A 103,455-nucleotide genomic window follows, 5' to 3' on the forward strand; every position below is an offset into this window, starting at 1 on the left:
TATATTGAAGTAATAAGAACTCACTCCAGGGAAGTGACGTTCTGAGCGAGAAGTCCACTCGATCCACTAAGAGAACCTACTCTGCGGTAGTAGGTAGACTGGCACTCTACGTAACAATTTCCTATGATACTTGCGAATATGGGATTGTATTGAAGTAATAAGAACTCACTCCGGTGCAGTGACGTTCTGAGCGAGAAGTCCACTCGATCCACTAAGAGAACCTACTCTGCGGTAGTAGGTAGACTGGCACTCTACGTAACAATTTCCTATGATACTTGCGAATATGGGAATATATTGAAGGAATAAGAACTCACTCCGGTCCAGTGACGTTCTGAGCGAGAAGTCCAATCGATCCAATAAGAGAACCTACTCTGCGGTAGTAAGTAGACTGGCACTCTACGTAACAAATTCCTACGATACTTGCGAATATGGGAATATATTGAAGGAATAAGATCTCACTCTGGTGCAGTGACCTAAATAGCGAGAAGTCCATTGATCCAATAAGAAAACATACGGTGCGGAAGTAGGTAGACTGGCACTCTACCTAACAAGTTTCTATGATACTTGCGAATATGGGAATATATTGAAGGAATAAGAACTCACTCCGGTGCAGTGACCTCAATAGCGAGAAGTCCACTCAATCCACTAAGAGAACCTACTCTGCGGTAGTAGGTAGACTGGCACTCTACGTAACAAATTCCTATGATACTTGCGAATATGGGAATATATTGAAGGAATAAGAACTCACTCCAGGGAAGTGACGTTCTGAGCGAGAAGTCCGATCAATCCAATAAGAGAACCTACTCTGCGGTAGTAGGTAGACTGGCACTCTACGTAACAATTTCCTATGATACTTGCGAATATGGGATTGTATTGAAGGAATAATAACTCACTCCGGTGCAGTGACGTTCTGAGCGAGAAGTCCGATCAATCCAATAAGAGAACCTAACGTGCGGAAGTAGGTAGACTGGCACTGTACCTAACAAGTTTCTATGATACTTGCGAATATGGGAATATATTGAAGTAATAAGATCTCACTCTGGTGCAGTGACCTAAATAGCGAGAAGTCCACTCGATCCACTAAGAGAATCTACTCTGCGGTAGTAGGTAGACTGGCACTCTACGTAACAATTTCCTATGATACTTGCGAATATGGGATTGTAGTGAAGGAATAAGAACTCACTCCAGGGAAGTGACGTTCTGAGCGAGAAGTCCGATCGATCCAATAAGAGAACCTACGGTGGGGAAGTAGGTAGACTGGCACTCTACCTAACAAATTCCTATGATACTTGCGAATATGGGAATATATTGAAGGAATAAGAACTCACTCCAGGGAAGTGACGTTCTGAGCGAGAAGTCCGATCAATCCAATAAGAGAACCTACTCTGCGGTAGTAGGTAGACTGGCACTCTATGTAACAATTTCCTATGATACTTGCGAATATGGGATTGTATTGAAGGAATAAGAACTCACTCCGGTGCAGTGACGTTCTGAGCGAGAAGTCCGATCGATCCAATAAGAGAACCTAACGTGCGGAAGTAGGTAGACTGGCACTCTACCTAACAAGTTTCTATGATACTTGCGAATATGGGAATATATTGAAGGAATAAGAACTCACTCCGGTGCAGTGACATTCTGAGCGAGAAGTCCGATCGATCCAATAAGAGAACCTACTCTGCCGTAGTAGGTAGACTGGCACTCTACGTAACAAATTCCTATGATACTTGCGAATATGGGAATATATTGAAGGAATAAGAACTCACTCCAGGGAAGGGACGTTCTGAGCGAGAAGTCCACTCGATCCACTAAGAGAACCTACTCTGCGGTAGTAGGTAGACTGGCACTCTACGTAACAATTTCCTATGATACTTGCGAATATGGGATTGTATTGAAGGAATAAGAACTCACTCCGGTGCAGTGACGTTCTGAGCGAGAAGTCCACTCGATCCACTAAGAGAACCTACTCTGCGGTAGTAGGTAGACTGGCACTCTACGTAACAATTTCCTATGATACTTGCGAATATGGGATTGTAGTGAAGGAATAAGAACTCACTCCAGGGAAGTGACGTTCTGAGCGAGAAGTCCGATCGATCCAATAAGAGAACCTACTCTGCGGTAGTAGGTAGACTGGCACTCTACGTAACAAATTCCTATGATACTTGCGAATATGGGATTGTATTGAAGGAATAAGAACTCACTCCAGGGAAGTGACGTTCTGAGCGAGAAGTCCGATCGATCCAATAAGAGAACCTATACTACGGTGCGGAAGTAGGTAAACTACCTAACAAGTTTCTATGATACTTGCGAATATGGGAATATATTGAAGGAGTAAGAACTCACTCCGGTGCAGTGACCTTAATAGCGAGAAGTCCACTCGATCCACCAAGAGAACCTACAGTGGGTAGTAGGTAGACTGGCAATTTCTTGTTTATTTTTTTTTTTTAGATTCTTGTTTGTTTTTTCAATGACATGTTTTTACCAGTTTTTGCCTTTTTTTTATTTCCCTTAACAACAATTTTTTGTGTGTTTGTGTACAGATGGTGCCGGTTAATTGTTCATTCCACTTAACTCTGTAAAGTTAAGAACGAGAAGTCCACTCGATCCACTAAGAGAAACCTACTCTGCGGTAGTAGGTAGACTGGCACTCTACCTAACAAAACCCTATGATACTTGCGATTATGGGAATATATTGAATAAGAACTCACTCGGAGGCAGTGATGTTAATAGCTAGAAGTCCACTGGATCCATTAGAGAACCTACTCTGCGGTAGTAGGTAGACTGGCACTCTACCTAACAAAACCCTATGAGGCGAGGGCTTGAGAATATGGGATTATAATAAAAAATAATTAAAACTCACTCCGAGTTAGCGACGTTAATAGCGAGAAGTCCCCTCGATCCACCAAGAGAACCTACAGTGGTTAGTAGGTAGACTGGCGTTCTCTTGCTGCTTTTTTTTTTAAGAAACTTTTTTCAATTACTTGTTTTAACAGTTTTTACCCATGTTTTATGTTTTAATTTTTGTGTTTGTGTGTAGATTGTGCCGGTTTATTGATCATTCCCCTTTTCTTAACCCTGTGTAACTAAATAAATTTAAATGTTGTCGTGTTTTTGACTGTCTTTTAATCAGATTTGTTGCCCGACTCAAGGAGTTACCGGTACAATGGCAAACAGTTCTCAAAGAACCAATTTTTACTAGAGTCGGCTAGTCAAACTTTTGATACCAAAAGTAAAAAATTTTTTACCATGGCATGTTTAGTCATATTTGATACCACATTAATTTTCCGTGAATGATGCAAAACACGGTTACTTTTATCGTGGGGGTCAAAGGGCTAGGAACGGCCAGGAATGTGTGAAGTATTGAGCAACTTCTCACCCATGAAACATTCTATATGGCCAGCGTCTCAAATAGCCTCTCCTAGTCAAACTCCTACTGCCCGGCTTCCCGTGCCGATCCCTGTTTAGAACAGTGGGCAGAGGTGTGTTTTAAGTTAGGCAAATGACAGTACGTGCCAAGAAAAAACATTGACCAAATCAGCAGTTTGTCACTAACGAGAGGGTTTTTAATGAGAAGTATTGTTTCTTTGTTACTTTCAGGTCACATTTCAAGGTTCAACATATCCAGTTACTAGGAAGGAAGAAGACAACGGGAAAAGGATTCTGTTTTTATATTCCTGCTATTTTTCTGCTCATAGAGAAAATAGAGGTGAGACAACATTCTCATTTAACTTCAAAATGTTACTGATCTTATGAAAAGCGCTTGTAACCATTTATAAAATGCATAGTGTTGAAAGTAGAATATAACTAAGCAAATTTTATACTCCACAAAATAATTGACCATGTTAGTTTGCGAGGTAAAAGAAAAACTACACAATTTTGGGGCATATTCTTGTGGCTCATTGTATTCTACTTCTAAAACATCTTTCTTAACATATGCATATTATAAAAAAATTAAAATTAAAGTATTTTTAAACACCAACTTGTCCAATCCCAGGCAACGTGTCCCTTTAAAGTAAATTTGAAACACTTTATTCTTATGGTCAATTGATAGCAACAAGAATGTGATAATAACCTAAATATTGTTTGCCGCGATTCACTTTTATGCCATCATCATTGTAACCTAAAACGACGCTACAGGCAAGGCTTTATGCTTATGTGGCTGTGTATGGTCAATGAAAAAATGGACCAGGGCTTACTTCCCTCACAAAATACTCTATAACAAACTTATAAGAAACTTATAGGAATCTTTTAAGAACCTGTATTGAGCAGTCTTATAAGAATCTTATTAGAGTCTATTGAGCAGTCTTATAAGAATCTTATGTGATTCTTACTAGTATTTAATATGTAAATTAGTGAGATCTTAAAAGAAGTACACCAGGATCTTTTGAGAAACTTGCGTATGTTTTTTTTCTTCTTCAGAATCTCGTAAGAAGTGTATAACAATCTTATGAGAATACGATTTTTAAATGAAAAGTTTCATCTACTGTGAGGTCCAATCGTTGTGACATTGAGGCAGGGTCATGCTCAGTAAGACAATTATCAGACTTAATAGTATGCATGAGCTAGATAAGCATAAAGCAAACCAAATCAAATCATAAGTCACGTTGCTGTGACTGGTGCCCTACTTACACTGCATTATTTTTTCCCAGCAAAGATGTTTGTCTAAGAAAGCAGTATTTTCTGCTTATTAATGGCTTACATATTCGACCCATGTTCTCATCTGTAAGGCCAACTAAAAAATAATGTGTCCTCCATCCCCCAGTATGCACAGTGGTTAGCTAAGTTTCATGAAGCTGCTTAAGCACAAAAACTAGCCAAGCACAACAAAATTGTGCCACGAGAAAAAGGTTACCAGCCTAAATACCGTGTCAAAAAGTTCAGTTTGTACAAAGTACAAATGCTTCAGGAGCATGAAGCCCTTTTCAGTCCTCTCCTCTGAAAGCACACAATCTTTCTAACAAGGCTATTTTTTTCTTTCATCGTTTTCAAGTACGATGACCAAAAAAAATGTTTACAGTAATGTAGGGATCCGCCAAGTGCGCCCTCATTGTTTGACTTGAATAAAGTTTACTTTTGGGGATGTCACATGACATTCACTCTCTTTTTCTATAGCTTCGACTTGGAAGAGCAACTAATTTATTTGGTCTGTGATTCTCTCTATTTTTATAGGGAGCATGGCTCTGGCCATGCTCCAAAAACCTATTTATATGGGATCAATAGAATTGTAGAGATATTTGTGAGTATTATTTTATGTTTTTACCCTCATTAATGCCCCAATTATTGTGATTTTGTAGCTCTCTATTTGGATCGTTTTATTTGTAAAACCATGTGTAGTGTGTATATGCCAGGCAGCACTGTCACACACGTGCGTCCGTTAGCCTCTGTGTGTGCTGACCTTTTTGTGAACTTACACTGTGCACTGTGTAATATGTTATGTAATGTATATACTGTAGTGTTATAACTTTTTGTGTTGTTTGCTATGGGTTACCATTAAAACCTGTACAGGAGAAGTTTATTTGATATATTTTACTTAACTGTCATTGTTCATTTATTGTTAATTATTGATTGTATTTTGGCGAATGCTCGTCCTTTATTAATTAGAGGACCGGCTCTCCTTACCGTGTCTCTACAGTAAAATGTATGGTCTATAACAGCAGTTTGACAGTTAAACTTCACACAACTCTTTTTCAGAAGACACTGAGCTTTGGCTGTGGTGGATAACCCTCGTTTTGTGGCATGAGCAATATGTTGTATATGTTTGAAGTTAAGCACATGAGGGTACTTGGCCAAAAAACATTGACCATAACCCGCAGTTTGTCACTAACGAGAGGGTTCTTAATGAGTAGTATTGTTTCTTTGTTACTTTCAGGTCACATTTCAAGGTTCATCATCACCGAGTTACTAGGAAGGAAGAAGACAATAAAAGGATTCTGTTTTTATATTCCTGCTTTTTATCTGCTCATAGAGAAAATAGAGGTGAGACTACATTCTCATTTAAACTTCAAAATATAACTGATCTTGTGAAAAGGGCTTGTAACCGTTTATAAAATGCATATGGTTGAAAGTAGAATATAACTATGCACATTATGCCCCGCGACTAACGGGACTAGCAAGCTTGTGGGGTCAAATTTTGTACTCCACAAAATGGTTGAACATGTAATTTTGCAAAGTTAAAGGAAACCACATGATTTGGAGGCATATTCTTGTGGCTCATATTATTCTACATATAAAATATCTTTCTTACCATATGCGTTTCATTAAAAAAAAAAAAACTTTTTATGCACCAAGTTGCCTTACCCAAGCAGCGTGTCCCTTTAAAGTAAACTTGAAACACTTTTTTTGATGGTCAATTGATAGCAACAGTCGAGTGTGATATTAAAGGCAGTGGACACTATTGGTAATTGTCAAAGACTAGCCTTCACAGTTGGTGCATCTCAACATATGCATAAAATAACTAACCTGTGAAAATTTGAGCTCAATCGGTCATCGAAGTTGCGAGATAATATAGAAAGAAAAAACACCCTTGTCACACTAAGTTGTGTGCGTTTAGATGGTTGATTTCGAGACCTCAAGTTCTAAATCTGAGGTCTCGAAATCAAATTCGTGGAAAATTACTTCTTTCTCGAAAACTATGGCACTTCAGAGGGAGCCGTTTCTCACAATGTTTTATTCCATCAACCTCTCCCCATTACTCGTCACCAAGAAAGGTTTTATGCTAATAATTATTTTGAGTAATTACCAGTAGTGTCCACTGCTCTAACCTATATCTGTTAGCCTTTTTCAACGTTTAAGCCTGGTTTCATCATTGTTACCCAAAATGACACTACAGGCAAGGCTATGCTTTGTGTGGCTGTGATTGGTCAATGAAATACTCTTATAAGAAACTTTTAAGAAACCTACATATAAGAATCTTATTAACATCTTATAAGAACCTGTATTGAGCAGTCTTATAAGAATCTTATCAGAGTCTTATAAAATTCTTATAATTTTCTTATAAGTATTTTATTTGTAAATTAGTAAGATCTATCTTAAAAGAATTACACCAGGAACTTGTAAGAAACCTTAAATAATTTTAAAGATTTTCAGAATGTCTTTTTAAGAATCTTTTAAGAAGTGTGTACAAATCTTATGAGAATAAGATTTTTAGATGAAAAGTGTAATTCATTTACTGTGAGGCAAGGTCATGCTCAAAATATCAGACCTCCCTAAAGCGAACCAAATCAAATCTTAAAACAGATTAATGACCAAACAAATTTTCAACATCAAGTTAAAAATGCTGAACTAGGATGAAGCATCAATTTTATTTTCAAAAGGTCCAGCCATTTTTTTAAATTAAACTTACAGGGTTTGAAGATAATGATGATAGAAAGCTTCTCATAAAATATAACTCGCTGAAGTGCTGTAATTTTTGAAAAATTAGTAAAACAAGTCACAAAATTTTCTTCTCAGAAATTATGTTAGCATGTAAAAACCCATTAACCAGTTATGATATTATACCATAAACAAGGCATAACTGGTTAATACTATTTAACATGCTAAAATGGGCTGAAAATTATTTGTTTTACTCATTTCTCATAAAACTGCAGCACCTCAGTCAGTAAAAATTTCAAGGGAAGCTTTCTACTGTCATTATATTCAAACTGTGTACGTTTATAAATAAACCTTCAACAACAAATTCACAGCAATTGAAGACAGGTGATGGTTGACATTGTACCGAACTCCTGAACAATGCATTTCATATTCTAAGACCACTTTTAGCATTAGGGTTTTGTTCAGCAAGCCACTGAAACATGCAGTTGAAAGATACCAAAGGTGTCACTGTACACATCTTGGTATGAGTAAAATAGAACATTGTTGACACATGATCACTCCAAGTTAAGGATTATGTTTGTAAACATACATAATTTTGTGAATTTTAAACATAAAGACTTTTTGTTTTAAATAACATTTAGGTGGAACTTCTGATGTGTGATCCTCAGAATCCTTACAAATTGAGAAATTGGGAGTTGCCAGTCAGAAGCCATGCACCCCTTTGCCTTGTTTGATATTGGAAACAAATAGTCCCTTTCCAATAAGGTGATCCCTTTGTTGCCGCTTCCAATGTGGGTTGGGTCCAAGGCTAAAAGGCAGTTTTTGGTTGTATGGCTTCTACATGACTGGCACCCCAAAACAAGGATATCCGGAGGTTGTTGGTTCACATTTCGCTCTAGTATTACGTTATCCTTGTTCAACTCCCAACCATTTAAAATTTAACCCATTCAGTATCACATACAACATTGTAAAATATTGATTGTTCATTCATAAATACCTCAGACAGTTTCGCTATTCCTATTGGTGGAGAGCGCGTCACGTGGGAATGTATATTTATGACCGGTAAAAAGTGTTAATTCATGGGCGTGACAAGCGACCTTGCACCTGTTCTTATAAGACAGTTTCTTCATTCCTATTGGGCGAGAGCAACGGCTAAAACAGTTGTGCCAGTAGTTTACACCAGGGCGGCGGAGGGCTCTTCCATTTCATAGCTGGTGGGTTGTTGTGTTGAAAGAAATCATTTAACAATTATAATTTTTGCATTTATTTTACTTTTTGACCAAAAAGTGATGATGTTTTCGACCGAAAAGGTATTTATGAATGGGAATCAAAGTTGTTGAATCGGTTTTCAACTAGTGGTTAAAACCCGCCAAATCCTGGTTCTTTATAATTTACCTTGACTTCGTCTCGGTAAAATTATCAAGAACCAGGCCTCGTTGGGATTAAACCACTAGTTGAAAACCTCTTCACCACACATGGATTCCCTTATTAAAAACATTATTGAATATTTCTAATGGTGGTGTATGATCTGCTGCATAAATGGCCGTCTCTGACATTGAATATACACAATTTATGGAATATTTAGTGGAACAAATTTACTTATTTGTTCAAAATCAATCATCAAAGCCTGAATACTGTACTTGTGAACTGACCATTTCTGGTAAACTTTAATTATCTTTTGAGTTTTTGGAAAAGATAAAACATGTTCTCAGAATCTTTTGTAGCCACATGTTGTTCCTTCAAATATATTTATTAATGGTTATGTTTTTGTTCAATTTGTTTACAGGTGCACTTTGACAAGGATCAATTTGAAACTCGACCAAAGGATTGAAAGTTTAGGCTGACTGCTGTCCCAACCATCTTCCCTCACTGCAAAGTATCCAAACTAAACTGATAAAGAAGTCGCCCCGATGCAGATTGCACATGCCCATCATGACATGCATAACGGAAGAAGGTAGCAAAGCAACATCAGCCTATAGCATTCCTACTATGTAGAGCACTACAATGCTCTTCCACTGGAAGTTGTAAATTAAAGGCACTATGGACATTATTAGTAACTACTCAAATAGTTTTTTGACCCGGTTAGAACAGCTTTCAATTTTACCACTCTCTTTTAGAAGGGAAATTTGTGATCTTATTTTGTTTTTTAAATGTAAATACGGTCAAATTGACATAAATGTTAATAGATATGTAAGTTTTAATGTCACACAGGGCCGTCCTGCCACTAGACTGTCTTCTGATCCCTTCAAATTATCAGTTCCTCGTTGTAAAACAGAGTCCCATTAGTCGTTTTATTTTCAGCGGATTGTCCCCATGTGGAACCAGCTTCCGCTGTCGGTCAGATCTAGCGTGTCCTTGTCAGCATTTAAGACTCTTCTTCTCCAATTTTACAGGGACAAGTTTGCATCTGACTTTTCAGCGGATGATGTCTGCACTTGGGTGTCGCACTGCCATTGCTCTTCTTGTCGTCTGTAATTGTCAGTCCCGCCTTAAAGCGCTCCCTCTTTTTTGTTGTTTGGGTGGTTTTTTGCTATGGGGTGGGTTTCAGGGGACATTTCTTGTGACAGGACGGCTTTGTAGAGGTGCTGGTCACCTGTTCCTCCTCGTCACTCACTGGCTTGGTATTTTTTATAGCTAATTTGATTCTTTATTTCTTTATGTATCGATTTGTATTTCTATATTTTTATGCCAGTGTAAAGTCTAATAAAACTAAAACTAAAACTAGTTGCTATCATAAAAACTTACTTACTTGGTAACGAGCAATGCAGAGCCATTGATAACGTTAAACATTGTGAGAATCAGCTCCCTGTAATGTAACATTTCTCGCTTTAATAATAAAAGACTTCAGGTCTATTGAAGCTTTTTATTTGGCATCTGAAACCACACAAGTTTGTGCAGTAGAATATTTTTTCTTTCATTATTCTCTTGCAAATAAAATGACCAATTGAGTCCAAATTTTCACAGATTTGTTATTTTATTCATATATTATTATGCACCAGGTGAGAATAGACCTTTATCATGGTGCAGCCATCTTGAAATTCTCCCATTGATTTTAATGTTACCGAACCGAGGCTGGAAGAACAAAATAGTCTGGTTCCTATTTGCAAAATGATGATTAGCGTTCAATATTATTATTTGATACGAGGAACAAGACCAAGATAGAGGCATCATGATAAAGGTCTAGGCCTACTGGTCTTTAAACAAAACACAATTGTTTGCCCATAAACATGTTTCAAATTTGTCTGTTGTTACTCACTGTTTTGTAACTAAACAAAGCACTTCAGATTGACATACAGTTCTCTTGGTATAGCAGCAATTTTGTTGTACTACTACCATGAGAGCAAATGTGAGTGGTTTGATTCCACTGGTGCTTATGTTCAGGATTTGTGAGTTTCAAATTTGCATCGTGATGAAAAGAAAATAAATTGGTGCATGACGAAAGAAGAGTTAGGTTGTGTGAGGTGACTTATGTTCAACGTACTTTCAATATCTGTTTTTGTTCTTTTTAAACGAGGTTTGCTTGTATTTTCTAGGGTTATTAACATTTTGCAGTTTTGTTTACAAATTGGCTTTTTCTAATTTCCACACCTGAAGCTACTGGAAAATTTCAGTATTTGGGGGTGGATATGGCATAATCTAATGTTACATTACAGCAGCCCGGCATTACATTTAGTTTTTGTTGTTTTAAAAACGCAGGACAAAGAGTGGGGAGGAAACAGTTATATTCCAAAGTTTCCAAATTGGTTATCACCACATATGACCTTCTACAATATCTAATGACATTTCCTTTCAAGTGACTGAAAGATGATGTTCCTTCCAAATATTCTGATAAAATAAACTTTTTGACTGTTAACTTCTCAGGAAAACAACACAATTATTACTTGAGACCTGATTTTAGAGAAGAGGGTGGGCTGAAAATCCTTTGTGACCTCGCTTGAAAACTGCACAAGTGTTTGTATAGTTGGAGCAATAGGTTGTCATTTTCTTTCAATATTTTCCTTTAACTTCACTTACCAATTGTGCCCAAATTTGTACAAAAAATTGGTATTGTCATGCAAAAGTGACGTTGGGATCAACAAGTGAAAACTGTTCTTTAAACATTTAAAGATTAGTATCCTTAAAAGTAATATTTTTAAAGACATCTAGTGTAGTTTTCAAGAAGAGGTGGGTTTATTCTCAAATTAAAAAAGTTTTAAGCAGGACTGTTTTGTAATTTTTAATGAAGTAAAAAACACGATACTGAAATGATTTTATCGTGTACATGATATCAAAGTTCAACTTTAATTTTTCATACTGTAATTTTGTAACAAGATCTTATTCGTGTTATTTTATGCACAGCCTATGTTGAGATACACCAAGTGAGGAAAATGGTCTTTGACAACTACCAATAGTGTCCATTGTCGTCAAATTAACCCAGCATCTCAAAATCCTTGCTCTATGATCTCAACAAGTTGGTTGGCACTTCCAAAGCTCCAATAGATTGGGGGGTTTTTGTAAGCAAAGTTTATTTTTTTGAAAAAAGGTGACCATTTCACGTTAATGGTGATTTAAAATTAACGGAGAATTTACCATTAAAGCATAGAGATTTTACATGGTTTGGCTGTCATGTTGACCATAATTGTTCATGTAAACAATGTTACCTGAGTTAGTGCCCTCCTATGGTTAGATTAACCTCCGTTCATTGCGAGTTGGTGCGCAGGATAGCATCTGTGGGGGCATTTTTAATGGCTGATGCAGAGGAATACCGCAATCTCAATAAAGTCTAGCTTCAGTCTGAATTTGCCATGCAGTTAGACTTGACTCAAGTCCCAATCCGGTGCCATCACCAGAAAAACTAGTGTTTTGTGATGCTCAGCATTCCCTTATACTGTTCCGTATGTTTCTCATGACCACAATTTGAAATTCCAAAATACCTATATTTGAACGGCTGGCAATACTGTTATATGGCTTGTGTGCTAGTTGGCGCAATAGGCCGAGTTGGATATGGGACGCAGACGCGCTATATTTTATGTATTTTCACGAGCGCGCGTGTGATAACGTATTTATCTTCAAGCAAACTTGGCGCGTGACATAGAACACACAAGACGCATGGTAGTGATATTAGCCGTGCAATATAGGTTTTTATCATCACACTCCATTCTGCCAATCTGATTGGAGGATTAGCGCCTACTTGAAGATAAACTTTTATATCCACAGGCACAGTATCATTTTGTCTAATTTAGATCCCTTAGGCCCTACGCCTGTACCTAGCTCCTTTCTTTAATATCAAACTTTAAAATAACGCAGTGCCACAATAGTCCGGGGTGGGGGGGGGGGGGCAGAATCTCCTAGGGGATTATTCACACACCCTGTCAAAGAATAGTAAATTCAGGGGTCTGTCTTTTGCAAGTCTGTTTTTGCGAGTCTGTCTTTCGCAAGTTTGTCTTTTGCGAGTCTGTCTGTGGCGGGTCTGTCTTTTGAACTGTGTTATGAGAGCGAGTCGTCAATAAAGTCATCAAATACTGAATCTACCTGAACTTGTCTCGTGTGCTTCGGAAGTCGTTTTTAGTACACTAAATAAGAACCCCATGCTAAACAGCATTGAAACTGTACTTCGAGCTCTAACGTATTACGACACTTATCAAATACTGAATCTTAAGGTAAACAGACTGGGCATTTTTTTCTTTGCTCAATCCCAATGTTCTTTTTTATACTTGTAGGAATCCTTGAGAAGATGACACTCTGAGATGTGCGGGAAGATGTTTGGGGAGGCAGCCCACCAGCAAGGCCTCCCCTGAAATGACTGCTGAAGAGACACGAGTACATAAAGTGCCATAGAAGCTTTACTGTAGTGAAATATTTGCCATCATCCTGCCAAAACACACATGGTAAGTTGCAGTCAAGTTTGTTGTTATTCTATCTTTAAATAAATTAGCTAACGACAGGGCCCAATTTTATGGCTCTGCTTACCGTAAGCACAGAATCGAGGTTACGGAAGCAGGGAATTCTGTGCTTACAACAAATGTATTTCACAGGTTAGCGGTGATTTTTGGCTTCTGCGCGTGTGTGCTCCCTGTTACTAGGCATTCTACACTTGCAAGGCTAGTGCAGAAACTTGGCGCTTGCTCGTAAGCAGGGAATCATGATCGTAAGCACAGAATTCTGCAGTAAGCAAAGCCATAAAATTGGGCCCAGTACCGCTAACAAAAAGGTTTTACTGAACTCCTGTATTTGAGATTTGTCCAGAATTCAAACTGAGCTATCTACATTGTAGACCTTTGTCGGTGTCCCTATTTTGTACATACATCGTTTTAAACTGTCGTTTAGCCAGGGATCAGATGACACAGTTGGTTGAAATGTCTACACGTTATTCTGGAGGTGGTCGGTTCGAGTCCCACTCTAGTCAATTTTGTTTTTCAACTCGAAATTGTTTTCTTTACAGGTCTAAAAGAGACATAAGAAAATGAGATGATGGAAAACCTCTTCAGTTATTTGTGTTCTGCTCAGATGTTGCCTAGCGACAAGGGATGCTCAGGTAATACTGCTCAGAATTATTATAACAACAAATTCTTATGTAAAAGATAAATCGAACATTGAAAGGGGCAGCAGTGTAGACAGACTCGTGAGCAGGCCTGGAATTTCATGTTGGAAGGGCAAGGCCATTTGCATTTTGCAAAGGGCACTTCGATGGGAAACTTTTGAAGGGCACCAAGGCCAAGACATGGGGCAATGGAGACCGATGGTCTCCGTAGCCTGCATGTTATTCCAGGCCTGAGTGCAGATGCTATGGAGAAGGTATTTTGATGGTGTTTATGTAAAACCTTTTATCAAAGTTCGTTGCATCAGAACAACAATGTCAAATCTGCATGTAGATCCTGCAAATATTACGAAAGTGCCCCATGCGAAAGCTGTGCAATTTTGTCCATAATTTTAACCATGTCTGATGATGTACACAAAGTCAAATCTTATTCAAACTATAGCTTATGGTGGCCACCTTAGAAACGCCGTTTTTCTTATGGTCATCCATTTTTCTTATGGTCAGTTGACCATATTATTTGAACCGGGAAATCTATTGTGCTGCCTGCACAGGCTATAGGCAGGCATCACCTACCGTGCTATGCTTTGAATCCCTCATAAAAATATATGGAGGGTACTGGAATTCATGCTTTAAATCTCCCCTTTTCTGGGGGATATTGTGTAATTCCGGATTCCAGACCTTTTGTCCTTAACTTACAAATGATCGAGCAGGTTGCCTTCACTGTATTTGGCTCAATGAGAGGTTGTCCGAATGGTAGATTATTAATATTAGATTATCATTCTTAGCCAATTGGCCAAGGTTTTACGATAAAGAGTGAACTCATACCTATTTTTAACACAAAACAGAAGTAAGTTCATTATGTTTCCATTAAAGCTGAGGGGTTGGAATGTCTCGATTACCTACAGAGGTGAAGTAACCAATAATTATTTCTACTAGTTATTTGGTTTTTCTTTGATTTTTGTTTATCTTGCAGTACTTTGATAACATCTTCTCCACATTGGGAGAGATTGAAAGAGAACAGGTGATGAGGAGGGTGACTCCAGGAATGCGTCCCCATTACAATGTGAGCATGAGGCGACCACGGACACATGTTTATGCCAGACCGCAACACTGTACTAATGAAACTCAATGCATGCATCAAGGACATTCACCAAAGAGCCACTGCAAACAAGATGATGCTAAAGTGCTGCAAAGCATTGGTTCTTCATTTTACATCAAGATTTTCGCAACAGCCACTTCCAGTCATTTCCATCCCGGTTGGTGATGTGAAACCACTCAACGAAAGCCAGAAATATCTGTGCAGTCATGGATGAACATCTTCATGTATCACTGAAGGGCCATGTCACCACCCTATATATGCCGCTCTTCAGTGACTGTCATCCAAAGATGTTTTAAATTTAGAAAATAATGATCCGCACAAATACACCTGGAAATTGTTTGGTTTTCCTTGGCCGTCTTGAACTAACACGATCTGCCATTTTGTTGAAGCAGCAGTTTGACTCCCCAAAATGGCAGACCATCATAGTTCACAAAGTATTTGGAAAACCTCACGGTTTTAAAGTACTTTAGTTTAATTATCCACTACTTTTAAATGCTATTCTGTCCAAACTGGTTCATGTCATAACAAACTCTTTCATAGCCGAAACTCCCCAAAAGCAATTTATGTGTCTCTAAAAAATGTTGATGAAATAAATGATTGATTGTGATTGCAATTATTGAAGCTTGAGACTCGAAAACAACAACAAGGTTTTGACAAGTACAAGTATTGAGCCTGACAATTTAATGTTGCCTAATGTCTGAAGGGACACGTCGCTTTTGGGTTGGGTGTTTTGAGCTTTAGAAAGTGCTTGCTATGAAATAGATGACGTTGGAAATATGTTTTAAAATTAGAAAATAATTATACCCACAAAAATATACCTGGAAATTATTTGTTTTTGCTTGTTTTCTCTTGAACTATAACACAGCCTGCCGTTTTTGTTGAAGCAAATTCATGACTCCTCAAAATGGCAGACTATGTAGTTCACAGTAAGTATTATGGAATTTTTGACTCCACAAAACACAAAGTAAAAGGAAAACCACACAGTTTTGAGGCACCTTAGTGTAGATAATTACACACAAATCTAATTGCAATGTGTCTCTTGAAGAAGGTTATGATGACCATGTGATTGAAAAAGTCTGACTTTTTATTGTTGAATTATCCCACATGCCTAAAGGGGACACGTCGCTTTCGAGTTGGGTGTTACTGTTTTGGGCTTTAGAAAGTGCTTGCTGTAAAATGGATGTGGTTGAAAATATGTTTTAAAATACAAAAATAATGATCCACACAGATAAAGATGTACCTGGAAATTGTTTGGTTTTCTTTCTATTACTCTCTTGAAGTAACACAGTCTCTCATTTTGTTGAAGCAAATTATGGACTCCTAAAATGGAGGACTATTTTAGTTTATAAAGTAAATTTACTTTATAGTCAAAATTTCCATTTATGGAAATTTTGACTCCACAAAACACAAATTAAACCACACCGTTTTGAGGCACCTTTAAGTGTTGATAATTATACACTACTTCCAAAACATGTTTCCAACTAGGGCCCTATTTCATAAAGCTGTTAGGCAGAAAACACTTCTTGACAAATTTACTTGCTATGTTATTTTGGTTGGAAACCTGTTTCTGTTAAGCAATACTTGTCTGTGCTGAGCCAGTTATTTTGCATTTAGGCTTTATTAAATTGGGCCCAGATTCATATCACCCATGTGGGCAACTCCACACTGATGGACTAAACGGATAATTTTGTAAGACAGGCATCTTTTTTTTTTAACCACAATCCTCATGTGCTTCTGAATGTACACAGACAAAAATACATGACAACATACTTAATTTTGTTACTAACTATCCAAACTTTCGTTCATTTGTGCCCATAGTGTGGATATTAGGGACTTTTCGTTTTCGACGACGGATGGTTCTGCGACGGTTGTTCAGCTAAGCGTTGTCGTTTTCAGCACAACGAAGATTCATCCCAAGTACTGTCGTAGAAATTGAGGGACGACCGTCCTCAAAGCCGACGCATGCGCAGATGACACCAAATGTCATCTTTACCGTTGCAGAACCATCCGTCGTCGAAAACGAAAAGTCCCTCTGCCCATGTACTGTAACAAATGCTTTCATAGTCCAAAGCATCAAATCTAAAAGCAATGTTTCTCTTGGAGAAACAAGGTTTAATAATAAGTACTGAGCCTGGCTTTTTAATGTTGAATTACCTCAGATGCTTAAAGGGACATGTTACATTTGGGTTTGGTGTTTTGTGCTTTAGGAAGTTCTTGCTATGAAAAGAATAGGCCTACATGGTTGGAAAGATTTTTCAAAAAAAAAAATAAAATTACGCACACATAAAGATACCTGAACATTATTTGGTTTTCTTGTTATACCCTCTTGAACTAACACAGTCTGCCATTTTGTTGAAGCAAATTCTGAACTCCTCAAATTAGCAGACATTTTTGTTCACAAAGTAATTGGAAAACTTTGCAGTTTTGAGGCAAATAGTGTGAATGATACTTTTAAAACATGTTTCCCAACCAGATTCATGTCCACAAACACTTCACAGTCTAAAGAGCCAAATATAAAAGCCATGTGTTTCTTAAAGTTTTTAATAAATATTATTATTGTTGAAAATTGAGATGTGATGAATTTTTACAAAGACAAATTTTGATTTTGTGTACTGAGCGGCCTGACCTTCTAATTGAATTCGGTACATTATACAATTGTTGCACTCTGTGACGGGATCCATGGCGCTTTGTACACCCGAGGGGGGAAATGGAACCCGAGGCGAAGCCAAGTTAAGCAATACTTATAATTAGAAATATTTCATAAAAATTAAGAACCATAAAAATATGTTTGGCCTATCATTATATTTAAAAAAAGAGGTATGATAAGACACAAGTAAAATTCCCCTATAAAGTAGTAGAAATTTTCTTACACAAACTGTAAAGGAAAGTTAATTTTCTAACATTTTGTTTCACTTTAGTTCACCTAAATTATGCTTTAGAAAGATGTATTTTTTTATCGGGGATTATTATTAATTTCTGAGATAATGCCCAAAAATCATTCTCATTGTTTATTTTAGTTTTACACTAGAAACTCATTTTTAAGTTTTCCACACAGTATCCACTATAGAAACATTTAGTTTTACGACTTTTTTTTAAGTGTTACATCTGTAATTCAGTAATTGCTATTTACCCAGTTAATATTATTTTTGTAAAAAAAACAAAAACAGATAAAGTATTTGTTTGGTAAATTGAGCGAGGTTAATAAAATCATTGATCAAAAATCATGAGTTTATTATTATTGATGACGTTTTTCCTCAAGCAGACTTTACTTTATATTATTTCCAATAATTAAGCCATTACATAAAGAATCCTTAATTATTTTCTTGGGGGCGACTTCGCTGGGGGGGGCGACATTGGCTGGGGGCGACATTGTCAGTAGGCTCTACTTTATATTCTTTCCAATACAATAATTGAATTGGCAAAAGCCATTATACTAAGAATCCTTACTTATTTTCTTGGGGCGACTTTGCTAGGGGCCGACATTGTCTGTGGGCGACATTGTCAGGGGGCGACTTTGCCAGGGGGACGACATTGTTTGGGGGCGACATTGTTAGGGGGGGGGGGGACTTTGTAACGACCCGGGGCGAGCCGCTTTGTTGGTGGTGAGCTTGCTAGGTGGCGAGATGACCAGCATTCAGAGCCACCCCCATTCATTTAAGCACCGCCCCGCCCCCGTTCATGTATTTTTTTCCCCGTGAAAGATAAGGCTACTTAGCAAAATGGGCGTGTTTTACCTTCTTTGCATTAGGGCCATGCGCAACCACCAAGCATGCATGAACATTATATTAATAATGTGCAAGTGCCCATGGACATGTACGTCTGTTTATAATGGAATACAAGGTGGAGATATCCGAATTCAAATCACAAAGGTAGAGGCTAAGTATGTCAAATCATAGAGCAAGGAAGATTAAAAAAAAAAAAAAAAACTGTGCTTAATAAACTCAAGAAAGTAAACGACCCGTATATGGACATCACTAGTTTGTTTTCACTCTCAAACCACTGAGGTAGAAATATGCATGGAGGAAGAAGACTGAGCCATGGAGGTAAATTAATTAATGCTGTAAACCATGACGCGGCGAGAGTTCAAACGAGTTACTCGCCGTCGTCCTAACTTCATAAGGACTCTTAAAGGTTATCTTTGTGATGGTGAAATCGACGATCTGTTTCTGGGATAAGTCATGGTTTGCCTTATTGAAGTTGTCTTGTTTGATTGTGTGGTAAGGGCCAACACTATATATAAAGCATCCGTTCAGTTTGGACCTTGTACAATCTTTGGTAGTCTGGCAGGCAAGATACTGCACTGGTCACATGGGAATGTTGACATTTTGTGTGATAATTTCCACATAAATCCAAGAGTTATAAAAGTAAAAGCTGATATGAGCCCCTTTCTTCATATCAAAAGTTGATAAACAGATAAGAGTTTGTGCCCAGATGCTGTATAGGCTTTGACAAGTAGCACAGATGTAAGTGGGACAGTGCAATCTCCATTTTAGTATGAGATTTTATGTAAGTTCTTCCATTATAGGCTGAGTACAAATCATGCCTGCAGGAAGTCGAGGCTTGGTGGCTCTTTTGTAAACATGTGATGTCACAGGTTATGATAGCATTCAACATCTGAACAAGTTTTGTTGTTGCTGAAGATTGAAGGACGCCCTCGTTTAATAACCGAAACTAAGGAGGGCGCTGCATAACTAAACCGTGAGTTTCTTTCTTGCATCATCGATGTTGATGATGATCCCTCGCATGCAAAGAAGTGCAATGCTGCAATATATATATGCGCGCACACACACACCGTACACGACTGACATACACTAGTTGTTGTATTTCAGCAGTTTAGTTTTAAGAAACAGGACAGGACTCCTCCCTTCTACTGTGATTTTTGTGAAGCTTCTTCGAAACAGCTACACCATCATGAGAGTTTGACTTTGATACTGGTTGGGTTTGGATACAAAGGAACCTGTTTCTGTTTCTACTCTCTTTCAAACTCAAGTCAAAGTGACGGGGGACCGTTGCAGTGGTCTCGTCTGGTGCAACCGTCACCGCCGGCAGTCGTAGGCCGTGGAAAGTTACAGAGTGGCCGGTGTAGTTGAGCTGCCAGCAGGACCAACAGACTCGGAAGAACAGCAAGGCGTAGGGTGGATTGGAATGAAAGTTTGAAAGGTAGGTGTAATTATTGATATAAAATGTTGAACTGACATGGTTGAGCCAACCATACACATTCAGTCTACAACAAACAATGAATTCTTTGGTAGAATCATATGTGATGGAGATGTAGAATGGACAAATGGTTGAAATAAAGACAATTTATTTAAAAACTTGTTTTAATTGATAAAACTTTTTTATTTATTTTAATTTTAAAATGTTCAACTATTTTTGTTTGTAAATGTATTGTTTTTGTACCGATAAATAATATTTAATAATAGTATTAATAACTAGACAGAGTCAGAGATGTTTTGGCACTCAACAGACCCGCAGTCATTATTCTTTTGTATTACTTATTAGCCCCATGCAACACAGCACCTTGTTCGCTGGGCTACTTACTTGTTTTGACTCTCTTTTTTTAACACCGGTCTTGTAATTTTACAGCCATTATAAACTTATTTTTTCAAGCTTTTTTGATGGGCAAAAAAATGTTAGTACAGCGAAAAACTGTCTGACCCTGTAAACGATTTCAATATCACATACATTTCATGCTTTATTGTGTAATGTCACTCAACCTTGTAAGTTATTATTATTAAAACATACTTTATGATGCAGTACTGACTTTGAACGTAGTACGCACGTCATGGCGGCATTCCATCCTTTCTGTCATGTGATTGTGGAGATTGGAGAGGCGTTTACAAAGCCAAGCATACAACACCCTCCAAATATGCGGGATATCATCCAGCTGTTACTATAACCCTTACAATTCCACAGAAGTTCTTCATAATGCACCATTTGACTCCCTCCCTATAGTCACAGTTGCAGGGGTGTCAACACCACTCAGCTGTACAAAATTTGTTGGTGATTATAAAAGTTTAATTGTGAAAAAGGTATTTGAAACCTTGTATGAGGCTACTGTTTGACCGTGCACAAAAAAATATATGGATAATTCGAGACTAAGGTTTTATGCTTGGCTAGAGCATAGAGTATAAAGAGTGGGATCGTTGGGAGCAGAGCATTAAAGGCAGTGGACACTATTGGTAACTACTCAAAATAATTATTAGCATAAAACCTTTCTTGGTGACAATTAATGGGGAGAAGTTGATGGTATAAAACATTGTGAGAAACGGCTTTCTCTGAAGTGCCATGGTTTTCAAGAAAGAAGTAATTTTCCACAAATTTCGACGACCGATTGAGCCCAAATTTTCACAGGTTTGTTATTTTATGCATATGGTGAGATACACCAACTGTGAAGGCTAGTCTTTGACAATTACCAATAGTGTCCACTGCCTTTAATTTTGACAATGCCAACAAATCATTTGTGAATGTTCCCAGTACTACATGTAGGTGTAGTACACACATTGTGGTGTAGTACAGACACGCCTGGCCCCAATATCGTACTGATCATACAGCTGCTCAGAGAATTATGTTTTAATAAACATTTATTTTAAAAAGCAGGATAGGCACACTGTGTGGATCACAGATTGTACATGTGACAATACTTTGGCTGTAGGCCTGGGCGAATTATTGGGATATCCCGTTAGTGGCGAATAGGTTTTCCTATCCGTAACCGCGAATGCGTTTTTTTTCTTAACCGGATATCCGCATAGGGCGCGAATACCTATTTATAAACCGGATAGTTCTGTAATTACAACCATGGAGGAATAACCATGTTACAACCAAGTAAACGGATATTCTTTTAATATCCGAATATCCGCGGACGTCGGGCGACAACTGATAGGAATGTTTTGTCTGAATCCTTATGAAACTTCTATTAAGACAGCATAAAACAGCATAAATTAAGTATTTAACTATGCTCACCTCCGTGAAAAGTTAAAACAATGACATTTCTGACGTAATTTGTTCAAAGATTACGAAAGTTTTCCTTCACGTAGAGTCAATCACAATCAAAAGAAAAAGCAAATCGCCATCTTTAAATTAGATCCGGTTATTTTTATGAATGAACCGCGTGACACTGTCTAAAACTAATATCAATCCGCCCATACGATCTCATTCACAAACGAACAGCGCCCTCTAGCGGCAAAAAAACCCCCCAAAATATTCGAATATCCGGTTAATTTCGGATAGTTGGCCAGCGGTATCCGATTATCAAAATTTCACTATTCGCCCAGCACTATTTGGCTGTTGACCTTAATTACTCTCATAAAAGCATATTTTTGTTGTGCTTCTATACATGTAGCTACTTTTTGTGCTACAGCTGCTGTTTGTAATGGGAGCCCTGACAGGCTCACTGTGCTGGGGGTAAAGGCAACTTTCCTTAGCTGCCCAACACAGCAAAATGCACCAAACAGGAAGGCTTGAGTTGTATTATGTTGTAACCCTGGCAATGGACTCAAATCCCCTATACCCTGTTGCACTATGCTGTGTTTAGCATGGTTCTCTATGTACATGTAACCTTGGCATAATGTGCAATCCCAGTCCCAAGCCAACATACTTCAAAACATTGTTAGGCATTTAGCACTGTATCTGAAAAAGTTAATGCAGACGCAAACCATTTCGGTACAATGCAAACAAATTGAATTGCATTTTGCTGCATTTAGCAAGGTTTCATTTAAACACTGCATACTTGTACATTACAATAGGTTACATGTTGCATTTTTTTCATTTCAACTGTGTTACATTTTACTGCATTTAGCAGGTTTTCATTTTAATGTTTGATGCATTGACAGTAGCCTGGTTTGCATTGCAACTAGTTGGTGGTAAGGATTAATAGTGGACTACTGGACTACATGGAGGCTGTATGGTATTAAGTGTGAAGTACAGTGCAGTGTGCAATGTATATAATTCATGCTTGAAATTGCGTTGAGTCCATAATGATATTAATAAAAAATATTTAAAATTTATATTGCGCCCCTTACATACAAAATGATCAGAGGCGCAGAACACATGTTAAAAAGCACAGAGTGGAAGAAAAACACAAAGAAAAAAGACTGGTCACCAGGCCAGTGGCTTAAAGCCATTGGACCCTTTCGGTAAACAGTAATGTCCAAGGCCCACACTTCGTGTATCACAACTTCTATATCAAATAACAAACCTGTGAAAATTTGGGCTGAATCGGTCATCGGAGTCGGGAGAAAATAGCCGGAAAACCCACCCTTGTATCCGCGCATTTCGCCGTGTCATGATGTGTTTAAAATAAATCCGTAATTCTCGTTAACGAGAATTGATATTGTTTTACTGTTTTCTCAAAAAGTAAAGCATTTCATGGAATAATATTTCAAGAGAAGTATTTCACCATTACCTTCTGTAAACCCTGTTAGTTATTTGTAAATCTGTGAATTTTTATTTTCGTTTCTGTACCGAAAGGGTCCAATGGCTTTAACAAAAGTATGGGGATTAATACGTCTGTCCCGCCAACAGAGAACTAATTAATTACTTATTACACAGGCCTATCTCTGCTGGCATCGGTAATGTTTTGACCTTTTCAGGAGACAGACGTGCTTACTGTAGCTACATTTTGTGCTAAAAGCATCTCCTCTATGAAATTGGGCCTGGTCTGATGGAGTTGTTACATTTATAAATGTAGAATCAGTCTAGCGGTGTCTAAAAGTAAAAAGCCCCTTTTTAAAACACCTTGTGGAAGGGTGTTCATTTGCAATAAAGGCAGGTCATGATAGTGGTCATGGTCAGGGTGGTAGGGTCATCACGATTCCTTCTTTAACGTTGTCAAGCAGCTCATCCTTGCTCCCGGCTCCTGTGTCGTCTTGTTGGTCGATCTCTATGGCCGATAATGATGTCATCTCAAGATCTCAAGGGGAGGTCAAATTCTTGGATGTGGATCATTTGAGTTAGTAATGATAAGATAATAGGGTGATATATAAGAGGGATGCTGGGTTGTCTTAGGGATGCATGGGCCTGCTTCATTTTTGAAAGGGCAAGGGTAAGTTCTCCTAAAAAAAAACCTGGGCACTATTGGTAATTGTCAAAGACCAGTCTTCTCATTTTCACTTGGTGTATCTCAATATTGAATAAAATAACAAACCTGTGAAAATTTGAACTCAATTGATCCTCGAAGTTGCGAGATAATAATGAAAGAAAAAGCACCCTCGTCACACGAAGTTGTGTGCTTTCAGATGCTTGATTTTGAGACCTCAAAATCTAAATCTGAGGTCTCAAACTCAAATTCGTGGAAAATTACTCCTTTCTCGAAAAACTACTATACATGTACTTCAGAGGGAGCCATTTCTCACAATGTTTTATATACTATCAACCTCTCCCCATTACTTGTAACCAAGTAAGGTTTGTGCTAATAATTGTTTTCAGTAATTACCAATAGTGTCCACTGCGGCACCCTTTGAGGAAAATGTAAATTTTTACGGGCTGAGCATTTGAAGGGCACCAAGAAAATGATGAGGAGGAAAGGAGGCAGTCATCTTCGTTGCATCCTTCAAGTCTCAGGCCTGCATGCGAGCTCAGCACACGTGAAAGAAATTAAGTTGGAAACTCGCTTGAGTTGGTTTTGAAATTAAGTTCACAGTGGGAGGTGTAGTTGTCACACCCTGTTTTCAAAATTTGTTGAATTCCGTCTCAGGTGTATCTTTTTTCATACACGTGTATTGTACACTGAAATTGTATTGTGTAATTTGGAAGAACTGTTTTTCAATCTACACCTAGGGGAGGGTTAGCTCACTGTTCAAAAAGGGGACTAAACTGCTGTTATTGCTTTGGCTTCATTCAACGTTGTTGTTTGAGCTACTGTGCATCGTCAATGTTCAGCCAATGTGGCGTTGGGTAAGACATACCCTCACAGAGAGGTAATATTTTTAAGAGAAAGTTGGCTAGAATCTTTTGTCTTTTTACGTGTTCGGCTGTTCAAATCCTGTATAAGAAATATGTACAATATTTACTCTGCCCCAATAAAACTAACATGAAAAATGCATCAAATGGTATTTTTGAGAAATTGCTAAAAATCTGGAGTGTTTTTTTTTTTTTCATGCAGGAAGATTTAGTCAAGATTGAATACACAATCTGATAATAAAATGTACAGTCAATTGGAGAAAATTTCTGTGTGCAAAATACTTGCCTACTAGTACACAAGTATATCTCTTCTACATGTAGCGTGATTTGTAGTGCAATATTTCAAGGCAAGTAATTTGTGTACTCAGTTGACTGACCCTCTCACAAACTAATAGTAATACCCTAAAAATAAATCCCAAACCACAAGCCATGTTTTCACCATGACAGCTGTTCAATTCATCACTTCGCCTTTCTGACAACAAACCCCTGTTCCCATTTTGATCTCCTCTTTGGTCAGAAGCCAGTCCGGGTAATACGGGATCGGGCGGGATTGCGCCCTTTATTGCCAGATCAGACCCCGCCCTGGATCCAAGAGCAATCAGATGTAAGTGGGAACGGGATGGTGATAAAGATCCAGCCCAACATTTTTTAACCCCTTCTGAACACAGATCAAAGATCCCATCAGAGCAATCACATCTGGGTCATCATTTCATACAGCTGCTTTAGAGCAGGAATTATTGCTTAAGATGCAGGGCGTACTTTGGATAATTACTCCCCAAGTGAATGACCATAAAAACTTATGTTATGAGCACTTTTTAGCTATTGATACATGTAGTATGAAACATCCCTAGAATTGCCCCTCTTCGGAGTGATATAAGTTTTATAGAGAAACGGTTATTTTTCCCTCACAAATTTAGCCATCTGAAAGCACACAATTCTATGCAACAAGGCTGTTTTTTCTTCTTTTTCTTTTAACGTTTTTCTTTAAACTTTGATGACCAGTTGAGCCAAAATTTTCACCTTTTTTGTATTTTGTTTTTTTAAGCATACTGGTCTTTGAAAAATACTAAAAGTATAACCTACCTTTAAACAGTTTCTGCTAAGCAACAATAAACAGCATACCAGTTAAGGATTGTAATATTACATGGTATTTTTGGCTGGTAACCTTATTTGGGTAAGCATAATTTTGTTGTGCTTAAAGCAGCTCTATTACAGGCCCTAGTCGTAGGCCTAATGCAAGGGACAACCCGCTCCCTTAGGGTTTCAGAAATCTGACGCACCTCCTACATGTCCTAATTGTCAATTCATTAAGTGGAAGATAACCCTGGGGGTTGATGAGTCGGCCTGGCCAAGACGGACGATGACGGCGTGTTTGAAGAGCAATTCTTGAATTGGCACCGGTCGCTCCATTTCTGAATCCAACTGTCGTAGAAATGTCAAATGTGTGATTGTGGTTCGGTCTCCAAAGTAGAACAAGTCGAGGGGAATAGATTTTGGCGGGTGTTGGTTGGATGGGAGTCCGAGATGTGTCTGTATGTTTTGGGAGAGAAAGGGTATCCCTTGATTCACATGATGACATGATGACTGTTAGTGGATTTGATGTAAAAACGTTGAAAAAACTTTTCCTCAGTCTAAATAAAATGATTAGACTTTCCATTAAAAAAAAAATACACATAAAATATCCTCAATACACTGATGTATTCCTGAAGGGTTTAAAATTATCACTGGACCACAGACCCCAAGCCAGCGAATATAGTGTCGGGCCAGTCAATAATTACACCTCCCTGCCTTTTAAACTTTAACTGATAAATTATACAAATATCTTCAATTCTATTGAGTATTGAAGTTTTTATTAATTACCCATTTAAGAATATTACATTGATAAATTTTGAGTTCTTGTTCCGAAAAAAAACCCCTCAAATGTGAAATTGAGTTGATAGTGGCCTTCTCATTTTGCTTCCGATCTCGTAACATCATCTCTGGTCCAGTAGAAGTTTTAAGCTACATACAAGCCCTTCAGTCTTGTGGACTTTCTCGAGCCGTGGAACATGCTTTGCAAATTTTAGTTTTAAGCAACGATTTCATCAAGTAATTTTTCCCAAAATATTTTGACCTGGTCTGTGCACACTTTATGAGTTTAGTATTTCTGATACATTTTGTGTAGCATTTTGCCATGTTGTAAGGGAATTCATCCCCAGTGAACCCCATTATATTTTCGGCTAACTGCCACTGCCAGTCCCACATTTTCCAATCCTCTTTCCCTTCGCTACGAAAATGCCAGAAGCCTTAAAGTCAGGAATTTACGATAATAGGATATCTCTTCCCAGTGATTTGACAGAGTAATCTCGTCCCAAGTGCTTCGATAGGAACGTAAATCTGGCTATAAGTGGCGGACCGGTACGGAGATCGTTTCTAGATGAGGGACATCCTGAAGCTGTACTCTCAGGATGTTTGGATAAGATTTAGTTCTTAAAGTGCACATATATTGAAGAATTTTTCGTGAGTTTAAAACGAGCAACCAAAACCATTTATAACATTAAATACATTTAAATGCAATTTTGACAAAAAAATATAAAATGAAATTAGTGCTTAAGGGGCCTTTAGAAACAAAAAATATTTTGATCCACCCAACTATAAATTTTTAAGAATTAAATGGCTTCATATTAATATTATAATTACTGAAGAACAAAGTAATGCCTGACAAAAACAAACAACTTTGTAGTAAAATTGAATCTTGGTCAGCTGCAATTTTGTTCTTCTTTTTCATTAAACTAATAACTAATTCTTATGATTTTCAGTTACTTCTTTTGTGACCCACCCACCCACAATTTCTAAGAAATTGATTGGTAAGCAATATTAAATCAGCTTGCAAACTGGCAAGAATGCAGTCATCAAGGGCTCAAAATGAACACTGGATCACAACCCTGAGACCTGAGGAATGAATAATCTCAGTATAGGGACCAGCTTGGTTTAAGTACTTATGTACAATACTTGCACTGTCTATTGGCATAAAATGATCGAAGTGTTCACTGGGAAAGTAGCAAGTTGAAACGGGACCGGAAACGTACACTATTATCATAAACTTCAATGGTGCAAAATTTGTACTGCTACAAATTTTGCCAAATTGAAACCACTCCTACAGTGTACATTGTAGGCCTAGTGTAAAGTACTACTGCGTTCTGAATTCAATGGTCACAGTTGACTGGTTTAGGTTATTGTTGATTTTCCTCTATTGTTGTGGATTCAGAGTAAACCCTAAATTTGCCCTTAATTTGTCCCATGGCCCAGCAGGGAACTGGGGTCTGGTTTCATCCTCTGGGAACTCTCATTGTGTTCAGAGTTGACTTTGATCTGCATCAATGAACAATAATATGGGCGCAGACTGTAGTTTCATTTGAGATGCACACAACAGTGTGCATCTCAAATGAAACTACATTGTGGTTGCAAATATAAAAACATGAAGTTAACATATTTACAGACTGAGAACCATGCAGTGTTCTGTGGTTTGCTGGCAAGGTGCACTCTGGCCAGGTGCACTATAAAATGTTGGCCAGCCAGTCATTTATTAGTGGTCCATTATAGTTTCTGATTTCACGAAACGCTAGGGTCAATCCTATCTCGAGTTAGGATGAGTAACCCGTCCTAACTTAGGATGAGTTCAATGCGTCCTACGTATTTGGATCACAACTGAACCCGTCCTAAGTCCTACGAATTAATCCCAAGTAAGGAAGAGATTGGTGAAATCGATGGCTGGCTGGCTAGTTCAGTGAAAGTTTTGATTTGCGATGTTAGTTTTTTTCACGGAGCAATTCCATGGTTCTGGTTAACCTATTTACAGATATTGAAACATAAATTACTAAAAGAGATACTATTAATTTTATTATTACTGGTTTATTATTAAAAACATCTGCTTGTCGCAGCCCAAAGACTGAATTATGGTACAGATTTACATTTTTTATATAAATAATTTAAAAAGCACTGGAGAATATTTATACACAAGTTACTAGTGTTGCAATCCAGATTCATACTAGTGTTGTAATCCAGATTCATAGACTTGTCCAGTCCCTCCGAGCCAGTCGATGTTGCGGATCTTTGTGTGATGTTGGTGCAAGGAGTCAATACACTGTTACTCTAACTGTGGATTCTAGTTAAGACCTTTTAGTCAACAATGACTCACCCGTGGAGTCTATCAGTTGATCAATTTGTAGCATTTCTTGAGTGTTTTCTGATCCTGTTGTTTGTTTGTTTGCTTTCCTCAAGAAACTACTCCGTGATAGTAGAATAGAAAGCTGAAACAGTTCTAGACACACACATGGTGTTACCACAATCCAAATATATATTTTCCTCAAGAAGCAAGTCAAATTTGTTTGGACGCTTAGCGTGGAGTAAGTAGGGGTCGTCTTGTTTGCTTTTATTGAGTCGGAAGTAACTAAATGCCTTTCGTGATAAAACTTAGGGTACTTGGGGGTTGTGCATGATGATCACACAAAATGTTGATGTGTACGCAGTAGACAATTTTCATAGTATGCATGGCACTGTTTGCGGCTCAACTGGTAGACCAATGGAAGGCAAGCACAAGTCCAAGAAACAGCAATTAATCTTTAAGGACAAACTTCAATTGAATTTACCCTCCCGACAAACAAGAGGCTCCTGAGTAAGGAATCTGAGACCACTTTCCTCCCTGATGTGGTTAACCCATGGAGACATGGGTCTGAGCTTTAGGCAGGCACCCTGTGTTCACTCAGCCTGAGGTTATTAATGTACAAGCGAGGACTCGTAAAACATGAATGTTAACATGACCTTTAACCAACCTTTAGTTTCTGTTTTGTTCAACATTCGTGGGTAAATTAAGTCTCGAGCATGCAGTATGCAGTATTTTATCAGACGGTTTTCTTTTTACCCTGTTGACTAACACGGTCGGCCATTTATGGGAGTCGAAATTTTGACTCCCATAAATGGCCGACCGTGATAGTTCGCGACAGAAAAGGAAACCGTGCAATTTCGGGTGATACTTGTGTGGATCATTATATTCTACTTTTAAAACATCTTTCTAACTATATGCATTTCATAACAAACGCTTTCAAACGCTTTTAATAGACCAACTCGTCCGATCCAAGGCAACGTGTTCATTTAATATCAGAGGCCATTTTAAACATTTTGTTTTTAAAATTTAAATCATGTCACATACATGAAGGGAAGAAAAATTCTATTGAATTGGTGGTTTTAATTCAAAGCCATCTGGCCAAAGGAATGTCCTACAAGGAAACCTTGTAGTACAAAGTTTCCATCAGGCGATTATTATAACTATTTTTGGCAGAAGTTACTTTTTAGTAAATTTTTCTATCGTCCTCGATGCTCTGCAAGAAAAAGTATCTGTTTGAAACAAATTTCCACCACTTCTTACAGTGCCTGCTCTCTCTTTTTCCCAGTGGAATCCTACAATCCCCCTAACTAGGGATTAAGTCACTCTGTCACTGTGCCATGTTATAGCAGACCCATTAATCCCTCCAGCTGAGCTTTTAGCTAAAGCTGATTAAAGAAGAGATTAAGGAAGTTGAATCAATCTGAATGCCAGGAAATTGAAAAGATGGTTGGTAGTGTTTTAAAATCCTCAGTTGTCATTGATGTGGTCAGACACAGTACTCAAATCGGTTTTAAGACAGTTTTAAATCAAGTCTAACCATAGAGAAGTAGTCCATTCTTTGGTCTTTATTTATACCCCATCACACCAAATTCGTTCCCACTACATTCTGAAAAATGTAGCCGAACAGACTTAAAGGGAAGGTACACGTTTGGTAATTACTCAAAACAAATATTAACTTAAAAACTTACTTGGTAACAAGCATTGGAGAGCTGTTGATAGTTTAAAACATTGTGGGAAACAACTCCCTCTGAAGTAACTTGGTTTTGAGAAAGAGGTTATTTCTCACTAAAATAATAAAAGACTTGTTTTATTCTTATCTGAAAGCACACAATTTCGTCCAACAAGAGATGTTTTCTTTCATTATTTTCTTGCAACTTCGATGACCAATTGAGCCCAAATTTTCACAGGCTTGTTATTTTATGGTTATGATGGGATACACCAAAAGAGAAGACTGGTCTTTGACAATTACCAAACCTGTACCTTCCCTTTAAACTGTATGCAAACAGAGTGGACGTAGTAGCAACTTTTTGGATCTTTTTAAGAACTTCATAGAAGGGCTCGGACGAGTTTGATTGGAATACGTGCTCCAGGACTTTGAGCCTGCTCAAATTTTTCAGGCGACCATCCCATCCTGCAAGTAGTAGCCCCAAACTTAAAACGAGAAGGACGTACTACGAACGGAATTGCCGTACTTTGATTATACTAGGGACATGCCGGACATGATGCGGTCGAGCATCATTTGGATGTGTACATTGTTTTAGTACAATGTTTTATACTATCAGGCTCTCCCCGTTACTCGTAATCAAGAACGGTTTTATGATGATAATTATTTTGAGTAATTACCAATAGTGTCCACTGCCTTTAAGCATTTGGGTTTGGGCCAGTAACGTATCTGAGCCCTGTGGATTTCCCCAATGAATTTGAACCCTGTCGTATGTGAAATCTTTGCTAACAATTGTGTGGACTTGTTTTGGTTTGTGTCAATTTGACTGCCATTCCATGAACAATATTTGTTCAACAAAATGTTCTAACAAAGATGCAAATGTACGTAGGTAGGAGGTATATATAAAAACAGTTGGGAGAAATGGAAACACTATAAATTGACAGTCTCTGCTGCAAATTGCACAATCACTTGGAGCCCATGAATACACCTCTTGACGTGTGTGGGAAAGCTCCATTCGGTTGAAAATGCTTGTGGTTTTTCTTTGTGTTTTTTGCTAGTTTTGGCCTGTAACTTTCTTTCTCTGGGTAACAATTTCCAGTGAGTTGCCCAACCATTTGGAACTGTTGTGTTCCATTTGGAACAGGGGTTGTGTATGGTTGCACATAACTGTACATTGTACACAAAACTAAAGAAATCCCTTTTAACATGGTACCGCGCAAGGGATTCGAAATTTACACTGAACCACAGGCCAAAGGCCAGTCCCAAAGAGTACATATTATGATGTAGTACGTGTATTTAAGCTGGATTAACCATTTCTTCTAAGCGGATTGTATTGTACTTTGCTAAATCTGTTCTTTGAGAGTGGGCCCAGTCTTTTCCTTAGTTTTGCCCCTATAAAATGATCTTCTTTATAGACTGTAAAGGGAAAGTTTTAGACCTACATATTTGTAATTAATGGCAACAAAACTGACTTGGTTAGAAGTATAGCAGCTTCCGCTAAAGCATTTACAGAATCAAATCACTTCCAAGTATAGCAGCTTCCGCTAAAGCATTTACAGAATCAAATCACTTCCAAGTATAGCAGCTTCCGCTAAAGCATTTACAGAATCAAATCACTTCCAAGTATAGCAGCTTCCGCTAAAGCATTTACAGAATCAAATCACTTCCAAGTATAGCAGCTTCCGCTAAAGCATTTACAGAATCAAATCACTTCCAAGTATAGCAGCTTCCGCTAAAGCATTTACAGAATCAAATCACTTCCAAGTATAATAGCTTCCGCTAAAGCATTTACAGAATCAAATCACTTCCAAGTACTGTAATGTTCTGCAAAACGATGTCAGTTTTAATCCCCCAAAATTTGAGAAGCATTAATCTCAGAAATTTTTCTCTGATTGTATATTCCAATAACAAATTATTCTTCCCGCGTGGACTAAACCGTTCCTGGTTTTCGACGATTGCTCAAAAATGCTACCACCTTTTGAAATGAAATTTGCACAGTTTAGTTTTATTGTATTAAGCCTTTATTATCTAGTTTTATCTAAAGATTAAAACAATTGACTGGTTCGGAAAACAAAGGGTATACATTCCCTTTAAGTGAAAAATGGCCTTGCCCCTTCAAATATGGAGTTCTTTGTCTGATTTAATAATCGTAATTTAAAAATCACTTCACCGTGCTTAATTTCCCTCTGAATTCTCAAATCCCCCCTAAGAATCCAAGCCTCCCCTTCCTGATTAGTGTTTGGATAGCCAAACGACTCAATGAGTCACTCCCACCATACCCCCCCCCCCCCCCCTGCTCACAATCTCCTCCAGTCAATGTACCACCCTCGGCTTTATTCAAATATCGAGAGACCCCCCTCCTGCTGCCGAGCCCCTTGGTGAATAGTGGGTAAGCTCTCTGTCGACCGTGACCAGTTTCCTCATGACTTCGTCGGGGGGGGGGGGGGGGGGGGGTGGATATGATGCTTGTAGAGCTCCGACACTCGCCAATTTGCAATATCAAGTTAAAGGCACTGGACACTATTGGTAATTACTCAAAATAATTGCTAGCATAAAAACTTACTCGATAACGAGCAATGGAGAGCTGTTGATGGTATAAAACATTGTTAGAAATGGCTCCCTCTGAAGTAACATAGTTTTGGGGAAAGAAGTAATTTTCCCTTAAAATATTTGAATTAGATTTTTTTCTCTCCATTATTATCTGGCAACTTCAATGACCAATTGAGTTCAAATTTTCACAAGTTTGTGCACATGTTGAGATACACAAAGTGAGAAGACTGGTCTTTGACAATTACCAAAGGTGTCCAGTGTCTTTTAAAGGGTTATTTTAGGGGTCCGTCAAAAGTTGTCAAGTTTGTCTTGGTCAGAAGAAGAGTAGTGAGGGTGATAGGGATACGCCTTAACCCAATTTTATAAAGCCTGTAAGCACAACAACCTGCTAACACAGGAAAATCTTGCTTATCAGAAACAGGTTATCAGCCATTAGGCCTATTCCATAAAATTTACATTGTTGCGACTAAGGCCCCACCCATTTTTTCAAATAAAAAATGCTCAGCAGTATACCTGTTAACTGTTTCCTATCCCGTAGTCTTCTGACCATCGGGGCACCCCTTGAAGACTAGTCAGTCAGTTTCCTCCATCCCTCTCGATCCTGAGACTTTCTCAGGGGGTCATGCAGCGTCAGGCCCGTCCACTCCATGATGTTGTCCTCCCACATTTTTCGCTGCCTGCCTTTCTGTGTTCCTCCTTGTACAGTGCCTTGCAGGATCATCTTAAAGGCACCTGGAAATAGGATTTTTTTTACAATTAACAATAAAACAATTTTTTGAGTAATTGTTTGTCACGATTTATATGTTAAAAAAATTAATTAAGTGCTTGGGGGTTGACTCCGCCTACCCCATTTGATGCGTAGATAAACACACATGCAAAAGTACATGTAATTCTAAGACGTGAGTTTGTGCGCTGCGAAAAAGTTTTTTTTCCTGGCATTTTTCCGGCAATGCCGACCAGGTGTATTGCTGCTGGATGCAGCAAAACAAATAAAGATGGGGTCAGTCGTCATCTGTTTCCTGCAGATCCCAAGTATAGGGGGTTGTGGGCTGCGAAAGTCGGATTAACTAGAGCAAATCGGTCCGGTCCGACGTCTTTTTCAGCGCTATGCAGCGAACACTTCGAGCCGTCGAGCCGTAGGCAGACCCACATCTTACAACCCATTTGGTCACTAAAAAGTCGCATAGTTTAATAAAAATAGCAGCAATAGCTTTTGTAAAAACCACTAGGCGTTCAACATGTTCAAGTTTCAATGTACGTTGTGTAAAATCGTGTCTAAATTTGTTTTGACGTGCCATGTTCCCAGACGTAATGTACGGGGGCCTGACTACAAATGTTCTCTTCAAATATCGCGCCTTGAAGTACGTCACGAACAGCGGCCTCTCGGGTCGGGGCCTACTCGTAAATTTGTAAATACAATCAAAACTAATATTTTTAAACCTTAGTTAACTTTTTATTCACATTCCTCTCATAAAAACACATATTTCAGTCACAAAAGCTTTATTTTAAAAAAATACCACTTCCAGGTGACTTTAAGCAATAAGTGAAAAGTACCCATACCACTCCAGTTTCTGCTATAACAGCTTTGAAATTGGGCCCTGATACTTGTTCAATTCTAAATGACAAGGCAATTTTTCAGGCCTGGGGTGAGCTGACCTGTTTATTGGCCTTGGTGCCCCTTCGCATCAAGAGTTTCCAATAGATGTTAAGATTTCCCAATGGATGTGTTCTTTCCAAAAAAGAAAAATGGCATTGTCCTCTCAAAGATGTAATTAGTGGTGGTGTTCGAATGATTTTGTTTCTTGGGTAAATGTTTATGTAATCTGAACAGAACTATGTAGATGTGACGAGATGCCATTAACTCATTCCTTAGAAACCTAATATTGTTCTTGTTGTGGCCCTTCTCCTGTCCTGCTTCACTGATGCGTTAAAGAGTCTGATTATTTTTTAAAACACAATGCCCAGAGATTTACTTAAAACTTTTGAAGAAAATGATAGTACCTTAAAATATTGCTTGCTAAGGTGCTGTAGTTTTTAGGAAATAAGTCAAACAATGTCACAAAAATAATTTTCTTCTCAGTTTTAGCATGTAAAACGTAGATCTACCATTTATACATTTTTACATGGTAGAATAGTTTTTGTTTTCCTCATGTCTCAGAAACTACTGCACCTCAGCAAGTAATATTTTTAAGGGAAGCTTTCTACCATCATTATCTCCAAACAGTGTAAGTTTAATGTAAATCTGTGGACATTGTGTTTTGTGTCCTACAAAAAGTATCCAAACCCTTTAACAAGTCTAGTGGTTAATAAGTAAATTAAAAAAAGGTTTAAAGTATATCGGATGGATTCCAATTGCATTACGCTTGAGGCAAGTCACACCTTAAGATGATGCATTGATATTTTGCTCGATGTTGATTTGAAAGCAGCCAGGCTGAAGACGAATCGTGCTCCTTTCAAAATTAATCGTAAGAATAAATGATTAATACTTAAATGAAGTTGGCTCGTGGTAATTTGAAACTGAACAGAATGTCTCTCTGTGTCAGGGTGTACTCTCAATTTCTTTTACAGTGAATAGCCAGCAGGGCCCAATTTCATATAAGCCTGTAATCACTTGCTAAACGCGAAACAAATCTTGCTTAGCAAAAATAGGCACATGTAACCAGCCGGAATATATTATCGAACTATCACTGTGCAACTGGTACTCCACTCATTTCTTGCTTAGCAAAAAAATTTGTTCAACAGCTATTTGGCTTGTCTTTCACTAGTCCGCCTGCTTTTTTCACTGGTCCATATTTCTTGTTGGTACTTCACAAAGGTGCCTCAGTTGTCCCTTGAAATGTTACACTAAAAGATTAAAATTTCCTCACAGAAGAATAATTCTCTGGTGTTTCACTCCTAAAATTGGAACCTGTTTCTTTGTATTCTCTCCATTGAGTTCTTGGCTAGTACAGTGATTAAGTTCACTTTTCGGAGAGCCCTTGGGCTTTACAATCAGAATAAATGAAAAGAAATTACATGTAAATGAGATGAATAACTCGCTCAGGAGAACTTGACAGAGAAAGTAATGAAAATTCCGAGCAATTTCCTGGGAATGTATCCCCAAGGAATTAGCTCCCTAGTGTGAACTAAATAGAGGTAAATAAATGTATAAGTTAAGGTGTAGTTATTACAACGTTTATTTATACACAAATAAAATAAACCCTGCCAAGAATCTTTTCAGGGAAAATTTGATTATCACTCAGTGAAGGTAATACACACCCCCCTCCAAAACTAAAAATGTCTATCATCTAAAAATATCTCTGCCATAATTGACGTTTTGGCTTGAACCAATCTTGAGAGACAATGAACCCAGAGGGAAAAACATTCCGGGCCACGACTCGTCTCTTGGGCAATATCTGGCATATTTTGGTAGGGTATGTAATTTCAGTTTTCAGTCTCGGAGAGGTTTTGTTATTATTGTTGTGGGTTAATTGGATGGAATGGCTGGGGTGTTTTGTGACATGATTGGCTGGAATGGCTGGGGTGTTTTGTGATGATGAACAGGGAAGATATGTCATGAAAAGGAATGTTTGGTTTGAGATGTGATGGAGTTCGCTTCAAACAAAAATTGTCAACAGCTTACGGCTCTTTGCATCAAAGATTATTGATGTATGCAATTTGTTAGTCCAGTTTATTTAGCCTAGACCCATATTTTTGGTTTCATAATGGGGGGAAAACATGCTGGAAACTTCCAACCGAAACTTCCAACCTAGCAGTGAGTGATGTATTTATTAAATGTTAAGTATTAATGACTGTTTGCTGAAGGGGAATTTTGCTATAAATTTTATGAACTGCTCTTTCTATAAGCGAGAGTCGTGCGTAATATTTTTGTTGAATATTACTGAGTTTAATGGACTTAATAATGGTTTTCTCTTTTTATATTTGTAGCTCAAAGTCATAATAGCCATAATGACTAGTTGTTTTTTTGTGCTTTAACTAAAATAAATAAATAAATAAATAAATAAATAACTTAATAAAATGCAGTGAACCAGTTGACAACAGGGTTCTTCCCAATATGCACAAGCTAGCATATCAGACCGATACGCATGAAATGCGTGCCGCTCTGCCGATTTTTACTTGGCAAAATATTGCATGGGATCACATACCTGGAATTTCATCTTTGAAAGGGCAAGGCCGCTTTTATTTTTCAAAGGGTACTTTCATTGGAAAATCTTTTAAGTCTGATGTGGAAACTGTTGGAAAGGCACCAAGGGCAATATGATAGCCTCTTTAGTCTGAACATCTGACGTCACACCTCAGTGCTCGTGAAATACGCCGGAGATTGGCTGTTGAGCCCACGTTCATAATCACCTTTGACCTCGCATCAGTTTTAAAATGTCCTTCTTGAGATTCGCAGCAGGTTAGTCCGACATACAAACCAGCCCTTGGGACAAACAGCAAACATCACATGGCAGCTCGGATGGGAACCTGTTTTTTCTCAACAAGTAAAAAAAAAAGATTGTGTCCTGACTTTGTAACCAATTGCATTGCTGCGAAATCGGGCTATGAACTTGTACAGTTCACGAGCTGGGATAATTACTTGATAAACTCTCAGCTTGACTAATCGTCAATAGTGTACCCAGCACCCAGCAGGAAGCTCCCGTCCATTACATTGGAAAGGGTTCTTCCTCACTGCTGATTAAGGATAAGCCGCAACATGCATGGTCTGTGTTGGCGGCCGAAATATCGCGTTGGTGCCACGCGACTTATCTCCCGGATTACAAGATTTATCCAGGAATTACCGCAAGGATTTCAGATGACCTAAAAATAGCGGTTTGAAAAAATTATCAAGACGTCACCGAGAGTGGGATTTGATAGTTTCCCCGGCGCAGTGCCCTAAGGAGTTGGGTGAGGGTCCGAGTGAAGGGCAAACTTGATGATGGTGTTTGCCGTTGGTAATTAGCTGTGAAGAACTTGAGAAACTTATTGGGAAGCTGATAGTGTTGTGGGATGAGGAGCCGGTGAAAACATCCTGATAGATTTTTCAACGTGATATGGTTTGGGGAGTTTCTCGGGAAGGTATGAGGTGTAATGTAAACACAGTTTGAGGTGTATAGTGAAATCTAAGTAGGACTGTTAGTCATTCTTCTGAGGTTCAGGAGCTTAATTTGAGCTCCTCAGTTCACTCTCCTGGGATCATTAGGAGCTTCCCAGTTAACTCTCACTGGACTCTCACTCAGAGCTCCTCAGTTCACTCTCCTGGGATCATTTGGAGCTTCCCAGTTAACTCTCACTGGACTCTCACTCAGAGCTCCTCAGTTCACTCTCCTGGGATCATTTGGAGCTTCCCAGTTAACTCTCACTGGACTCTCACTTAGCTCCTCAGTTCACTCTCCTGGGATCATTTGGAGCTTCCCAGTTAACTCTCACTGGACTCTCACTCAGAGCTCCTCAGTTCACTCTCCTGGGATCATTTGGAGCTTCCCAGTTAACTCTCACTGGACTCTCACTCAGAGCTCCTCAGTTCACTCTCCTGGGATCATTTGGAGCTTCCCAGTTAACTCTCACTGGACTCTCACTCAGAGCTCCTCAGTTCACTCTCCTGGGATCATTTGGAGCTTCCCAGTTAACTCTCACTGGACTCTCACTCAGAGCTCCTCAGTTCACTCTCCTGGGATCATTTGGAGCTTCCCAGTTAACTCTCACTGGACTCTCACTCAGAGCTCCTCAGTTCACTCTCCTGGGATCATTTGGAGCTTCCCAGTTAACTCTCACTGGACTCTCACTCAGAGCTCCTCAGTTCACTCTCCTGGGATCATTTGGAGCTTCCCAGTTAACTCTCACTGGACTCTCACTTAGAGCTTCTAAGTTCACTCATCTGGTATTATTCAGAACTTTCTAGTTAAAAGTAAAAGTTATAGTCATGAGCGACACAACTGGTTCACTAAGCAGGAATTTGCGACTATTTTTGTAGTCAGGGCGGCACGATTAACAGAGTAGTTGAATAATGATAGTAGCACTCGACAAACAATTAATACCAGTCGCACTTAGTAGCCCAGGCTTAGTTTTGAGGCGACATCTCAAAACTTTCCTGAACAACGAACTGTCGTTTTCAATTCTTATGGTTCGGAAAAAGGACTTGGACAATTCGAACCCTTCCAGCCTCGGTTTTAGTTTCATTGATTTGAATGGATATAAGAACAAAAAGGCCGGAGCGCGACCATGTCATCTCAAATAAAATATTTAAGCACAAAAGTTTAAATGATTAGCGACTCAAAAAAGTATAAATGATTAACGGAAACAAATCGGCGCAACCACTCGATCGTCGGCTTCACAGGAGATGTGACTGATTCTGCAAGGCACCCTGGATCTGCAGATGATGACATCGTCCATTTCCTATCAATGATTACAATTGTTGCTTGTCTGCCTACAGACATTCTATCCAGCTGTCATCATAATCCCACGGACAGGGCTATCCTTGAGTTTGCGACCCACATTTTATTTCCATTCAAGGCACAGGAAGTCAACTCAAAAAATAAATGATTTTTTTTTCCATCCTTCTTCTTTTCGGGCAGAAGTGTTAGTTGAAATCTCTGTGGAGTGTCATTATATCATCGTGTCATTTCTGTAAACCAACTGTCTTAAAATTACTTCTGATCGGAAGCGTTGATATTCAACACGATTTCTGTCCCTTGCCGATGTTGACTCATTTCTTTAAAAAAAGGGAATTTGTCTTCAGTTCTTCAGCCATTTAATAAAGTTGTTTTTAATGTTTTGCTTTTGCTTTGAATAAACAAAACAACAGGCACACAATTTCAAGTCTTTATCAGATGATTGTGTTTTAGCAAACTTTTTTTTGCAAAGTGGCAACATGGAGGAAGGGTGGCAATAAGCAGGGAACCACCCTGAAACAATACCCATGCATGGTATTTTGGCTGGTAACTAAGTTTAATTATTGCAGTCACCAGTTTTTCTATTCCGATTTGTCTCTTACTCTTTAACCTTATACCCTCTTAAGTCCTTCATTTCAGCAGAGAGTTTTAATGTACATGTACATGTATTACATGTAATACATGTAGTATGAATGATTCAGAAGGACTGGGGGCCTTAGGCCCAAACAGCAGTTGCTTATCACTGTGTAAGACAGTCCAATCTTATCCAAGTCAAAATGACCATGAGAGTATTGGAGGATTGAGGTCACCTGAGGTCATCTGTAGGCAAGTTGGAGTTCAGGTTAAAAACCAAGTGTAGGATTTGTATGATTTGTTTAAAGACACTGAACACTATTGCTAATTGTCAAAGACCAGTCTTCTCACTTGGTGTATCTCAACATATGCATAAAATAACAAACCTGTGAAATTTGAGCTTGATTGGTCGTCGAAGTTGCAAGATAACTATGAAAGAAAAAACCACCCTTGTCACACGAAGTTGTGTGCTTTCAGATGCTTGATTTCGAGACCTCAAATTCTAAACTTGAGGTCTCAAAATCAAATTCAGGGAAAATTACTTCTTTCTCGAAAACTACGTCACTTCAGAGGGAGCCGTTTCTCACAATGTTTTATACCATCAACCTCTCCCCATTACTCATTACCAAGTGAGGTTTTTTGCTGATAATTATTTTGAGTAATTACCAATAGTGTCCACTGCCTTACATGTCATATTTTAAGGGGTTTTCAACCGTAAAACTCACCGATTACAAAAAGTTTTTACCAGTACTAACCCTCCAGAAAAAAAGTCTGAAATACTGTCCAAATTGACAAAATAGCATTAGTCTTATTTGGAGGATCTTCTAATTTAGAAGATCCCCTAAGTACATTTCCTGTTTAAATTACAGCAATTTGTGCATAAACTCCCTGCCAAACAATTTCAAACACATTTTAAAAGTACAAGACAACCCTAAACTGTTTCTTCGAAAGTTTCTTGAGATTCGGGCAAATAATTTGCTGAGAAGTCGCAGGTCTGCGATGCATCATACTTTCTCTCTTGAGACTGTGACCTTGGGAGGGGCAAGTTACAACATTGATCATATTCCGACAGTTTCTCCCCACTTTGGTTATTCAATTACGCTGTGATAAATGAGGCAGTTTAATTGAATTTCATATTTTTTTTTACTGGTAAGTGGATACCCGGTTGAGCCTGACTGATGTCATCTGGAATAGAGTGAGGTACCCATTGGTACCCGTCCGACTCTCGACATGACGAACTGTCTACTCGAGTTGAGCAGTGTCGTCTGGTTATACTGAACACTGTTCACACTATCAAAACAAAATCCATGGGGATGAAACCCCGGGCAATTCCTGGAGAATTTGAACCACTCCGCAAACCCTGCGTCAGTGTTTACGCTTGCTGAATTTTCCTAGGGGAAAGTGAACACTTGGTTAGTCCATTTGCCGTGGTAGATCATGGATAAAAGTACACATTATAACTTTCTGCATGCAAAGATTTACTCGTCGGCACATTGTTCTCTTTGAAAAATTAAGGTGGACAGTTCAGGGGAGGGGGAAACCAATGCAATGGACCCTTCCAATGAAATATGCTAATCACATTCACGCATGCGTACAGACCCTGTTGGTTGGCAAACGCCATAGAGTTGTGCACTAAGCAGACGCGCAATCGCATGTGCGTCACGCACCCATTAGTCGTGTACAAAACAGCGCGATGTTCCCTCATTTTGCCAACCAAAACGTTAGTGCGCACGCGCTACGTGCAATTTACATATTTCATGGGAAGGGTTTATTGTGAACTCTCACCTAAATGCATTCTTGAGCGATTATGTCCGCTTTTCAAGTATAATTGTAATTAAGTGTAATTGGAATACACAATCTTAGAAGTGTTTTTACTGACATTAACTTTTCTCAGATTCAAATTTTGCGGCATAAAAACTGATCTTTTTACATACTTTTGTAACCACATAACTTCAAAGTGAACGTTTCTCAAATTGCTTTATATATCAAAAGCTACTGTAGGCTTCTAAACAAACGTTATTACTGCAATAAGTTTTAAGAGTAATAACCAAACATCTTTCTCTTATTAAAAGCGTGGACACTATTGGTAGTTACTCAAAATAATTATTAGCATCAAACCTTACTTGGTAATCAGTAGTGGGGAGAGGTTGGTAGTATAAAACATTGTGAGAAACGGCTCCCTTTGAGGCGGAGTAGTTTTCAAGAAAGAAGTAATTTTCCACGAATTTGATTTCGAGACCTCAGATTTAGAATTTGAGATCTCAAAATCAAGCATCTGAAAGCGCATAACTTCGTGTGACAAAGGTGTTTTTTCTTTCATTATTATCTCGCACTTTCGATGACCAATTGAGCTCAAATGTTTACAGGCTTGTTATTTTATGCATATGTTGAGAAACACCAAGTGGTGAGAAGACTGGTCTTTGTCAATTACCAATAGTGTCCAGGGTCTTTAAGAAGATTAATAGAATTGGGTTCTGAAGTTCACTAACCTGGGTTTGGGTCATCTGGATTCTTACGCGCTGCATACTGTACTACCAATAGTGTCCAGTGTCTTTAAAAACATTGCAGGTGCCACAGAAAACCGTGGCTGTGCGCCAAGCCTGTTTTACATGTGTGGAAACATTGCTTTACAGAGACGCGTCACAGCCAGCAGTATAATTTTATTTAAAAAATTAAGAAAGTTGCAGGTAGTGTGTAAAAAAAAAGGAAAGAAAGCCAGCTGCCTATTTTCACAGCTTTGTTGATGTTAAAAGCTGGAACAATCATGTTGGCTCATGATCAATATTGAAAGTGGACATCCGATGTTTTCAACCAGAGGCTGTGTTGCAACGTTGTGTTTATTTATAGAACTTTGTGGGTGACGCTTTGTGACTTTTGATGTTGTTTAGTTTGGTAATGTATGAGCCAGAAAGTGTTTCATCATCGAAATGCTGTGACAGGGTTGGGGGGGGGGGGGAGTTTGTGGGGTAAAGTTGGCTGGGGTGAGGGGCAAATGAGCATTGTGCTCGGGGATCATTTTGGGTGCTGTATTTCGGACTCTATTTGGTCACCGTACATGTACGTTGTACCTGGGTACTCCTAACTGATCTACGCTTATGGAGTTTCTAGAATTCAGTGGTAAGCAGCCAAAAAGAATAAAAAATATGGGCAATGTGGACACCTTTTAAATTGATATTTTACTGTAAATGTGAATGTAAGCCATTTGAAATTCCTGGCTGGCGTCCTTTGATTGAAGGGGGGGGGGGGGTAGAGAGGTCTGGCAAATTGCACCTTCCTCCATGGTTAATCTCGAGTAGTTGTCAAATTTAAAATTCAAGGAATTCAAATTTAATTGGTTAATTGTGATCAAGCACGTCACTGAAAACAACATGTAATCTATAAACACGCAATTGGCTTATTGCAAGTGTAGACAGGTCAACCAAATTTTCATTGGCAATTTCCTGAGAAACTCATCTAGTGTAAACTAAAGGGGCTTTTATGGTAATGTTGAAAACTTAAGAAGGTCTCTGTAGGCTTTCACAATGCAACAGTTACAAGACAGTCAACACAACCCACCAGTCTTTTGTTGTGGTCACATGTGATTAAGACCCAAAGCCAACTCCTGGTTTCACTACCCTCAGTAGGGTGTCCACATGTCTTCATGACCTCCCCCCTTCTTTTGATCAAAACAACTTTTTTGACTCTTGGCCAGAAAAAAGAGTAATTTATTGTTGAAAAAACACCACAAGGCTCTGACTCACCTTAGCTTTGCAGGAGCCCCTTGGAGCCCCAGGGGTGTGTTTGGTGTTCAGGGCAGGGGGATCCAAGGCTGATGTAGGGTCTTCTTTACAAGATAAACACCACATTAGAATGATATTCACCCTGGCTGTGTGATGGCCTGCTACTGATAAGGCAAGTGACTGACAGTCCAACTGTCTGGGGGGGGGGGGGGACTGTCACCCACTAGGGGTTTGTTTTGTGGTTGGGGGTTAAGGAAGAGGCTTGTGTACACTGCTGGGGTCAGTGTTGTAGAAAGGTGCAGTGTAATAAGTTGGGAATGTTGACTGCTTTTTGCTTTTGGCTTGGTGGTGTTTTTCTGCTGTGACCTTGTCATCAGGATTTGAGTTTAGGACCTTACTACCCTTGAAGTAATGCACAGGGAGTTCCTAGGCTAGGATCAAAGGATTGTGAAGGATTGCTCAGTGGATGATGAATGCATGCTGGATGTAGGTTAAAATGTAAGTTGCCTTTATTCATAATTAATGTAATGATGCCTTACTCAGTTGGTGTTTTGCCTGGTATATTGTAACTACGAGTACGGGATAGTAAAATTTGTTCTTCATGTATTGCTTATTATAAAGGCAGTGGACACTATTAGTAATGACTCAAAATAATTATTTGCATCAAACCTTACTTGGTAACGAGTAATAGGGAGAGGTTGATAGTATAAAACATTGTGAGAAACGGCTCCCTCTGAAGTGACGTAGTTTTCGAGAAAGAAGTAATTTTCCACAAATTTGATTTCGAGACCTTGACAAGTTTAGAATTTGAGCACACAACTTCGTGTGACAAGGGTGTTATTTTATTTGCAACTTCGATGACCGATTGAGCTCAAATTTTCACAGTTTTGTTGTTTTATGCATATGTCATGGATACACCAACTGTGAAGACCAGTCTTTGACAATTACCAATAGTGTCCACTGTCTTTAAAGGCAAATTTTACACACATTTGATGTTTTGAACCATGCCATTGTTTTTCTATGTTATACATGGAGAGTACAAGAAACTAGCCTGTGACAACTCATTTCAAAGGTCGAAGCTGTGTTGAAAATCTGGAGCGGTAATGTCCATGCAGGCAGAATAATTTGTAATTGGCAGCTATCAAAATCTGAGCAGCGTTTCTAAGATTAAATCTTTGATTCCCTCTGTGTAAAGGCAATGGACACTATTGGTAATTACTCAAAATAATTATTATTATAAAACCTTTCTTGGTGACGAGTAATGGGGAGAGGTTGATGGTATAAAACATTGTGAGAAACAGCTCCATCTGAAGTGCCATAGTTTTCGAGAAAGAAGCAATTTTCCACAAATTTGATTTCGAAACCTCAGATTTAGAACTTCAGGTCTCGAAATCAAGCATCTGAACGCACACAACTTTGTGTGACAAGGGTGTTTTTTTCTTTCATTATTATCTCGCAAGTTTGATGACTGATTGAGCTGAAATTTTCACAGGTTTGTTATTTTATGCGTATGTTGAGATACATCAACTGTGCAGGCTAGTCTTTGACAATTTACCAATAGTGTCCACTGCCTTTAAAAAACCAAATTCTTTTCTATACGAAGGGAATTGATTCCCAAAATGTTTTACCGTTATCAACAGCTGCAGTGCTTCTTTCAAAAGTATTAAGTGGTCATTAATTTTTGGAGTAATAACCAAAAGTGTACCCTCCTTTTTTAATTTAGAAGATTTATAGAATTTGGTTCTGATGTTCACTACCCTGGATTTGGGTCATCTGGATTCTTACGCGCTGCATACTGTACAAACCCTGGATTTGGGTCATCTGGATTGTTACGCGCTGCATACTGTATAAACCCTGGATTTGGGTCATCTGGATTGTTACGCGCTACATACTGTAGAAACCCTGAATTTGGGTCATCTGGATTCTTATGCGCTGCATACTGTACAATTTAAAAGGTCGCTACAATGCTGTGGTAATATGTAAGGTGCACTTGTACTTGTTATAGACCCTTGCTCCCTCATGGCTCCATGGATGAACCAGGTTCATTAAATTGTAAGGGGATCTATTAGGATCCTAATTGATGGGCTGTGACAGACAACTGGACTGTCACTCCAACCAGCGGGAGGGATACAGTAAGCCTACACTCCCATCATATCCATCCACTTGACATGTCTACTGCACTGGACTAGAGCCTTAAAGAGCCCATTGAGTCTCGTCCCAGAATGAACTCGGGGTATTGTGTGTTTGTTGATGCTGGTCTTTGAAACCCTCCTACTCTTGGAAAAACATTTTCCAAGAGTTGAACAACTGTTTGAAACCATTCAACTGTGTGGTTGTGTGTGGTCGTGTAACTTTACTGAAGTAATTGTGTACATTTGTGTCTACTAATTGACCACATGATTTTACAAGTTGGCATACATTGTCATGCACTGTACAGTAGTTATTTTTAGTGGATCATATTGAATGGTCAGACAGTAGGAGGGATGACTGTGTACTCTGTAAATGCATTTAAGACTTGATATTAAATTGAATCAGTTATCCAGCATTCAAAACCAGCATTCAAAACCATTGGATGATTTTTGAATGGTCAAACAGTAGGAGGGTTGACTGTGTATATAGATGCATTCGCCACATCAAATTGCAGGCTGAGTTTGAATGGTAAGACAGTAGGAGGGTTGACTAGTATGCTGTGTAGAAGTACTTGCACATATTTAACGGTTGACTTATGTTCAAGTGTTCTGTTAAAGTGCATTTAAAAATTGTTGTCGTGAGGGGTCGTGAGTTGTCAGTATTTAGTGCGACCATTCAAATCAGCAGTAGATGATTGAATGGTCAGACAGTAGGAGGGTTTGAAGTCCTGATTATGACATAAGGTACTTGTATCAAGTGTACAAACATTAGCACTTAAAACCCTCCGGAATGTACACGCTGGGGCTTTAAGATTATTTATTGATATATGATAAACTAGCTGCCACTGAAACATTGATTAGGATCTGTGATTATGGGATGGATGGGGGAGATTAGTTTCAATCTGAGAACTCAATTATTGTAAGGTTTTGTCAGAGTCATTGAATGAGTGTATGTAAACTCCATCGCTGTTGCTTGCTGTTTTGATCGCCACAATTGAATGAGTTTAAAAGCAGGTATCTGAACAACAATGAGTGATTGAAAGATGTCAAGTGGTTTTTGGTTGTTATTGTTTGTTTCTGGCTGAGGTTAGTGTTCATTATGGGTTGATATTATATGACTGGTATGCTTTACAAGCCTGCGACTTGAAGACATTATAGCCGAGGTAACCCTGACACTTCCTAGAGGCAATAGACCATAGAGTTATATATAAGAACTAGAGGGCCCACTGGTGATGATGCTTGCACAAACGCGACGGGGCTGCAAGGAGACACGCGCGCCATTCTGTACGCGCGTTGATTATGATAACACGTTTGATTTTTTTTGCTATTGAACGCTCACGCGATGCTGTTTGTTCAACTTACAAAATGGCCGTACAAACACATGCTGTGAGATGGCTGTTTTCTCAACTTAGAAAATGGCCGCCTGGGCGCATGCCGGGGCGCATATATAGGCCACTGCGTCCTCTAGTTCTTATATATAACTCTATGCAATAGACCGATCCATTAAAGCCCCATTGCATATTGACCAATCACAATGCAACAAAGGTCCGACAAATAAGGTCCGACAAATAAGGTCCGACAAATAAGGTCCGACAAATAAGGTCCGACATGCGTGCGCGAATGCTTGGCGCGCGCGCGGCAGAGTTGTGCAGAAAGGCATTGGAGAGGCTCACGTGTCGTGGGCGGAGCCTAATGGATTGGTCTATTGCCTCCATTACTCTGGACATTGCGTGTGTCCCCCTTGAAATGTTGGAAGAACTGCCTGCCATAAGGTTGGCTGGGTTCATGAAGCTGTTTTTTTAAAGCACAGAAAATTGCTTATAGCCCAGAAATCCTTTCTCTGCAAAAATGGGTGACCAGCCAAAATACAAAAAAATATATTGGGCCTACTGTTTGCGACTGGTTCCTGGCTGATTACTGCTTATAACCACTCGCTAAGCACCATATTTTTTTGAGGAAATTGGGACATAGAATGCATCAATACAACCCTGGATTTGTTTTTCTCAAAAGAACCCCTGGCTGTTAGTGTTATAAAAAAACCTGGAATTTACACACACTTGTACAGGCACCATGCTGTGTTACAATGTAGTAGGAATCCGTTCAAAGGATCAAAGGATAGGGACTGTATTTTTGTGGCAGTTTTCGGTTTGGCACAGTTGCAATGTGCTTACAGACGAGCTCTGCGTGATTTGTTTTGATGGCAGGACGACGGTTAGAAGCAAAACAGGACTCTAATGTTTTGGGCTGTAGGATGTGAGAGTCGGACGTAGAGATTATGGGAATACAACACTGTAAGTTTTTGTCTTTGGGCCGTGCATCTGGTTTGGTTTGCGTATGAAAGTGCAGTTCTGTGTTTGCACTTGCAGGGATAAGGTGTGAGCATGAAATTCTTTGGAAACAGGGCCCAATTTCATAAAGTCTGTAAGCACAGAAACTTAATTTCTAAACACAAAAAAGTTTTGCTTTTAAATAGAAACAGTTGGGCCATGATGACTACCAATAACTGCCCTGTGACGTCAGAGAAGCAGAGTCTACTTCGATCTTCAAGCGGTCTCTCACAATGTTTTGTTTCCCCACTGAGAGCCTCTTGTAATTTGTTTTGTTTTGTTTTCTACTTATGTTATTTTGTTTTTCTTGTGAGGCGCTCTGTTAATTGTAGAGCGCCATAGAAATGTTTATTATTATTATTATTATTATTATTATTATTATTATTATTAAGTCAGTGGTGTACTATATTCTAGGGAACATAAGTTTTTGTTCTGCAGTGCTGCAGTTGGTTATTCAACATTCAGCTTTGGTTTTGTGTCACGATGTGATAACGTTCAGCCTGGCGATGATAGAACAGGAAATTTCATTGGACGCAAAATGGATGTTTGTGATGATGGGATTGGATAAGTAAAATCTGAACTTGAACTTGTTGGCTTATTTGCAGACACGCTGTGTACAGGAACGTGTAAGTTGTAATTGAGTTTTAGTTTTGTTTTGACCAACTCTTGATATTGATCAATGTTTGTTTTGGCAACGACGGTTAGAAATCAAGGTTGTTTGTAGATTGTACTTGGCTTGTTTACAGGAAGATGTGTATCTTTGTGAAGTTTAAATTTAGTCTGACATTGGATGTTTGCTGAACGGTTATGCGGGCATACTGAATGCATTTATTTGTGAAATGGTTGTTGGTGTATGTAGGTTGGATGTGAATGATCCCACATGGTTCACTGAGGTATGTACAACCCTTTAAGAATGTTCGTAAACATATTCATGGATTCACTTGAAGGACTCGATAGTCTGATCCCATTTTGATATAAGAAGATTCGGTATTCATTTAATACTGTTACGGGAAGGGATTATGGCAAGATGGCTGTCAGAGTTTGCCTTTGACTTTTTCAGAGAATAGCCAGGGGGGTCAGTTAGCTTGTCATTTCACACTAGTCGGCCATTTTTTTCAGTGGTCCATGTTTTTGGATTCATGTTCAGTACTGCAGTATGGGACTTTGAAGCAATAAGAACAATGTCAGTGGGAGCTCGCAATAAGCTAGCAAGCTGGACTAGTTGGGCGGAATTCTGACTGGTCCTCGGATGTTTAACTGCCATTTGGCCATGGACCACTGATAAATGCAAAGTATACCTTTGGTTTTAATCCTATATAATCCTAAAATTAAATATAGTTGTATACAACAAAATTAACCTGTGAAAATTTCATTTCAAAAGGTGGTCGCATTTTCGAGATATCGCCAACAATCTGGATCCAATACGTCCATGCAGGAAGAACAAACCCTAAGGAAAGGGTTAAAGGAATATTTAAACAATCTGAGAAAAATTACCACGGTAATGCTTCTCAGATTCAAATTTGGGGCATAGAAGCTGATATCTTTTTACATAACCACATCACTTTGAAGTGAAATGTATATCAAAAATAAAGTTCCTACTGCCATTAATTTTAAGAGCGACTTCCAAATGTATTACCTACCTTAAGGGAGAACGCTTGCTGTACATGTCAATGTCGTACGATCCCTTTAAAATCCAACCGTCATCATTACTCATTCTCCATAGTGTACGAGCAAACTCCGTCACAGACCATATTCCTAGCTACCCCCATCTCAGGGGGGCAAAGGGGAACATCCTACCCCCCAGAGATACCCAAAATGCCATGTGGCTAGTGGGGGCACATGGGAAGGGAAGGGGCCAATAAAACCCAGGCCAATCACAGTGATGATTGAGGGATGAAAGTACACATGACATAACTTTGTGGTAATCTGCGTCGAGGCTGGGGGATTAGAACTACGTGTGATTATCCATTAATCCAGGCAGTCTTTCTGTACCCTGCTTGCGATTGAGACATCGGCTTGACAACCCGTCGGTCGCTTAAATTGGACCGAAAATCTGTCGTCAGAACTCAGAGAAACTTCTGACAAATTCTGAAGGTCATTTCTGACGGAGTAATAGTGCCAGTCTTGAGATCAAGAGCTCAAAAAACCTTCAATGGAAACCATTTGTTTGGACTGGTACTGTGAAAGACTGCAGTGTTTTAAAAATTGTTACTGAAGTACGTGTAGATGGTACAAACATCATGTGTTTAACATCAGAAAGTTTGTTTTCATATTGATTATGGGACAAATCTAAACACAACCCTCGTCTGCTCTCTTTTCACGGTTTCAAACATATTCAGGGAATATTTGTTGTAGTCACTAATGAATTTCCCTTTTGTCTATTTGTTCCTTTACCCTCAGACGAGTCCCAACAAACATTGAAAGCAATGAAGATAACGTGAAGTTTCGTTGTCCACGTAACCATCAGGCAAACCTGCTGCTCCCCAACCCCCTTCGTCAAAGATGTCGCAGACAGCACAGACACCCTCGGTTCTCAGCCTTCTGTTGCAGACTGAGTTCAACACGACGACGCTGGTGCCCCCGGTCACACAGACGCCGACCAACCCAGCGCCAGAGTTACCGTGTGATGGCATCAAATATGACTATGAAATCCCGACGGCTGTCGTGTGTGGAATGTGCTTCATATTCGGCATCGTCTTCACATTTTTCGGTAAGTTTAACCACGAACTTTGACCACTATCATAAGCATTTCCAAGCCACCCTGGGCTCAATCTCATAGAGCTGTTTATGCACTTGTTGTAACAAGTAGCTAACCACAAATTACGCTTACCAGAATAAGGTTACCAGCTAAACTACCTTGTCACATGTATAGTTTGTGACTGGTGTTCTGCTCATTTCTGCTGAGCAGATGATTGTTTAAGCAGCTCTATAAAATTGGGCCCTGCTGAAGCCCAAATTTTATAGAGCTGCTTAAAACAGAAAATGTTGGTGAACAAATTTCTGCTAGGCACAATTGAGCACAAAACCAAATTCACAAATTGTTCTTGTGAAATGGTGTTTAGGCTGGTAACTTATTTCTGATTAATTATCTAAATTGTTTGTCTCAGCTAGTTTAGGTGCTTGCAAAAGCAGCTCTATCAAATTGGGCTCAGGCAGTCAAATTAGGACGTGTTTGGTGTCTTACATGTTTATCGTCACATTCTTTCAGTCAATAGCCATATTAGTAAGCAATCCTGTTTACTTGTAAGTGTTTGCAAACAAATATAATTAGTGGCCTGACGTTCCAACCCTAGCAGAGTCTTTCTGTTTGTAACATTGTATTTTATGTCCTTTTAAGGACGATTTATAGTCGGTCGTGCGATGGTCGCGATGATCATACAAAAACACTGTTTGTAGGCCTCAAGATTTCCATCTCGAGAACATCGAGCGAATGACTATCAACAAGCCTTCACTAGTTCACCAGCTTTTTCACAAGTTTAGGGAGAAAAGCTGCCAACCGATCTTGTTGCCACACATTCAGGCATGATACTTTAGGGAGGCAACACAGAAAATTGCCTCCATGCCCCTGGTCCTTGACTTAGTGCCCTTGAAACGCTTTACAGTAGAAATGTATAATGTCCTCATAGGGTGCCCTTTACCAAGGAGAAAATGCCTTGGTGCCCTTGCCCTTTTAAAAACGAAGCATACAGGCCGGCACATTCCAAGTGGTTTCCAGTGGTCAAGTAAAAGGTTTCCTGAGAGAAGGCTCTTTTCATTTCTCAGGACCCCCTCCCTAACTCCGCCCCCCACCCCAACTCCCTCAAATTCACAAATCTTTGTCCTCCAAGCTTTTTCCACCACCACCTATGTACAAATAAAACTGTTCAAGGGTGTCTAGATCTTTTACAGCACACCCTATATGTACATGTATGTGCTACATCAAGGTTGGACTGTCAACAAGTTTGTACATGTTATTAATATTGTCCAGTGTCAGTGGGGTTTCCATAGTTCTGATAAGTTCCAAGGCTGCAGAGGGAACTAGTTTCATGCCCTTCTACCTCCCGTCGAGTTAAATATTTCTTTCCCCACTTTTTTGTGTGTTTTCCACGATTTTTACAAAGTTTTTACCCTCCTCCCAACATGAAAAAGGTCAATGTGGGGTATGTCAATCTTGTTGTGCTTCTTTTTGCACATCACACTGCATGAAGTCTGGTAAGGACTAGCGTAGTCCAACTATCATTGGCTAGACTGAGCTCAGGCTAGGTGAACTAAAGTCAACGAATAGTTTGTGTGCAAAACTTGGCCACAAGCTTTAGTCTTCATCTGCCTCTTGTATTGTGCTGTATTATATGTACATGTACATATAATACAGCACATGTACACTGTACATGTATACGTATACATCGCCAGGCCTGGAGTTTCATATTGGAGAGGGAGAGGGCAAGGCCATTTTCGTCTTGCAAAAGGACACTCCTGTTGGAAAATCTTAAAATCTCTTGGACAACTTTTGAAGGGGCACCAAAGTAAAGGCAAAGACCAGCAGCCGATTTCACGAAACCTTACACAACTGCATAAGTCCACTTGCACAACATATATGGAGCAACTTGCGCCATAAACATTGCGAAAGTGGACCTACGCAGTTGCGTAAAGTTTTGTGAAAACGGCTGCAGGAGCATCAGAGGACATGGCCTCCAAGTAATTCTAGGGGTGCATCACATACATGTAGCAATGTAAGTTTCTACAGAAGTTCATACAAAAAAAAATCAACATTGTCAAAGATGTGATGAAATTCCCCTCATGACTAAATGTAGGTCAGCCTGTCCGTGCCTCTTTTAGGTTTTTACACCAACTTTGCACAGGTGCCTCCAATGTAATAATCCCATGTAAAATCTCCTTCGTCATTTATATTGGCGAACTTCCCTGCCTGGAAGACCCTGAATTGTCACCCTTCCTGTCCACGGCTTGCCTCTGTCTCCAAGGGTCTCTCGCCATTGCCCCCAGGTATTTACCACTGTCGCCTCCAGGTCTGGGGTCCCGGCTCGTTATCACCTAGGCTCAGCAGGTAATCAGAGCAGGTGGACCTGGGGTTTCTTCTAAAGGGGGGGGGGGGCTTTTTGTTTCTCTGGAGAGCTGGTGGATTTGAAAGTCTACACCTGTTATGCTACGTGATCCTAGATTATACTAAAAAATATTCTGAACGTATAGGCACTGGACACTATTGGTAATTACTCAAAATAATTACGAGCTCGAAACCTTACTTGGTAATGAGTAATGGGGAGCTGTTATGGTATAAAACATTGTGAGAAACGGCTCCCTCTGAAGAAACATAGTTTTGGAGAAAGAAGTATTTTTCACAAATTTGATTTCGAGACCTCAGATTCAGAATTTGAGGTCTCGAAATCAAGCATCTGAAAGCACACTACTTCGTGAGACAATGGTGCGTTTCTTTCATTATTATCTCGCAACTTCGATGACCAATTGAGCTCAAATTTTCACAGGATTGTTATTTAATGCATATGTTGGGATACACCAAGTGAGAAGACTGGTCTTTGACAAATTGCCATTAGTGTCAATTGTCTGTAAAGGGAGGATTTGGGAGGATAGTTTTCAGTTTCATCATTTGGTAATATAAATTGGTATTTGACACATTAATACAATGGAGCTGAAATTGTTCATAAATGGCTGAGGGTTTTATGTTAACATAATGTGTCAAATGATTTATTAATACATGCGTTTAAAAAAACAAAGCAGTGAGTTGCATTTTTTGCTTTTTTCCCCCTTTCTTCTTTTTGTTTCAATCTGATTAAGTTTTGTGGCGTGTGGACTAGTCCTGGTTTTGGCAAGATACTCTGACTTTTTTTATTGTGGTTCTACTATAACCTAGAGATCTTAAATGTATCATGGAAGAGTAGGGTGCCCCCCCCCTCTTTACTCAAGGGTAGTCCTAAGTTAGGACAAGCATGGAGCAATAAACTATTTATTGCTCCATGGGACAAGTAACCCATCTAAACTCAAGAACACATAGTCTTAACTCTTTCTGAAATCCACCCCAGGTTTCCTCAGGCTTATGAGCTACAGTGATTGAGTTCATTTATAAAGCATCCTTGGTTCGTTACAAGAAATACAAAAGACCACTGGACTTGCCTTGTTTGGACATGAGTGTACTGGCCAGGTGTTAAAATCCTTGATCTTGGGCCTTTGATCCAGGATCCAGTGTAAAATTCAGCACTAGTATAGTACTAATTACATAGTTTTCAGTGATTGATTTATGGAAGATTGCTGATTTATTTAGAAATTCATTCCAGGAGTAGACTGACAAGTTTCAACAAACATTGGTGACCACAGGTATGCCACAGTGTATCCCTTTCACTAATTCCTAAACACAGGTGTTTTGGGGTTTCATATTTCTGCGAAAAAAATCCCAAGACTTCATCCGAAAATCAAAATAATTGGCAAATAATTAAACCAAATCCTTGGGGGTAGGGTTCTGTTTAGGTAAGGGCAATGTTTATTTTGAAACAAATAGCTAGGCTGTATTTTATTAACTTGCTTTGCATAGACCACTTCCAAAAAGAAAAACCTTATGAATTTATATACAATGGTATCAGGGTTTGGTCTTCTGGAGGTTGCTTTAGACCTCATGCTTTGACGTCATCCAGCCGCCATCTTATAGGAAAAACAGTGACTAAACAATTGTAGCCCACAGATTTGTACATGCAGCGCTAAGTATTGGCCAATGAACAACCTCCTTTTGACCTGTAGGTGAGGGCGCCCTACTGAAATGATGTCATGTGCATCAGGTCTATACAGCAGCTTGACCCAAAACATTTCTCATGACAACTGTCTCTACAGTCTGAGGAATTAAAAGTTAAAGGGAAGTACACGTTTTCTTATTGTCAAAGACCAGTCTTCTCACTAAGTGCATCCCAACATAAGCATAAATCAACAAACCTGTGAAAATTTGGGCTAAATTGGTCATCAAAATTGTGAGAAAATGATGAGAGAAAATCACCCTTGTTAGACAAATTTGTGTCAGATAGGAATAAAAGACTTCTATCTGGAAGTCTTTTATTATTGTTTTTAGTGAGAAATTACCTCTTTTTCAAAGTCTATACTACATGTACTTAAGAAGGAGCCGTTTCTCACAATGTTTATAATCAACAGCTCTCCAATGCTCGTTACGATGTAAGTTTTTAAGTTAAAATATGTTTTGAGTAATTACCAGACGTGTAACTTCCCTGTAAGTGATCATTTGTGGCCGAGCAAGTCATTGTAACAGATAGCAAAAAAAAATAACCCGCAAATGGTCTACATGTACTGTACTGCAAGCCCGTTGCCTAAAATGTGCACTTTGCAGTAGCACATAATAATCCGTCTCTCAAAATAGCAAGATAATGGATGTTGTAGGGGGTGACATCGGTTAATTATCCGTCTACCAGCAGGTGGATAATACCGTTAATGATGTTTTAATTACAACCTTGGCAGGGACACATTAACAATTTCTTGTCTCTTCGGTTTACTGAAAGCAGACCTGTAATTACTCCGGATATTTTCACTGATTGCCCGTTAATTTGGACACTGTTTAAATTGTTTGGGGTTACCGGCTGCTAATTACAGGATTTGAACCGGCTCCAGGGCACAGGGTACACATGCGCAGTGGTTTAGTGGTTAACACATCTCTTACAGATTGAGGGGATTGTGGGTTCGAATCCTACCTGCGACTAGCCTTTGTTTTTGTTGTCCCCCAAGAACTGAGTAGGCCTATTAGTGTACAGTGCTTTAATCACGTAACCTTAGAAGGGTTAAAACAGTTATTATTATTTTTTAGAGAAACAAAGACAAATTTGCTAGAGTTGGATTTGAACTTGCAACCTCAAGAGTAATGTTCAAGCGCTCTAGCAACTGAGCTATATTGTTGGAAGTCTTCTTAATTTCTCAATATCTTCATTTGGTGTGCCAATCAGAGATCTTTTATCATGTTCTGCTGTATAGCCAGGGAATGCACCTTATTTTATGATTCAACCTGTATTGTTATACCTCGGTAACAAACTGTGAAGTTTGATTGGTCGAGAACCAATCATGTGACGCGCAGCAAAAACGCATGTTACATGGATCGACGGGTCGGGTAACATAAAAAGGGATGCTAGTGCTGGGCGAATAGTGAAATTTTGGTATTCGGTTACCGCTGGCCAACTATCCAAAAATAACCGGATATTCCAATAGTTTTTTTCGCCGCTAGAGGGCGCTATAATTTACTTTTTTTAAGTTCTTTTTTTTTGGCCGCTGAGGGCGCTGCTCGTTTGTGAATGAGATCTTATGGGCGGATTGATATTAGTTTTAGACAGTGTCACTCGGTTCATTCATAAAAATAACCGGATCTAATTTAAAGATGGCGATTTGCTAATTCTTTTGATCGTGATTGACTCTACGGGAAGGAAAACTTTCGTAATCTTTGAACAAGTTATGTCAGAAATGTCATTGTTTTAACTCTTCACGGAGGTGAGCTTAGTTAAATACTTAATTTATGCTGTTTTATGCTGTCTTAATAGAAGTTTCTTGAAGATTCAGACAAAACATTCCTATCAGTTGTCGCCCGACGTCCGCTGATATTCGGATATTAAAGAATATTCGGTTACTTGGTTAATTCTACCTCCATGCTTGGTTGTAATTACAGGACTATCTGGTTTATAAATAGGTATTCGCGCCCATTGCAGATATCCGGTAAAAAAAAAAAAAAGGCATTCGCGGTTCTGGATTGGAAAACCTATTCGCCATTAACCGGATTTTCGAATTATTCGCCCAGGCCTAATGTACACCGATTTCCACCGATTTCCAGCGCTGTGTACAAAACCACCGCGGGTTCGAGGGAATTGTTTCTTGTTCGTCTGCTTATTAAACAATGAACAGAACTTGAAAGAGGATAACAATTATTGCACGCTGTGACGGGGTCCATGGGTTTTGTACACCCTCGACGTGCAACAATTGTATACTGGGAAGCTGCAGCAGAGGGGTCGTCTGAAGGGGATGGCAAGCACCCTTGTTTACAGGTTTCCTCAGGCTTGTGGATGAGCTACAGTGATTAAGTTCACTATGAGGTATCCTTGAATTCATTACCAGATAATAGTTATCCCAGCGATTAACGGTTTTCAAGTTGCTCTAACAAAATTTATGCATATTTTTTATTATTATTTATTTAGCATATAACGAAAAGAACAATACAAAATACAGGAATAACAAAACAAAACAGCAAGGACAATAAGCCAATGGCACATGCCTGGAATAACAAAAGTTAACCAAATAACTATGACTACAGAGTATAATTCAATGAGAGCTCCTTCCCCCCCCCCAAGTTTTTCAAGCCATCTGGCGGACAACTTCTACTCCTCCATTCCTACCCCTGTACTCTGTTACATTTTTGAAATTCTTAGCGACGTTGGTCAGTGTGGAAGCTGCAAACCACAAGGATTTGTTTCAGCTCAGGGTCATTTCACTGTAGGTGTTTACTATTCAAATTGGGATCATGGTCTCTGGGTGCCAGACATAGCTGGACTGTGTTTAGTCATATTCGGTATTGATGTTTTAAAGCAATGAGACATGGACCGGGAATACTGCGTAGGCTGTTTAGGAATTAGCGACTACAGCTGTAGTGGCTATGGCTGTAGTAGCTATGGCTTTAGCGGGTTCGGCTGAACAGGATTCTAAATTAGCGGTCGCCAAATGCGAGTGAAAACAGAGGCGTGTGAGATTATATTTAAGTTCATAAAATGGTTTGACAGTTGTCCTGATATTTTACAAAAAGAGTACCATTTTATCGAAGATAGAAATAAGGAGATAAGATCGTCCTCAAACAATTTTTTGTTGTCACTTCAATGTTGTGTTGTTGTTGTTTGGCATGTTTTTTTTAAATTAATTTATTTATATTATTTATTATTAATATTATTGTTGTTATTATTATTATTATTATTATTATTTTTTTTTTTTTGGGGGGGGGTTGTTCATTTCTGCTTTTTGCATCATTACATGGGCTAGTGAACAAATTTTTAGGCACGACCCCAATTGACTTGTCCGGCCGGTTAATAAACAAACAATTCAGGAAACCCCCTACTGTAGGGGCTGTAGCGGCTTCAGCTGGATCAGAACAGGCATCAAAACTCACAGACAACCTTAGCCGCAGCTACTGCTAATTTTACATTGGCTTAGCTTGAGGAAATCTTGCTCAGCAGTTGGCTACCCACTGTATTATCACCTATAACTTAATATACACAATAAGTGCATTTTGTTTTGACTGGTGCGTCATCTACAGTCTATAAATTAGCTACGCTCTGAGTGCATATCTCTAAACCACCTTTAAAGTCATGTGTAGGGGTTGTAACTTTTTCAGTGACTGTTCAGCGGAATCAGTTAGTTTGTAATTTCAATAGTCTGCCACCCTTCCCACTGGTCCATATGTTTGACATGGTTTATTTCAACACTCTTTCTGTGTTGGCACCTCATGTCTTTATGGTTTTCTTTCAACACTGTCATTATTGTTGTGTTGTACCTTAAATGTGTTACTGGTTTTCTTACAAATCTGTCATTTTGGTGTGACACCTCCGCCTTTTATAGTTTTCTTTCAACGCTGTAATTTTGAACAATCAATGCATGCAGTCGGTGGTTTATGTACTAGTTTCTGGAAGCAATAAAATTGCCAGCTGGACAGAATTTGGAATGGTTCTCAGAAGTTATAACTACATGTAGCATTAGTGATTGCCCCAATGTTGATGCATCACTCATTTACTAGCAAAATTGTCTGCAAATTAGCATGCTATTTACCTTGGTGTAATGGTGTCTTAAGTGCTATCCACACGGCAGCGATTTTATCTGGGGTCCCTTGCTTAATTTTAGCATGGTTGTAAAATGTACCAATGTGTGACAAGATTTAGCAAGAGAACTTGAACAGTAGACAAAATGGTTGTCCTTCTTTTCACACACGGAAAATTGTAAAATTTTACAACCATGTTACAATTATGCAAGGGACCCTTGCTAAATTGCCCTTGTGTGAAAGGGGCTTATTATAGGCACTCTTCTGTGTGCTGAAAAAAAAAACCCATTCTGCTCCTACCTGTATTTGTACCTCTTTGGGTTTCCATTATGTTGGCTTGTTCTGGAACAGACAATAATTACAGGCGTGATCCTTCTAAGAAGAAGATTTATAAATGTGCATTAAATCAAAATCACAAGACCACGTTACAGTTGTAAGTTAACTAGCTCAATGCTAAATGCACTGGCCTCAGGCTGTCCAGTGTAAAACTCAAGCCCTGCCGCTGCTATCGAAATAATTTGCCTACATGGCCCTACCTAGTCATTTCCTTGGTGCCTATTGAACTGGTTTTATAGATTTGACTAATTTCCCTCGCAGGCCTTTTGCCAAGAAAACAAAAAAATTCTTTGCCCCAAACAGGATTCAAAGAGCATGCAGGCAGTTGAAACAATTCACCTGCATGCCCCTGGTCATTGCTCCTGGTAATTGCCCCTGGTCATTACCTACTCTCTTGAAATGTTCAAGTAGAGACTACTAATTTTCCTGATGGGTTGGTAGCCTTTGCCAAGAAAAAAAACAACCTTGCCCTCGCAAGGTTGAAGTACATGTAGCGTACCTTGATTGCAATGTACATGTTCATTAAAGTACACCCAATGCTTCTTTGAAACAATTTGTTTGATAATTGAGGCCAGCCGAGCAGAACATTTCACAGGTTGTTCTTGTAGAGTCTTATGTGAATAATCACTGAGTGTGAGAGCACATGATGAGAGTCATCAGTAGATGTGACCACCTCCATGATGTGACACTCTCTCGGCAAGAGGTAGTAGTCACAGAAGAAAGTTCAATCTGTTTTCCAATTAAATGTGATGGCATTGTTCACTTGCCGTGAAATCGGCACGGAATCTGCAATGAGCATTCCCAGAGCGGTGGGGGTACCATGGGAGAAGAAAGGTCACCCATCATGGTACTTAAAAAAGTACATCATGAAGTTCAATCTGATCAGTTCGGTGGAGTGAGGGTGTTGGGGTTGAAGTCGGGGTTTGTTAGCTTGGTTGGGGTCTGGTGGGAGGGGAATCGTGATGTAATGCTGTGTCATTTTTACTGAGAATAGTGTGTCACGTTTCTTCAGATAGGGGGGGGGGGTAGTATAAGTTATATATTTCTTCAGAGAAATGCTGTACAGTTTCAGATGAACATGTAGACAGGTTGTCAGTTTTCTTCATGGCTTTTGGGGGACCAAAAGGAGATATGATTGTTATGCACTTTTGCCATAGTCTGCAGAGTGTAGGTTCAAATCCTGGTCAGAAGATGCATGTTCAACCCAAGATTTTGACCCTAGACCTTTAAGTTGTTATCACTAATTGGGGAAGACAGTTCTTCTATAGTGAAATGTGTTGTCATGCTTTTTTGCCTGATTAGTTGGGTGCGTCAAACGCTTCTCCAAATAGGCCTGTAATTTCATCTTTTGAAGTGGGTGGGGGGGGGCAAGGTCATCTGTATTACTTACATCGGAAAGTCTTAAAGTCGCTGGGAATCTTTTCACATGAGCATCTAACTGCCAAGAACAGGAGAAACAATAGCCAGGCCTTTTGCTTATCAACTAAATAATTGAAAATAAAACCCAACCAATTAAAAAAGAAGAAGCAGAATTTGATTTTAGCAGTCCAAAAAATTTGGGCGAAAAGTAAAGGGGGGGGGGGGATTCAACATAAATTTGAACTCTGGCTCTCGGCCAAAGGCCTTGGACAGCAAATGACAGTGCTAGAAAACTCACAAATATACAAAAATAACCCCCTCATGAGTGCAATCAGTGAAAAACAAAATCTGCAGCTTAATAAATTAGTGTCTTTAAAGCCATAAGGATGTGGAGCATGCTCAGCTTAGATTGCAGCCACTTTTCCCTTCCCATTCTCTCCATTTATTGATGGGCTCAGAAATTGAGGCGTTGATTGAGGATGGAACCCTTATTAATCCAGCCACTTCTTGAACATCCTGTCAACCCCGGGCGGCTTAATTGAGGGAACGCCACTGGTGAGAACGACCACCAACTAAGGGTCGAGGAGCTCGGTTGCGAACCCGCGAGGTCTGAGGCAAGACGATAAGTTAGGAGTTGAAATAACAAAAATGTGTGAAGGAAAGGAAGTTGAAGACAACTTGATGAGAGTGATGAGTTGTTGGTTTTGATTCAGCTTCAGGAGGAATCCAAGATAAGGATCAATTTTGACACCTTGTATTGATGTTTGATTTCAGGACATTCAGGAAGAGTTTAGGCTGAACTGGACTTTTTACTTAATTTGGCCTTTCTTGACAAAATAGCCTAAAGCCCTGTTCATACTTCCTGCGAATGTGAATGCAAAGCGAATGTCAACGTCACAAACTTGCAAAGAATAGTTCGCAGCAGTTGAGTTGTGCTCAACTCTCTTGCGAATATCGCAGCGAAAACAGGGTTGTGAAGTCAAATTCATGTCAAATGCGCATCGCATTCGCATGAAGTATAAACCACCCTTTACTCTTTCAAAATTGTTTTCTGAGGTAATTTCTTGGTAATTTGTGGATTTTTTCCCATTACAAAGTTTAAAAAGCATTCATGTGAATAAAACATGTCCAATCTCGACCTCTTTTTACACTTTTGTCCTATTTTGACGGCAACAAAATCTTATCTCTCTACTTGCTTTTCTCAAAATGTCATTTAAAAAAAAAGTTAGGCCAAGTTTTGCCAAGGTGCGCTCAGGGTGTTTTTAAAACATTGCAAAGGTTTCAAATTTAGTTTCTTCAAAGAGTTACTCAGAGAACTTTCAAGTTTGCTTTTTGTAACTTTTTCATTCCTAGGATCTTTTGCCCTACAAACATCCTCATGCCGTTCTTGCACATTTGTAGGGTGTCATGGTCAAGCGGTTTAGAGCATCAGATTCAGTTTCTGGCGGTTACGTCATCAGAGTTTGGCTTCAAAATCCCAGTTATGACACTTGTGTCCTTGAGCAAGATGTTTTACTACAAATGTATAATTGCTTCTCTTTACCCAGGGGTATAAATAAATACCTCTGAGGGTAGAGGTTGAGCAGTGCCAAGGCAGTCCAAGTTGTATACTACCTAGGGAGCTGAGAAAGATCAAAGGAATGTTGTTGGCCCAATGACCAGGGCACTTATGTTTTCCTCTTAGCACAAGGCACATCTACAGTGGCCTTTACCATCCTCATGTCCTTAAGGTCAAACTATGATCAGATAATTTGTCCACACTCTACTATCTTCCCAGCACCATATCTTGTTCTTATCTCAGTCGGAGGGCTTGGGCAAGTCTGGTAAAGTCCATCCTCATATGGCCTTTGTCCTTAACGTGCAATGCCTAGCTCTGATTAGTTCATTGTTTCCCCAAAAGAAAGTCATCATCCCAGCGTCGCATCTTGGCCCCAGAAGTCTGGTAGCTGTGGTAAGTCTGTTTAAGTCCATCCTTGTTTGGCCTTTGACCTTAACGCTCAACGCCCAGCTTTGAATTGATCATTATTTCCCCGTATAGAGAAAACTGATCAACCCAGTGCCGCGTCTTGAGCCCCACCAGTCAGAGGGCTGAAGCTAGTCTGCTAAAGTCCATTCACCCTGTATGACCTTTGACCATAACAAGCAAAGACCAAGTGATGGAAAGTTCATCCCATCTCTACTTCCTCAGCGCCGCATCCCAACCTTGCCCCAGCGCCATGTCCGGCCTCCATCTCATTCCTGCATCTTGATGTTTCTCACGAATCCTCTTCGCTCAGTGCCACATCTTGGGGCCAACTCTCAGGACAGTGTTCTGTGTTGCTGGCATCAGCATCTGAGGAACAGATGTTCTTCTCTTCTCGTTTGTACTTTTGTCTCTGTCCATCATCGCCATCTTTAGATTTTATTGGTATCACACTCTCTCAAGTATTTTATCTGACACACTTCCATCTTTGTAGTCATGTTGCAAGACGTTGTTATTTCACTATCACTCAACTATCGCGATGCCCCGCTCCACTTTTTCTGGCCTGCACATTACTATCAAACGATAGCAGGCGCTGTTGACAAACTTTCAGATCACCCCACCACACCGCACTCGAAACAACCGGGATCGCGGCTTGCAGAAACGCTCTCTATCTGTTGGTAATGCCCTAAGATGTTTTACCAATTCCACTAGAATGTCTTGCACCAAGACTATAAGCCTACCATCTTTGATGTTCAAGGGCCTTTTTCAAACTTATAACTTTGGCTCCAGCTCCTGCTTGGCCTTCACCTTGCATCAGAGCTTGAAGGCCAGTGATTTCGGTGTTGGGCCAGTAAACTCAAGACAGGACAAGTCCGATGGTCTTGTTTTTTCTCCAATTTAACATCTTTGTCTTAAAGGATTTGGGTACCTTTTCAAAATGTCCATAGATTAACATTAAACTTACAAGGTTTGAAGGTAATGATAGTGGAAAGCTTCCCTTCAAATATTACTTACTGAGGTGCTGTAGTTTTTGGAAATGAGTAAAACAATGTCATGAAAATACGTTTGTAAATTATTAAAATAATTTTCGTCTCATGAGACAAAAATTATTTTCATGACATTGTTTTACTCATTTCCCAAAAACTGCAGCACCTCAGCACGTAATATTTTCAGGGAAGCTTTCTACCATCATCATCTTCAAACTGTGTAAGTTTAGTGTAAATCTGTGGACATTGTGTTTTTTGTCCTACAAAAGTTACATAGACCCTTTAAAAGGATGATGTTCAAATATTGAGTTGGAGACTAAAAAATATCTGTCAATTCGGCCTGCAAGAGTATCGCCCATTAAACAGGAGTCTGGTGACAAATCTTATCTTGAGTTTGTTATTAAATAAAACATTTGAGATAGTAAAACTGTGCTCTTATTTTGATTCAAATCTGGGAAACAAAGTCCTGGTCCAGTAAAGATTTTGAGCTACAATTCTGGCAGTTTTGTGGATTTTTCCCCCATGATCAAGCCAGGGCTCAATTTCATAGCGCTGCTTAACGGTAAGCAAATTTGCGTGCTTACTGTAGCAGAAAAATTCGGCGGCCATATTGCGAGTTTACCGTGGATTTGCATTGTGACGTCATTTATTTTCGTGCAGTAAGCACCGGAAGGTTAGCATGCCTTTTCGTGTGCTTACGGTTAGCAGCGCTATGAAATAGAAATTGCAAAGTAAGCACAAAATCGGCTGCTAAGCAGTGCTATGAAATTGGGCCTAGGTTGCATGGTGCTGAACTAAACTTCTTACACTCTTGGTTGGAAAGATTTTACCCCAAAGCCGACCCCAACAAGTCAAAATCTTGCTTTCTAAGAACCTTTATTTGACCCTTGAGTCATACTACTACCCCCTCCCCCATGGTACCCATATTAGCTCCACCAATTCACCAGTCATAAACAAACCTCAAAACCCATGTGAGGACTGGGGTCATACCCCCAATTTGAACCCCCTCTGGTACTCTAGTCATAGTACCTTATGTTGTCTAGTGATTCACCCCTCCTACACAAACCACTATTAGGGGGGTTGGGGTACGGTACCCATCCCCCCCCCCCCACTCTAAGGGGTTTGCGGTTTTTGTCAGAGTTTCCAATCTGGTTATTTATGCCATAAACAATACATATCAGGTGTACTCTCAGACTGTGCACGATTCTACACCAGTCACCATTAGTCACTTTGTTAAAGGAATAGTGCAAGATTTGATGTAAGAATGATCGTCTCGACCCACTTTTAAAGAACACTTCAGAGTAAAAATATTCCAAAATGTATAATTTAGGGGTCAGAGATAATAAGTACAAATATTGGATGCATATGGGTGCATTGTCGCAGAATATATAATAACGAGGTGAAATCTGGACCATTCCATTTCACAATGCCAAAAAATGGACAATTCAAACATCATTCAATATTTGTGCTGTTAACTCACATGTAGATCCTTTTAATTTGAAATTCTTTTCACAGTAAAAACAAAATAGACACGGACAGCACTTGATGTGGTGACTCAACATATTATACATACTGTATGTTACATGAAATAACAAACCTGTGAAAGTTTAAGCTCAATTGGACTTCAAGTCGAGAGAAAAAAAGTGAAGGCGAAAAAGGTCCACTCGCTGTTTTCAATCATGGGGTTTTGCACTCTGCAAGATGAAAAATTAATTGCATTTCAGGCAATAATATTTCAATGAAAGTTTTCCACCATGACCATCTCATTTGTCATTTGGACTACATTTCTGAATTTCAAACTTATGTGCGTAACCTGGATATTCGGAGGTATCTGGGACTCGGAGGTATCTGGGCAGCGCCTAGAAGGCATGGTCAGGTGTTATAAAGCCCCCTCACATTTATTGTAGACCTTGTTAAGACTTTTTCGTCAATCATCAAGTCTTACCCACTCCACCTGGACTTTTGAATGACTCTGTCATCACTCCCCCCCCCCCCCCTCCCCCACCATCAGTAGATCACCCTGGACAGATTATACCAGGTACAGGTGTTGCCTCCAAAATGTCAACTTATTAACCAGCTCAAACAAACGGTAGATGTTAGTTTCCAAACGCCAGGAGTCGATCGTTACACGTGAAAAGGATCCGAAATAACCACACTGGTAAGAACGCTTTTAGACTTGACCAAGTCCGTCCAGAATTTGTCTTGTTGCGAGTCGATCGGACCCACTGCAGGGGTACATACGTATCACTCTCCACGTTGCAAAACTTCTCAACACGAACGTACGTTATCATTTAAGTTAAGGCCAATCAAAGACTGGTCTATTCCCTTTCAGTACACAAGAGATTCATCTAGTTCTGCTGATTTTATTATATTTTTATGAAGCTGTCTGGTATTTATTTCAGATTTTTAAATATTTAAGACCGAGAGTCCCCCTAAAATTGCTTCATATACTGTGACAAGTCACTGTGCCGTGCGTACAGTTTAAGATTTCATTTTATCATAATTTGATAAAGCTCCATGTATTTATTTTAGATTATTGAAAATTTAAGAGCACGCGAGTCCGTTTGCAGCATAGGCTACTGTGCGTGTGTAAACAACGTACACCGCTGTGTGCACAGTTTACGATTTCATCAACGCCACGGGTCGATTTGTAAAACGGTTTATCAATACGGTATTATTCAAATTAGACCAATCAAAGACTGGCATTACCTAAACAAAGCATTCATGTAGCATTACTGATTTTATCATAATTCTAAAAAGCTCCGCTATATTGATTTCAGATTTTTGAAAATTACACACCACGAGTCCCTTTGCAGCATACTGTGCGCGTGTACTGGGTACTTCACTACTGTGCGCACAGTTTAAGATTTCATCAACGCCACGGGTCGATTTGTAAAACAGTTTATAAACACGTTATCATTCAAACGAAGCCAATCAAAGACTGTCATTACCTAAACAAAGCATTCATGTAGCATTACTGATTTTATCATAATTTTATAAAGCTCCGTTATATTTATTTCAGATTTCTGAAAATTACACACTACGAGTCCCTTTGCAGCATACTGTGCGCGTGTACTACACTGCTGTGCGCACAGTTTTAAATTTCATCAACGCAACGGGTCGATTTGTAAAACGGTTTATCAATACGTTATCATTCGAACGAAGCCAATCAAAGACTGTCATTACCTAAACAAAGCATTCATGTAGCATTACTGATTTTATCATAATTTTATAAAGCTCCGTTATATTTATTTCAGATTTCTGAAAATTACACACTACGAGTCCCTTTGCAGCATACTGTGCGCGTGTACTACACTGCTGTGCGCACAGTTTTAAATTTCATCAACGCCACGGGTCGATTTGTAAAACAGTTTATCAACATGTTATCATTTAAACGAAGCCAATCCAAGACGGTCATTACCTAACCAAAGTATTCATGTAGCATTACTGATTTTATCATAATTTTATAAAGCTCCGTTATATTGATTTCAGATTTTTGAAAATTACTCACCACGAGTCCCTTTGCAGCATAGTTTGCATGTGTACACATCGCTGCTGTGCGTACAGTTAACGATTTCATCAACGCCACGGGTCGGTTTGTAAAACGGTTTATCAATACGTTTTTATTCAAACAAAGCCAATCAATGACTGCCATTACCTACACAAAGCATTCATGTAGCATTACTGTTTTTATCATAATTTTATAAAGCTCCGTTATTTTTATTTCAGAGTTTTGAAAATTACACACGACGAGTCCCTTTGCAGCATACTGTGCGCGTGTACTACACTGCTGTGCGCACAGTTTAAGATTTCATCAACGCCACGGGTCGATTTGTAAAACAGTTTATCAATACGGTATCATTCAAATTATGCAAAACAAAGACTGTCATTAACCAAACAAAGGATTCATGTAGCATTACTGATTTTATCATAATTTTATGCAGCTCCGTCATATTTATTTCCGATTTTTGAAAATTACACACCACGAGTCCCTTTGCAGCATACTGTGCGCGTGTACTACACTAACACTGCTATGCGTACAGTTAACGATTTCATCAACGCCACGGGTCGATTTGTAAATCGGTGTATCAATTCGGTATCATTCAAATTAGACCAATCAAAGACTCTCATTACCTAAACAAAGCATTCATGTAGCATTACTGATTTTATCATATTTTTATAAACCTCCATTATATTTGTTTCAGATTTTTGAAAACGACACACAACGAGTCCCTTTGCAGCATACTGTGCGCGTTTACTGGGTACTTCACTACTGTGCGCACAGTTTAAGATTTCATCAACGCCACGGGTCGATTTGTAAAACAGTTTATAAACACGTTATCATTCAAACGAAGCCAATCAAAGACTGTCATTACCTATACAAAGCATTCATATAGCATTACTGATTTTATCATAATTTTATAAAGCTCCGTTATATTTATTTTAGATTTTTGAAAATTACACACCACGAGTCCCTTTGCAGCATACTTTGTATGTGTACTACACTGCTGTGTGCACAGTTTAATATTTCATCAACGCCACGGGTCGATTTGTAAAAAAACAGTTTATCAACACGTTATTGTACAAACGAAGCCAATCAAAGACTGCCAGTACTCAAACAAAGCATTTATGTAGCGTTACTGATTTTATCATAATTTTATAAAGCTCCGTTATGTTCATTTCAGAGTTTTGAAAATTACACACGACGAGTCCCTTTGCAGCATACTGTGCGCGTGTACTACACTAACACTGCTATGCGTACAGTTTACGATTTCATCAACGCCACGGGCCGATTTGAAAAATCGATTTATCAACACAGTACTTTTCAAACGAAGCCAATCAAATACTTTCATTCCCTTAACAAAGTATTCATGTAGCATTACTGATTTTATCATGTTTTTGTAAAGCTTCATTATATTTATGTCAGATTTTTGAAAATTAAAGACCACGAGTCCCTTTGCAGCGTATTGTGCGTGTGTACAACACTGCTGTGCGCACAGTTTAAGATTTCACCAACGATTTGTGGAACAGTTTATCGAAAGGACCCGCCCTTTGATGGTCGTTCGCTGATCGTCCTACAACTTACACGAATGTAGAAAACGATTGCTGGTGATGGACTGGAAGCAATGGTTTGCATGTATTCAATTCCAAATAATATGAAACAAACAACTTAACTTACATCTAAACTGAAGACACGCCGTTTTGTTTCTCTTGTGAATGGGAGTAAGACAACATTTATTGAATTTAGCAAAACGAGTATAATGACGTTTAAGAACAATCTGTTAATATAAAACAATAAAAGCAGTGAAAAGAGTTAACAACTGTTTTAAGCATTTGCAAGTTTCGACGAGTAACAAATATAATGGCAAGTTAATCCATTAATTTTGTTATGTGCATGGTGTTTATACTCGTTAAGTTCACCACTCAAAAACTTAACAATTCATCCATTAGAGATAGCATTCAAGTTCGCTGGAGTTTCTTGAAGGGTGTGTCTTTTCATTTAAACTCATTTTTGGCCACTCATTTTTTGGATTGTGCAATGTAAAACATAACACTTGGTTAAAAAGTTGCTTCCTTTATTATTTAGGTTTTTTGGTCAAATTTTGCAAATGAGCAGTCAATTTTATTTTCATGCGTTCGAATTCAAGCTGTTTTGCCTCTCCAGTTGTTACTGCGTTTCAAATTCAAAATTCGGCCATTCAATTTTGTTTTGAGTCGAGTCAAATTCCTGTAGCACTCTGTTCAATGTAGCGTACCGTCATTCTTGTTCGTGACACAACCGCCTCAAGAAGCGTCTGCGAATTTGAATGCTGCTTTGATGAATTTTAAATTGAATGATTATTTTGTTAAATCGAATGCAACATTACCATTAGGCCAAAAATTACAGTTGAACAACATTTGCCAAGATACCTGTCGCACAATTTTTTTTTTAGGTAAGTCTTGGTCATTTTCCATTACATACACCTCCCCCCCCCCCCACCAACCCCCAAAATAAATACAAAATGAATGAATAAATATAGGATGGATTCTCCATTTCAAAAGGTTGCGCTCGATCTAAAATTGAATGCAGTACTTACCGTACCTACCAGTACTCGGAAAATGAGTAAATGACGCTGTCAAATTTGCTGCATTGTCTCCACGGTTATTATTAGACCGTGGGATTCATCATCAAAAAGGGCGCTAGTTTTCGAGTTATCTGCAACTACCTAAACTTTTCCCCCAGATTTACTTATGGTAGACTTTCATAAAATGTTAAAGTTGTCAAGGGTAAAACTTGCACAGTAATGAGTTGTTTTAGTTAGAAATTAATTACAAGAAAAAAGCGCCCTCTGTGGTCGAAACTGGAGAACGGTGCTCAAACTGTATGGGCAAATCAATACGGCACAAACGAATTGGGAAGTTACCGGATAATTTATTTTAGTGTCCTTTACAGGTTAACAGCTTTTTCCCCCATAGTGTTTTTCAATTGTTTGAATTACTGTCACCCACAAACAGGCTTTAATTAAATCTAAATTAAATAGATAACTTGAAAGGAAATAGAAGGATATTGTATATACAAGAGATACACATTTTTATTTTCTCACCATTTTTTGGTGTATTTCTTTCTTCTCTTCAGATGCCACATTTGTGGTATAAAAATCATAAATAAATCTGACGGAGCGTTAAACGAAATACATTATAAAATCAGTAATGCTACAAGATTGCTTTGTTAAGGTAATGGCAGTCTTTGATTGGCTTCGTTTGAACAATAACTGTTTTATCTATCGACCCGTGGCGTTGGTGAAATCTTAAACTGTACGCACAGCAGTGTGGTACACATACAAAGTATGCTGCAAAGGGACTCGTGGTGTGTAATTTTCAAAAATCTGAAATAAATATAACGGAGCTTTATAAAATTATGATTAAATCAGTATTGCTACATGAATGCTTTGTTTGAGTACTGGCAGTCTTTGATTGGCTTCGTTTGAACAATAACATGTTGATAAACTGTTTTATAAATCGACCCGTGGCGTTGATGAAATCTTAAACTGTACGCACAGCACTGTAGTACACATACAAAGTATGCTGCAAAGGGACTCGTGGTGTGTAATTTTCAAAAATCTGAAATAAATATAACGGAGCTTTATAAAATTATGATTAAATCAGTATTGCTACATGAATGCTTTGTTTGAGTACTGGCAGTCTTGGATTGGCTTCGTTTGAATGATAACGTATTGATAAACCGATTTACATATCGACCCGTGGCGTTGATGAAATTGTAAATTGACGCACAGCAGTGATGTACACCATAAAGTATGCTGCAAAGGGACTCGTGGTGTGTAATTTTCGAAAAACTGAAATAAATATAACGGAAATTTATAAAATTATGATAAAATCAGTAATGCTACATGAATGCTTTTTATAGGGAATGACAGTCTTTGATTGGCTTCGTTTGAATGATAACGTATTGATAAAGCGTTTTACAAATCGACCCGTGGCGTTGATGAAATTGTAAACTGTACGCACAGCAGTGTTGTACACACGCACAGTATGCTGCAAAGGGACTCGTTGTGTGTAGTTTTCAAAAATCTGAAACAAATATAATGGAGGTTTATAAAAATATGATAAAATCAGTAATGCTACATGAATGCTTTGTTTAGGTAATGAGAGTCTTTGATTGGTCTAATTTGAATGATACCGAATTGATACACCGATTTACAAATCGACCCGTGGCGTTGAAATCTTAAACTGTACGCACAGCAGTGTAGTACACATACAGAGTATGCTGCAAAGGGACTCGTGGTGTGTAATTTTCAAAAATCTGAAATAAATATAACGGAGCGTTATAAAATTATGATTAAATCAGTAATGCTACATGAATGCTTTGTTTGAGTACTGGCAGTCTTGGATTGGCTTCGTTTGAACAATAACATGTTGATAAACTGTTTTATAAATCGACCCGTGGCGTTGATGAAATCTTAAGCTGTACACACAGCAGTGTAGTACACATACAAAGTATGCTGCAAAGGGACTCGTGGTGTGTAATTTTCAAAAATCTGAAATAAACGGAGCTTTATAAAATTATGATTAAATCAGTAGTGCTACATGAATCCTTTGTTTGGTTAATGCCGGTCTTTGTTAGGCACAATTTGAATGATACCGTATTGATAAACTGTTTTACAAATCGACCCGTGGCGTTGATGAAATCTTAAACTGTGCGCACAGCGGTGTTGGATACACACGAACAGTAGCCTATGCTGCGACAGGACTCGCGTGGTCTTTAATTTTCAAAAATCTGAAATAAATATAATGGAGCTTCATAAAATTATGATAAAATCAGTAATGCTACATGAATGCTTTGTTTAGGGACTGGCAGGCTTTGATTGGTTTCGTTTGAACAATAACGTGTTGATAAACTGTTTTTACAGATCGACCCGTGGCGTTGATGAAATCGTAAACTGATGCACACGCACAGTATGCTGCAAAGGGACTCGTGGTCTTAAATTTTTAAAAATCTGAAATAAATGTAATGGAGTTTTTTAAAAATACGATAAAATCAGTAATGACACAGGAATCCTTTGTATAGGTAATGGCAGTCTTTGATTAGTTTAATCTGAAGAATACCGTATTGATAAACCGTTTTTAACAAATCATACCCTTTTAGTTGATGAAGAGTTTGTATTCTGTGGATACGCATTGCTTTGTTGTATATTTAAAAATCTTGAAATATACTTTAAAAATCAGCAATACATGACCCCTTTGTATATTAATGGTTGTGAATAAAAATAAATAAACTAAATGTCTGAACTTTAGAGCGAAACTCCACAATATCGGTGTATCTACCATACAAAAAAACACAAACAAATCTTAGGGAGAAAAAGCTCAAGGAATGGTAGCGAGTCTACGTATTGCTGCTCCGTTTGACGACTACTGATTACATCGGATCCTTTCGAGTAGCGATCGACTCCTGGCGTTTGGAAACTAACATCTACCCAAACAAACATCCGTTCTTCCCAACCTTTCAGGGACCTTTTAGGGGCCTCAAAGGTTTAAAGGCAGTGGACACTATTGGTAATTACTCAAAATAATTATTAGCACAAAACCTTACTTGGTAACAAATAATGGGGAGAGGTTGATAGTATAAAACATTGTGAGAAACTGCAGATTTAGGATTTGAGGTCTCGAAATCAAGCATCTGAAAGCGCACAACTCTGTGTGACAAGGGTGTTTTTTCTTTCATTATTATCTCCCAACTTTGATGACCGATTGAGCTCAAATTTTCACAGGTTCGCTATTTTATGCATATTTTGAGATACACCAAGTAAAGAAGACTGGTCTTTGACAATTACCAACAGTATCCACTGCCTTTAATTGTACACCCAGCTTGAATACATGCAAAGGTACCATGCTATTTTGTCTTTACAGCCTCACTTCCATTTCATTAGTTTCAATGGTAGATAAAACAAGATGTCCGTACCAAGATAAAAGTCTATACCCCAAATCCCTTTAATAATGTTTATGTTGCTTGGTACGTAGGAATCTGCAGAACTGACGTAACTTGTTCGTCCCCATTTATGACTCTGACTTGACATTTGCAGTGCCGGAAGTCCCCAGACAGTCCAAAATCAACATTTGTTGAATCCTTGGAAAAAAATATACTTACGAAATTTGAGGAGAGCAAACTGCAAAACAATTTCTTTTACGCGCTTAGCGAATAACCCTTGGTTCCCAGTCGGACACCTTTTATAAATTCTGGAAGATCTTTGTGGTTTGTGCTGGAATTCTTGCTGAATTTGTCATTAGGGCGTGATAGTTTTAGTCTGGTAGGAGTATTTAAATCTTCTTTGTCAAAATAAGCATCTTCAATCAGCCGACCCTTGAAACCTGTGTTTACAAAATTCCTTCCTTTAGCGGCCTAAGCCTCCCATAGGATCTTTGTTTTGATTATTTTAGAAATGTCATAATTTATCAAATCTTGAGGTGATAAATGAGGGTCGGTTTGAAATGAAAGACAGACAAGAAATTGTCAAAAGAAAAATTGTGGTTTTTCTTAAAAGAGTTGTTTAAAGAAGTACTGCATGTTTTTGTATTATTATCCATATGAACGGAGACATTTTGCAAGATCGTTGCAACAGTTTTCCTCAAGAAGTTTTTGAGAAGGCTAGTAACTCAAAATGTTTACTGGAGCGGAATTTCTTTTACAAGACCAGAAACAAAATGAGAACAAAATCCTGACACCTAATAGTTAAAATTCTTCTTCTTCTTCTTCTTCTTCTTCTTCTTCTTCTCTCTCGGTACAGGTTATAGATGCTTCAAAGCCATCATGTTCCTCGTTGGTTTCATCTTAGCTTCCATCATCATCTTCCTTGTCTGTATAGAAGAAAGCTCCCTCTCTATTGGGGCTAATGTGGGCATCTCCATCGGTGCGGGCGTGGCCTGCGGCTTGGCCACCATGCTCTTCACCCTCTTTGGTCTCTTCATGTCGGGCTTCCAAATGGGCATCTTCATCTCGGCAGCCATCCTGATCGCCATCGAGCGCTTCTACCACCCGGACATCATCTGGATCCCGCTATCGATAACGTTCGGGATTGGCACCATCTGCGGACTGCTCACGGTGAAGTGGCAGCGGCATCTATTCATTCTGGCTACGAGCGTCATAGGGGGTGCTATCGTCACGACGTGCGCGGACTATTTCCTGGAGTTGTTCCGGATGGTGCAGTACGTCTACGATCGGTTCCTTGTGAAGGAATCGCAGGAACTGTGCTGGTACAGCTGGCTGATTCTGGGAACGTGGCCGGTCATTACTACACTAGGGATTATCATTCAGTATAAAGTTACATCCAGGGGGTTCAACCATAAAGATGGTAAGCGGTTTAATATAGTCAGACACAGCACCGGTTATCCCTAGTTACCACCAAAGGATTCAATTACCAACATTGTAATCTGTTCAAATTCTCAATTGAAAGTTGATCAACCATACATGCGGTACCAGGGTCAACCACAAGGCGGTAGGGCAGTATATTCAGTACATTGTACTTTGTTAAATTTGAACCTTTTAACGCTGGAAAACCTGGTAAATTCTAGTTTTACCTCTAGAAGGTTCAACCACAATCATAAACATTGTATTATTTCCACTTACATGTATACTTTTTCTGTTTAGGGTAAATGACCTGCTCTTGGTCAAACCCTAGTTACCTCAAATGAGTTCGACCACAGGCACCAGTTTAAAATCTAGTTTAAACGCTAGTTTAAAATCTAGTAAACCCTAGTTACCTCTAAAGGGTTGTAACCACTGACACTAGTTTCAAATCTAGAAAACCCTAGTTACCTTCAAAGAGTTAACCACCAACACTAGTTTAAAATCTAGTAAACCCTAGTTACCTCTAAAGAGTTTAACCACAGACACTACATGTAGTTTAAAATCTAGTAAAACCCTAGTTACCTCCAAAGGGTTTTTAACCACTGACACTAGTTTCAAATCTAGTAAACCCTAGTTACCTTCAAAGAGTTAACCACCAACACTAGTTTCAAATCTAGAAAACCCTAGTTACCTCCAACGAGTTTGACCACAATATTGGGCTGCAGTGGTTTCTATTTGATATCTAAAGTAAGATTTAAAATAACATCTTTGTTCCATTTTGTGTTTCCTAGGTCATAAAAAGATCAAATCTCAGCATGTAGAGCTACACAAGCTCAAAAAGAGGAAGCCCCCTAAAGATCGGGACGAAGTACGACTACAAAAATATCAAAATCTTTACCGGGTACGGAGGTGCAATGGGGATGTCGTTGCAGTGGTAAGAAAATTGTTTGCTATTTTGTTTTGTCCTGGTATGATGTCTAGTGTTTAAATGATATATAGTTGACCGAACAGTCAGAGGGTTGGCTGTGTACTATGCATGTATATTCACCAAATTGTAATGCAGGCTGGCATAGTTAAGTTATCATGCAAAACCATTGATGATATTGAATGGTCAGACAGTAGGAGGGTTGACTATGAGGAATTAAAGGCCATTTTACAGAAAAGGGACTGTTCAGTAAAGATGCTATGTCAGATTTTTGGCTGATTTGACCCAAAAATTTTGATTTAAAATTCAATAGCTATTTTGATGGGGGTCGAGAAAGTTACAAGCTTTCATTTGAGCCATTGATCGAAAAAGTCCGCCAATTATTAGTAGCAGTGAAATAAAGTGATCAAAATTAGTTTTTGTCGGGATCCCGACAATATATCACGTGACTAATTCTTATGTGTTTTATAAGAAACGTTTTAAATTTTTGTCATGGTTCCTGACCATTAAAAGTAAAAGTTAAACTTTTTTTTCCGTTAGAGTGGGTGATACTCTTTGAAATACCATTCACTCAAAAAAAAACTATTTTTTAATGTTTGGGGGCAAAAATCTGACATAGCATCTTAAGTAATGGAAATATAATACCTGCAGGCCAGAGTACCTATCTGCACCCCCATTGGTTTATTTGAAACAGAATAGCCCCCTCTTTCAGTGAACGTGATTTGCGACAAGGAATATTTTGCAATTTGGAATACATTAATGTAGCACAACACACTTAACAGTTTGAACTTGACTACGTCAACTGGCCAGTATTTTAGCTCTCTTGCCCACGGGGCAAATGGCACTTAATTGGGCTGTGTAGTCACTTCTGTAGGAAATAGATGACTGCTTTTTCCCGCAAATCCTGTCAGCATTTATCTGCAATTAGGGACTTCACTTGGAACGGTTAGTCATTTTGAAAAGGGAAAAAAAACAAACATTTAAAGGCAGTGGACACTATTGGTAATTACTCAAAATAATTATTAGCATAAAACTTTACTTGGTAATGAGTAATGGGGAGAGGTTGATGGTATAAAACATTGTGAGAAACGGCTCCATCTGAAGGGACTTTTTTTCCACGAATTTGATTTCGAGACCTCAAGTTTAGAGTTTGAGGTCTCGAAATCAACCATCGAAAAGCACACAACTTCGTGTGACAAGGGTGTTTTTTCTTTCATTATTATCTCACAACTTCGACGACCGATTAAGCTCAAATTTTCACAGGTTTGTTATTTCATGTATATGTTGAGATACACCAGGTGAGAAGACTGGTCTTTGACAATTACCAATAGTGTCTAGTGTCTTTGATCTAGTTAAAGTATAGCATTGGTTAAAGGCACTGGACACTGTTGGTTATTGTCAAAGACCAGTTTTCTCACTACCTGTATCTCAACATATATATGCATAAAATAACAAATCTGTGAACATTGGACTCATTTGGTCATGGAAGTTGCAAAAGAACAATGAAAGAAAAAACACCCTTGTTGATGCATAAATTTTTGTGCTTTGAGCAGAAGTCGAAAAAGGGCTTCAGGTCTGAAGTCTTTTAATACTTAAATGAAATTACCTCTTTTTTTAAAAACTACTGAGAGCTGTTTCTCTCAGTTTTGTATACTATCAACAGCTCTCCATTGCTCGTTACCAAGTAAGTTTGTATGCTGGACTCTATTAATTACTCAAACAATTTATTGGTTGAGTAATTAATAGAGTCCAGTGCCTTTAAAGCTAGGTGTGATGCCGTAGGTGTGATTGAGGCTGACTAGGTAGAAACTTGTAGGAGTAGGGCCTTGGTTTATATCAGGAGTTAACCCCCTCACCAGGCGACCTACATTTCCCACCTTCGTTCCTCCTCGTTCCTACCTCACAGCTTTTTTAGTTCAGAGCCAATCTCACTTCCCGACATAACAAATTGTCTGAGTTTCGAGTACGTAGCAATGACATTGCCTAGCAACAGTAACGATCAGAGCCCAATTTCATACAGAGCTGCTTAAGCACAAAAATAAGCTAAGCAAAACAATTTATGCTAACCAGAATAAGGTTACCAGCCATAGTACGATGTCATATGTACAATGTGTGACTGGTATCCTGCTCATTATTGCTAAGCAGTGGTTTTTAAGCAGTATTTCTTCTTAGTAAGCTCTTTGAATTTGGGTCCATAGTAAATGCTTTGGCTGGGTTGGGTTGATACCAATCTAAAGTGGTAAAAAATAACTTAGAATTTGTGTTGAACCTTTTGGACTCGATGAAATGGCTGGGAGCATTTTAAACAAAAAAGATTAGTCCGGACAATACATTGTAAGTCTGATGCTTAGCAGAAACTTGTACTCGCCAGCCACAATGATTTTGCCTTCTTTGATTGGTGGCCTGTTTTTCATGCTTAAAGGTTTTTAAGAACAAAGTCACAATGGATGATCCTTCATGGCGCTACGAAGCCTTATAATTTTGACAGAGACAAAAGATTTTTTTTACAAACCTTTGAACAATACATCACAGTACGTGTACATGTCACTCTATTGGAACAAGCTATGCAATACATTCTTCAAATTTTGGCTGATAACACAGGTCCCACTGTGTAAGTTGCAGTATGTGATGAAGCCTTGAAGTTTTGCCTGGTACTCCTTATTACTCTGGATGTATAGACCTTCCTATAACTTCAACAACAGCTCTATATAATGCATGGGACATTCATGAAATTTTGGCCAGTAAGCTGTTTTAACTGTGGACCTTAGCCCGTGTATGAAATCAGCCGTGTTTCCATTAAAGTTTTGGCTGATAAGCTGGTTAAACTGTCTGGACCTTATGAAACTGGCCCATGTTTCTATTGTTGCTTAGCAGATAACCAATCTCAGTTGGTCGATGTCTCCCCCCCCCCCCCCCTCCTTCCTTGCCCCCCTCCAGTCATATGTCCCTAGACGCTAAGGAAGTGTCGATGTGAAGCAGGAAAACGATAACTGACTTCACAGAGGTCCCTATAGTCAAGGATATTTCCTTGAGTCTGGTCCCTGGATACGTGAGTCACTGACTTCAGGTCACTTAGAATAGGTGCTAAACGCAGACTTGACATTTCAGGTTGTACGCTTTGTTTTTAAAGAGGTGGCACGTCTGAAGCCTTTTGGTCCTGACTAGGGGAAAGCTAACTTCTTTTGAGAAAAGGATTGGACTTTTCAGGACAAGCCACATAATTAAAGCCCAGTTCATACTAAATGCGATTGCAAATGCGAGGTAAATTTGACGTCACAACTCTCCTTTCGCAGCGATATTCGCAAGTGAGTTGGGCAGAGTTGAACTGCTGCAAAGTATTAGTTATAATTTGTGACGTCAACATTCGCTTCGCACGCGCATTCGCATGAAGTATGAACCGGGCTTTACTCTTGCAGGGTTTGCCCTTAACTGTTTGAGTGACGACAGCAGGTCCAGTTAGCATGTCATTTCACTGGTCCGTAAGGTTTGTCACTAGTCCATGTGTAGTTCATATTAAATAGGGATTCTGTTCAACACTGAACTAGCCACCTGAACCACTTTGAGTGTTGACTGGTTCTCAGGCTATCTTAAGGCAGTGGACACAATGGTAATTACTCAAAATAATTGTTAGCATAAAAACTTACTTGGTAACAAGTAATGGAGAGCTGTTGGTAGTATAAAACATTGTGAGAAACTGCTCACTCTGAAGTAACGTAGTTTTCAAGAAAGAAGTAGTTTTCCACTAAAATATTTGAATTGAATTCGAGATCTCAGCTGAGGTCTTGAATTGAAGCGTTTGAAAGCACACAACTTGTGCGACAAGGGTGTTTTTTCTTCCATTATTCTCTCGCAACTTCGACTACCAGTTGAGTTCAAATTTTCACAGGTTTGTTATTGTATGCATATGTTGAGATACATCAAGTGAGAAGACTGGTCTTTGACAATTACCAATAGTGTCCAGTGCCTTTAACATTTAGCATTTGGCCAGTGAACCACTATTGACGGAAAAGGACACTCAGGGACATAAGCCTAGCATCCGGGCATCCCAGGATTCCAGCCCCTACTCAAACCAATCCTCATCTCCTTAATGTATTAATTTCACTTTACCTAGGTGCATCATTATTACTAATGTTTATTGAGGAAATTCAATTCGGCAATTCATGCCACCTTATACAAACAAGTTCTCCATTAATGAAAAAACCTGCTCAAAAGTTGTTGTTGTTGTTGCTGTTTTTTTAGGCATTTATTTATTTTTATTTATTTTATTTTATTTTATTTATAAAGTCCATGGTTTTGTTTATCTTTGCCTTTCTAAATATTCCCTTTAATAAAGTTTGTTTTGAGAACAGTATCTAATACGACCTGGTGCACCATGATGCATCTAGCAAAGCTAGGATTCAGTGCCTCCTAGTCCCTGGGGCCAATTACAGCCAAACTTGGCTCTGCATGTCCCTCCTTAATCATTTCAAAGCTGGAAAACCTTGAAAGGATTTTTTAGGGGGCCTTATATAATCAACAATCCACATTTTATTTATCTCACTTGCAGTTTATGCAAACAGTCAAAATGTGTCATCAGCTACATGCAGGTGATGTTAACGCAAACTCTTGAAGTAGGGGCTACACAAGCCATAAATTGTACCATGTCAGACAACCTGTTTCCCCCAACCCTCCTCCCCATGTTTCTGTACCTCTCCATATTTTACTTCTATTCTGCTTTGTTTTAAGATACAGAGAGGCAGTCACCCTCGTTTTATTAATAAACCATATTGGGTTGTCCCCATAAATCCATAGACACTACGACAGATGAACTTTCCAAAGGCCCTCCCAGCGCCCCCGTTATCTCAAGAACAAAAACTTGCCTGCCACCTTTTTGAGAAAGACAAGAAAAAGACCCGACAATCATCAGATTCGGTCTGGACTTCCGGCTGTCGGATTGTTGGTCTGTCTGTCCATCAACCAGTTCCCTTAGAGAGAGGGCGGGTTGTTTTATAACATAGGGTACCGGTTAGCGGGCAACTGCATCCAATTAGCTTGGCCGTTAAGCAGGTGGTTACTGGCGTACCACTACCAGCTTGTATCCTGATAAACAGCTGGTACTCCGCTTGACTAGCTATGCAAAAAACAAAAGACAATGTTTTCAAGTTTATTGTGAAAGTTTAATCAGAAATTTTGCAACAATCTGAGATACTTTTTATCATTCTTAATCACCCAAATGTACCCAAAATGAGGCTTCTTGGAGGAAAAAAGTCGGGTGTCCTTATAACAAGTGTTCTAGGCATAGCCATTTTGTGTACATTATAAGGAGCAGTCTAGTTCACCAGACCCAAGCTATGGTGTTGTCAGCAACAGAGTGCGTGTTCCATTCCAAACCATGACACTTCTGCCCTTGAGCAAGGTCCTCTCCATAATTATTTCATAACAAAGTTTGAAGGTGCATGTATTACATTCTGCTGTACCAGCCAGGCTCCTAGTGGATGATACCCATGCAGACCGTGAAGGGGTAACCCTGTTTCAGCCCCAGTGTCATGGCCGAGCGGTTAAGAGCACCGAATTCAAGCAATGGTGTTTGATCAGCATGGTGTGGGTTCGAATCCCGGTCTTGACACTTGCTACATAAAATTTGGGAGGTAGTGCTTTCTGCTCTACCGGCTAGGCTTCGAATTGAAGATACCCAAGCCTACATTCAGATGGACTGTGAAAGGGGTAACCCTGTTTCAGCCCTAGGAGTAGGTGGCAATAGCCTCTGGGAAAAATCATTGTAGCCCACACCTTGAAGTGGCCTTCAGGCCTTGTATGTCAGGCGACTTGCATAAACAAATAAAAAAATAAAAAAGGAGTAGGTGGAAACCTGCCCCTGGTGACAGTTAATTTGGGTTGACAGCACAAATCAGTGAAGTGTAGCCCTCATCTTGAAGTTGCCGTCTGTTCTTCTGAAGTTGTGAGGGCAGTGTCCTTAAAAAAAATTTTTTTAAATGACAGAGAAACTCACCACAGTCCAGTGGCAAATTTTCTGATGCATCTGCTAATTTGGTTTCCAGTGTATAGAAAAAAAGTACATTACCTCCCATAAACCCATCACTCCACAACTCATTATGAAAATAAAACTCCCAATAATTACTTCGCTTTTACCTTCCCCAAACCCAGCCAGCCGGAATAAGTCTTTGATTTCATTTTTTGTCATCCACCTAAAAAATAGAGAGAGAGGGAGACAAAAAAAACAGTACTGGAAGGTGTCACACTTGAACATATTTGATCTTTATCTTTGGGTGGGATGACTCACAATTGTTCACACAAGAACATGTGATTTTTGAATAAGCCTGCAGGCTTTCACCCGATGTGTAAATATCGTCGGCATTATTCGTATTTTTACACTTGAGGCAAAAACTAAACACACTTTTATTAAATCCATTGCAAACATTTACGGGGACGAGGAAATATTTATGTTTTGGGGACACTTTTCTGTTTGTTGTTCATTCCGATATCAGTTCTGTTGATCAAAACGGACTTTTGAATAATTAATCTGGTTTCAAAAAACAGGGCTGGATTTGAAGTTTGTTTGGGTGTCGTGGCAGAGCGGTTAAGAGCACCGGACTCAAGCTCTGGTGCCTCTATAATCAGCAGAGTGTGGGCTCGAGTCCCAGTCATGACACCTGTGTCCTTTAAGTCACCCCCACACAACTTTATTAATTTTTTTAACATATAAATCGCTAAAAACAATTACTCAAAAAATTATTTTATTGTTCAGAAACATATACTCTAATGTTTAAAGAATTTTTTTATTATTTCCAGGTGACTTTAAACAAGACACTTAACCATTGCTTCGTCCTTCGGATGGGACGTAAAGCCGTTGGTCCCATGTGTTGTGTAATGCACGTAAAAGAACCCAATGCACTTATCGAAAAGAGAAGGGGTTCGCCCCGGTGTTCCTTGTTTGATCGAGTGAATATTATGCCACAGCACCTTTTGAACGATTGCATGGTGCTATGTACAACTAAAAGGAGTAGGTCTCATAATGCAAACGTAGTCCCACGAACCTTGCAGTAAAATACTGAATGTTGAAGCGCTTGAGCATTCTGAGTGCCAGATATGAGCCCAATGTATGAGAAGCCACTATAGTAATACCTTTATTTCAGATAACATTACAAGGGAAACAGACCCACTTGATGAAACATAAGTGCACCACAAAAACTGAATTTATCGGTGGAGGCCCTGCCCCCCTCCCCCTCCCCCTTAAGCATGTGCAGTTGTATCCGTGGAGGCCCTTCCCCCCTCCCCCTCCCCCTTAAGCATGTGCAGTTGTATCCGTGGAGGCCCTTCCCCCCCTCCCCCTCCCCCTTAAGCATGTGCAGTTGATTATAAAAAGGAATCATGTAAGTAATGAAGATATAGATGCAAGAATTGGAGGTACTGTAAAGGTTGCAGCCAGGCAAGTCGTCTGTTAGGATTATTACTGTCTCAAACATTTCCTTAACAGGAAATCAATGGTTGTGGACAATAGATCTTGGGATATCTTTGTCAAGAAGAGAATCTGGAACAAGCCATCAATTATTTCGCCGCGCAAAAATTTGGTACACAGATGGTGAAATATTATTATTGTTTTTTAAGCATACATCAGCAACCTATTTCATTGCATTGCTTACCAATTTTAATCGCAGTATAAGAACAGAATTTGCGCTAAGCAGAGCCATGAAATTGGGTAAAGAAAATATTATAACAGGTGACTTGTCATAGTTTAGTAAACCACATGGCTAGCTGGTAACCTGTTCCCGTTGGCCAACTTTATGTAAATCAAGCATTCAATATCATCCACTATGGTTTTGAATTATCATCCACTACGATTTTGAATTGTAGATAAACTATGAGCAAGTTCGAGTGCACACATTAAGTCCACCAGTGGTCGACCACAGACTAGCAACGCACATGCGCTGTGACGTACTCACCCAAATGACTTGTCTAGTCAACCTTCCACCTTTTCGCTAAAGTGTCACTGGTTCCCCTCTGCGCTTAACACATGTTAGAATGGAACATGCTGTTGGGACCAGTGAAGAAACCATGGGCTCGAGGCTGGTTCCAAATGGTCGACCACAGTAGTCAACAAATGGTCGACCAGCCTGGGTTCGAGTCAAAATGGTCAACCTTTAGTTAACCATTGTGCACACTCGAACTTGCTCTATGCAACTTCAACTTGCAGGGACCGATTTCGTCCAGCAATTTTGCATAGCAAAACAATTAACATGAACTTGTTTTGTGCACACTGAATGCGAGTGTTGGGTTTCAAGTTGTGACGTTTGAGTAGCAACTAGTACATTTTGTGTCGCATTTTGCTCTGCTATACAAGGGAAATCATTCCCTGACTTGCAGTATGATACTGTGGTGAATGCATCTACGCAGTACACAGTCAACCCTCCTACTGTCTGACCATCCAATATCATTCACTCTGGTTTTGAATTAGGGAATAATTGTGCGAGGACCCGGTCTTCACTGCATGGTGCGCGAAGTGCCAATGAAACTAAGATGAATAAGCATGCGATTTAGCATAAAGCGCAATCTAGTTGTACACAAATGTATGTTGGTTTAGGGGCCATTTATTCACTAAAAAAAAATTGATGACTTACACAGATTGTCAAAGTCATGATGAGTTTTTGCTTGACTAATGAGTTCTTTACTCTCGGTAAATTGTTTCTAATTGACTTCATATCCTCAGAGGATTAAGAGATATGTTTTGAACTAACTTGAGGAAATTGGCATTAATTCCCTTTTTAATTTTTGAAAATAAGATACAGTAAGGAGGGTGGGGTTATCTGATAGGAAGACAAAATATGTTGTGTTTCTTTTTGAGTGTCATGGCCGAGTGGTTAAGAGCATCGAATTCAAGTTCTGGTGCAGTCACCGGATTGTGGGTTCGAATCCCGGTCGCAAGATACTTTACTACTTTGTTACTTCAGAGGGATCTGTTTCTCACAAGGTTTTGTTCATCAACAGCTCCATACTACTCATTACCAAGTAAGGTTTTGAGCTAATAATTATTTTGAGTAATTACCAATAGTGTCCACTGCCTTTAAAATAGAGTTCTCAAAATTAAGCTTATCGTTTTCTGGTTTCGTTCTTGTTCACAGAGTTACTTTCAGAGCATCCAGAATCATCTATCACCCGAAATGCAACGCATCGCGTCCACGACACACCTACCCCCAGAGCCAGTCGTTATACCGCCCCCTATCCCACCAATCCCTCCGCCTCCAGAGATGACCACCACGTTGCTTAGCAACGCGTCAACAACCATAACAACTCTAGGTCCCGTCACTCATATCAATGATGCTGATATTGCTGATGTTTGAGCCTTTCAGGTTTTTGCGCGAGTACAGTAAAACTCGCTTACTGCATTCTTTTGCTAAGCAAAACTGGGATCCAGTTGTAAGCAATTAGCTGGTTAGCTTTTTGTGCTAAGCAAGAACTTTTGGTGTTTGGCAGTTTTATGAAATCGGGTTCGGTTCAGAAAACTGCCTCTAAATTTAAAGTCTGGCCACGGCCACGCTGGAGGGTCGTGATTGAGTTTCCTTGACCGAAAGAAACAAAACTGGAAAAACTCCAAGCATTTTGGGGCTTGGCTCCTAACATAAACTTGGTACATTTATTTATGCCTAAGCCAAGACTTTGGGATAAGCATGAAAAACATCATACCTGCCAAAAACTTGTACACTTTTGTATGTCCATTTAACTGGTAACCAATGAAACCTAAACTAAGCAAACTTTCTTGTTGTATCTAGCATTTTCATTTGGGAATTTCATTTCTTATTCGCCCTTTGCAATGGAAAAAAAACGATAAAAATTTAATGGAATTTTTAACAAACAAAACGAATGTTTTTCACCTCGGAAGGATGTTGAACATTAAAAAAAATTAGCGTCAATTGGCGCAATCAAATCAGAGGGAGATTTCTGATGAATAGAATCTTCGATCGTGATCTGATCGAGATTAAAGTCTTTGACTGATAATGGAGATAGATTCTTGGTGTGATGGTAAAAGTAGGAAATGAAGGACGTTATCAGCGTTTCCAATCGACTCTCGGCTGTCGCTAGAGTTTCAGTGAAACAGATGTACAGGAAACATAACATCAATTTCAAAGATATTATCTTTATTTCTTGGCGAAATTCAGAAAGAACGGAGTGCTTTATAAAAGTTGATGAGCAAATGGAAAACTCAAGTTGGTTTTTAACAAAAAGGTTACTTGAAAATACCAATCATCAAAGGAATAATTTGTTTGATTGGACCTATAACACGGTGCTACTGTCAAGTTCCTAGTATCTGTTAGTAGCAATGAATACTGATTGTCATTATCCGGAAGGGGAACCATACTATTTTTACCCCAGCCTCATTTTGGTCTACCAGGGCATTTTCCCAAACCTTGGCGTGGGCTCCGTAATGGCTTGGACTTTGTCATAAGTATGGCGTGTCCATTGAACAGAGCCCGGAGACAAAGTCTAAATCGGAATTTGGAAAATGCCTTGAATTGAAATGACATCAACTTTGGCCAGAGATTTTGAGGTCTGCTTTTAAAGGCACTGGACATGTTTGGTAATTACTCAAAATATATTTAGCATAACAACTTACTTGGTAATGAGCATTGGAGAGCATTTAGAGAACTATGAAGTAACATAGTTTTTTGTTCTCATTAAAATATTTGAATCTGAGATAGACTGCAAGCCGGAAGCGTTTGTCAGGCATCTGAAAGCACACAACTTTGGGTAACAAGGGTGTTGTTTTTCTCGTTATTTTAAGGCACAGATTTTTCATTTTATACATATCTTGGGATACACCAAATGATTTTACTGGTCTTTGACAATTACCAAATATATCCAGTGCCTTTCAGTAAAACATATCACTTATAAAAACATCGGTTACCAGCCACAAACAATACACAAATTACCTGGTGCTTTGGCTGGTAGCCTGTTACTTCTAAGCAAGCTATTCATGTGCTTAGCAAACCTGTTAGCTTAGAAACAGTATAAATTGGAGCCAATATTCGACAATGTGTGTGTTTTGATAAATTTGTCTGTATAAAGTGCAATGCAAAAAATGTCTATTATGTATTCAATTTGAAAGAGGCATGGTGTATATATCTATAAACATTGAATAGTGAAAAGCAAACCTTTGTGTAGGTGTCTTTTAACAAGATTGTAAAAAAAAAATTGATATGTAGAACTTTTTGACCACAAATTGTTCATGGACACTTGTTTGGATAGATTATTATGTGTTCTTTTTAAGACAAAACCAAGGATGTGGGTTCAAATCTCATCCAGGTAAGTTGCGTGTGGGTTTTGTTTGGCACAAGACTCGTGAAAGTACGGAGTATACAGTGCTTTACATACATCAATTGTGGGTAAAACTCACATTTATAACTATTCGTTTTCCCAAACGCATTTTTCACATTTTATTAAAATCACAACTTCTCATTTTACAATTTCTTGTTTTTTCCCCCCAGGGTTGTTATTCAATGGTTCACATGTATAGAGATAAGATTTGACGATTGTGGAAATTTCTTTAAAGAACCCCCCCCCCCCTTTATTCTAAGACCCAGAAACTCCTAGATAGGTTTACAGACTCTGTGCATCACAAGAAAGACAAAACTATAGGCTTGGACAAAATTTTGACTTATTTCTTTTTCCATTTGGTGCCTTTTTCTTTTTACAAGAAAATTTTAAAATGGCTTAAGGATTGTTTAGAAACCGTGGAATTTGCACTTACATTCAAATTGTTAATAAGTTTGTTGTGTATAAATATGCAATATTGTATAGTTGGTGTGTAAGGAGGGCAGCAGTTGTATTTTATGAAAGCAATGGTAAAGATTTTATGGTAGAATTAGATGTGAGAATGCTTGGGGGTAAACACAAGGTTTCTGTGTCAATTGGTTCCCTGCAAAAGGAATCCGTTGATAAAACTTGGATGTATTCAGCTGAATTTGTAAATTTCCATCAAATAATTGTTTAAATGGCATAATTCTGAGCTTCCAAACAAATTACTTGGGCTAATTTTGAATTTATAAACTTTTTTGAAAATATCGCTCAAAAAATTGTTTTCAAGAAACAAAATTGTTACTTTCTTGTTGGTTTGAAAACAGATTGCTATATTGTTTTATTGTTAAATTCACTCCAACCATAGCCCCAGTTTGAGTCTTCACATGACATCACGATGCGTTGATTCATAGCGCCCTCTATTGGCCTGTGGAAGGCCAGTGACGAAGCTGGCTTCAAACCTAAGCACCTAGAGAAACTGTTTTTATTCATTTAAAATTGGAAAGACATAGCACATAGTTTTAAACTGAAATGTTTGAAGAACGATAAGTTTGTTCTACCTAGAAATATTGCTTTACCAATAGAGGGCGCTACAAAACAAGATGACTCATATTTCATCATTAAATCATCTAGAATTAATTTTTGTCAGACAAGCCTAAACTGTATAAATGGGACATTGCCGAAGGCTACTGTTTTTAACACTGTGTTTTGTTAACGTGACACTTATCTTGTGACAAAGATGTCACATACATATATGCAATATGGCCGTCTGAGAAACAATTCATGTTATTGGTTTGTCATTAGTGTAAAAATGTTTCCTTATATTCTTCTTCATATACATGTACTGCCAAGATAATTAGAAAAGTTTAAGGAATGGTCCGTTTTTAACAGCTTCTTCTGCAAGATTATTTTTTTTATCTAATATTTTTTTAAATATGTTTTTAAATTATTATTTTAATTTAAACCCGTTTTGGAATTTTTTTTTCATTCTATCTGTGCCTGTGGAGGCAAATTTTGGTTGAGCGAGCAAGCAATCACTATTTGCTGTTTTCCCATATTGTCGCAAAAAAAAAAAATGAATGCTTAAAAATAGCAGAAAACATACATGGAAAGTTTCCAGTGTTCCTATAGTTCTGAGAATGTGCCACAAACAATCCACTTCACTATGAGCCCAAATGTGTCTCAGAGACTGGGTCCATGTACTGCAGAATTCTGCTCTTGCCATGCAAAGCACATACTAATATTTGACATAAGCACAGAATTCCGTTTTAAGCAGAGCCTTAAATTTGAGCCCTTGGCCCAATTTCATAGAGCTGCTTAAGCACAACAAAATTAGCTAAGCGCAACAAAATTATGCTTACCAGAATGAGGTTGCTGGCCAAACTACCAAATCACATGTACAATTTCTCACTGGTATCCTGCTAATTTCTGCTAAGCAGAAAATTGTTAAGCAATAGTTTCTGTTGAAGCACCTCTATGAAATTTGGCCCCGATGTGTTGGAATTCCGAAACTTTTTTTAATTTGTTAATGGCGTCCCAAAAGGTCTGCCACATTTCAGTAGGCCTCAGGTGTGATGAATCATCATGTAGCGTAACTCATTGATTTGTAAATAGTGGTTTTACTCTGTGGAGAATTTGAACTGAAATGACACTTTGCATTTAAACTACGCTTTTGCATTTCCAGTGAGTCATGGTTGCTTTTTAAAGTGAGGTTTTGTTTCTCAAATTCTTGCCTCTGAATGGTCTTGCTCACTTTTTACCAAACGATTCCAGATTTGTTTTTAAGTATTCTGAAGTAAACATCTTAGTATGCAATTCTTAAAAGAATTTATTTTCAGTGGCCATGCTCATGTTTGTTGGTGTTTATTTTCAATTTTTGATATATTTGAAAAATTGTGGTTTATTTTAAATGTTGCTTCCTGTTTTGTACTATGGTGCTGGTTATTGAGTTGAATGTATTGTACCTTACTGCAATATTTTTTAGCATTATTTTTTTTTTATTCAAAATGGCTGCCCCTTATTTATTTAACTAACCAATCAGATTCAAGTAAATGTCTGATGTTCTCTTATTGGCTGATCACCAGTTGCCTAAACTTGGAGAGTGCTCACCATGTGACATGAAACTAAGTGCTGATTGGTCAACCATATCATGTGATTAATTGACTATTTTTTATTACCGTCACTATTTGATATATAAATTTGAATCTTTAAACAAATCACGTCTAGGTCCTTTAAGAATTGGAATGTTAATTTTTTTCCTTTGTTACTTTTAGCTTATGCAATTTAAAAGTTAATTTTTACTCCTATAAGAAGTGGTGTTATTTTTTATTGGAATCACTGTTAAAACATTGTTTAAAAGTGCATTATTTAAGCAGGAAAAAAGACATTCGTTGTGACATATTTATTAATAGATTTGTTACTTGTGAACTTGTTTTTATTTTGCCGTAAATATTTGTGTACAAATGTAAGATATGAATCTTAATTATGCATATTTCTTGCAAATGTGTAAAAGAAAATAAACTTAAAAGTGTTTTTACATAAAATTTTGATCTTGGTTAGCAATTTATTATAATTTAAAACAAGAACACAATAATTTACGAGCTTTGTAACAAGTGTCTCATTGTATAAATACTTTATTGCAGTAAAACAATATCCATTGTAATTTAGCAGTACTAGTTCAAAATGCAAAATACATGTGTATTTCAACTATTATGTATTAAGAACTACAGTTAGCATTATCAAAAACAAATCTCATGACCATGATGTATAAACCTTTTAAATTATATTTTTTTTTACTATATCCTAAGCCTTGATAAACCCTATGTGCGACACTATTACACAATTTGAAAAATTGCTATAAACCTAATCGCAATACTTGTATGAAATTAGAAGAAAAAAATGCAAGGTAAGCCTTACTTAACCCTAACTGCAATGCCAAACCGTAACCCCAACACTATAACAAAATTTAGTAAAAATGCAAGGGTGAGCCTAGCTTAACCCTGACCTACAAAATTTTAGTAAAAATTGCTTGCTTAACCCTAACCCCAAAACTATAACAACATTTAGAAAAAATGCAAGGGGTGGGCCTTTCTTAACCACACCCCAAAACTATTTTAAAACTCAGTAAAAAAACCCAAACTAGTACAAATTTAGTTAAAAATCCTTGCTTAACCCCAACCCCAAAACTTCTCAAATTTAGTACAAATGCTTAACCCTAACCCCCAAACTAGTTAAAAATTTTGTTAAAAATCCTTGCTTAACCCCAACCCCAAAACTTCTCAAATTTAGTACAAATGCTTAACCCTAACCCCCAAACTAGTTAAAAATTTAGTTAAAAATCCTTGCTTAACCTCAACCTACAAAATTATTACAAAAATAAGTAAAAATGCAAAGGTCACCCTTGCCTTACCCCATTCCCAAAACTATTACAAACTTTATTAAAAGTGGAAGGGGTAAGCCTGGCTTCACCCCAACCCCAAAACGTTTACAAAATTAAGTAAAATTGCAAGGGTAACCCTAACCCCAAAAGTATTACAAAATTAAGTAAAAATGCAAGGGGTAAGCTTTGCTTTACCCCTACCTGAAAACTATTACAAAATTTAGTAAAACAAATGCCAGGGGTAAGCCTTGCTTAACCTCAACCTGAAAACTATTACAAAATTTAGTAAAACAAATGCAAGGGGTAAGCCTTGCTTAACCTCAACCTGAAAACTATTACAAAATTTAGTAAAACAAAGGCAAGGGGTAAGCCATGCTTAACCTCAACCTGAAAACTATTACAAAATTTAGTAAAAATGCAAGGGGTAAGCCTTGCTTAACCCTTACCCAAAACTATTACAATCGCAACGCTTATACAAAATATTACAAGGGATACATTTTAGCCTAGCCAAACCCTACTTTCAATGCTTATCCAAAATACGCCTTGCCAAATTCTCACCTGAATTTGTTTACAAAATGGAATAAAAATGCAAGGGGTAAGCCTTCCTAAGCCCTAACACTTACAAAATGTAACTAAATGTAATCCTTTCTTAAACCATACATATAACTGCAATCATATTGCAAAATTTTGTTTAACTGCAAGGGGGTAACCCTTACTGCAAGGCTATTAAAAAGAATTAGTAAAAATTAAAGGGATAAGCCAATGGCAAAGATGTTACATAAATTAGTAAAACTGCAAGGGGTAAAGCCTTGCAAAACTCAGCTCTTTCTTGAAACAGTATTGATTTTAATATGTTAATTTCAAATACATAATAATAATCACATGATTTCATGAAAATTGATTCAATAATAAAACAAGCTGTAAGTGCTTGGTAAACCTTAGTAACTTGAGACACTATTTGAAACTTGTATAGATAGTTCAAGTTGACAACATTTCAGCCATCTTTCTTAACTCGCAATGATAAATCATCTTTTGAATGCACAGCAATGCCTTGGGCGTAAATACCGTGTGCGACTCGCAAGACTTTATCTCAAGTATCTTTGATGATTGGTCAGTTAAACACTTGACTGCGTAGACAAATTCAAATCATTGTCGAGACTCAAAAAGCAAAACCCAAGTTGCTGGTAAAGATGGCGTCTATCCGGAACTATCTATTAAAGTTTTTTTTACCTTTAGTAGTTTTCTGTTTTTCAAGAAATTAGATTATAGAATTGTTTTTTTAAAATGATGAGACAATCCTATAAATCATGGTCATGAGAATAAACATACAATTCCTCCGGAGGGAAAAAAAAACCTCTTGAAATAATCAACTGAAAAAAAAAATGATAAACTTTGTAAAAAGAAATGCTGAGGAAAGTACAAAGCTGATATAAAATGTTACAATTTTTACCATTCTAACTGCGTTAACAAAAACATTTGAATTTGTTTTGATAATTTGGAAGTGGATACTTGGCACTTACACAATCAGCAAATCAAATCCCAAACCCATCTACATCAGGAAACTTAACACAATATAATGAATATAAATATTATCATTTTGTTATTAACTAATCCTCATATTGACTAATTAAATATTTCTCAATCAAAAATCAAGTGATGTTAAACATTAAAGCCACAAGCAAACTCGTAAAACAGCGAAAAAGACAACAACACAAACAATCACAAATACTACCAACTACTTTTGATATTGACAAAATAGGGTTTTTGTAATACTAGGCAAAGATAAATTGACATGTACGCAGGGTCAATTAGTCAATGTTGTTTTGTACTATTTGTTGCATGCAAGTACGAACACCTGAGGACATGTCCGAAACTACAACTTCGGCTTCAGCTACGACTATGGTCGCGCGCATTTGCATATTCTCAAACACTGGGAGTCACGCTGATCTAGCCGTAGCTGTAGCCGAAAACGCTGTTTGGGATATGGCCTCATACTGAATGATGATACAACCTGGTGCCTTCAATGATGCCAACAGTACCTAGACTATACTGTATCTACGAAAAGGAGACTTGATCTAAAACGCTGCATACACAAGGGGTGCGTTCGCAGTCCTAACAAAATTCTTGCCATTGAATGATCACTGGCTATCGATCGAAACAGGTATTGGTTACGACTGAGAGAACGCACCAATGGACAATGCATTGTTAAAACAAACTTATTCAGAGGACACACTTCAAGCATAGACTTATCTACCTGGCGACAAAGGGTAAGTTTTCTATGTTTGTTGCAGGTGCGTTGAAGAGGTGAGTGGGGCAGTCTGAGGGGTGTGCTGAAGTGGTTAACAAAGGGGTGAAAAGGGCTTGAAGAGGGGCGAATGGGGTTGCATGTAAAGAGGTGCACTGAGGGGCACAATGAAGGGTGTGGTGAGGGGCTTGATGATGGGTAAGGCATACACAGAGCAGTGGATACTCATACACTTGATGAAAGGGGTTTGTTGCGGCTCACTTCATGGTGCAATGAAGAGAGGATGGGAGAGGGGTAAGTTTGGGCGTTCATGCATATGGGTGTGAGGAGGGTAAGAGAGGCAAGGCATGGGACATATGGTGTAGTGAGGGGGTTTTGCAAAGGGTTCACTGAGGGGGACAATGAAGGGTGTGGTTAAAGGGCTTAATGACAAAGGTTTGTGTGGGGGTTCACTTTATGGTGTGATGAACAAGGGTTGGGTAGGGGGGTTTGTGTGGGGGTTCACTTTATGGTGTGATGAACAAGGGTTGGGTAGGGGGGTTTGTGTGGGGGTTCACTTTATGGTGTGATGAACAAGGGTTGGGTAGGGGGGTTTGTGTGGGGGTTCACTTTATGGTGTGATGAACAAGGGTTGGGTAGGGGGGTTTGTGTGGGGGTTCACTTTATGGTGTGATGAACAAGGGTTGGGTAGGGGGGTTTGTGTGGGGGTTCACTTTATGGTGTGATGAAGAAGGGTTGGGTAGGGGGTGTTAGTATGGGCGTATGTTTGGTCATGAAGAAGTTAAGAGAGGCACACAATGGGGTTACAATGCAGGAGAGGTAAAATGGGGTGCACCTGCGCTAAGGGTGTACACGTACTTGAGGTGTAAATTTCATTTTGCAAAACGGGGCACTTCCATGGGACATTTTGAAAGGGGCACCGAGACCAAGAATACAGTGGCCTCGATGTATTACAAGACCTGATACTGCAGAGAGATACACAGAGCATCTTGAAATCAGAGATTCTTTGTACAAAAATCAGGGAGATATTTAGAATTATCCCGGTTTCTTACTGAGATCCAGGTTTAGGTAATTCGGAAAAAAAAGATTCCCGGCAGGTTAATTCTAAACCAGAATCCCGGAGGGATTGCCGGCGGAAAAAATCACAACCGGGAACCCGGAGAGATATTTTTTATATATGATTATGATAAGATATGAGGGGGGGGGGGGGGGGTGTTTACTATTAGGAGCTCTGGGTATATAAACAGAGGGGTGCAATGAGGGTCCTGAGAAGGGTACTGATAAGGGGGGCTTGGCAAGGGGCATTCACTTTGGGAGGAAATGAAGCAGGAAAAGCAGCAGACAGTGTACAAATACATGAAAGAAAGTAATCAGCATAATAACATAAAAGCAGCATCTATACAAATTCTGAAAGTAAAAGTATATAGCAAAAGATGATAAATGGAAAAACTGAATTACAACCATAGAGTTATGTTTATCAGAGCAAGAGGGAGACTTGGTGGGCCTGAAACTTCACCCAGGCATTGAAGGCGATTGCCTACATGCCCATGTGCACTTACAAAATGTGTAAACTGGTGCGGGACCTGTTCTGTACAATAGAGGGCACCGTTTTCTCAATGGCCAAAACTGCACCTTGTTGAGCCAGTATCACATGGTTTTGTACGCCCGCTAGTTCTGTTAAATACAACTCCAAGCCTACAGATTTAACTGATGATGACCGCAAATAGAAGAATGTGTTACATGATACCAATGCAAATAGCAATAGGTTAATGGTGAATTGTTTTGCAGCACTACAGCAAGAACTATAACTACCAAAAAGTTTCTTAACATTGAATGTTAGACCTCTATTAACTCTATATAATAAGTGTTATCCCTAAACAGTGGTCTGGTGGCCAGTTGAAGGCAGTGGACACTATTGGTAATTACTCAAAATAATTATTATTAGCATAAAACCTTACTTTGTGTCGAGTAATAGAGAGAGGTTGGTAGTATAAAACATTGTGAGAAACGGCTCCCTCTGAAGTGGAGTAGTTTTCGAGAAAGAAGTAATTTTCCACGAATTTGATTTCAAGACCTCAAGTTTAGAATTTGAGGTCTTGAAATCAAGCATAAGAAAGCACACAACTCCTTGTGACAGGGGTGTTTTTTCTTTCATTATTATCTCGCAACTTCGACGAACAAGTGAGCTCAAATTTTCACAGATTTGTTATTTTATGCATATGTTGAGATACACCAAGTGAGAAGACTGGTCTATGACAATTACCAATAGTGTCCAGTGTCTTTAAAACATCTGAACCCTCACTCCAAGTAGTACCAGCTGGCTATATCATCCCTTCCTAAGGCCTGGCTCATACTTCCTGCGAATGTGAATGGCTGTTCTCGAAGCGAATGTTTGGCAGAAGTTGAACACAGCTCAACTGTTACAAATTATTCGCATATTTCTGACGTCAAAATTTTGTATCGCATTCACATTTGCAGGGAGTAGGAACCAGGATTAGGTAAAGCTTACATGTAAACCACAGCAACCAAAGATCATTATTAGGGACATGTCACAGGAGAGGCAGTTGACTGGCAACCAGGACTCTGCTTCATAAAGCTCTGCTTGACAAAGCACCAGTCACAACAATGAAAACCGTATGTAAATTTGGCTGGTTACCTGTGTTAACTTGTAAACATGTGAATCTGACTGAACAACTTTCAAATAAACTTTAAAATTGTAAAACCTGCTTTAAAACTTACCCTGGTATACATATAACAAGATAAAATAATTACTGGTCCCTGGTTCAAATGTTGACCACTTAACTTAACACATATAAATACACAAACAAATTGATTTCAAGACTTACTGTAAAAACTTGTTTCAAAAATTACTTGTTTTCACAGATTTACTTAGATAACAAAATTATTAGCCTGGTTAAAATGCTAACCTTTTAACTTGCAGACTTTAAAACACGGTTAAAAATGTCACCCTGTATAAACCGGGGCCCAATTTCATAGAGCTGCTAAGCACAACAATTTGCTTAGCATGAAATTTCTGCCTCGATAAAAACAGGATTACCAACAAAATGTCCACATGATTTTCAGGATGAGCAAACATCAGCTGAATACCAGTAACAAGCAATATGCAACAAATGGAAATTTTGTTGGTAATCCTGTTTTTCTCAAGGAAGAAATTTCATGCTAAGCAAATTTTTGTGCTTAGCAGCTCTATGAAATTGGGCCCTGATTACTTTGCTGAAAGTTAACTTTACGCCCGGTTCTAACTCCTGCGAAAGTGAAGCGTATTTTGATATCACCATGGCTGCTTTCCCAATGAATTGTTCGCAGGAGTTGGACACCGTTGAACTGTTGCGAATTATTCATTGCGAAATATTCGCAGGAAGTATGAACTGGGCTTTAGACTAACAACACCTAGATTCGCAAAACAACTTGTCGATGCTTGACTTAAAGATGCTATGTCAGATTTTTGGCCCCAAATATTAAAAAGTATATTTTTGTGAGTGAATGGTATTTCAAAGAGTATCACCCGCTCTAACAAAAAAAAGTTTGACTTATATTTTTTTAATGGTCAGGAACCATGGCAAAAATTTAAAACGTTTCTTATAAAGCACATAAGAATTGGTCACAGGATATATTGTCGGGATCCCTACAAAAACTAATTTTGAGCACTTTATTTCACTGCTACTAATAATTGGCGGACTTTTTCGAGCAATGGCTCAAATGAAAGCTTGTAACATTCTCAACCCCCATCAAAATACCTATTGAATTTTAAATCAAAATTTTGGGGTCAAATCGGCCAAAAATCTGACATAGCATCTTTGAAAACTCACAAAAAACAGTTGATATTTCTACGGAAGCCTTAAGGTGACACAGTTAAAAAAAAAGAATTATCAGCAAAGTTCATTATAACAACAAGAACATCAATATAACGAACAGGGCAAATGTTTTTCATTCAACTTGCACAATGTCCCTTTAGTGCTACATTAGATTTCAAATTGAACATGGAGGGAAATAAATGCAACAGCATGAAACCAAATTGTCAAAAAAATCACAGGGAAAAAAATGGATTTTGTGCAAATGCAAAACTTGAATAAGTAACAATGAATAATACAAGTTGCAGGGGAGCAAGTTGCAAGAAACATGAGAAAAAGTTTTAAAATTTTCATTCTAAAAATACCTGCTCAAACAGAGAATTATCAGATGGCCAGATTCTGGCTACAATATCAATTACATATTGATAAATCGATTTTAAATCGATATGCAGATTTGTACATTGTACAATACTCGGCTTTCACACTGGGAAAGCTTAACCCAAAATTGTATTTGTAAATTTCACCAGATACTGGTTACTGTTAATGTTTTTTAGACTAAATTCTTTTATCTTGGGTGTAGAAAAATTTGAAAAAATAAGGCTTATTTATATTTACAAATGGCAAGTCTATCTTTATCAAATATTTATCTTCAATCTTTGAATCATTTACACACCAAGAAGCAATTTAACAAATGTGTGTAAATTTTGAAAACATTTTTAGATGATGTACAAAAAGGGCACCCAAAAATATTGTAGCAAAACTTCTTCAATTATAACAATTGAAAATATGTACAAAACGCATTTCCTACATACATTAATCCTTCCAAACAAACTATTCAATGCTGAAAGCTTAACACAACTTTTACAAAACTTTTCCACAAATACCGAAGACTTCTCTTTATATCTGAAAATAATTCAAAACTATTTTTGATGAGAACTTCTTTAACTTAGAGTGCAAAGCACCAAAAGTACAACATTTTAATCAAAACAAACATACAACAAATCGAACACACAAACAAACAAATAAAGAGACAAACAAACCAAATCAACAAACAAACAAAAACTAAATGACAAACATCAAAACATACTAACATTTTTATAAAAATCGTTTAAACAAACTTCAATTCTTACTTTAGCAGATCCAATTTAAGATTGGATGTCATCTCTGTACAAACATAAAACAAGTTTTCATTACAAAAAAGGGAACAGAAATTTCACAACATATTAACTAGTTTACAAAGGAGTAATCGTCACATTTTTTCACAAAAAAAGGAATTTTTATTTCTAAGATCAAAATAAATTTTAAGATCTTCCAATGCAGGTGATTTCATTCATACAATAATTCAGTAAAAAATAATTTACTTGGGAGATTTTTGTAAATGTAATACATCATTCAAACACAACACGAGACACTTAATTAATTTCATAAATTCAATAAACAACCTCTTACTTAGTGTCCAAAGTTTCTGCAAATTGAGACAAAACGATTTAGCGTACCTGTTGCCCAATAGTAACTATTTACAATACTATTTACAGGTAAACCTCACTTCAACAGCAGGCATCTTTGGAGATGCCTGGGGCTCAACTTCACAAAGACCTTAAGGTTGTTTTTAAGGATGTGTACCAATCTTAATGGATGTGTCCGATTAGCTTTCCTGGGTCGACCCCGGTCCTGCCCCCGGTGCGTTCGAATAGCTTTGACGTCATTCCAGGGGCTCACCCGGGTCAGCCCCCCAGCGCCCTGCTTGTGGAGTGGGTCACTTCGGGTGACCTGGGGTGCATTAGTCACCAGGAAAGGGCGAGTGTGAATTTATGAAATTAATTAAGTGTCTCGTGTTGTGTTTAGCTCTTGTCAAGGCCACCATGGGGTAGACGGAGGGAAGCTAATCGAACGCACCCAAAAGCTAACCATTGTGAGATGTCACAATACAAATCACTACGGTGAATACTGCCAACACATCTTAAGTTGCATCTTAGTGCATTGTGAAATTGAGCCCAGAACCTCCATTGGATCACACTATCCTATAAACAGGCCTACATTGGACAATGGAAACCATTATTCCAAATTCTTAACTTTAAAAGATATTAATCATACAATTGATGTGTGATTTGTAGCAGTAGCAGTCATGCATTCTAACTACATGAAATGTTAGCCGTTAAATCCCAACTACTTTTCCTACAAATGCTCTCTAATTATTTACATTTATTGACACTTGTAGCCAACAGGCTGAAAGTAGTTTCAAATCACTACAGCCAGAAGCGAATCATCCACCATTATCATTCCATTCAATTCAAGATTGTTTACTAACTTTGTTCTACTTGTACTCAAATTATGTACATTTATTTACATTCAATTTTCTCTAACGCTGGTTGTAAAAATTACTGAGGACCGAAAGACCATAGCCGCAGAAAGGCTCATGTTTTGGCCCGAGTGCCCCATGAAAACGTCCCATAAACTTTATATCTTTTATTTTCGAAGTGCCCCTTTGCAAAATCAAATTAACCTTCTTGGCACTTCAAATACAAAAAGCCCAGAGCCCCATTCCATAGAGCTGCTTAAGCACAAGAAACAGCTGAGCATAAAACATATTATGCTTACTACAATAAGGTTACCAGCCAAAACACCATGTCACATGTACAATTTGTGCCTGGTATCCTGCTCATTTTTGCTTAACATACCATTTTTAAGTAATATTTTCTGCTTCAGCAGCTCTATGAAATTGGGCACTGATCTACCAATGAGATTTGAGACAGATAAATTGACCTTTGACATTTGACCTTTGGTGGAGCCATAGTCATGTGAAAGGGGAGGGGGCGGGTTGGCCACTGATAAAGTGCACCAAATAAGCAAGTGTTGGAATACTTTGGTGAGTGGGTAAAACACAACCCTGGAACTCAGGGCCTGGATTACTGATAACTGATTGTTCTGATCGCAATCCAGAGGCTTGTGCACAACATTGGTCTCTATCAAAGACCGGGGCCCAATTTCATGGCTTTGCTTACCATAAGCAAGGAATCGGCGCTTACGGCAGCAGGGAATTCTGTGCTTACGGCAAGCATGTTTAACAGGTTAGCGAGGAATTTGGGCTTCTGCGCGTGCGTACTCCATGTTACTAGGCATTCTACGCTTTCAAGTAAGCGGGGAATCGTGATCGTTAGCGCAGAATTCTGCGGTAAGCAGAGCCGTGAAATTGGGCCCAGTATCCACACTTTACTAGATCCAACATACACCAGAAATACAGAATTTTTTTAAAGTTTCAGCTCAATTTGTCATTGGAGTCACAAGAACAAAGGGGGAAAACCTTGGTAAATGTTTTCACTGTTTCCAAACATCAAGTTCGGTCTCAAAAACTCAAACTTTTACTGCCATTTATTAAAAAATAGAGCATTTTAAGCAACAATATTTCAAGGGAAGTTTTCTACGATTCTTTATACCATGTAGGTATTGTGTAAATCTGTCAATATGTAAATTTGTCAATCTTACCAATGTTGTGCACACCCTTAATAAAAGAAATCATTTTAAATATAAAAAGTATAATCCAGTCATATAGCATACAATAAAACTGTACAAAATTTAAAATCAAAGTAACATCTTAACGTAACAGAACTTTGTTTGAGCTCTACATCGAATAAGTAGAACTGCAAATATCTGGCAACTTTCACCCTAACTATTTAGTTAACGCAACATGATTTAAAGCAACCATACATACATTACCCCAGGAACTGGGGAAAACCTTTTGCAAACACTATGTTTAACGCCAAATACCAAATCTCTACCCCCCAAAAACGCAAAATCTTCGGTGTTGTTATTTTTGAATGAACCCATCTAAAATCCTTCTATCTTTGTCAAAATGAAGGATTCAGAAAGACTGAGAGCTGTAGGACCAAAAAATGATCCCTTGCTTATCACCGGGTCAGGCATCTTATGTGGAATGACATAAGATATGGGGATATTGCAGGATTAAGGACAACTGTAGGTAAGTTGACCTAGGGAGTTACATGTGGGGTAAAAAAAAAGGCATAGGGGTGCATGATTTAAGGGCTAAAAAACAATATGCAATAGTTACACTGGGGATAACTATATTATATTGGCTCCACATGTAAGCACTATTGCAAACAACAACAACAACAACAACAACAACAACAAAGGAAACAGCTTAGCACACAAAAACTGAGTACACTGTTACAATCTGCGAAACTGATCGAAACACTTCTTTCTGCAGAATCAGGGGAAGTTGGCAGCTCTGGTAAGGCACAAAAATAACAGAAACCATTTCTCTTTTTTTGTAATGAGTAGGGAGAGGGGGGGTGTGAGGAACATTTACCGACTGACCTTGGTAGGCTGAAAAGCGACTGTGAACTTTATTAAGAAAACCCCGGTAGGAATTAAGTCCTTGGCCAATTCGCCTGGAGCGGTAAAGTCCATGTAAAATATCACAGCCACTCATAAATAATCGCTAATCAAATCAAATCACTCAACGTCTAGGTTTATTATCAAGTTTTGGATGTTGAGAAACATTGCATCAACGCATTGCCTGGGGAAGGGAGAATGAGAGAGAGGGGGGGAGGGGGGGGGGGGTTGAGGGTGTTAAGAAAGCGGTAATTTGTCTGGTGTGGGTGGTAAAATTAGAGGTTGACAGAGGAGTGGAGGGAAGCTTCTGAACTGTATTTATTTGCTAAGCAACAGCTACAGCTACAGCAGAGCTGCCAACATTTGCATCTTGCAATCAGGGAGAATTTGTACAACAATCAGCAAGATATATAAAGGCAGTGGACACTATTGGTGTTTACTCAAAATAATTATTAGCATAAAACCTTACTTGATTACGAGTAATGGGGAGAGGTTGATAGTATAAAACAGTGTGAGAAACGGCTCCCTCTAAAGTGACGTAGTTTTTGCGAAAGAAGTAATTTTCCACGAATTTGATTTCGGGACCTCAGGTTTAGAACTTGAGGTCTCGAAATCAAGCATCTGAAAGCACACAACTTCGTGTGTTGTGACAATGGTATTTTTTCTTTCATTATTATCTCGCAACTTCGACGACCAATCAAGCTCAAATTTTCACAGGTTTGTTATTTTATGCAGGTGTTGAGATACACCAAGTGAGAAGACTGGTCTTTGTCAATTACCAATAGTGTCCAGAGTCTTTAAAATTGAAACATCATACAAGGAAAAGGTTCCATAATCAGGTAGATTTCAAAATTTGTTCTTCTATGAAAAAAATGTAAATTTTTATCAATTTTCAAAGGGCACCACAGCAAAAAACACAGGGCACCCACTGCAACTGTGGGTGCTGTGGGTTAATGCAAGGTCTGCTACTTTGTTTATTTGTACCCTATTTCTCATTTTTTTTCGAAAATGAAATTTTTTTTCCAACAAAATATGCTACATTATTTTCATGAGATTGAAATTTCACATGGGAGCAATCTCACAGGACTCTTGCACAATCAAAGCCCAACTTCCTGTTTGGTCATCTTTCATCATTAAATGAATCAATTAGTTTTCTGAAACTAACCAAACCTCATTGAACTATACTCCTGACATGCAAAGTTTCAAATCCAACTAACCAAACGTTGAACACGTTTTCATCACAAATTAAACCTACTCATCTTACAGATACCAAGACAGATTTAAACTGATAACATTAACAATTTTTCTGACACATTTATCCTTAAATCTGCAAACTACATGTTATGGGTGTCACCACCACTTTCCTACCCTGAATCTATCCCTCTTAAAATTGTCAAAAGAATTTAATAATAGTTACATGTACATTTTAGGTTTCTTGGAAATCAGCTCTGAGGGTGACTGGCCAGAATCTTGAAGGAGACGTTATTTGACCGTGACCCAAGTCATCACATTTCCGTAGTACTTTTTTTAAATCTTTTTTATTATTGAACTTCATTCATGAAAATAAGAATTCATATCTTACAATAAAATATATTTTAACTAATATTTAAAACAATTATTTAAGACCATTGAAAAGGTACGTAGGCTCAAATTTTAGAAGTAAAAAAAAAAAGCGAAGCATGAAAATTTCTCCTGGTTTCAATTCTACGTCATTACAATTCACTGATTATCGAAGCACTGTGTACTCAGTTCAATCAAAGTCCTTTGGAAAGCTACAACCACCAATGACTCGAGTGGGAATCGAACCCACAACCTTAAAGCTTCCTCATTCTACATCGAGCCACAAAGTCATTGCAGGCCTTGAGCTTTCGCTCGTGAAGGGGCACAGCAATGTTCCTCTAGTAACTGACACTCTTAATTTTGTATTGGAACTTTGCAAAGGGCATCACAGCAAAAGCACAGGGCCACCGTGGGTTATTTCGAGGCAGGCATTGAATTCTCTCCCCGCTAAGCTCAACTCCCCATTAATTAATTTTTATTTTGGTTTTTACCCATGCACCGATGTGTGTTAGCACTGTATACTCAGTACTTTCCGGAGTCCTGTGAATAAAATATCACAGGCATATTACTCGGTTGGGATTCGAACCCACAACCTTTGCAATTCTAGAGTAGTGTCTTACCAACTAGACTACCGAGATTGCGCAGTAGCTACAGGCAGTTCGAATCCTATGTTTTGGCAGCGGGTACAGATGTACATGCACCTGTATATCCCTAATAATTGATGACAACAAAGGGAAGACAACTATTTTCTTAGACTCCAGGAGATATTCCCCCCTTTCTCCCCGCAGGGCCAGAAGTTATTAATAAAACTAGATTTGACAGGAAGACATCTT

The 103,455-nt window shown here is 38.6% G+C and overlaps 1 protein-coding gene across 1 annotated transcript; it reads left to right on the forward strand.

The window, feature by feature from the left end:
- The first annotated feature begins 19,728 nt into the window (after positions 1 to 19,728).
- LOC117299949 (transmembrane protein 198-like) lies at positions 19,729 to 86,108 on the forward strand. Its single transcript, XM_033783565.1, has 5 exons — positions 19,729 to 20,084; positions 50,701 to 51,010; positions 74,005 to 74,568; positions 75,356 to 75,498; positions 84,606 to 86,108. The coding sequence occupies exons 2-5, from the start codon at positions 50,803 to 50,805 to the stop codon at positions 84,822 to 84,824; spliced, it is 1,134 nt and encodes a 377-aa protein (XP_033639456.1). The 5' UTR covers positions 19,729 to 20,084; positions 50,701 to 50,802; the 3' UTR covers positions 84,825 to 86,108.
- Positions 86,109 to 103,455: the final 17,347 nt, after the last annotated feature.

This window comes from Asterias rubens, chromosome 15 (genome assembly GCF_902459465.1).
Source record: "Asterias rubens chromosome 15, eAstRub1.3, whole genome shotgun sequence".
Taxonomy (NCBI): domain Eukaryota; kingdom Metazoa; phylum Echinodermata; class Asteroidea; order Forcipulatida; family Asteriidae; genus Asterias; species Asterias rubens.

Bases quoted from the DNA above. Each gene is read 5' to 3' on its own strand.
- LOC117299949 (XM_033783565.1), top strand. From the start codon at position 50,803: ATGTCGCAGACAGCACAGACACCCTCGGTTCTCAGCCTTCTGTTGCAG. The intron at 51,011-74,004 runs GTAAGTTTAACC...CTCTCGGTACAG, and splicing joins CATCGTCTTCACATTTTTCG to GTTATAGATGCTTCAAAGCC. The intron at 75,499-84,605 runs GTAAGAAAATTG...TCTTGTTCACAG, and splicing joins ATGGGGATGTCGTTGCAGTG to AGTTACTTTCAGAGCATCCA.